We start from the raw sequence: 144,179 nt of genomic DNA on the forward strand, positions 1-144,179 counted from the left end.
GACATACCTATCTCATTTACTCTTATCTTCCACTTTCTTGCACTGAATAAGATCTGCCCTTAGGCACGAGCCAAACTGCTTATGAATCCCACTACTCTTAGGCAATCGAGACATCTCACCATCGCATCCCTTCTCACTATGCACTACCCACCCCCATTGGAAACGGATTCGAGGCAACTTCTCGTATTTCAGATACACCCAAATACTACATCCGTTCATTTGTATAAACCTACCTCTAACAACCGCTTTATAGAGAGGTAGTTCGACTCTTATCCTAAAGTATAATCCCTATCCTATGCCTTCATCGGGAACATCCACATCCACAACCTTCTCCAGTGACTTACCAATTTGAATTCCGTACTCCCTCGTCATACACATCACTGGTAAGTTATGGATTTGGATCCAGAATAACTCACTTGGGAGCCATCACTGTTTTGGTTGAGTAAAATCATCAAATAGCTGGAGAATGAACAATTGATTATTGAAGAGCTATGGTCGACCCTCCAGGACTCTCCTCTTATCAGCCACTAATCCAAAGGTCACTATGAATAGATTACTCCCTAATTCTTGGAATGTAGTAGGTCTGCTCTCACCTTCTAGATTTTCATCATCGTTGAGGCTAGAACCTCCTTCCTAATCCGCCGATCCACATAGACTTTTCCTATCAAACTACGCCCCCCTTTCTCTTAGGAAACTCCCTCTAGTTCACCATCCAACTTGATCATTTTTGCTTCTTCCTCTTTGAGATGTAGATTCCTACACAATTCCTCCAATCCCTCCACTTCGTCTCCCAAACTCTCCGCCACAAGCAAAGAACTTCAGAGGAAAAAACTCTTCCCATCACCTCTATTTCTAACAGAAAGCAGAAAGGAAAATGACAATGGACATGTTATTATACTATAGTATTACATGTTATTAACTCATTATACTTGTACTATACTAGATTACTAGTGTCTAACTTATTCTTATTATAGTCTATAGACTTTTACTATAGTGATTAATTATATATTATTATATTAATTTCTAACTTAATGATATACTAGATTTAGTATTATATATTATTATACTAGTGTTAATATATTAGTATATATGTTACTATGTTAATATACATTAATATTACATGTTATTATACGTTGGTTATCATATATTACTATTACATGTTATTATATTCTAGTTATGAATTTAACTAACTTTATAAGTGATAATGATGACTGTATAGAAAAATATATATATATCTTTTATAATATATATACAATATCAGAGTCGAAAGGCAAAGTCGATATGTTGGAGTAGGAGCTGGAGTCAGTCTTACTCCACCTTTGACTTTGACTCCGATTTAAAAAAAAAATCCAATTTTGAATAGTCAAATTCAAAATTAAATTTTCACATTTTTGTTCAGTTCTATGCTTCTATTCTGAATGAGCAAAAATTTGAACCATGCACGCGACCCGTTCTCTCCAAACGAAAGAAAATGGATTTCAAAACCCCCTCCCCCCATTGTGTCAAAACATAACGAGCAAACATTAGAAATATGCACGCATGCACGAGCTACTCCCACCGGTTGTTTTTCTTACATGCGAAAAAAAGTCTTAAAAAAAAAAAAAAAACAGAAAAAAACAGAAAAGAGCGTTAAAAATTGGAATAATGCGGGTGGCGGACAGATGCAGGAAAGGGGCCTCCTTATATTTTGGCCTTTTCCTGCCCTTCTGAGTTTGGACTCCATTTTGACTACTCCTCCTCGCCTGTCTCCCAACAACTGTGTGCTCTCTCTCTCACCAAATTTATATTTAATTTCTGTTAGCTTTAGCGTTTGCTTTTAGATCTACCAAATACGCAATGTTCTTGTCCTTGAAGCGAATTCTTACACCTACTTCCACTCTACTCTTCTTTTGAACCTTCTCCTCTCGTCCTCGAGTCGGAGAGACTTCAAACCCTAGATCTGAAAATGCTGCAGGTTCGACACCGGCGGGACTCGACCCCGGCCACCACGAGGTGGCAGAACAAGGTAATCTGTCACAATGCCGGGGCATTTTGTTTCTAATTCTGGAACATATTGAAGTATTACCTCATTAATGTATCTTTCTCCTTTTTTTTTTGACTGGGGGTGTGTTTTGGAGAGCAGTTTGATGAGAAGTTGGAGCAGTGGCCGCATCTCAGCGAGCTGGTGCTATGCTACACCACTGACTGGGTTAAGGATGAAAACAAGTACGGCCACTACGACAGCATCGGCCCGGTGTCGTTTCAGAACCAGATATATGAGGGCCCCGATACTGACATCGAGACTGGTAATTATGGTTTTTTACTCTACGACAAATGCTGCTGCATTTGCTCAAAATGAACGTGTTAGTTTTCTGTTTAATCTAACTCCTAATAATACATATCCATATTTATATTTTTAATGAAAAGATAAAAAGTTCACCCAACTGTACCCAAGCTATCCAATAGAACTTTCGGTAAGATATTCGTTGGTATTAATATGAAAGTAAAAAATTTTAGAAATATTGATAGAAGATATGTCTTGCCGCAAATAGTCTACTAAAAAGTAATTTACTGAAAACCATAGAAAACTCAATAAAAGTATTAATCTTGAACCCCTTGAGGTTGGCTCAAGTGGTAAGGGTCTTGGTCTTGGGTTGCATCCCGGGTCTAAGCATCAAACACTTGGGTGCAAACAATTTCTTGAGCCACGACCTATCATTGAAAAAACTGATGATCTACCTGATCTCTGTGGCGTGGGCTTGTTACATGGGTCTGGGGTTTAACCGTTTAGAGTGTTGTGTCTGCTCGGTTATCATGGCTTCTCATCATAAAAAAAAATTAATGTTGGAAAAATTCTTAATTTTGCTGTCCATGAGACTCTGTGCTGGAATCTTTTTGACTGGTTAATGTTTTGTGGTTATTGGAGAAATTTAATCGTCTAACTGCGGTTTGATTCTAGACATAGTGGTAGTATATTTTCTATGTACAATGCTTTACCTATAAAAAAAGAAAAAAAGATTTTTTTTTTTACATACAATGCTTTCTATTTCTATTAGACAAATTAGAGCCTCTATGGCTATATTGCCTTTTTCGATTGTTCTAGATTGAGTGTTGATATTGATAGGGGCCTTTTAATTTCACCCGTCATCCAAGCGAGAAATCGGATGAGGCTTGTTTGTGTTCGCCATGGATGGAGTTTTCTGATCTTATATTTGGACTAAATGTTATTGATATGCTGTTGCTAGACATTCCAGCTTGGTTTAGATAGGATTGTTTTCAATCTCCATTGAGTGGGAAGTACACTTTTCTTGTGTGTCTCAAAAGTGGCTGATTGGACTTTGTTCCAGTCCTTTTATTATTCTCTTATATTGTGGAGATTTATAGGGAGACAAATCCTAAGTTCGAAAAAATGTGGGTAAAGTTAAAAGGCTTCTTGTATGGAGTCAAGTAGTGGTGGGGCTTTTACTATTTTCAAGGTTCTCCAAGTTTTATTTTGGTGCATCAACTGAAAGCATTGAAAACTGATTTACTAGTTTGGAATAATAGGTGTTTGGAAATATTGGAAAATAGAAGAAGCTTTAATTTTTTTTTGTGTGAAGAGTTACAAGGCCTTGATGTTATTGAGGACGATAGGCCATTGTGTGATGATGAGAGGTTGAAGAAGAAAACAATAATTAATGATTTGGAAAGGACAACTATTTTGGAGAAGATATGTTGGGGATAAAATATTGAGGGCTTTGCGGCTGCTATAGGGGAATAATGTATGAAGTTCTTTCATAGGGAGGTGAATTCACATAGAAGAAATAATTCCATTGATTCCTTGATGGAATAGTTTCTTTTGGTCCCTTGACAATCAGGGATCACATGGTGTAGTTCTACCAAAATTTGTGCATCAAACAATTGAATTGGTGGCCTAGGTTGGATAGGCTTTTTTTTTGTCCTTGAGGAGGTTGTGGTCTTATGTTTTGGAATACCTTTTGAGGGGAGCAAGGTATAACATCCCAAGGAAGGCCTAAGCCACTTTTGGGCCCATATTCTAAAAAGACTAGTTGATGGTACAGTTAGGGCCCATTGGAATCATTATAAAGAGCAACAACTTCTCCCTCCCTAGCAGCCTAGACCCTATTTAACACCTATACTCTTATACTCTCTCAACGCGGGGTATCTCAATCTCTTCTCCTTAAAATTTTTAATGGGCCATTTCATTAGAGGTGGCATAGTTCAAGTTCTATATTTTTAGTTGAGGTTTGTTTTGATGCCATTTGTAACGTCCAAATAAAGGCCCAAGCCATATATGGGCCCATACTCTTAAAGGATTAGTCTATGGTACAATTAGAGCCCATTGGAATCATTATAAAGAGTAAAAAAACTTACCTCCTAAGCAATGTGGGATCCATATGGGGTATTACTACCTATATTCACTCAATATGAGGTATCAAACGAAGTGTGGGAGCTAGTGATAGCCTTGAATGAAGATAAGGCACTAGGTTTGAATGGTTATTCCATACCCCTTTTACAAACTTGTTGGGACGTAATGATGGAAGAATTATGAAAGTGTTTCATGAGTTTCACTTGGAAGGCAAACTTGGGAAGAACCTTAATGCCACTTCCATTGCCCTTCTTCCAAAAAGGCTATGGGTAGTTAATGTTGAGGATTTTCAGCCTATTAGCCTAGTGGGTGGTGTTTATTAAATTTGGCTAAAGTTCTTGCCAGCAGGCTAAAATAAGCATTATCAAAGATCATTCCAACCCTCAAAATGCCATTGTTAATGATAGATTAGGAATACTTAAAATCTTTTTTTGATAATTAATAAGAGTTTTATTACCATGAATAGGCATAGCCCAAGGAAGAAAACTCTATGTCGAGGTTGGGAGATTTTTTAGGTCCATCAGTTGTGGGTGGATAATTTTCTCTCTCCTTTTTATTTTCTCTTTGTACACTTTTTTCTCTTTTCGTTAGTTGGCTGGTGATGGTGTTCTTGAGAGTTTGAGTGAGTGATTATGGCAAGAATAAGAAGGGACATGAGCATGTTTTATGCTATTACTATTGATCTTAAATTGTTTGAGGTAGTTAGAGTTGGGCGATGGGTGCACATTACTGAAAAGGGATGGAAGTTGGTGAAAAGCCTTCACTTGGAGTTAGCCATGAGGGGTGAAGGAGGGAGTTTTATATAGCTCACCGTGAAGGAGATAGAGGCTTCATAGCTCAAAGGTGTTCTAACTCCCAAGGGGGCATTCATGGCGTTGGTGGAATACAAACAAGGTGGTCGGAGAAATTGTATTCTCATTCCGGAAGGTAGAGATGGGAGTGGGTGGAGAAAACTAGCAGGGTTTTTGAGGGAGGTAGGTAGAGAAGGCCGTGTAGTTGGGATGTAAATTCAAACGGCAATGGCAGTGACGTCGGTAGCCCAACCTTCGAAAAATTCGTATATGGAGGCTCTTTAGAAACCCAGGACAGACAGGGCTCGAGGAACTGTAGCAAGCACGGGTACGAAAAGGGGAGTTTCCATCTCTGTAGAGGGGCAGTGTGGAGGGGATGGTGGAAGGGGTGATGTTGGCCTTAATAAGGAAAACTTACTTTGGGCTCTGTCAGAGATGCAAGACCAGTTAGGTGAAGTGCAGACTAGCGTAGTTGGTTTGATACGATATGTAGAGGAGGATAAAGGGTAGGGATTGTTACTGGGCATTGGGGAGAACAAGAACTTATTGAAATGGTGCGTTGAGGGAGCAAAGGAAGTGGGCATGGGCTTGGGCCAAGGGGATGGGTCTGTTGGAGGAAGGTTGGTGGGAGGGCTCGAGAAAGATTAAGGAGTGTGGGCTAGCAGTTGGGCCGGGCTTGGGGAAAGGCCCGAAACAGGTTTGGAAAGTGACTTGAAAATAAGGTTTCGGCGTATCGGGAGAGAGGGGGGAGGCTAGCACGACATCACCTACAATGGACTTGATACTGCCACCACTCGTACAAAAATTGTCGCCGACCCTTGGCGAGTCTTCTGGTGGTGAGGTAGAGCCGGTGTTGTCGCCGGAGAAGGAAGCATGAGATACTGTGGCTGTGGTGGGTCTTCAGGTGCTGGATTTTGAAGAGGGGGAAATTATGGGGAACAACGAAGAAGGTGAAGGGAGGATAAATGTCTGTGAAGGAGGTGGAGAAGTCTTTGGGTTGCCACAGATCATGCCGACAAGTGATGGGCTGTCACAGAATGTGTCGATGGAGGGAGAGGAGTTACGGGTTGCTAAAGATTTGGTGGTTTTGGCGAGGGGGAAGGAGGTGGAGAAGGGGGAGGGGGAAGGGGAAGGCTCTTTGATCCTCTTTGAACCTTCCACTTCAGAAGGTGAATTTACAGGGGAGGATCCTTCTCCTATACGTATCATGCCACCCCTACCTATTGAGTAGGTTATGAAAAAGGTGGAGGAATTGCAAAGTGTGGTGGGGATTTCATGTGAAGGATATGCTGAGCAATTTAGGGCTTTGTTAACTACAATAGAGGCAGGCCATCTTCGACAGGGAATAGGGCAAAAAAGAAGCAGGGAGTGGAAGCGGCTGGCTGGTCCATTAATTATGATGGAAAGGGGGGAGTGCAAGTCGTGGTAGAAATAAAGGGAGGGCTGGAATAGTTGATTAATGCAGCCCAAAATTCTGAGTTTGAATGAGATAAATAAGCGCCTCCGAATATGATCCTTGTTAAGACAATGGAAGATGGACATTATCTGTTTGTAGGAAACAAAGCTAAAGCTTATTACAAGAAGAACTATCTAGAGTATTTGGAATTGTCATTATGTAGGATGGTCATATTTACCATCAAAGGGGGCTTCGGGTGGAATTTTGGTTATGTGGGACAAGAAGGTAGTGGAGAACATTGATGAATTTGTGGGAGAATACTCGGTGGGATGTTCTTTGAAAAATTCTGTAAATGGTTTTGAATGGACTTTTGTTGGGGTTTATGGCCCTAATTTGGATAGTGAATGACGGTTACTTTGGGATGAGTTGGCAGGCTTATGTAATGTGTGGGATGTTCCTTGGTGTATTGGCGGGGATTTCAATGTGACAAGATTTCCAAGTGAAAGATCGGGGGAGGGGTGACAAAACAATGCTATGATGGAATTCTCGGATTTAAGGAGCTATAACTCATGGTCTTACCCCGCATGGGAGGTGATTATACTTGGTCTAATAAACTTGGTCAAGGCCGGACAGATTCCTCATTTCCCCTTCTTTGGAAATGCAATTTCCAGAATTATGTCAGAAAAGGCTTCTTCGGGTATGCTCTGATCACTTTCCCATAGTGTTAGATCGTGGAGGAAGTCCAGGGAAGACCATTCAAATTTGAGAATATGTGGTTAAAAACAGAGGGGTTTGTGGAATTGGTTAGGCAATGGTGAAATTCATATCAACTAGAGGGCACTCCGAGCAAGGTATTGGCTGGAAAATTGAAAGCTTTGAAGGTGGATTTGAAGACATGGAATGAACAAGTATTTGGTAATGTAACCACACAAAAAAAGAATCTCCTACAAGAATCGCAAAGTTTGGAGCGCATAGAAGATGAGAATGGATGCAAAGGCCAAGTTGTCTCAGAGGTAGCAAGGTTGATATTAATGGAGGAGATCTCGTGGAGACAAAAGTCAAGGGCATTGTTCTTAGGGAGGGGGATAAATGTACCAAGTTTTTTCATCGATTTGCAAACTCACATAGAAGGTTTAATGCCATAGAGTCCATGACTATTGAAGGAGGTTTATCATTAGACCAAACAGTAATTAAAGAACATGTTGCTAGTCATGTAGAACAATTGTTGACGGAACCTTTTGCATGGAGACCAAAAGTAGATGGTCTAGCTTTTGAGGCCATTGATCAGAACTATATGGTGTGGTTAGAGAGACCATTTGAAGAGGAAGAGGTACGACAAGTAATTAGAAAAATAAATAAGGATAAAGTGCCGAGCCCGGACGGCTTTACGACGGCATTTTACCAAACTTGTTGGGAGGTGGTGGAAGGGGAGGTTATGTAGGTCTTTCAGGAATTTTTCTTGTTTGGAAAATTTGAGAAAAGTTTAAATGTTACTTTTATTGCACTTGTCCCTAAAAAGGTGGGTGCAATAGAGGCACAGGATTTCAGGCCTATTAGCCTAGTGGGCAGTATGTACAAGATAATTGCCACGGTTCTTGCCAATAGGATGAGCACAGCTATGGAGAAAATTATTTCTAAGTCCCAAAATGCATTTGTGAGAGGTAGATAGATATGGGATTCAGTTCTAATAGCTAATGAATGCTTGGACAACAGGGTTAAGTCAACTAGATATGGAGAAGGCCTATGACCATGTCAACTGGAACTTTCTGTTTTATTTGTTGAGAAGATGTGGCTTTGGGGAAAGATGGTAGGGGTGGATGATGCATCGTGTGTCAAACGCCCGTTTCTCGGTTTTGGTAAATGGTGATCTTGTGGGTTTCTTTAATAGTTTGCGGGGGCTACGACAAGGTAATCCACTATCACCACTCTTATTTATTTTGGTGATGGAGACTCTTAGTAGAATGATATCGGTTGCTGTAGAGGGGGGCTTTTTTTCAGGATTTTCAGTGGGGGTTGCAAACCATGGCTCCACCACTATTTCTCATCTCTTGTTTGCAGATGATACACTGCTTTTTTGTGAGGATAAGACAGGACATATTCAATCCTTGAAGGCCATCTTACTATGTTTTGAAGCTGTATCTGGATTAAAGATAAACCTTGCTAAAACGGAGATGGTTGTGGTGGGGGAGGTAAGAAACATTAGTGGAATGACCAACATATTGAGATGTGTGGTCTCTTCGCTGCCATTGAAGTATCTTGGTTTTCCGTTGGAAGCAACTTTCAAAGCCAAGACAGTATGGGAGGAGGTGGTAGAGAAATTAGAGCGCAGGTTGGCCGGGTGGAAAAGGTTATAATTATCGAAAGGGGGCATATCACACTTATAAAGAGCACTCTATCTAACCTTTCCGCATATGTCTTGTCGTTATTCCCCCTTTCGGCAAGCATTGTACCTAGGATAGAGAAAATCCAACGTGATTTTTTGTGGAGTGGTCTAGGTGATGAGTTAAATTTCATCTAGTTGGTTGGTATAGAGTGTGTACCCCTTTGAGAGATGGTGGGTTGGGGGTTTGTAATGTTAGGCTCTTTAATAAGGCTCTGTTAGGGAAATGGTTGTGGAGGTATAATCATTGGAGGGAAGCTTTATGGAAAGAGCTGATTGATGCGAAGTATGGGAGTGCAAGGTGGGGTTGGTGCTCTAATGAGGGGAGACGGGCTTATGGGGTCGGGTTGTAGAAGTATATAAGGCAAGGGTGGGGGGAGTATTTGAGTAACACTAGGCTTTGTTTGGGGGAAGGCAGCAGAATTAGCTTTTGGGATGATGTATGGGTGGGAGATATGGCTCTTAAGGATGCTTATCCTAACATTTTCAGAATTGCACGAGTTAAGGAAGTTATTGTGGCTGAAGTGAGGACAATTAGTCATGTTTCTCAGGTTTGGAATATCAATCTCACTAGAGAAGCTCAAGATTGGGAAGTGAGTGTGCGGGGGGAGTTCTTCAACCTGCTGTATAACATCTCCATTGGGGTTCCAGCTGAAGACAAGATGGAATGAAGACCTTCTAAGAATAGGAAATTCTTGGTACACTCTTTCTATGATACACTTTCAGCTCAAACTAGGCCCAAGTTTTCGTGGAAGAATATATGGAGGAGTAAAGCACCTCCCAAGGCTGCGTTCTTTGTTTGGACAGCAGCCCTAGGGAAGATCCTTACTATTGATAATCTAAGAAGGTGGGGACTTATAATGAAATAGTGGGGAAACAGTAGACCACTTACTCTTACATTGTGATTTTGCAAGGGAAATATGGAATTACTTTTTCAGCAGCATGGGACTAACTTGGGTAATGCTGGGAAGGGTGGTAGAACTACTAGCTAGCTGGAGTGGGATCACAGGGACATCACAGATTGCAGCAGTGTGGAAGATGATAGATCTTTGAAAGATCTTTTGAGGATCAGGAATGATCCTCGGAGGAATTTAGGTGATTTTTTTGGAAGACTTTATTTATGTGGGCCATTGCTTTAGAGTTAAGTGGTCTCAACTTCCAAGACTTTCTTGTAACAGTCTCTAGTGCTTAATTTGGTGTACTCACATGTATACCTCCGGTGTACTTGGGCCATGATGCCTATTTTTATCAATACAATTACTTCTTACTTATAAAAAAAAGGGCATAGCCCAAGTGCACATGGATTATACAAGATGAAATACCTACTTACAGTAGCTAAAAAGATAGAAAAAACTAGAATAACTCCAACACCTCATCACCATTCATTACATTAGCCTTAGCCCATAGACATAGAGTCTTGAAGAAAAATTCCCTAATTTCTTCCATCGATTGTTCTTTGTCTTCAAAACATCTCCCATTCCTCTCAAGCCATGACACCATATCAAGCACGGAGGAATCATTTTCCAAATGGCAGCAATAGGTTGACACTGCACAGCACACCTCCAACAAGCTAGTAAATTCACCGCATGCTTTGGCACCCAAGAAATATCCATCCTTCCTAAAATCTCATTTCACAAACTTTTAGCCACCTCACAAGGGATAAACAAGTGGTTAACTGATTCACCATCTTTCTTGCACATGGAACACCAATCAAGAATGCAGAGTCCATGCTTGCTTAGATTTTCTGTAGTCAGAATTTTATCATGAGACACCAGCCAACAGAAGAAAGCCACGTTACTTGGCACTTTAACTTTCTAAATACTTTTCCAGGGCTAATCACATATACCTTGACAGATTAAAACATTATAATCGGAGTGAACTGAGAACCTGGAATTTCTTTCATGAATCCACAACAATCTGTCAGCACTTCCTTGGACAATCTTCAACTCATATAATCTGCTGAGAAAATCTGAAATAACATTAACTTCCCAGTCATTCACATTTCCCATGAAGTCAACAGTCCATTGAATACTATTATTCAAAAAAGAGATTGTTTGCTGAGTTCCAGTTCATTTTTTCTTTAGTCCAATGATTTTCTGCTATTGTACTAAAGGGAGGGAATGTTAATGAGTTTTTGATTTCTTTTCAGCTTGCTAGAGTGTAATTAGGTGTCTCTTTTGTATACTTGCTTTGTACATGGGCTTTGCTTAGTTGCATTCGATCAATAAAGTTTATTACTTATAAAAAAAAAGAGAGATTGAATCAGCTACAGTTGCATCTTGCTGCCTTGCAATCTGAAAAAGTGAAGGAAATTCATGCTTGAGAGCTGACTCTCCACATCAATTCTCATGCAAAAAATGTATTCTCGATCCATCCCCCACCTTAAAATTGACATGTTTAACGAACTCCCCCAACCCATTCGAATTGACTTCCATCATCCCATCCCATAAGCTCCTTTTACCTCATTTGAGCACCAACTACCGCATGATATCTCCACCATTTCCCACAAAGAGCTTTATTAAAAAGCCTCAAGTTTCGCACACCGAAACCACCATTTGATATCGGTTGACATACCTTATCCCAACTCATCAAATGATATTTTCTTTCCTCCCCTTTACCTCCCCACAAGAAATTCCTATAGATATTTTCACTTTTCGTAGAAACCCTAGCAGGTAAAGGAAAGAGAGAAAGAAAATAAGTTGGAAGATTGGACAATGTACTCTTGATTAAAGTGGTTCTACCCCCTTTAGACAGATATAATTTTTTCCAGTTGGGCTAACCTCTCAATCTTCTCAATCACCCCTTCCCAAATCAAAACAGATTTATACAGGGCACCCAGGAGAAGATCAAGATATCTCATAGGCAGCGACAATATTTGACACCAAAAATATTGGCCAGATCTGAAATATTTGACATTGAGCCCACGGGAACAATTTCAGATTTGTTTAAATTAATTCTCAATCCTGACACAGCTTCAAAACATAGCAAAAGAGGTCTTAAGGACCGAAGATGTTCATGATTGGCTTCACTGAAAATTATTGTGTTGTCGGCAAAAAGTAGATGATAAATTGGTTTGGTGCCCATTCTTAAGAGGCTTATTTGAAGTAAAGTCATTTTACAATGTGATTTGCGCTCGCTTAAGACCCCTTTCTCTTGGAGGCTTATTTGTAGAAACAAGGCCCCACTAGAGTGGTTTTTTTTTTTTTTTTTTTTTTTTTAATATCATTTGGACTACAACCTTGAGGAAGAATCTTTTTTTATTTTATTTTATTTTTTATTTTTTATAAGTATGAAAAATATTATTTAGACTAGTAAATAGGCATAGCCCAAGTATACAGGAAGTATACAATTGCACAAACCTAGTTTCAAATTAGGAACTAGAAAAACAAACAAGGAAATCATGGACTCTGATTCCATTGAATGCAATGGCCAAAGCCCACAGAAATAAGGTGTTTAAAAAAAGAAATATTGAAGTTAAGTCCACTGAGTGTTCCTTGTCTTCAAAACACCGACCATTCCTCTTAATCCAAATACACCACATAGTACATAAAGTATCATGTTCCAAACATCAGCAATTTGAGAGTTACCCCTAAGACCTCATAGGCATCACCCAAATTAAGGAAGATTCTTACCTTGGATAACATATGGACTTGGAGAATTGTAGTGATCAATTGGTGTTACACATGCAAGAAAAGTGGGAATTGGTGGATCACTACTTCTGCATTGCGAGGTTGCCAATATTTTCTGGAGCTTGGTCTTTGGCGCCTCTATGGGATAGATTGGGTAATTCCTATGCTTGGGTTGCTCCTTTTGCACTTTTTAATAAAGAATTATTACTATTAAAAAAAAGATTTGGTAATTCCTTTACATGTGTCAATCATCTTTTCCTTAAGAAAGCATGGTATGTTTTATAGTTGATTGGTGTGTCATGTGCAAGAAGGATGGTAAATCTGTAAATCATCTTTTCCTTCACTGTGAGGTGGCCAAGTCTTTGTGGAATGAGATTTTTGGCCGGACGGGAATAGATTGGGTGATGCCTAAGGAAGTGGTGGATCTACTTGCATGTTGGTATGGTTTTGAGGGAAGAAAATGCGATGCTGCCGTATGGAAGATGATTCCTTTGTGCTTTATGTGGTGTCTTTAGCTGGAAAGGAATGGGAGATGCTTTGAAGACAAAGAACATTCTTTGGAGAACTTAGGGATTTCTTCTTTAGTACTTTGTGTTTGTGGGCTAAGACTCTTATACTGAATGATGATAATTTTCAGACTTTGTATTTGCCTCTTTTATGCTTTCTAGTGTGTAATAGGTATTTCCCTTGTATACGTCTTGTGTACTTGGGCTTTGCCTATTCTTGGTGATAAAATTTCTTATTAACTATATAAAAAAAATCCTTTATGTGTGGTGGACCTTGTTACATGTGGAAAGGGCAGTTTGGCGGCCATCGGTGTGCACCTTTGTGGAGAATGACCCCATCTTGCTTGCTGTGGCACCTTTGGAGAGAAAAAAATGAGTTTAGTTTCGAGGATTGCGAGAAATCTATGCCAGAGATCAAATTTTTCTTATTACCCTTTATCATTAGATATTTTCCCAAGATGGTGTCACTCTTTTGATCTCTACCATTCAAGAATTTTTAGAACATTTTCATTTTTCGAGTTTGGTTGGCCTCTTGTACACTTCCTGTGTACTGGGATAACATCCTTTTGTTGTCATTAATAGAATCTTTATCTTATAAAAAATTTGAACTGTTTGCAGAAATGCGACTTGCCAGTGCAAGGCGAACCAAGACTGAAGATACTACTGATGATGACATTCCAAGTACCTCAGGAAGGCAATTTGCAGAGGTGACCTCTGTCATATCTGTCCCTAAGGTTGTATTGGTTTAAGTATTGCCTTGGTTGAGATCAAATGTTCCGAATCCAACTTTATTTTCTTTCTGTACTTTGGAAATTTGGTGAGATGCGATTAACTTCATTTTACTTTTAAAAAACTCCTAAATTCAACTGGTGATAAATTTGCAGCATTTTGGTGCATCCCCCCTCCCTGCTTATGAACCAGCATTTGATTGGGAAAATGAGAGGTCAATGACATTTGGTCAAAGGATTTCAGAAGCTCCTATATCACAGTATGACACTCTTATTTGTTGTTGCTGTTATTATTATTATTATTTGACCTAGAAGTTATGTAATCTCTAAAGTCTTATTACGGAGTAGGATTTTTACAGTAGCCATTTAATTTGTTTTCCCCCAATTAATTATCTCGCTCTTTTTGCTTTGTTTCATTATTGAATGGTCCTAGTGGATTGAAGATATCTGTTAAAGTTCAGTCGTTATCATTTCAAGTGGGATTAGTAGGTGAGTGTTCTGCTCTTGGTACTGGATCCTTATCATCTAGGAGTTGGTTCTCCTACTCAATATTGTGTATCTATGTTTGATTTATTGAAGATTTCTGACTTAGAACTCTCTCTGTCCCCTCCATCTGTTAGAGCCGTTTCATGGTACAATTTGCTTATATAATAGGGAGAGAAGAGAAAAGTTGTCAGAGGATTTCCATTTTCATGTTTTACCTACTGATATACAGGATGTAAGTATAGTACTGATTCAACACTTTTTGAAAATTTTCTGCACTGCTTTATTTTAGCAAATAGAGATATTTATGATGCACATGGTGACTGAGGAATTTACCTTTTTTACTTGACACTATCTCCAGGTTAATGCATCACGAGGAATCTTCTATTTAGATGCTCCATCAGCATCTGTTTGTCTGCTAATCCAGTTAGAAAAGCATGCAACAGAGGAGGGTGGGGTTTCTTCTTCTGTTTATTCGCGTAAAGAACCGGTATATTCAAATAAACATTTACATTTTTTGTTCTTATTAGGTGCCTTCACGCTTCTTCATGCACTGAAACCTGCTGATTTTTTTGGTTTCTCAGTCAGCAACATTGTTGGTGTGATCTTTTTTTTTTTTTTTTTCCTTTTAAAATCTTTAAATGGGAAGATTTCCACTTTCTGTTTCTGTAGTTGTTTTCATTGGTTTGATTCATGTCTTGAGTAATCAATGCCTGTATTTAATACGTTGCCTAATTTTTGTTAAATATTGTTAGAATTCTTGGTGCTTGGTGTGGACATGAGAATTGGTTAGAGCTGCTACTGGCTGTGCCCGTGCTGGCTTTGGTCTCCCCTTGACCTGCTGGATCGCAACATTGATCTTAGTATTTCTATTTAGTCCTCACCCCTTTTGATTTTTTAAAGGTGTCAGTATATAAAAAATGTTATCACACCTTAAATAACATTTTATGAATGACATTGACATGCTCTCTCTCACTCGCTCTCTCTCTCTCTCTCTCTCTCTACCTCCCCAGCTCTTTTTCCATGCTCATGTGTGTTATGATGCCATCTTTTTTCCTTTTCCGATAATTGTTGATCAAAATGCCCTTTTTTTGTATCTGTTCAGGGACACTTGACTGAGAGAGATAGGCAGAAGCTGCAGGTGTGGTCTCAAATCATGCCTTACAGAGAATCCTTTGCCTGGGCTGTTGTTTCATTATTCGATAACGGCATTGGTGTAACTTCTGGTGGGTCTGCTTCCCCAAGCAGCCCTCTTGCTCCCAGTGTGTCTGGTTCAATTTCACATGAGGGTGTGTTTGAGCCCAGTGCAAAGATCACATTAGATGGGAAGCTGGGTTATTCAAGTGGAAGCTCTGTTATAGTTGAAATATCAAACTTGAGTAAAGTTAAGGAAAGCTATACTGAGGACTCACTTCAGGTGGGGATGAGATTTATTTCCATCTTTTCAGCTTAATCTAGTAGCTTGCCAAGATTTCGGTCTATGGTTACCTATAAAAAAAAAAAAAGATTTCGGTCTATGGTTGTTCAGATATTATACGTGTCAAAAAAAAGAAAAAAAAAAGGTTGTTCAGATATTATACATGAAAATTATAGCTAACTATTACTTGCCGAAGAGTTGATTTGCATTACCTGACCTTTGGCATCATACACTTGCTTAAAATCACTAAAACTTTATTCCCACCTTCCTTCTCTCAGTGTTCATGTATGGCATCTCTCTAACTTGTAACTTTTTTTTTTTTTTTTTCCCTCACAAGTATCTGACTTATGACTTGCTGTTAATTATTTGTAAATTTCTCATATATTTTATCATCACTTTGCCATCATCTAGTTTCTTTTCTAGTCAGTGATGTTGGTATAGCTCTCTTATGTTGTATAATGTATGGATCTTTAATCATGTACTTGAAACTTCTTGAGCACATTGTCATTCCTAATTCACGCTAATGCTATAATACTTGGGTTTGAAACTGTTATTTTTGGCTTTAACTACTAAGTTGGAATGACCTAGTGGTATTATCTGGAATTTTATTTTATTTTATTATTATTATTATTATTTTTTTTTTTTCCATTTGAAAAGAATGATATTGCATTGTTCCTCCAAAACAGATTAGTCCAGATTAAATGGACAACAGTAAGGACATGCGTACCTTTCATGAGCGAAACCAAGGTTATTTTAGGCTAGCCTGGGGAGAACTAGACATACAAGTTTTCCTGCATGTTACTCCTCTATGCTAGATTCTTTGGGTTTGCTGGTAATGGAGTTTTCACGGAATAACAAGTCATATATGAGGATCTTGGAACCTCTATGTACTCAAGAACTATGCAGGACTTGTGAGGAGAAATTTAATTGGTTGGACTTTTAATTTATCTGAGTTTTCACAGGACTTGTTTTAAAGTCACTGTCCTTGAGACTTGTTGCTGAGTACTTTGCATGCTTTGGTTTAATTGTTGATCAATTAAAGACATGTCACATGACACTGGCCAGAATCCAGCCTCGATTCCTGTTTAAACCTTTCTTGCAAGAGCTCCGGCAACTATGGGTATGAACATGCCAACTTTAAGGATAGATCTCACTAGAGACAAAACTATTTCTTATTGCTTGGTTCCACAGCCCTTGACCTCAGTTCCCATGATTGGTTTGAATCTGCTAAGATCATTTCGTATGAGATATGTTTGTGCTCTACAAAATAATTTGTTATTGAAGGAGTTTCTTATACGATTTAGTGGGATCATTCCCCTAAGGTATCTCAGTTTTACGCATTCTACCCTTATTGGTTGTGTATGGTCTGAAAAATTTTAAAAATGATGCAGCCAGATAACATTTCTATATGCTCATAAATCCCAAGAAGCTTGCCAAATTTAGCCTGCCATGGGTGAGCCCACTGGAAGAAACCTTCTATAATAGATCCTTTTTTTTTTTTTCCCTATCCTTTTGCCAATATGAAAGAGAAAAGAAAAGATTTTGTGTTTGGCGCTCAATTTTTCTTCTTTTCTGCATCCTATGTGAGCTAAAATGATGAGAAAGGTACTGTTGTAGCTAAGTTTCAGATTGGATGTACTAGCCTTGAAATTTTGATTGCGATGAGGAAAGGGAGAGGCAAGTGCCACGACAATATAGTGGCTGAGTTCCTAGTTGGGCTTGCTTTTTGATTTGTTATTCATATGTTGTATTCATTCCTGGACATATGACTACTTATGGATATGTTGGTTAATAGCAAGAGGATGAGTTTTAGCTATGCAAGGGCACATAAGTAACCTAATTACTGACTTAACTAAATCCTTAGTCTAAAGGTGGAAGGGTTACATTGATCAAAATCATTCATTCCAACTGGCCTACATATTGTCTTTGTTTCCACTTCCCACCAAGGAGGCCCATTGCATAGAGATGTTACAACTGGATTTTCTATGGCGGGTATGGTTGAAAATCCCACCTTGCTAACGATCGCCTTGGGTTCAATTTAGGGGTTGTACCAAGGGTTGCAGCCTCTACAGTCCTTTAGGGATTAAAGGGAGGTTCTGTCGAAGTGCCAAGAAGTAGAATTTGAAGAAAATAAATCAATCAGCAATTAATAAGATTCTGTCTGGCGCCTATGTTACAATCAATTATATTTGACAAAATAGTGGTACAGGTATTCTAATTTAGGTATGATAACCATAGTGAGTTCTTTGTTCCTCTACCAATTTGTAGGCATGACCTTTTATTTGTTTTCTTCTTTCTTTTATGTTTTATAATTTTCTTTTGACATTTTTAGGACTTAAATGTCAGCATGAGAAACTTCCTTTTCCCTTATCACTAAAAGGTTATTAATATCAATATCCTGCTCAATTTTCCCAACACTAATTCTGCTATTCTATGTTTGTCATTTTGATAATGACGTGTCGTCTAATATTTTTATTTTCTTGTTTATTTTTTTAAACTCTTTTGTATATCTAGGATCCAAAACAGAAGGCTCATAAACCTGTGAAGGGTGTTTTGAGACTAGAAATCGAGAAGCACCAGAATAGCCATACTGACATGGAAAATATATCAGAAAGTGGGAGTGTGACCAATGACTCTGTTGACCTGGGGGATCGTCTTGCTGATTCTGCATTTCGAAAGCTCCCCCATAATGGTTCTGAAGGACCTCAGAGTTGCAACTCGAAGTGGAATTTATATGATGGGAGAGAAATATCTAGAAATGGATCAAATGCCCATGAAAACCCTGATCTCAGCATTGATGAGGTAAGTATAAAGTCTTGTGCACACTAAGATCCACTCCTTTCGGGTTCAAAGTGATAGGGTCACACTGAAAATCTGCCATTGTTGTTTGTTATGATTGAAATTCTGTAAGTGCACCATGAAAAAGCTTGAGATTTCCTATTATTTTTTATGATTTTTTTTTATGGTTAATTATGTTGTTTTTTCATGATTGAATAGCCATGAATCTTGATTGGACTCTCCAATTCAACCCAAATGGCTCACTGATATGTTGAATTCTGTTGTCTGTAACATATTCACTTTCTAGTTTGCAAAGGATGGAGGGTATGACTGAGTTTTATCATATGCAAAATTCTATTTCAAGTGGTTTGGATGGTGTGTCCTAAATTTTGAATCTTGCAAATCAAATCTTGCCATGTAAGCATTTTGGATGGTGTGTCCTCCACACTAGCTTGTAAATAGAAGGCCTGATTATGCATATCCTATGTATAAAAAGTGAATGACATATATCCATCTAATTTTGATGCCGAAGGCATATGGGCCTCAAAATGCACTTAAGCCTCAATGAGATGAAGCTCATTTTTTTTAGTTGATTGCTGTTGAATAGGATAGCAAAATCCTATACCATGAAAAGAATGTAGCTTCAAAGATGAGTGAACGGTCAAGAAAAACAGAGTGAGGGAATTATCGTAGTAGAGCAAGCTTTCTACTTCAAGCAAGAGTTTAGATTTATCATAATTATTTGTTTTAAAAAAAATAGTTTTATGCTCCATATCCTTTCCCTTGTGGTTTTTGATTAGGTATATGGAATAATATACTCCTTATTATTAATGTCATTATTGAAGCCGTATGAAGTGACCAAAGCTCACTTCCTTCAGAATAATATATATATTTTTAATTATTAGCAGTTAGATGTTTTGAACTGGTTAGTTGATATAATTTTCAATAATTTTGGTATGCACATGATTCTTTTTTCTCCCCAAAATGCGAAGTTTGAGTTCTTGGGTCTAACATGACGTGCATTAAGAAGCTAATTGGATTTGGGTATGTTTCATTTTTGAGTTTGAAGACTGGCACTTACACATGTATATCAATTTCAAGCAATGCTACAAACTAGATCAGGAACGTTTTTGATGTGGCGGGATTTAGTAAACCCTTGATCAATAATTGTTTAAAAAAGATAAAAACCTAAGGGTTATTGCACGCTGTCACATTGATAGATTAAGATAATGGTGGAATAGTTGTGTTGTTTCTTGCATTTTACATTAATTTTAACCTTTCCTTTCAAGTGTAACTTTTAAGGTGTGGAGATGAGGGGCCACATGATGGAACTATATGAAAATTAAATGTGACTTGAGAGAGTGGGCCCCTCTCAAAACTTTGCTTCATTTGGCTCAATGATCTTGTTATGAACGAATGTCACTTCACTTTGTGAGCTGTGTGCGCTGAAAATTTCATCATGTAGCCTAGCATGCCAATCCCATGACAGGGGGGGAAAGGCTCGACATACCTATGGGAAAGAAAGTGCACAGTGGAGAGGTGGAAGTGGTAGGCCTATCATGGGATTGGCAGTGGAAGACTGCATAGTACCTTGCTGGAAATGAAAATGCAGTTGTTAGATTTACTGGGAAAGGTTGATGTTCTAATACGGTGTAGTGAGGAGGGGCATAATGGGCCTAATGAGATGGGTTTGGGTAATGTAAGGGGCATGGGAAATGAGATTCGAGTGCTTCTAAAGGAGGATGGGCCGGGGTCCAAGCAAGTATTGCTGGGTCCAAACCACGGTAAAGAAAAGCAATTGTATTTGGGTCCAAATTAGAGGCATCAAAAGGCTGAGCTAGACCCAAACTTAATGGGCCATGCAAAGGGGGTGAAAAATAAAGAGAATCTTAGGGCTGAAGCCCCGCCTGTGTGGAGGGTTAGGGAGGGTAGAGAGGTGGGGACTTCTGTCGGTGGGTATCAGCCAACCTTGTCGGAGATGGAGTTGGGGTTTCCATCAGACCTGCGAGAAGACGACAGTGGCACAAAGGAGCTCTTTGACGGCGAAGGAGGATTTCTGAGATGGAGACGACGTAGTTGAGGTGCCAAGGACCATGAGTCAAGAGCCACTCAACCCATCGGGACCGCGGATGACTAAGGAATCATCGACGGTGGCTCAGAGGGTGATCGAGGAGCTGCCGACAGTTGATCCGGAAATGGATCTTAACGTTATCTCACCGGTAGATGTGGTATCTCCGGCACAACCTACACAAATGGTGCTGATGGGTTGCAGGGAGGAGGCTCAGGTGCTCTATTCTTCGACGAGGGCCTTTGAGCAGTTTCATCCAGTTCAAGTGATTGTAGTGGGGGTAGAGGAGGTGACTCAGGTGTTCTCTTCTCTGGTGAAGGCCTCTGGGTAGTTTCAACCAGTCCAAGAGATGATAGTGGAGGCAAAGGACATGAATTACATGCTTCAGCTGGCACACAGGGAGGTCGAGGTGGGCCCAGAGCCACTACTCATCTTGTCTCCCCTGCTTACACTGGGAGGCTCACCTTCGGACTAGGTGGTTTAGAAAGTAAAGGATATCCAAGAGTGTGTAGGGATCTCTTGCGACAGGTTTGAGGAGCAATTCAGGGCATTACTTATCACCATTGAGGAGGGTCGGATCCAATCCCCCAAATCTGCTTCTAGAAAAAAGAGGGAACTGAAACGTCTTACTTGTTCAATCATATATGATGGAAGGGAGGGGAGCACTAGCAAGGGAATATCCAAGGGAAAGGCTATTTCCTATGAAGTGTAGAATTCTCTCTTGGAACATTCGGCCCATTCGGGGTCTTGATGATCCCAATAAGCGTATGCAGGTGAAGAATCTCTTACATCAATGGAAGTTGGATATTGTTTATTTGCAGGAAATGAAGATGGAATTCATGGACCGTAGCTTCTTCACTAGCATTTGGGGTTGTCCATTTGTGAGATTGGTGTATCTTGCCTCAGTGGCAGCATCCGGTGGCATCCTTATTATGTGGGATTCAAGGGTGGTTGAGTCTATTGAGGAGTGTGTTGGAAATCACATGGGAGCATGTTCGTTTAGAAATGTGGAGGATGACTTTTGTTGGGCTTTCGTTGGTGTGTATGGGCCAAACATGGACACACATAGGAAGGCCTTATGGGAGGAGTTAGCTAGCTTGGGCAGCTGGTGGAACTTACCATGGTGTATTGGTGGTGAATTTAATGTCACTAGATTTCCTAGTGAAAGATCAGGAGAGGTTCGGCATGACTAGGCAATGCATGAGTTTTTTGAATTTATTTTTGAAATGGATCTGGTGGACTTACCACTTGTTGGTGGTGTGCACACTTGGTCTAATAATCGGGCGTGGTCTTGTTTGGACAAATTTTTGGTGTCTCCTTCAAGGGAGGCACATTATTCTACAGTGTTACATAAGAGGTTGGATAGAGTTTGCTCAGACCATTTCCCCATTGTACTGGATTGTGGAGGCATTCACGAGGGTAAAAGATACTTTAAGTTTGAAAATGTGGCTGAAAGTTGAGGGTTTTGTGGAGAAAGTGAGGTCGTGGTGAACCTCGTACTCTTTTGAGTGTTCATTTAGCTTTATTTTGGTTGGAAATTGAAAGTACTGAAGAGGGATTTGAAGAGGTGGAATGCTGAAATCTTAGGACATTAATAGTAAAAAAGGTCTCTTATGGAGAAGTTAAAGGACCTGGGGGAAAGGGAGGTGAGTGCTCCTCTTCCCGAAGAGGACTCTTGTAGGAAACTAGCTACCACTTCGGAATTGGAGAAGGTGTTACTAATGGAGGAAATTTCGTGGAGATAAAAGTCAAGAGCCCTTTGGTTGAAGGAAGGGGACTGTTGTACGAAAATTTTCCACCGTTTGGGTTTTGACTGTAGGAATAATGCTATCGAGGTGCTTTAGGTTGAGGGACACGTATACTCTAATCATGATGCTATTAAAAAACCATATTGTCACTTACTATGAAGATCTACTTACTGAAAAATCCTTGTAGAGACCCAAATTGGATGGTATGCCTTTTGAGAATATTGATCAAGGAAGTTTTGTGTGGTTGGAGAGACCTTTTGAAGCAGAGTAGGTTCTTTGGGTGCTTCGTGGGAAGGCCAAGGATAAAGCCATGGGGCCGGATGGGTTTACAATGGCTTTTTATCATATTGTTGGGATGTGGTGGGGGAGGATATTATGCAGGTTTTTCAGGAGTTATACACTTTTGGTAAATTTGAAAAGAGCATTAATGCATCTTTCATTGCTCTTATCTCGTAAGAAAGTTGGGGCAGTAGAGGTGAAAGACTTCCGTCCATTAGTCTCATTAATGAGGTGTTATTATTTCTAAGGTGTTTGCCAATTGCATGAGTAAGGTTTTGAGTAGTATTATATCAAAACCCCAAAAATTCGTTTGTGAAGGGGAGACAAATCTTGGACTCGGTGTGGATTGCCAATGAATGCCTAGATTGTAGAATCAAGGAGGGTGCACCTGGACTCTTATGTAAGCTGGACATGGAGAAGGTCTGTGATGACGTTAATTGGGATTTTGTGTTATCTACTTGGGAGATGTGGCTTTCGGGGGAGATGAATTCATGGATCAGACATTGTATAACTACAGTTCGCTACACGGTCTTGGTGAATGGAGCACTGGAAGGATTCTTTAATAGCTATAGGGGATTAACACAAGGGGATGCACTCTCCCCCTTGCTATTTGTCATTGCTATGGATGCATTGAGCCGTATGTTGAATGCAGTTGTCAATACAGGATTTATTCTTGGATTCTCGGTGGGAGGTGTCACTATATCTCATCTATTATTTGCTGATGACACGTTGCTGTTTTGTGAGCCGGATAGTGATCAGATGCAGTACTTGAGTGCTGTATTAACTTTGTTTTGAAGTGGTTTCAGGCCTGAAGGTAAATCTCTTGAAGTTTGAAATGGTTCCTGTGGGTGGTGTGAACAATATTCAGGACTTGACAACTATCTTGGGTTGTAAGATTGCTTCACCGCCCTTGAACTATCTCGGTCTTCCTTTGGGGGCTGCGTTCAAAACAAAATCTATTTGGGACGGCGTGTTAGAAAAAATTGAAAGAAAATTGGCCAGGTGGAAACGGATGTATTTGTCCAAGGGTGGTAGATTGACTCTCATTAAGAGCACTCTATCTAATCTCCCTACTTATTTTCTATCTTTATTTCCGATACCCGCAAATGTGGCTTCTTGTATTGAGAAAACTTTTCCTAACATTCTTTGGGGAGGAATTGGGGATGAAACTAAGTTCCATTTTGTCAGTGGGGATAAAGTTTGCTCACCAATAATATGTGGTGGGCTGGGGGTGCGTAATGTAAGGGTCTTCAACAAAGCACTTTTGGGGAAATGGTTGTGGAGGTATCATAGGGAAGGAGAGGGCCTATGGAGAGAAGTGATAGGCTCTAAGTATGGGAGCCTTTGGGGGGGTTGGTGCTCTAATGAAGTAGGGAGGCACATGACGTGGGATTGTGGAAAAACAATAGAGCTGGTTGGGGGATATTCTCTCAGTTTTTCAGATTTGCAATTGGAAGAGGCAACAATGTTTACTTTTGGCACGATGTGTGGTGTGGTGACATGGCTCTTAAGTAGGTGTTTCCTATGCTTTACCAAATTGCTTGTGATAAAAGAGGTTGCTGTGGCTGATTTATTGGTACCCTCCAATGGTGTAGTCCATTGGAATGTGAGTTTCTAAAGAGCGGTTCAAGATTGGGAGCTGGACATGTTTATTGATTTCTTTGATTCGTTATATGCTATGTCAATTGGCAACGAGTTGAGGGATAGGCTGTTGTGGAATCCGAGTGGAAATAAACAATTCTCAGTGCACTCTTTCCATAAGGCTCTTGTAACGCCCCAATTGTGTCATTGACTAGTCATTTTGGAGTATAGATCATGTGGTTTGGGCCTTCCATTGGGGCATTACAACTCTCTCGGGATTTTCTAATGATCATAGCTATCCTTGAAAGGCTATCTGGAAGTGCAAAGTACCTCCCAAGATTGCTTTTCTCGTTTGGACTGCATCTCTTGGGCGACCTCTGATAATTTGAGAAAACGGGTCTCATTATTTCAGATTGGCGCTTCATGTGCAAGAGTGTGGGGAATCAGTTGGATCATCTTTTATTACATTGTGAAGTGGCATGGTGTTTATGGAACGAGATCTTTAATAGGATAGGGGTGGCATGGGTCATGCCTGGAGGAGTTAGGGATATCATGTGCTGCTGGAGGGGTATCGGGGGAAATGCCCACATCACTGTTGTGTGGAGAATGATCCCTCACTGCATTATGTGGTGCTTGTGGCTGGAGCAAAACAAGAGGTGCTTTGAAGACATGGAGCATTCTGTGGATGAGCTGAAACAATTTTTTTACAATACATTACTTTCTTGGGCTTCAGCCATTATTACCTTCATGATTTGATTGTGACTCTCACTAGTGCTTAGATGTAATTAGGCATGTTTCATTGTATGGTACTATTGTACTTGGGCAATGCCTATTATATCAATAAAATTTTACTTTTACCTATAATTTTTTTTTTTTTTGATAAGATGTCCTGTAAATTTTTCTCACATTGCATATGTTTGTTCTTAATGGTTATGTTGATTCCCTTGCAGTTCCACGCTTTTGACTTCCGCACTACAATGAGAAACGAGCCTTTCCTGCAGCTCTTTCATTGTCTGTATGTATATCCCTTGACAGTTAGTTTAGGTCGGAAGAGAAATTTGTTCATACAGGTTGAACTAAGAGAGGATGATGTTGATGTTGGTAGACAGCCTTTAGAGGTATATGTGTCTCAGTTATTGTTATAGATCGAACGCTGTATGCTTTCTGAACCTCATCTCATTTCACACGTATAATTTGACCAGGCAATGTATCCGAGGGAGCTAGGCGCATCACTACAGAAGTTTGTTAACACACAAGTTGCTGTTGGGGCTAGGGTGGCCTGTTACCATGATGAGATTAAACTTTCCCTCCCTGCCGTCTGGACTCCATCACACCACCTTTTATTCTCTTTTTTCCATATCGATCTTCAGACAAAACAAGAAGCTCCAAAACCGGTAAGTTTTCATGTCTTTGAATTTCAGAATAATGCTTGGTTTTGCCTTATATTTTTTTCTTGTTTTTTATTTGTTCAGCATGTTGTGAGTCCATTTCTCTTTTTCATACGCACTGCATTGAAATGACAATTGAAGTCATTAATCTTCCAGGTGGTTGTTGGATATGCATCACTTCCATTATCTACACATGCTCAGTAAGTATCTTCTTAGTAAAAAACCTATCTTTCTTCTTTCTTTGTCCTTGTGGCTAGAAGAGTTCAGATTATCTTATGTTGTGTTGACCTCTCTTACTTTAGTGGCTCCTTGGTCAGAGGTTTGCTTGCATAAAAAATCTCATGTCAGTGTCTGGTATGTCGATCTTTAGGATAGTGAGAGCTGCTTATCTTTGTCTACTATTGAGGGCATAGTCTTAGCATTGCTAAGTAGCCACATAGATTGATAGGCCTTGCCTTTGTGGTGGCTAAAAGTGATATCCTTGGTTAGATATTACACTAGGGGCCTGAGGGGAAAAGCAGCCCAAGAAAGTCTTCTTGAAGCACTCCCAAGAGATAGGGTTACAGGTGGCATAAGTCACCTTCTGATAATTTGTGCAAGAGAGTCTTGAATATCTCTTCCAGTCTCTCAATCCAACTTTTAGCATCCATGGCACTAGACCAACCATCAAAAGTAGGGGGATGCTGGTAAGGGAATTTGCTCCAAAGTACAACCGAATTGTGGGACTACAGGTGCCATAAATTGACCTCTGGCCATTGATTGAAAGAATTGGCTCGCAGTCACGATGAGAGAATTAGGGTTCTCATTCTGGCTAGATCCAGAAAATTCCTCTTGATTTGGGTGGTTCCTAGTGCTGGGTGCCATATTCTGAAGCAAAATATAAAAATAACAATTAAACTAGTACTTCTAATCTAACAACAACAACAACAAAAGTGCTAACTATTAAGCAACTAAGAAGCATCATAACATAAATGTCTTAATCACTCTTGAACGAGCCAAGAGCATCCTAGGTGACCTTATCCTAGGATTATTTCTAAAAACAAATATAATCTTTTTTCTTTGAAAAAATGGTTTCTTACAAAACACTGATTTTCTTTCCAAAAAGTCTATAGAATCTCTTGACTTGGGCTTTGATACCAAATGGTAACATCCCTTTCCATAGGCTAGGGATGTCACGTACTTCCGCAATTGAAGCCAGTTAAGAGACTTGCAGAAATAAACTAAAACATCTCTTTATTTAAAAGAATTCATAAATAAACCAAGTCTTTAAAATATAGACTTACTCAGTGTTCTTAATGTGGAAAACAAACATAAAACGAGATAAATGCTAACTCAATATAAATAAATTAAGGACACATAAAAATAAGTAACATTAGGCTATGCTAACTCAATATAAATAGACTAAGGACACATAAATCTAAGTAACATTAGGCTGCTCCATCTAAGCCTGGCCTGCCTTCTCATCCTGGTTGTCCTCCTCATCTAGGTGATTAAAAACTTAAAATAAAAGTAAAATGAGTCGAAGACTCAATGAGAAGCACACCATATCGTAAATGTAATAAACATAAGGTTTTTCTAACAATAAACATACTATTGTTATAAAATCTGCAACATTCATACTCATGCTCACGGAATGCATGGCTTGTAAAACTGGATTGCCATTTTCTTATCTTAATTGGCCAACACATATTAACTCTATGTGCAAGGTTGTGCATCGGTTCCACTGTTTGTGGCCACAAGAGGAACCACTAAACATATCATAAATATTTGTGATTGGCGGGGTCGAGAATGATGGGGGGACAGTAACTTCCGAATCCTTTTGTAGTGATCAAAGGTGGAACGCACAAAAACCACATGATAAGGATGCATTTACATGTTATCGAGAGAGAGAAAATGATGGAGGAGAGGGAGAAAGATGACAACCAACATGGTAGAAGAGACACTCAATGATTGGCGTCTTCTGTGGTGTCTTTGGTTTTTTTTTGTCATGGTGGTGGCAGTTGGCGGCTGAATGGGGCAGCGGGGTGTCTTAGGTTAATGCGTACAAGCTCCTCCTTGTTTTCCGGTTGTCCTCGGTGGTGCGAGGTGGACTGCTTTGGTGGTTCTAGGGGCTGGATTGTTCCATTATGGTTGGCGTTGGGCAGCACACTACTTCCTCTATAGTGGTTGTTTGCTGGGCAGCGGTACCATTCGTGTATGGAGGTAATTATTGGTTAGAGAAAAACACAAAAGAGAGGGAGGGAGGGAGGGAGGGAACCGGACGTGGAGGGAAGAAGTCTCACCGTTTGTCTTCGCCACACCCACTGCGCGTTGATCTTGCTTGAGGGAGGAAAACATATGAAAATAAATGAGTGTGTGAATGGTAAAAGTTGTGAGGAGTTAAAATATAAAGAGGAAATTGAACTTGCTTGGGTGATGCCTAGGAGGGTGGTGGATCATTTTGCCTGTTGGAAAGGACTTCTAGCCTAAAGATGAACCTTCCTGAGTCTGAAATGGTTCTGGTGGGTTTAGTGTGCAATATTCAATGTTCGGCAAATGTTTTGTGGTGCAAGGCATTGTCTTTATCCATGAAATGCCTTGGTTTTCCCTTTGGGGCTTCTTATAAGGCACAAGCTGTCTGGGTTGGTTTGTTGGAGAAGATTGATTCAAGGTTGGGAGGCTGGAAAAGGATGTACCTGTCAAGAGGGGGAAGAATCACACTAATCAAGAATACTCATTCTAACCTTTCTACATACTTTCTATTCTTATTTCCTTTACCTGAAGGTGTGGAAAATCATATTGAGAAGATTTTTTGTGCTTTCTTGTGGGGAGGAACTGGGGATGTTCCACGTTAGTTGGGATAAGGTTTGTTCCCCGCTACTGGAGTGTAGTCTGCAAGTTGAGGATCTTTACCTTGGCCCTTCTTAAGATGTGGTTATGGTTGTATTGACAAGAATGGGAGACATTTTGGAAGGCTGTTATTGATTCTAAGTATGGAAGTCCTTGGCCCTCAAGATTGCATTTCCTGCCGTCTTCTGGATTGCACATGACCAGGAGGCCTCGAGGGCAGATCTTTTGGATAGCTGTAGTGGCTCCTTATAGTGAAATGTTTGTTTTCTTAAAGCAGCTCAAGATTTAGAAATTTGGGTTGATCTATTCAGAATGATGTACATATTGATAATTGGTAGTGATGAGGTAGATAAGATGGTTTGGTTTCATTCAGGGAAAAGGAACTTGACTGTTTGCTCCTTGTACCCTGTAATGACATGTCACAACCACACTCCTTTTACTTGGAAGTTCATATGGAGGGGCAAGTTGCCTCCCAAGGTTGCTTTCTTTGTTTGGACTACTTCTCTTGGAAAAATCCTGACCATGGACAATGTGAGGACGTGGGGCCTTGTTGTTATGGATTGGTGCTATATGTTTAAAAAAAAGTGGTGAAACTGTGGATCATTTCTTACTTAGCTGTGAGGTGGCCGGGGTCTTATGGGATGAGATTTTTAGCTGGACCGGACTTGTGTGGGTAACTGGCAAGGAGGATGGTGGATCTCCTTGCTTGTTGGATAGGCCTTTGGAGTAACTACCGAATTGCTTCAGTGTGGAATATGATTCCCTTATGTTGTGGTGTATTTGGTTGGAAAGGAATGGTTGGAGTTTTGAAGATCGAGAACACTGTTTGATCTTTAGATGTTTCTTCTTCCGCACTTTATTCCTGTGGGCTTCTGTTATCATCCTCAATGGGGCTAGTTTCCATGATTTTCTTGTATCCATTTCTAGCTCCAAACTTGTAACTAGGTGTTGTCTTTGTATACTTCATTTGTGCTTGGGCTTCAACTACTTACTTGATTTAATATAATTTTATCTTAACTATCAAAGAAAAACTTAAAAAAGTATTCATCATCCTACTTAATACCTTCCAAACAATCACAATCAACAATTGCAAAAGCAGATTCCCTTGCTTCAAACCACAAGAGATACTGAACAATGTAGATGGTCATCACTTACTAAGAGTTGAAGACTGCATGGTATAAATTCAATATGATATCCAATCCCCTTGTATCTCCCTGAAGCCACATCTCATATCTCTTAAACAAATAAAGCAAAAGACCCCTATTTTCTCTGGAAATGGAACATTACTATGGTTAATTGGTGGTGTGTAAGATGAATGAGGATACCATTGATCTTCTTCTTCTTGTTCTTCTTCATTATGAAGAAGTGAGAGATTTATGATGTTTGTTGTTTGTGGGGTGTCATGTTGATTGGATTATGCCTAGGAGGGTGAGAGAGTATTGGCGGCGAGCTGCGGAGGACAGCAGCTGTTTGGCAGAGCTGTAAAAGATGGTCCTCCACTCCCTTTATACATGGATGGCAGCTCATGATATTTTGCCTTTTCTAGTTTTTCTGATTTTGCGAATCCTTTTTCTTTTGAATACTTCCCTTAGGTTGTGCCTCTTGTGCTTTTTGATAAGAATAAATTACTTATAAATAAAATAGTGTCATGTATTACCAGATTGTAATTAGCGCGATCCTAATTGAGATCAGATAATTAACTATACCTGTACTTATGAATTAATTATATTACCCTGGATCTAGAAATATTTATAAAAATTTCATTCCCAGGAACATGCATAGAGAATGTATGTTTGTGGGCTTGATAGTACTTGACTATTTTGTGCTCTTGATTTTATCACCAGTACTTCTATATAACATGAACTTCCTGCTTTGTAAAGATTATTTACACGTTAATAGGAATTTTAATATATGAATACTTTATTTTTTTTATAAGTAATAAAATTTATTGAAACGAATGAAACTAGGCGGAGCCCATAATATATGAATAATTTATTAATTAATATGGGATTGAAAGAGATGCAGAAAATAAGTTACAGTTAGTCATTTGGAGAATAAAAATAAGCAAATAGAAATAAGCCATTGTCTTGGGAGAGGAATGAGTTAGGTTTGACTTATTTCTTTTATTTGAGTCAGGTAAAAAGAGGCAGATAAAGAATCAGATTTCAACATAAAGATAATGAACTGAATTCAAATTCACTCCCATAACATTATTTGGCTCCTTTTCTTTTACTTTGTTATGTATCCTCTTGATAGGCTAAAATGTTTAGGGCCACCTAGAAGCTATGCTTTTGACATGCTTACAAGGGAACTGATGTAAAATTAATCTTCAAATTTAAAGCCTCTGTATAACTACCAAAAAAAAAAAAAAAAAAAAAAAAAAAAAAAAAAAAAAAAAAAAAAAAAAAAGAACCTCTGCAGTGGGCTTGAGTTTCTCTTTGGGGTGAATTTTTTTCCCAGTGTCAAAATACACAGATGTATGCTTTGGATTTAATATTTTTCTGCCTAGTCCTACTGATAAAAACAAAAGTTTCTGCCGAGTCCTGGAAAATTGTGGAAATGGTGCCACAAAATTGTTATTTTGTTTTAAAAACTCAAAACCATTTTATTTCAAGATTATAATTTTAGCTGAAGCTTTTTACTGTCCAATGATTATACGAAATCTGTTATCTTATGGTTCAAATCAGGTTGCGATCTGAAATTTGTTTGCCAATCATGAGAGAGTTGGTTCCACATTATCTTCAGGATGTGGGGAAGGTACGTTTCTGGAATGTTTCTTTTGTGCAGACATGAAAAGTTATTTTCATTTTTGTTTATGCAAACAGTTCTAGTCCTTTAGTTAGTCTGTAGCTTATGTGTATCTTTACGGACTGATTTTTATGATTTTTTTACGAGTAATTCTTTTGATTATTGACTTAACCCTATAAAGACCTTGTGACTGTTTTGTGCATGCGTATGTGTAGGAATAGAGTGATTATTTATTATAGTAATTTGAATTTGTAACTTTGTTGTGATTTGTCCTTCAGTTAGCTATTTGGTTTTCAGACCTGACATTGGCCTTTTATCTTTATTTTTTTTATTTTAAGGAGAGGCTGGATTATTTGGAAGATGGTAAAAACATCTTTAAACTGCGCTTAAGACTATGTTCGTCATTATATCCTGCCAATGAGCGTATTCGAGACTTCTTTCTTGAATACGACAGACACACTCTGCGAACAAGCCCGCCTTGGGGTTCTGAACTTCTGGAGGTATCTTTCTAAGTTTTTCATCATCTTTCCTATATATTAGCTTTTTTCATTTTCATTGTCTTCCTAGAATAGCCCCTTGGCTTATGTATGTATACCTTATGCCTCTTTGTTCCAAAGGGGAAGACTTCAATCAACCCTTATATCAATAACCCAAATACAACTATATGCAAAATAGACAAGACTCAAGCATGAAGAGCTTGTTGTCCAATTCTACAATCAAACATCAACTAAATTGATGTTGAAAATCATCTGGATCAGTATCTTTGTAATTCTGGTTTTATACTATATCATATGAGTTTTAAGGTTTAAGTGGGATGGGATTTATAATAACTTGGCCAATGCTAAGCTGACAACTGAAGGGCTATTTTGGGCTCTTCTGGTCCCAAAATGTTTCAAAAAACCCTATTCAGCAGTCTAGAGGAACAAAAAGGGCTGGATAGCCCTTTGATGCCCAGATAGGCACTGCCTCTGGGCTAAGCTACTTTTTTGGGACCTTCAGGAAGGTTTGCCAAATATGGAAATGTGATCCAGGCCCCTAGTGTCAATGGACAGTCCATTGTTGTTCATTATTCTTTCCTTATACAACTCTTTCCTTATTTCTCTAGTTACCATTTGACAGATTATAGCTTCCATGTATAGGGCTAGAATTAGGCGTATACTTATTTGTTTCATGTATAGAATTGTTTGTAAAGATTATATAATATACAGAACTCTCAAGGCCAAAGTATTCGGCCATTCTCACAAAGTTGACATGGTATCAAGAGCAGGTTGCTAATGGTGCATGGGGATATGAATGGCCGTATACACATATTAGGGCCAGACAATCAGAGTGATGAATGGCTAGTGATCCAAGTCTGGGTCACCTAGTTGTAGTGGTGACTGACTAACCCAACTTTTACGATAAAAAAAGAGATATACATATACTGTGCATATATTTTAAAGCTGACAGGCTTTACCAAAATGCTTGATTATGATAAGTACTGATTTTCTTTGCAGGCCATTAACAGTTTGAAGAATGTTGATTCCACAGCTTTGCTTCAGTTTCTTCACCCAATTTTGAATATGCTTCTTCATCTGATAGGCAATGGTGGAGAAACTCTCCAGGTTTTCAAAAAATTATACTAATCATTTTATTATTGTTATTTCTGAATTTAAGATCACTATATTGTGTTGGTTTTCATAATTGGGTCGATTTCTTTGCTTGAGCCTCAAGAGTTTTGCTTCACTACTCTTGAGCTCTTTGGTGAGTGTTGCCGTCTCATTTTCTTCTTTATTTTTCCTTTAGGTTGCAGCCTTCAGAGCCATGGTTAATATTGTCACTCGGTATGTGTTTCAAGCATTTTTTTCTCGATAAGTAAACAACATGTATTAATAAAAGAATAGGCAAAGCCATGTGTAGAACAAAGAATGCCCTAACTACATAGGGACAATAGATACAAGGAAGTCGTGGAAATCAAAATTAGCGGCAATGGCCCAAGTACAAAGAGTTCTAAAAAAGAAAGCTTTAAGTTCCTCCATCGATCTCTCTGTCTTCATTGCACTCCTGCTACACACACCACATGATGCATATAGTAATCATCTTCCATACACCCTTGATCTGTTGATTGCCTCTTAGATCTGTCCAGCTAGCCAAAACCGCCACTACTGTCTCAGGTATAACCCAACCCAAGTCTAGTCTACTAAAAACCTTGTTCCAGAACTCTCGAGCTACTTCACAGTGTGTTTCAAGTATACTTAGAATTGTAATTGATTATGTACAATGCATGATCAATACACCTCTTTTTGTCACTCGATCAATACACACTTCTTATTTCTTTTTATATATCCTCTCCATTTTCGTAGAATATGACTGAGTTGGACCTTACTTTTGTTTTTGGTTCGTATTATTTAGTTTTGTACCTAGCCTCTTCTCTTTTTGTCTTTCCTCTAATTCTATTATAGCATTTCCGATTTCGTATTTGATAGGCCCCCCTTTTTTTGTAGGGTACAGCAGGAGTCAGTTGATGATGCTGAAAGAAATCATTTTCTAGTAAACTATGTTGATTATGCTTTTGATGACTTTGGAGGTCGTCAACCACCAGTATATCCCGGTTTGTCCACTGTCTGGGGAAGCTTGGCACGAAGTAAGGTAAGTCTATCCTGCTTCTCACTATCATTTATGAATTGTTGTTAGCTCATGGTTGTCATTATCATCAGCGCTAATGTTTTATATGAGAAGTTGTATTTGCCCTTTTCGTCTTTGAACACTGTTTTACATGTAAAAGGTCCCATGTTCGGTGTTGTAGATATTCTGTATATTGCAAGTAAAAACTAACTCTGGTCCTTAACAAAGCTAAATCTTGCTTCATAACATAATGGCTATTGTGTGGGAGAGTATATTGTGGCATTTGTGAATTCTCCGTTGGGGATAGGAGCGTTGGCAGACTTGGCATTTCTCATCTTCTATATGTAGATGACACCCTTAATTTCTGTGAGGCTAACCAAGATGACATCTGATATCTGAGGCTACGAAGCTGTTTCAGGTCTAACAGTGAACCTAGCCAAGTCTGAATTGATAGCGGCCGGGAATGTTCCTAATGTCTAGAACTTGGCTACCATAATGGAGTGCAAGGTATCTTCCTTATCTATGGAGTACCTTGGCCTCTCGCTGGATGCATATTTGGGATGGTGTGATAAAAAAAAATGGAGCACATATTTGAATAGTTGGAAGAGTATGTACTTTTCCAAAGGTGGTTGGCTCACTTTTATCAGAAGTACTCTCTCCAACTTACTAACCTATTTTTTGCTTGTATTCCTGATTCCAGTAAGTTGGTCAACCGTATTGAAAAGCTACAACATGATTTCCTGTGGGGTGGGATGGACCATTGAGTTCAAATTTCACCTTGTGAACAGGGCAAAGGTATGCACGTTGATTTTATGGGGAGTGTTGAAAGTTTGAGACTTGCAAAAGGGAGTCTTTGTGGAAGGCTGTAATTGATTGAAAGTTTGGTGGTGCTTAGGGTGGATGGTGTTCTAACTAGGCACAAGGATTATACGGGGTGGGATTGTGGAAGAATATAAGAAGAGGATTGGGAATTTTCTCATTATATATAGGTGGTGGGTGATGGGTACAAAATGAGATTATGGCAAGATGTATGTTGCAGAGACAGGGTCCTTAAGGAAGCTTTTCGTGAAGTGTTGGGAATTGCGAGGGTGCAAGATGCCTCAATAGCTGACCTTTTATGATCTTTCCAATGGGGTTCTTTAATGGATTCTCTATTTTTACAGAGCAGCACAAGATGTGGAAGTAGATGCTTTAACAGAGTTTACGTTTGTACTCTACTGGTGTTAAAATGGGAGATGTAGACAAAGTTCTTTGAAAGTCCTTTGTTTGCTCATTCTACCAAGCGGGCCCTTTCTATTCAAGATAATAATCCTTTCCCTTGGAGAAGTATTTGGAAGGCCAAGGGGCCTTCGCAAGTAGCTTCCTTTGTTTGGACAGCTTTCCTAGGGAAGATTCCCACCATAGATGACTTAAGGAAACACCCGATTATTGTCATGAATTGGTATTATATGTGCAAAAGGAGCAGGGAGACCATTGATCACCTACTTCTACACTTTGTGATTGCTAGGACCCTATGGGATGAATTATTTGATAGATTGGGATTAGCATAGGTGAAGACAGAAGCTTTGAAGATCAAGAGTGATCAATGGAAGAGCTTAGGAAATTGTATTTCAATACTTCACTTCATTGGTCAGTTGTAATTGATTTCAATGGAATGAGTTTCCATAAATTTCTTGTATCGCTAAACCAGCACGTTAAGGTGTCACTCTTGTATATGTCCCATATACTTGGGCTTTTGCCGATTCTCATGATCAATAAAATTTTGTTTGTTTACTTCTATTTTCGCCGTCGAGGATGGTTTTTAGTTAGTTTGTACGTCGATGGTGGTTGTGATGGGCTTCGCTCGGGAGCTCGTGATTGAAACTAAGTTATTTTCTGTTATGAGAGAGGGTGGCTTGATCCACATCACTGAGAGAGGAAGGAGGTTCAAATAGGAGTTATGGCTCGGACTGGGAATTGCACAATGGTTAGGGGGAGCATTAGAGGGTTGTGCGACAGAGAAAAGAGAAGATTTTTATTTGTCTAGGAGGGAGGAGTATCGGAGCTTCATCGTACAGAGATGCTCGAATAGTCGAGGTAGTTTTGTGGAGGTGGCGATTTATGGTGATGGGGGGCGAAATAGTTCCATTTTTATCCCTGAAGAGGAGGGTGGTCGTGGACGGAGTAGAATGCGTGAGGCGTTGAGGGCGAGTTTACATGCGGTAAGAAGCAGCCATGGCACGTTTGGTGATGCTCTGAAGAGACCAGGGGGAGATAAGGTGAAGTCGTACAAAGAAGCTTTAACTCCGGAAGGGATGCATGGTACGTTGACAACTGGGTTTGGTGAGGGAGCTGTGCATTGAGCCCCTTGAGGTCAGTCTAGGGAGAGAGAGGGTGGAGGAGACGAGACGTGAGGGAGACGTTGTTCCTGGTATGTGACTTGCAGGTCCAAATGAGGAAGTTGCAAGGGGAGGTGTCTATAGTGAGGAAGGTGGTTGAGGCTTTTAAGGTAGGGGATGAAACGGTGAGCTTAAGGAGAAGTAAGCAAGCCTTTCAAAGGCTAGGGGCTTCGGGCTCTGGAGTTGGGTTGAGTAAGCCCATGGCCCGTAACAATTCAAGGAAGGAAGTTAGGGATTTGGGCTGGGTTGGCTATGGGCCAAAGTATATGCCCATGGCCCATAATTACGCAAGAAGGAATTATGGGATGGAATTACTCGGGCCCTCGGGTTGGGTTGGACTTGGGCCCCAACGCAAGTCGAAGAACAATGCCCGTCAGGAATGGAGGGCATGGGTAGAGAGGAAGGGTTCTGATCGCGAGTTCAGAGCAGGAGGGGGTTCTCTTCCACCTGAGTCCTTGTCGCGGCGGCAACAGAACCCATCATCCGATCAACAGACGACATCGACGAAGCTTCTGGAAGACATTTTGGTGCGGAAGACCGACCAGACCTTGACGACAGACCCATTGGTGGTGCTCCCATCACCACTGAGTGTTTGTCCCCCCTTAGGGAGTGAACAGAACCTGCCGACGGGGCAAGGGGAAGAAAATGGCGGCCCGGCGAGATCCCCAGTGGTGAACAGTGACATCGTAGTGGTGGAAAACAGTGATGAAGGAGAAACAGAGGATTTGGCTAGTGATCTTTTCCTATTTGATGAAGAGAGTTCACAGAGGCTATTTCAGGGGGTTAGTGACCATGGAGGGGAAGTTGGTTTTGTGATTGGAGAAGTGAACATGAAGTTGCATAAGGAGTTTAGGGTGCAAAATCCAATCCCTCTGAACTGTATGTATCCATATCCATCTAGCATCTCAGATTGGATGTTCCAAATGGTGAATGGTATTAACGATATGGTGGGACTGAAGTGTGAAGGTTATGAGGAGCAATTCATGGCATTAATTACCGCCATCGAAGTGGGTCGCCAACGATAAAATAAAATTAGTTCCAAGAAACAGCGAGAACTCAATAGGCTAACATGGTCCATGAATTTTGAAGGTAGCTCAAGTAGGGATAGGTCTAAAGGGAAGGGGCTAGCCTTTTCCAATAAATGAAACCAAAAATTTTCTCGTGGAATGTCTATGGTCTAAATGATGCCGGTAAGCGTCTTCAAATAAGAAATTTACTGCGTGGGTGGAAGGCGAACATTGTTTGTTTACATGAGACAAAGTTGAAAGTCATCACTACAAATTAATACGAAGTATATGGAGCTGTGTACACGTCGATTGGGTGTATTTGGCGGCTAATGGGGCCTCGAGAGGAGTGTTGGTGATGTGGGACCAACAGGTGGTGGAGAAAATGGAGGAGTTCATTGGGTTGTTCTCAGTAGCATGTTCCTTTAGGAGTGTGATTGATGGGTATATGTGGGTGCAAGTGTATATGGCCCTAGTTCAGACCACGATCGAAGATTATTGTGGGATGAACTAGCTGGGTTACACAACTGGTGGGATCTTCCATGGTGCATTGGTGGTGATTTTAATGTACAAGATTCATAAGCGAGTGTTATGGAATTAGAAGAATGCGTCCAGCAATGTTCGATTTCTCGAAATGCATTTTTGAGTTGAGTGGACTTACCTCTGGCGGGGGGGTATATATATGCGGGCTAATAATCAGACGTGGTCTAGATTAAATAGATTTTTAATTTCCCCGGAGTGGGAAATTCATTATCCAGAGGTATGGCAAAAGAGATTGCCTTGTTTGTCCTCGGACCATTGGCCCATCATGTTGGATTGTGGGGGGATTCAAAGAAGGCATCGGTATTTTAAGTTTGAAAACGTGTGGCTGAAATCATAAGGCTCTGTGGATGGGGTCGGACATTGGTAGTCATCTTATCAGATCCAGGGTACTCCTAGTTTCATTTTTGCTGAAAAACTGAAGGTTCTAAAGCAAGATTTAAAGCTTTGGAACATGTAGTCTTTTGGTAATATCGGGGAACTCAAGAAAATCAAGCTATGGGAGATCCATGAGTTAGAAAGGCTACAAGAGTCAAGGCCTTTGAATTTGGAGGAATTAGCCCAAAGTTAGCGTTGGTCGCAGAGCTTGAGACGATCATCCTACTAGAAGAGATCTCGTGAAGGCAGAAGTCTAGAACATTATGGTTGAAGGAAGGTGACTGTAGCACTAAGTTTTTTGACATGGTAGCTAATTCTCACAAGAGATCCAACAACATTGAGATGCTGAAGATTGATGGGGCAGATTGTAGCTAGTTCTATGTGATACTAATACTGCTTTAATGTCTAAATCATACACTAAGTGTCTAGAAATTTATTCTCCTCCTGGCACTCATGCTTTGTATCCACTAATTCATCATCTGGGTCATTAAAACATAAAACAAAGAAACAAACAAATGAGTGAAAGACTCAATAATAGCATGTCATACTGTAAACTTAAATTAGTTTAACATTAGGCTAAATTTTGAAAACTTACGTACATTGTCACACATACACATAACATATAGATCAATCATTAGTAACATAAGCGGAATCAAATGTAGTCATGGCAATACATGTAACGTTGATGCATGAATGACTGACTCCATGCATTTTCTATCATTCGTACATAACTTATTCATTTTGTCTTTCACTTAGTGGCCATCATATGGGCATTGGTCCAATTTTTGTTGACCGTGTATAACATATCATAACATAGGGTAAACCACGCTTGGCTCCGCAGCACTGTCTAACGTATCATAACATGTGAAACACGCTTGGGTCCGTGTTATCACATAACATATGGTGAACAACGCTTGAGTCTATGGCACCGTATAACATATTATAACATGTAGTGAAACATGCTTGAGTCCGTATTATCACATAGCACGTGGCACCGTATAACATATTGTAACATGTAGTGAAACATGCTTGAGTCCGTATTATCACATAACATATGGTGAACCATCCTTGAGTTTGTGGCACCACATATCATAACCTGTGATGAAACACGCTTGGGTCAATATCACCTCAAAACATCATATCTTTCATGTGGTGGACCATGCTTGAGTCTGGGGCTTGCACATCCATCCATAACATAAGGTCAATCTTAAAGTTTGCTTGTCATTCATGTGTTTTCTTACTAACTTTCATAATGCTTGAGAACATGTTTGACTTCATGAATTTACATGGCATGGCATACTTGGTGCATAATATAACATTAAACATGGCATCCATGTGATTTTCATAACATATCATCCATTCTAACATGCATAGTCTCATTCGCAAGCATATCATCATAATTCATAGAGGTTCATGACAAGGGGCTAACATTGAATTGACTCGTAGCGTAGCTTAGGTAAACATCACATTTTTTGTGCAAAAACTGAATATTTACAGCACGAATAATGATATACACCACACTATTATCCCACTTGCATCTTACTATATATGATGTGGCACATTCATCACCATTTGATGATAAAGAAGTATGCAATAAATGATCATTTAATGATGGTAAATGTGCCACATCTTACTTAGTGGGATACAAATGGGATGGTAGTATGGTGTATAGAATTTTCCTTACAGCACATATAAATGTATGATCATACTACTTACCTCTTAGCGCTACTTCTAAAATCTTGAATCGTAGTTCGTTACCTAGAAAAGCGTGTCGTAGCATTCTAATTAATTGAATACATATCATGAACTTTAATCTAACAAACTATTCAGCTATATACTGAATTCAATAATTTTTAATATCGTATAATTATCATAACGAGGATGATTTAGGAATTAATACTAAACATGCATGGCTTTTCAGAAAGGCTGGGACAAAAAGGAAATGTTACTCAGGATTTAACTAAGGGTTCACTTGGCCCAAAGACTAAAGGCCCAGAGGCCCATTATTAATCTAAAGCGAGTATATAATCTGGCAAAGAAACAGAGGCTCGGGAGGGAGAAGCCATGCGATACTCACTGAGAGAGAGGAGAACCAACTGTGATGGTGGGTCTGGGTGGTTGGCTGGGAGTCACGGCGACACAACCGGAGAGAGAGAATTGTAAAACCGAGAAATCAACGGGAAGAAATGGGAATTTCAATGAGGCTAACCAGAAATAGCACGGGGTGGAGGGAGGTGCCTGGTTGGCGATTTTTGGGCAGTCTGGGTGGTGCTCCGACGTCCTCTGCAGTGGTTGATGATGGTGGAACAAAATATACAGGCCAATGAATCACTACTAATAGAGAGAGGGAAAACGACAGGGGAAAAGGACTTACCGTCGGTGTGCTCTGTGGTGGTTTCTGGCGAGGTGGCTGCTTGGTTGATGAGAGGAAGGCTATGGTGGTGCTGTGAGGGCTGGTTTGCTGTAAGTAGCAAAATTTGACTTCACTGGTTTTTGGCCGCTGGATGTCGTGGCCCGTGGGTTTGGTGAAGAGAATAATGTGAGGGAAAAAGAGAGGATTTATGGGAGGGTTTTGGAGCTGGAATTGGTTACCAAATAGGAAACTATTCAAACTTGGGAAAACAAACACAATCACTTTCTGAAAACAGATAATAAAAATACTACTAATAATAATTATTATTATAAAAATCATAATTCTAAGACCTAATTTAGGACCCGCATGTTACGTTGTTGCTTTTATCAATAAATCCTTCATTACTCAAAGAAAAAAAAAATGTTCATTTCAAACACTCCCCTTGTGGATAGGGTCTGAACAAATTTGTATTTGCCATTTTGGCCCACCATGCATGAATACAATTTGTTGAAACTCCCATGAGCTTCCCTATTAAAGGTTACTCTGCATTGAATGGACCCATGCATAAATTGATAAAGATTCACCACATAAGCATCCTTGATGCAAGCATTTTCCATAAATCTGGCAAGGAACTGTGTGGTGACCGCAAGGTTTAGGACGAAAATTAGTACATAGGCTTTGCATATATATGTTTTCTGTTACACATCTATTTGCTTTTCATTTCTTGAGCAATTAAACTTTATTGTACAGGATAAAGACTATATACATCCAGTGCACTAGGGTTGCTCCATTTTGCACTTTAATACAATTGTTTTACTTATAAAAAAAATTGTGCAGGCTAAAGGCTACCGTGTCGGACCAGTATATGATGATGTTTTGGCAATGGCTTGGTTTTTTCTTGAGTTGATTGTCAAGTCAATGGCATTGGAGAAGAGTCGTCTGTTCTATCATAGTCTTTCCACTGGTATATTTAAATTCCAGGAAACTTATTCATGCCATCCCCTATGTTTCCTATTTCTAATAAGCATGTTTCTGCATTGGGATTTACTTGAGTATATATATTAAGATAAAGTTGCTGGTCGTAGAAATTATATTCAAACTGGGGAACCATTGGTATGAAAAATTCTACTCTGCAATGACTATGAAAGTTTATGTGAAGAAATGGAATTTGGAGTGATACCAAGATCACACACTTGAAATCCATATGTTGTTGAGGTATCTTAGATCATGGAGCAATAGTTTTGTAACCCAAACTTCATCTCATATATGCTGCGTGTCAATCTTATATTCTCGATCCTTCTATCAATTGAACTTTCTCCTGCTTAATGTATTGGAATGGGTACGTCGCGCTTTCACTTTCATTAGTTGAAATCTACTTACCTGCTTGTGTAATATTAGCTAAAGTTGGGTCAAATGTTTGTTTTGCTCTGTCAGAACAGCTCTGCTGGTAGATTAATTTATAAGATTGCTTTTAGAAATGGATGGCTTCACTAAGAATCTCTTTCACTTGTAAGAATAAGGTAGAGAGTATGGCTGTTGGTTCAAAATTTACCAGGTGAAGATTGGATCATAGTAAAGCCATGGGTGAAGATTGGATCATAGTAAAGCTTTATATTACTGTTTGCATACTGAGTAATTATTAGATAGTTCTGGAGTACGGCACGTGATACTTCCATCCCATTGTAGGGTGCCATGTCAATTAAAATTGGTACTTATGTAAGCAATTTTAATTACATGGCATGTTGTGATAGGATGAGAGTATCACGTTCTCCATCCTCCAGGAGTACCTAATAATTTTTCCTTGTGTGGTTGCCCACCTTGACGTATAGCCTGGCTTTCCATGCGAGTATTTGCACTTGCAATGGACGTGTATTTATTCTTTAACTAGGAATTGTAATTTATTGGTTGATGGATTGTGCTTATATATCCATATGTTTGAATTTAGGCTAGTAGATATAAGAAGTTTTTTTTTTTTTGATAGATAATAGAGATTTTATTCATAGTAAATAGGCATAGCCCAAGTACACAGGTAGTATATAAGAGAATAAACCTAAGTACAATCTAAAGCAGAAACAGTACTAAAGAAAAGCATTACATATGTTGATATCCCTCAAAAGATTATTCACCCAAAAGTTTGAAGTGTTGAAGAAAAAATCCCTAAATTCCATCCTTGTGCGTTCACGATCTTTAAAACACCTCCCATTTCTCTCAAGCCATAGACACCAGAATAAGCACAGGGGGATCATTCTCCACTCCTCTATACTTCGCCCACTTCCAGCTGCTCCTTGCCAGCAAGCCAAAAAATCCACCACATGAAAGGCATGACCCAATCAATACCTACCTTGACAAATAACTCATTCCACAAAGCCGTTGCCATTTCACAATGAAGAAACAAATGGTTGACAGATTCACCATCATTTTTACACATGGTGCACCAGTCCATCACATAAAAGCCCCTTTTCCTCAAATTATCGGTAGTTAAAACTTTCTCAAGCGACACCAACCAGCCAAAAAATGCAACTTTACTGGGCACTTTAGCTTTCCAAATACATTTCCTGGGAAATGTTATATTACCAAGACTAGTTAAGATCTTGTAATAGGATTTCACAGAAAATCTGCTTTTAGAATCATGAGTCCACTGCAACATATCATCCCTGGTCTGATCAATCTTAGAAGCATAAAGGATAGCATAGAAATCAGCAGCTTCACTCACTTCCCAGTCCTGTAAGTCTCTAGAGAAATCCACATTCCAGTTTAACATGTTATTAGAAAACAAGTAAGAATCCACCACAGCAGCCCCTTTACATGTAGCAATCCTGAAAAGGAGAGGAAATGCTAATTTAAGAGCTAGATCACCACACCAAACATCATGCCAAAAAGAGATGTTAGATCCCGTCCCCACTTTGAGATTAGTATTTCTGACAAAGTCCCCCCAACCCATTCAAATAGACTTCCATAGACCCACCCCAAACACCCCTTTTATTTCATTAGTACACCAGTTCCCCCAAATCCTTCCATATTTAGCATCAACAATCTGTTTCCACAAAGCAGTATTCTCATTGTTATACCTCCAAAGCCACTTCCCAAGAAGAGCTTTATTAAAAAGTTTCAGATTCCGCACACCCAAACCTCCACAAGTCACCGGAGTACTAACCTTCTTCCAATTCACCAAGTGAAGTTTTCTTTCCTCCCCAATACCATCCCATAAGAAATTTCTAAAAATCCTCTCAATAAGTTTTACCACCCTCATTGGAATAGGAAAAAGAGAGAGGAAATAAGTAGGTAAATTAGACAAGGTGCTTTTAATTAATGTAACTCTACCCCCTTTGGATAAATAGATCTTTTTCCAGCCAGCTAATCTCCTTTCAATCTTCTCAATCACCCCATCCCAAATAGAAACAGAATTATGAGGAGCCCCCAAAGGTAATCCAAGGTATTTCATGGGTAGTGAAGAAACTTTGCAGCCCATAATAGCCAAATCATATATATTGCTGACTGAACCCACTGGAACGATTTCAGACTTATATAGATTTATTCTAAGTCCAGAAACAGCTTCATAACATAACAATAAAGCTCTTAAGGCCCGAAGATGATCCTGGTTTGCATCACTGAAAAGTAAAGTGTCGTCTGCGAAGAGAAGATGAGAAACGGTGATGCAGCCCCTAGCAACATCTCCCACCTTAAAGCCCGACATGTAACCTCCATCAATTGCCAAATCAATCATACGACTCAATGTGTCCATGACCAAGACAAAGAGAAAAGGAGACAAGGGATCTCCTTGCCTTAAGCCACGAGAACTACTGAAAAAACCAGCCGGACAGCCATTCACCAAAATAGAAAACTTGGTCGTCGAAATACAATGACTTATCCAAGAGCACCATTTCTCCTCAAAACCAAATCTCTTAAGCAAATAAAGAAGAAAATCCCAATTTACATGATCAAAAGCCTTTTCCATGTCTAATTTAACTAAGATTCCAGATTGACCTGTCCTTATTCTGTTTTCCAAACACTCATGAGCAATAAGTACCAAATCAAGAATTTGTCTTCCCTTCACAAACGCATTTTGAGGCTTTTAATAATTTTATCCATAACCATGCTGAGGCGGTCGGCTAACACCTTAGAGAGGATCTTATAAACCCCGTTAACCAAGCTGATTGGTCGAAAATCCCTTATTTCAACAGCACCCGCCTTCTTAGGGATAAGAGCTAAAAAAGTAGTATTAAAACTCTTTTCAAATTTGCTGAAGGAGTAAAATTCTTCAAAAACTTTCATAACGTCATCCTTCACAATATCCCAACAAGCTTGGAAAAATGCCATGGAAAAACCATCGGGACTCGGAGCTTTATCCTTAGACATGCCCCTAACCACATCTAGTACTTCATCTTCCTCAAAGGGCCTCTCCAACCAAATTGCAGTTTGATTATCAATGGAGTCAAAAACCAGCCCCTCTAACTTGGGCCTCCAAGAGAAATCTTCCTAAAAAAGTTTCTCATAAAAATTCACAATGTGCTCTTCTATCTCCTCCTTATTACAAATCACATTATTGTCAACTTGGAGGACTTCTATCTCCTCCTTATCACAAAGCGCAGCCGAGGCATTACTTTCCTTAGAAACGGCTTCCCAACTCTGTTGCTCAAACCAAGAGTCTGCAACCCTGCTTACTATAGCAGTTTCCGACGCCGGAAAGCCTCCAGGGGGTTCGCCTGCCACCATCGGCGACGTCTGTGTTGGTGAGGTGGCCAGAGCAACCACCGGGTCACCTGGTAACAGACCGAGGTTAGCAGGGGCCGAAATATCTGCCTGTCTGAATATCGGCCTGTTTGGAGATGCTCGTGACCGAGGCTGTGGGCTTGTAGATGGGCTCGCAGCCCATGAGTTTGAGGCCCGTTGGCCTGAACGGGGGGTAGGGTCATGGGGGCTGGAATCCCGTGGGCTTGAGGTTTGCTGGGATAAGGCCCGGAACTTATTAGAGGTGGGTATAGACTTTAAGTTGGAAAGATATGGGCCCGGGCCCGGGCCCGGCCCACCCTCTGGCCCTCCCAAAACAACCAGATTCTTGCCCAGTCCCATCACCATACTCAATCCCACATCAGCTTTTTGCACCAGTAAGGAAACTTCTTCTAGCACGCCAGAAAGCTGTGCTCTGACAGCCCAAAGTACACCCTCTACTTCCCCTACTTTTTTGCCACTGACATGAGACGTCCCCGTGTCCCCTGGGTAAGCACCAGCTGCTTTCCCCTTCACTTCCATGGCGGATTTGAAAGCTGCCTCAGAACCAACCACCATGGCATAGGATTTCGGTGCCTGGACTGACTTTCCATCCCTTCGTGAAACTGGTTGCGCCACTGTATGTTCAACAGCTTTTTTTAAATTGTAGGCAAAGCCTTCCTAGCCGTTGCCCTTTAAACCTTCTGGGATGATCACTGAGCCTGTTCTCCTTCCATTATTATATTCCTCCAATAGAAGGTTATATCCTCTGGAATTTCTGAGCAGCTGTATGGTAAACATCCCATTACCCGCCCTCTGTTTTTTGAAGAAGTCTTTACGCCATCTGGTTTTGATGGTTTCTCCCACCATATTCACCACCCAACTGGCCGTCGAGCCATTTAAAAGAATGAAAAGAGACATCCTTCTGCTTTTCTCAGTGATACGGAAGTTATTGGCCCCCTCTTTCGCAAAGATGAAAGTTTTTGATTCTACTGAAAAGCGTCTAAGTTCTTCCATCATAAAGTAACAGGAAAAAGAAAAGAAATAGAGAAGGGAAAGACTGTGGAAGAAGGGAGAAGAGAGGAAGAGAGAAGGAATCAGCTCCGGCGAGGAGCGCCGGAGTGGGGGTTGGGTGCAAACATGCAAAAGTAGCTTATGCCAATGAGAGTGGTATGATAACCAGAATCAATAGATATAAGAAGTTTAACATGTACCGAGAGGATTATGGGTTATTCTGTGATGGGAATATATTACATGGGTGAGGGGTTTTACCAGGTAGAAGATTCATTGCATTTGCAGAGTCTCTGGGTTTTTTCATCATAAAAAAATGGGTTGTTCCCTCACGCTAATGGTTTTTAACTCGTTATAGGGTAGTCTTCTATCACACATACTTTGAGTTCATTGATTTCCATATTTAGTTTCAGTTGAACATGAAAAAGTTTTAAATGATTCTTCTGTTATGCCAACAAGCATATTCTTTGTTGTTTTTGAACTATTTTCCATGTCCAAAGTAGCAATGTGTCCAATGAGGAACCTAACAGAAATCCCATGGGACATGGGATCGGAGAAACTAGTTCCATCTATCCTGGTCTAGTTGTTCCAAGGAGCCAAATATTATAAATGGTCTTTTATGTTTCAGCTGCTGGTGAAATTTTGATGTTTTTAGCATGGACCTGTTCTCTTTAGTTTCGACTTCAGGTGATTGTATGTAACTGATGGTACCATGTCATGTTTCTCATAACAATTTCTAACCTTTTGGGCTTCTTGAAGTGACATTGTATGTATCTGGTGTTGTGATATATAGCTACTTTCTTCCAAAGTTATTTATTCAAGGTTCACATTATTCTATGTTGGTGCTGTTGAATTATAGTCACATGAGAATTGGCTTATAATCATGACTTAAACTTTTTGAATGATTTACTTTTTGATCGAAATTTTCCTTTGCTACAGATGAAGATATCCCGCCAATGCAATTGAAAGAAGGTGTTTTTAGATGTATCATGCAGTTGTATGATTGCCTTCTTACAGAAGTGCATGAGCGTTGTAAAAAGGGTTTGAGCTTAGCAAAACGTTTAAATAGCAGCTTGGCCTTCTTTTGTTATGATCTTTTGTCCATCATTGAACCTCGCCAAGTGTTTGAATTGGTATGCTTTCTGCTTAATTTTAATGTTAAATCTGTGTTGTTGATTATATGTTTTTGTAAGGGCTCTACTGTCTGTTTGAAGCTTACATAGGCTGTGTTGAATCTGCTCTCTTACTTTTTGAAAACCCTATTTTGTTGATAGACACAATGTTACTTTTTTTAAGCAACCAAATTTGTATTAAAATGTGAAAAGGGTGCTACCCAAGTACACACAAGATACACTTAACTAGAGAAATAATAAGAGCTAGAAAAACCTTCAACTATAAATAACAATTATAGGCCGCATCACTGCAAATAGTTGTGAGAAAAAGACCTCTTAGTTATCTGTGATGTTGCAACTTATTAGTCAGTGTGGGCTTGGGATAAGCTATAAAGGGAAAGGCTTTTAGCTAACCTTCATGGTGCAACTTATTGGTTGAAGTGTGGGCTTCGAATAAGTGAACTTAGGCATTCTGGGTTTGGTTTGCACAAGGAGTTCTCATGTATCACCTGTTACATGGTTTTGACAGGTGGAGTTGTATAAATGGTTCTTTGAATGAAGCAAAAGATTATCATAAATTTTGTCATTCTTCTTCCACCTACAACAACAGTTTACAGCAATAAATATGCCACTTCTTTGACTTATCTATAGTGTGTATGTTCGCTAAAGCACTTGTCCATGCAAAAAAAAAAAAAAAAGGGTCTTTGGGAGTGCTTGATTCTGTCAAATATTTTCCCAAGGGAAAGAAATAGTACGAGGGGGGAATAGGACACTATAACTTCAAACCACCCCTCTATTAGGAAGGGTGCAACAAAGCTTATCTTCACCACCTTGTCTCAGCCAGATGGACTTATAACATATTTGATAATGTGGCTGAATGGCTACCTATCCAAAAAAAAAAAAAAAGAATCTGGCTGGATTGCCAAATTGGTTCTGTAGTGTACTTTTGTTCTAATATGAAAAAGGATTCTTTTTTAAATGCTAGGGACATGCCTTTGTTTTTTCTACATGTATGTTTATTTATTATTATTTTTTCTATGAGCTACATGGATGTGGTAAATACTAAGAATAAGCATTTAGAAGCCTACCTATCCAATACTTTGAGTAGACAAAAGAAACGGACTTATCCAATAGGATAAAGAAGCCTACCTAAATTATATGGTAATGCGAAATGGGATTTGTAAAGCTGTACTCAAGTAATGGCTCTTTAGGCCCCAAAGTAGTAGTCTTTGTTTTGTTGTTGTAGCCGTTTTTCTATTTTCCATATCCTCTTTAGATTTTATATTCCATATTCTGCAGGTATCATTGTACCTGGACAAGTTTTCTGGGGTGTGTCAATCAGTACTCCACGATTGCAAGCTTACATTTTTGCAAATTATATGTGATCATGACCTTTTTGTGGAAATGCCTGGGAGAGACCCTTCAGATCGGTAATTGTCAATGTAGCACCTCTTGTTTGGTGCTTCATCACTTATATATTTATAACAGTGGAACTCCAAATGAATTTAATATCTTCAAGTAGTGAAAACTTCTGTTTGTGGAACTTGTGTATTTGATATAGCTTTATCTGGTATATGATTTTCTGTTCCAGTTGCTCAAATTTCTCTCTGACAAGGCCATTGTATTATAGGGGGCTAATTTTAATGACTTGTATGCTTCTTTCTTTGCTAGTAGGCTGTAATTAGGTATATTTCTCTTGAATACGACCTGTGTACTTGGGCATTGCCTAATTACGAGGATTAATAAATTTTTCTTACTTATCAAAAACAAAACTTCTCTCTAATAATGTTTACAGTACTTTGATATTGTGATTGCTGATATGCTACGTAGTTGGCTGATCTGTCCTTGTTTGCTTCTGCTTTCCTCCACGACCTTTGAAACCATATCATGCCACTACTTATTTGACTGTTGAACTAGAACACAGGGAGATGTGGTAACACTCTATACGGATTAAGCTCCAACGTTTAACTAGCTTGAGGTTTTCACATTGAAGCAGGGACATTGTTTTATTGTTTATGCTCATTGTTTGATATGTGTTTTTATTTTGTTAATCGTATTATTCAGAAAGGGAAGTTATCACATTGTTGCATAGATGTTTTCCTTTTTTGGAAGTCATATCTGAGTATCCAAGGATTAAGCACTTTATTCTTACACATGCAAGATAAAGTCAACACCTTCCTAAACTATCCATTCTTTTTCATTTTGTATCAAAGATTATTGTGAAATAATGAACAATCTTTGCAGAAAATGAACACTTTTGGGGAGGTCACAAAAAGGGTCATTTAATTGAAAAAATAGGATGGTGGGAGTATGGCAGTATTGTTTGTGCTGAAACAAGAAAATTAAAACTATTATGATCAGTTTTATTGATGATTACAGTTTTTAGGTGGAGATGGTTGGGACCTCGTACTGGTTTCAGGTGAGAGTGGTGGACCTCAAACTTCTTTCAGTGTTTGCTAAGTCTGTTTTGGAATGCAAGCTCAAAGCTCGAAAAAGCTGATTTAAAGGTTTGGAACGAAGAGGTGCTTGGCCATGTGGGAAAAAAGAAAAAAAACAGCTCCTGGATTAGTTGACTACCTTTGATGCCATAGAAGGGGAAAGGACATAAGATGATGATAGAAGCAAGAAAGGGTTTAACTAGTAGTGAGTTGGAAAGGTTTATCCCATTGGACAAGGTCTCTTAGAGACAAATCGTGGGTTTCCTGGTTGAGGGAGGACAATAGGTGGACCAATTGTTTTCACCAGGTAGGTAATTCAACTAGGAGGAACAACTCTAGACTCCTTCAATGCAAATGACATCGAGCTACCCAATCATCAACAAATTAGTTGGAGACCTAAAATGGATGGCCTATATTTTTATTCATTGAAATTGAGGAAGTCAATTGGTTGGAAACATTTAAAGAGGATGAGGTTTAGGGGCTACTAAAAGATTGAATGGAGCTAAGGCCCTATGACCAGATGGCTACAACTTGGCCTTCTGTTAAGCTTGCTAGGATGCAATGAAGGGAGATGCAAAGTTTTTCCATGATTTTCTTGCTAAGGAAAATTGTTAAAAGCCTCAATGCAACATTCATAGCCCTCATTCTGAAGAAAACATGGGATTACAAACCTTTTTTGATTGGTAACTTATGGTTACAAACCTATAAGCCTTGTGAGTGGAGTCTACAAAATCTTGGGTAAAGTCCTTGCTAATAGATTAAAGGTGGTGTTGGGAAAGGTCATTTCCATATGTAAAAAAACTTTCATAAGGGAAGGAAAATATTAGATTGTTCTAATTGCCAATGAGTGTCTAGACTCAATAATTAGAACCAGGGAGTAGGTGTTCTCTGCATCTTGGAGCTAGAAAATGTGTAGGATCATATGATTGGGGGGTTTTTCCTATATCTTTTGCAGATGTGTTGTTTTGGATAGAAGTGTAGTAGTTCGATGGTTCACTACATATCCGCAATGCCCTTCTCAATAATGGGAAATGGATCTCCCATGGGATTTTTTGATAGCTCCCCTGAGATAAGGAGATCCATTGTTGCCTTCTTCTTGTTTCTTTTCCTGATCAGTTGCCTTTGTTGTTTGTTATTATTATGGAAGCCCTTAGTAACATGATTTCGACATTAGTGAGTGTGAATATTTTATCAGGCTTCTCAGTGGGGACTTGGAATGCAAGTGGACTTTTTATGGGACGGTAAGGAGAGGAGCTGACATGCTATCTAATGAATTGGGTTGTGCTCCCTAACCTCAGGATAGTTTGATTATTAGGAAGTTGATTACATTCAACCAAGCCAGCCCTCTTGGGGAAATGGTTACGGTGATTTGCCAAAGAAAGAGAACAGAACTTATGGGGTTGGAGTATGGAAAATTTTTAGAAAGAAATGGTTGAGGAGAGATTTCACAACGTGCTGGATATGCAGTGAGCCAATTGATTATTTTTATAGGTAATTAAATTGATAAGAACGAATAGGCATAGCCCAAGTACATAGGATCTGATGCTTCCTTAGGTTGTCAAGGTTCGGATCTTACTAAAGAGGCTGTGAGGCTGATTAGGGGAAAAAAAGCTGCTATTAGTGGCTGCTTACTCTTCCTAATACTTCTTCAAGAAAGGGACATGCACTCCTTGAGTATGAGGACCTCATAGAATGAACGTACTGTAAAATTCCCCTTCTTGGACAGTTTCCAGAATCTTCTCCATACCTTCAGCTCTTAATCCAGTATAGTACAATAAATTGAAGAATTTTATGGGGGCACCAACCTTCCAGTCACTAGCCACTCTGAGAAAACTGATGTTCCACTGAGGAGAGCTACTGAAGACTTCCAGTGAATTAGCTACTGAAGCCTCCTACTCGTGCAATCCTATATACTGTTGGGAAAGCTTCCACGAGTTCCCCATCTTGCACCATAAATCATGCCAAAATTTGATCCTAGAACCATCACACTAGAGGTGGGCCAATTGATCCAAGGTGAAGTTCTGGCATGATGGGTGGTATGGATATCGGCTTCTTAATGGAGTCTTTTTATTATCTATATTGCATTGATCAATCTAAGGATCATTGTGTTTTTTTTTTTATAAGTAGTCTAAGGATCATTGTTGGCACAACTTACAGCTTTTAAATGGATTTCCTCAAATGCAATGTAGATTATCGAGAGGCATTGGATTGCGCAATTTATGTCTTTAACTCATTCTATGCTTTTTTGTATTTTGCTCCGTTAAGATAGAATGGGGAAGACAAACTATGCTTGACCATATAGAGAGTTTTCAAGTCATGGCATAATGGCATTCTACAATGCATTGATCTCTCGTGATAGTACTAACTTTCCATAAGTGTCTGTATGGAGGATGAAGGCCGCCCAAGAGCAACTATATATGTGGGTGACTGCAGTAGGAAAGATCCCTAGCTTGGAAAACTTGTGGAAGAGATGTCGTGGTGTTGAGAAGTGTTGCTTGTGTAAGGTTTTTTTTTTTTTTTTTTGATCGGTAAACAAAATTTTTATTCATCAAAAGAGTAGGCAATAGCCCAAGTATACAGGACATATACAAGAGCAACGCCTAGGCGTGCTAGTTTAGTGATACAAGGAAATCATGAAAGGTCATGCCATGAAAATTGATTACAATCGACCAATGGAGTGAAGTATTGAAAAACAAAGTTCTAAGCTCATCCATTGACTGCTCTTGATCTTCAAAGCTTCTATCATTCTTCTCCCTCCAAATTTACCACCATAGGCATATTGGTACCATCTTCCATATGGATGCAATTTGAGAGTTTCCCCGAATGCCACTCCAAGAAGCTAGGAGGTCACTTACTCTTCTCGGCATCACCCAAGCTAATCCCAAACGAGCAAAAACTTCATTCCACAAAGTCATGGCAATCTCACAATGAAGTAGTAGATGGTCAACAGACTCTCCGCTCTTCTTGCACATACAACACCAATCCATGACTATGATTCTATGTTTCCGTAAGTTATCTAGGGTGAGGATCTTCCCTGATGAAGCTGTCCATACAAAAAATGCTGTCTTTAGAAGTGCTTTTGTCTTCCAAATGCTCTTCCATGGAAATGTATTTGTGTTGTGTGTGGTCATGGTGTGATAGAAGGATTAGACTCTGAATTTCCCTTTCTTAGAAGGTCACCAAGATAACTTGTCTTCACCTCCCCCCAACAATCGGGTGGGTTACACATGGTCAAAAAACACCAAAAAAACTTCAATTTCCCAATGCTGTGCATCTCGTAAGAATGTAACATTCCATTGGGGAAGACCATTGGAGATTATTAATAGATCAACAATCGAGACTTCTTTCATTCTTGCTAAGCCATAATCTTGTGGATAGACTTCCTTGAGCGCCCTATGCCGCACAATACATCATGCCAAAATTTGACCTTCAGTCTGTTGCCCACATTAAAGCGCGTGTTTGCTGCATGTGCTCCAACATCTTCTTATATGCTTCCATAGCCCAACACCATAAGGCCCACTCACCTCATTAAAACACCACCCTCCCCATGTTGCATGTGTAAGTAGGATTGGGAAACTATAAATAATCTCTTACTGCATCATGAGATAGCTAGCGGTATGTGGTAAGCAGTTTTTCTCACTTTGGACTAGACTAGATGATGCCTAGGCATGTTGAGTGGCGGATTTATTAGCATGTTGGAGACGAAGATTTGAGAGTAATCAAAATAGGCTCCTTTGAGAATGACCTGATCTGTTTATTTTGGTGAATGTTGCAAGGAAGAAACAATTTGAATTTTGAAGACAGTACAAGGACAGTTGAAGATTTCAATGTTGTTTTTTTATTACACTTGTCCATTTGATGGCTGCCCAGTTATGTTTCTCTAGCTTTACCTTCTAGAATTCTCTTGATCTTTCACTTTCTCTAGTTAGGTGTATCTGATATATACTTGTGCACTTGGATAGTGTTTCTTCGATCACTAATACCAATTCTCTTAGAAAAAAAATTATTGACGATGTATCACATTAATTTTATGTGGTATACAGTGTTTTGTTGACTTAAATGCATGTTTATGTTGTAGGAACTACCTTTCATCTGTCTTGATACAGGAGCTATTCCTTACTTGGGATCATGAGGATTTATCTCTGCGGGCAAAGGTAAGTATTAGTTCATATTATTTGCTATGACTTTGAAATAATACTCTCTCTTCTTTTTGTTAAGAGGGTGGATGAATGCTTTTTTTATTTTTTTTCACAAGCATAATCATGAATGTTAATGGTATTTAGCTACATACTACATCTGATTGTATGTATATGCACTGCATCATTATCAGTCTGTTGTAACACTTGCTTTCCCTTTTGTGTAGGCGGCTAGAATCATAGTAGTCCTCCTGTGCAAGCATGAGTTTGATGCTCGATACCAAAAACCTGAAGATAAACTATATATTGCCCAGCTATATCTTCCACTTGTTGGACAGGTGCATACTTTTAAACAGCTTTGTAAAGTAGTTTATTTTTCTCTCTTTGGCCTCTGCATATAATAAAGATTTAAGCTTAGCATTACCTGAAGTTTTGAAGGTAAATTTTCTCAGTAATAAATTTTTATTGATAAGGTCAAAATGCACAACTCAAGCACACAGTGTATACAAGAGATACATTTTTCTAGAAGGTGAAAAAGATACTAAAGATTCGTGCAGGGTGAGTCCTTTAGAATCTGTAGATACAATCCAAAAGAAATGTTAATAAAATTGTTCTTAAGCTCCTACATCGTCCACTCACAGTTCACAAATGTTCTACTATTTCTATCATTCCAATTACACCAAATGAAATAAATTGGGACCATCTTCCATATTGCTGTAATTTGCAACACCTAGTCTTCTGCAAGAATAAAAAAGTTGCGCAATTCTTTTAGCATGGCCCAAGCCAATCCCACTTGCTTGAAGAAGTTACTCCACATAAAAATGAAGTATCGTCTGCATAGAAAAGATGAGATATGTTGACTTCGTGCATAGGAGTAGAGATTGCAAAATGAACTAGAAGCATCCCAATAGAATTTTCTTCGATTTGAGTTAGGCACTCCATGAAATAACTGTGCTTCTCTCGCCTTCTTTTAACCATATACCCCTTGGATTTGCCTCCATCACACATCCTCTAATAATGTAGTCCGCTCCAAGTTGAGTTTACCTTGGTTTTGTCTCATCTTCGCTTTAGTACTTAAATCTCTTAATCCACACTATCAATAACTTACAATTCTTCCCTGTACTTGATGTTCTTAATTTCCAAGATTTTGTCGGTTCTTTAGATCCCTTTTTAACCGCCTTAACTTTTCAGGCCAAAATCTAACTTGGTGGATGATGGAAGTAATATGTCGACATCCACTGTCTAACCTCTTGGCAGAGCCCTTAGGACTCACCCATGGAACTTAAACCCCTGGGGAGACTAGCACAGCAACCCACCACCATGGCTTCCCACTTAAATCGCAGTTTGATCCTAGGGGAATTGAACCTGTGACATGGGGCACATGCACAGAATTTCACCCTTACCACTTGGGCTACCCACGGGTGGGTACCTTTAATTTTTAACCACATATTTGCCAACTTGAAATATCTTCTACCACCATGAATGTGATCGCTGTCCAACAAAATGGGAAAAATGATCTGAGCAAAGTTAGGGTGGATTCGAGGGAGGAGAGTCCTGATTGTTAGACACTGTAAATGTTTTGCCAACTAATGGAATATCCAAGAGCCTTTGCTCGAAAATAAACTCTTAACACCCCTATAGCCGAGGATAGAGGAGCATCTCCCAATCTTTGACTTGGGAAATCTGTAACGGCGAAATAATCTCCATTAACTCACAGTATGAACCACCAACTACTTGGACCCGCCAATTCCTGAAGACCATGTAAACGTATTGCCAACTAATGGAATATCTAAATGCCCTTGCTCAAAAATAAATTCAGAACTCCTCATACTTGAGCATAAAGGTGTCTCCCAATCTTTGACTTGGGAACCCATAATGTTAAATTCAACACTAATAACATACCTTATGTCCCACCAACCACTCAGACCAGTCAATTCCTCCCATAGTAGTAATATTTTATAATCATAGTTTGGCCTGTCACAAACGCCGAATGAAAGTCGTCACTAACATTTTTAGAAGGCCAAGCAATTGTATACGCCCTCACATAATCCTCCACACTCTCTACTACCCTTCAATCCCAAATTAGCAAAACCCCTGTTGAAGCCCTTCTTGAGGCCATGTAGCTCCTCTCCATTGTACACATCCCCACAAACTTCTAATGCATCTTCTCATAATGCCTTCCATCTTAGTCTCATTTAAGCAAATAATATCTACCTTCAATCCACGATATAGGTTTTTTAAATTCTGAGCTGCTTGTCAGTATTATTCATCCCCTAATATTCAAAGGCAAATGGTCGCAGCTCTCATGCCCCTACACAAATGAATTCACCACTGCACAAGAAATCCACAAACGGTCCAAGTTTCACCACTACACTTGCAGACTACGTCAATCCACTTAAATAAAATTACTATAAATGAAATTATCTGCTGTTAAACTCTTGCATAAAGCTGATTTCCTTAGCCAAGGAAAAAAAAAAAAAAAAAAAAAAAAAAAAAAAAAAAAAGAACTGCTTCCATGGGATCAGCTCAACCGCTCAGCTCCATTGCTCATTGGAGCCTTACAACATGATTAAAATGGAGAACCCCACCAAACCCCAACTCCAAATCATGGAGAGATTGTACAAACCAACATTCCATGGAAAGATAAGAGTATGCGAAAGTATCTTTGTCCTGTTCAATCAGAATGGAAATTAAGAAACAACTCTTTGACAGCATTGTCCTCACGCCGTCCGTCATGCCAAATAATAATTTTTCACACCATCCAAAGGCTTGGGCAAATAGTGGAATGGTCCAAAAGTACATATACCTATAATCAAGCACACACACCTAACCATCCCATAACTTCCCAAACCTACCTTGCTACCTAAAGAGCACATCGATCACCTCCTTGGGTATTACTCATTGAAATCTACACACGGTGATGACTAATGGCCTCAACTCCCATGCCACTACACAATTGAATTCACCACTGCACTTGTAGACTATGTCAATCCACTAACATAAAATTACCATAAATGAAATTATCTGCTGTTAAACTCTTGGATAAAGCTGGTTTTCACAGCAGGGAAAGGAAAAAAAAAAAGCTTCCTTCGGAACTTTGCAACACCAAATCACTTAACCATCCCATACTTCTGAAACCAACCTTTCTACCCAAAAAGCACATCCATCACCTTCTTGGGACTCACCCATTGAAATCTACTACGTGGATACCAATGGCTTTGGCTCCCATGGCACCACACAAATGGATTGACCACTGCACAAGAAATCCACAAATGGTTGTAGGTTCATCCCTACGCTTTTACACTGTGAATCCTGTAAAATAAAGCTGATTTGCACAGCCAAAAAAAAAAAAAAAACACAGCTTCCATGGGAACTTTTTTTTTTTTTGAGTAAAAAAATTCATTACTACAAAAGTAAGCATAGCCTATAACTCCCCAATGGAAGGCCCATGTCACATGGCCTATACTCCAAAAGGACTAGTTAATGATACAATTGGAGCCCCATTGGAATATTATAAAGAGCAAGAACTTCTCATTTCCAAGCAATGTGGGATCCTATACACCATCTACCCTTATCACTTATCAGAAAGAGGTATCACATAGCCCAAGTACACAGTAAGTATACTAGAGAATGCACCTAATTAGGAACTGGAAAAAGATACAAGTCATACATACTGAGCCAATCCAAATCAATAGCTACAGCCCACATAGATAAAGTCTTGAAAATGAAACTTCTAATATCTTCAAAAGTGTGCTCCCAATCCTTGAAATTTTGGTCATTCCTTTCCCCCTCCAAATGCACCACAGGAGACAAATGGGTGCCGTCCTCTACATTGATGCAATCTGTGGGATGCCCTTAAGATCTCTCCAACTCACCATAAGATTAACTACCTTCCCAAGCATAACCCATAGTAATCCCACCTTGCTAAAGAAGTCATTTCAAATGGCTCTTGCAATCTCACAATGGAGAAGCAAGTGATCCACTGTTTCACCACTGTTTTTGCACATGCAGTACGCATCAGTAATAATAATCCTGCATTTCCATATTTTGTCCATGGTCAAAATCTTCCCAAAGGAGCAATCCAGACAAAAGAGGCAGTCTTATGAGGCGCCTTTGACCTCCAAATGCTCTTCCAAGCAAAGTGATTGTTATCCTGAGTAGTGAAAACCTCATAGAATGAGGTTACAGAGAATTTTTCTTTCAAGAAATTCCTTAAATAAAGACCTAAAATTATTGAAAACTCAACTAGGAAGAAAATAAAAAGCAGTTATGTATCCCTTTGATCTTTCAGGGAGTCACATTTGAAGTTGCAATACTTTGTTTTGCAGGGTTTTAGGGTACTTGAACCATTAACGGCACCAGCAAGCTTATAACCTTCCTGACGTGAAAGAAATATTAGCTGTAAAGAGAAACTCTTAAAGCTTATGAAACCCTTCAAATTAATCGAAATATTTATATATATCCATACTCTATTACAATCTTATGGGTGCACCAGATACGCATGCTAGGTCTTAAGCTATGGAATAATACCCTCTACTGCCTGTTAGTAGACAGTTCGAATCATGTAAAGTAGGTGTGGGAATTCGTGTCAAGCCATTCGGGTTTGTGTCATGAAATGGCCAACCCTAACCCAACTCGAATAACAAAATGAGTCATTTGAGTACGCATCATCCGGGTTTGTGCGGAGTCAACTAGGTTCGTGTCGGGTTAACCTATTTTTCTTAGTCTTCAAGCTCTTACATACATTTTTCAAGGAATATTTTTAGAAACATAATTATCATATGCTTTAAGTTGTCACAATACATGGATGAAAAGTCTACTTTCTACATTAGCACTTGTTGGTCAATAAATAATTGATGGAAAATAATTAGTCCACACAGAGATTCACAAAAAATAACGCACAAAGTGATGTGGCACGATGTGGTACTTAAGATTATAAAGATTCCTTTATTGTAAAGCAAATATGATGTACCAAATCATGCCTCATCATTCTGTGAGGTAGTTTTGGTGAATCTCTTTGTAGACGTGGTAGTTCTTATAATTGAGATTGACAACAAAATATAAGTTTTTTATTTGAAACTTTATAACGTCAAATTGCATTATATAATTTTTTTTTCTTTGACTTATCAAATACGACCTTGGATCTTTTATAATTTTCAATGTGAGATATTGGAAATGATCTTTAATCGTTTATCTTTTTCTCTGAATTGGGTACTGTTTGTTTCACCTTACTAAATATGAGAAGTTTTGTAAGAAAGTAATAAAAAACACTCATTTTCAATAAACTTTTATAAATTTTAACTGTGAAAGAATCACAAAGATAAGGATATCACATGCGAAAAGATGCTTCAAGATAGTGAAGCTGATTTCCTTTTCAAAATGCAAAGTGTCTAACTTCGCATTCCTATCTGTCCTATGTTCATCTATATATATATAAATAATATAAGAGATTATTTTAAAAATACTTACATATAATCAGTCATATGGGTTGACCCCTGAACCTGCTGCTTCAACCTGGATCTAACCCGATTAATGCAGTATCATATTTGGGTTGACTTGGATTGGCCCAAACCCTATTATGCACAGCCCTAACCCTATTATTTTGTGTTGTGTTTGTATCGTGTTCATGGGTTGTGCCAAATATTGTTAGCCCTAATGCAAAGTATGATAAGGCGTATTTTTTCTGTTCTTTTTCGCCGTGGGAAGGGGGAGTCACCAAATACAAGTGATGCAATTTGCCCCAACAATTCGTAGTTGATATGGTTAAATTTCGTAGGGTGATTGAGGTGGTTCTGTTACATTTTATCATTCATGTTATCAACTTTCAATTATGATTCTTCCTGTTCAATTTTCTTAATTATTGATTGTATTCTCTGTGCAGATCCTAGATGAAATGCCTGTCTTTTACAACCTAAATTCTGTGGAAAAGCGTGAAGTTTTGATTGTTATTTTGCAAATTGTACGGAATCTTGATGATGCATCACTTGTCAAAGCATGGCAGCAAAGCATCGCTCGGACTAGATTATTTTTTAAACTCATGGAGGAATGCTTAAATCTTTTTGAGGTTGCATTTTGATTGCTAGTTCACTTCCTTTTGGATCGTGTGATTTCAGTTTCTTTGTTCAGTTAATTTTACTTGCTCCAGCTACTGCATAGCTAAGTTGATAATATATATTATATATTTGTTCCATGACTTTGGTGTAGAATTCAACAGTACGGATGTTGACTTTTTGAATTTTGGCAGAACCATTATAGTTCCATCAAAATGTAGTGGTAGACTACCTACTAACTTTTGAGTGCTCAGCTGTGTATAATTGGGTCATGACCCATGTTTGGATACTTTTCCAATGTAAATAAACTATCATGAGGAATTAAACGGTAGATAGTCTTTCATCTAGTTTAGTTAATTTCGGGTGTCCATAAAGGCCACACATCGCACTCTTGCAACACTGGATATTTTGACTTCCTTATTGGTAATTCCCCTTCCTGTGGTCAGTGCAATTGGAAATCATCTACTTAGTTGTGTCTCATCCATAATACAAGAAAAGAATATTTCTAAGGATTTCTTTTCCTTATTTCTACAGTTGGATATTATATATTCTACTTTTATTGAATTGCTAATAAAATTATTATTTTTTTATTCTTGTGTTCTTTTACTGTTTACAGCATAGAAAACCTGCTGACAGCATGCTTATGGGCTGTAGTTCTCGCAGCCCTGTTGGGGATGGACCTGCTTCCCCCAAGTACTCAGATAGACTTTCTCCTACAGTTAACAACTATCTGTCCGAGGCATCAAGACAAGAAGTCAGAGTGAGTTGATATTTGTGTTACTTAAATTTCTGAAAATCAATCTTTTAAGCATTTGATCTTTTGTTATCAACTCCACGGTTGTGGTGTTGACTCTTTTCATTTAATATTACGTTCATGCATCAGTAGTTTGATCAATTTATTTATTTTTTTGAAATTCTTGGTTAAATGTACCTCTTATTCACTGTATCCTTATATGCCTCAAACCTATCTAACGCAGCCTCAGGGAACACCTGACAATGGTTATTTATGGCAGAGAGTGAACTCCCAATTAAGCTCCCCTAGCCAGCCATATTCATTGAGAGAAGCTCTTGCTCAGGCACAGTCTTCTAGGATTGGAGCTTCTGCACAAGCACTCAGAGAATCTTTGCACCCAATATTGAGACAAAAATTGGTACTGTTTTGCATTGGAAAACCAATTGTTTGTTTGGTTTCTGCAACTACTTTAGGAAATTACAATACTTTGTTTTATATTTTTTGTAGTTGTTTTAGGTCACCAATAATTTCGTGTTCTCTTCAGGAACTTTGGGAAGAAAACTTGAGTGCTTCTGTCAGTCATCAGGTTTTGGAAATAACAGAGAAATTTTCCACAATGGCAGCATCCCATGGAATCTCTACTGACTATGGAAAACTTGATTGCATTACAGCTATATTCATGAGCTTTTTCTCCCGAAATCAACCTCTCGCTTTCTGGAAAACTTTGTTTCCTGTCTTTAACAGTGTGTTTGATCTTCATGGCGCAACTCTAATGGCGAGGGAGAATGATCGCTTCTTAAAGCAAATAACTTTCCATTTACTTCGACTTGCAGTTTTTCGAAATGAAAGCATTAGAAAAAGGGCTGTTGTTGGACTTCAGATACTTGAGAAGGTATGATTATTAAAGTTCATATATTGCTTCTCGCGTTCTTAACCTAAGTTATTTTCTTTATTCTTTGCAGAGTTCTTTTTATTACTTCATGCAGACAGCAAGATTAAGGGTCATGCTGATTATCACTTTATCAGAGCTTATGTCTGATGTGCAAGTGACTCAGATGAAGTCTGATGGAACGCTAGAAGAGAGTGGTGAAGCACGTCGTCTTAGAAAATCTTTGGAAGAAATGGCAGATGAATCTAAAAGCTCCAACCTATTGAGGGACTGTGGACTACCGGAGAGTGCTCTTGCTACAATTCCAGAAAGATCAGCAGAGAACAAGTGGTCCTGGTCAGAGGTGAAATATCTCTCTGACAGTCTTCTTCTGGCCCTGGATGCTAGCTTGGAGCATGCACTTTTGGTAAGTTTTCGGCAATATTTACATGGGGTTTGAACTTGAGAGATAGTGAGAATAATAAAGATTTCTCCTGAAATCAGCCTCCCTGTTCTGTACTCCACTCTTTCTCTGCCACCTCAAAATGCGTCCGTGCAATGTATATGGAAATAGTGAAAGATCTATTTGGAAAGCTGACTTGATTCTCCCCGTCCCAGTTGGCATATAAATGGTATATTAATGATGAAAAGTGACATAGATTTAGGGAATAGGGTTCAGGGAAGGTAAAGTTTTTTGCAGTGCTAACTCAATATCAACCCAATAAATTTTAGCGAAGTTTTTTGAGTGCATACCCGCCTTTAAAAGCTAAATTTCTTAATTTTTAAGCATAAAAGCTACTACTAAAAGAGCAAACAACCGATGCCATGGGCTTCCAGGCTTCTTCATTTGGTTGTGATTCATATCTACCATGGTCCATGGAGTGTGTAAGTTTTCATATTCCTCACAAATGGGATTGAATATGTCCAATTCCAAATGTTCTCATTACTTCTTTGCTTTGTTATCGTGAACAAATGCAGTTTTGCCTATTCCTATGATCAATAAAATCTTATTTACTGCTAAAAAAAAAAAAAAAAAACCAAGGCAGTTTAGCTAACAAATAATACTGTGCAATTTGTTTTTTCCTCACAGGGGTCTGTCATGAGCATGGATAGATATGCTGCTGCAGAGAGTTTCTACAAACTTGCAATGGCGTTTGCGCCAGTTCCAGATCTTCACATTATGTGGTTGCTGCATTTATGTGATGCACATCAGGAAATGCAGTCTTGGGCTGAAGCTGCCCAGTGTGCTGTGGCTGTTGCTGGTGTTGTAATGCAGGTAACACGCTGTTATAGGTGCTTGTAAGTCAACCTTCTGTAGCAACATATTTTCATGCTTAAAATTGGAATGCAGTGTTTGTGAATTCAGAAGCTTCCACTGTGTTACACTTTTTGGTACCTTGGTATATAAAGAAAAAAAGAATCAATACTTGCAGTCTAGTGGAAGGACTTAATATATTCCACGCCTCTGCTGTTTGCTTTAAACACCGCAAGTTGAATGAACTACTAAATGATCCACCTTGGTTGTTATACTTACTATGGTGAGCTGAACGTGTTTATGCTTTGCCATATGGGTGATTTAGGCGGTTGGTCAGGATGTCCATTGGTTTTCACGTGAGCTAATTTCGTAGTTTATGTGGTTTTTATGGGAATGGAACTAGAAACTTGGTTTTTCAGGGAAACTTTCAATGAAAATATCCAAATTCAGTAACAGTTTTCTGCTCTGGAAAACAGTTCTCAAACACCAAACTCTGTTTATGAAAAAGAAAGAAATAAAACACCACACAGGAAGATGCGTGATATTCCCTGCCGCCATGTGGCAGTAGTTGCATGCCACGAATTGTGGAGTAGCAATCTCTCCCAATAGCTGCGCTCGGTCAGGATCTCCCCCTTGACACCCTTGCATGCTGACTAATGCTTTCATACATTCTGTCTTTTTTATTTTTAAATTGCTCGTCTTTAGCTTGTGTCTGATTGAAATTGCTACAGGCCCTTGTAGCTAGAAATGATGGTGTTTGGAGCAAGGATCATGTGACGGCCCTTCGGAAAATTTGCCCAATGGTAAGCAGCGAGATCACATCTGAAGCATCTGCAGCAGAGGTAGAGGGATATGGTGCTTCAAAACTCACAGTTGACTCTGCAGTGAAGTACCTACAGCTAGCTAATAAGCTTTTCTCTCAAGCTGAGCTCTATCATTTCTGTGCCAGCATTCTCGAACTTGTAATTCCAGTTTATAAAAGCAGGAGGGCATATGGACAGCTGGCTAAATGTCACACATTACTCACTAATATCTATGAATCGATCCTTGAGCAGGAGTCAAGCCCAATTCCATTTACTGATGCAACATACTATCGGGTGGGATTCTATGGTGAAAGATTTGGGAAGCTTGATAAAAAGGAGTATGTATACCGAGAGCCCCGTGATGTTAGGCTTGGTGACATAATGGAGAAACTTAGTCATATATACGAGTCCAGGATGGATGGCAATGAAACTTTACACATTATTCCAGATTCTAGACAAGTGAAGGCAGATGAGTTACAGCCTGGAGTCTGCTACTTGCAGATAACTGCCGTTGATCCAGTAATGGAAGATGAGGACTTGGGAAGCAGAAGGGAGAGGATCTTTTCTCTCTCCACCGGAAGCGTCCGTGCACGAGTCTTTGACCGCTTTTTGTTTGATACCCCATTCACAAAGAATGGCAAGACCCAGGGTGGATTGGAAGACCAATGGAAAAGGCGAAGTGTGCTTCAGACTCAGGGCTCCTTCCCTGCACTTGTGAATAGGCTACTGGTGATTAAATCTGAATCTCTCGAGTTTTCTCCAGTAGAGAATGCAATTGGAATGATTGAAACCCGGACAGCTGCACTACGAAATGAGCTTGAAGAGCCTCGCAGTTCTGAAGGGGATCAACTTCCACGTCTCCAGAGTTTACAAAGAATCCTTCAAGGCAGTGTTGCTGTTCAGGTGAGTTTTGGTGATTTGGTTTTCAACTTATGCTTCCTTTATGAGCCAGTAATGCAGAGAGGACCCTTTTTTGGTGGGGGGGGTATGCCCCTGTAGTGAAAAAACTTGTATATTGCATCGGTTATGATTATCTCGAGAACCATGCAGGTGAACAGCGGAGTCCTGAGTGTGTGCACGGCCTTCCTTTCTGGTGAACCTGCTACTAGGTTGCGTTCACAGGAACTGCAGCAACTCATTGCTGCACTGCTTGAATTTATGGCTGTCTGCAAGCGTGCGATTCGGGTGCACTTCAGATTGATTGGAGAGGAAGATCAGGATTTCCACACACAGCTTGTGAATGGGTTTCAGTCCCTCACTGCAGAATTATCTCACTACATTCCTGCCATTCTGTCAGAGCTGTGACGGTGTTGTAGCATTATTTTGCCTATGTTTCCACTTCATTGTGTTCATATTTTCTCTTTACTTTTCTTTTCAATGATGTCAGATAGTTTACTGTTACTGCTCATTTGTTTATCCTAATTTTCAAGCAGGTGATATTCAGGAAAACGAGAAATTGACACTGGTTTTTCTAATTCTCTTGCGCATGGTCTCGTATGTTTTATGTATTTTTTCTGATAAGTAATAAGATTTCAATAGAAAGTACAAAAGACGCAATCCAAGTTCACAGGATGTGTGCAAGGAGAAAACTCTCTAGAGGGAAAACAGAAAAAAATCATGAAAGTTAAGTCCATTGAACTTTGCTGATACTGTTCAAAGCAATATTGAAAAAAGATGGAACTCATAAAGCTTTGAGCTCCAACGTTCACGATCTTCATTGTTTTTAGAAAAATGCTTGTTGCAAGAGGCCAGGTGCAAACGCCTATTTAATAAAACTTTTTTTATTTTTGTTCTCCCTTCCTCTCTCTATTTCGTTCCCCCTCTCTATCTTTTTCTTGATCTCGCCAGCCAGGGTTAAGAAAGCCTGCTCCACACTGATTGAGTCTTTAGCACTTGTCTAATGAATGAGATTCCAAGCTCATCTGCAAATGTCTTCACTGTTTGTGTGTCCACAACCTTGTTCTCGACCTAATCACACTTATTCCCAACTAGAAGCTTGCATACACTTTCATTTGCGTATCTGTCAATTTCTTTCAACCACTGCTTGACATTGTTGAAACTCCCCATCTCAATAACATCATCGACAATAATCTGCAGCTTGATTGTCTTTTCATCCAGCTTCACAGTTCTGATTTTAAAATCAACTCCAATGATACTTATGTAGTGGTCAACATAGGAATCATCCGCGAATCTGAGGATCAAACAAGATTTTCTCACAGAGGAGAATCCCCATGGCTTAACGGCTCAAAGAGAAAAAGCCAAGAGAGAGAGAGAGAGAGATGCTTGCCTTCAGCCAGTTGACCCACTCCAAAAAAGAGATAGTGCAACTGAAGGAAAAAAGAGAGAGAAAAGAAGAAATGGAAGAAGAAAGAGAGAGAGATATGCTTATATCCTTTTAACTTTTTTTTATTCTATGTAAGCTCTTTTGTACTACCTTTTGCTTGCATATCCCGCTTGTACGTAGCAATACTTATGAATGAATTCTCCACGTAGAAACGCAACAGATAATCATTTGGTGGGCTAAGAAAATTTGAAAAAGAAAAAAAACTTAGAGAAGTTTTCAAGGCCGTTTTAGTTCCCCAATCGAGGCAATTTCCTTCAATTTAGAAAGAAAATTAAAGGAAAAAAACATAAAAGAGCAAAGAAAGTAAATTCAAAAGGAGATAATCAGGGAACAAATTTTAAATGACATTAAAAAAATTACAGAAATATAACCCATGTTTAAAGTTATAAAAATGTCATCTCTATCATATATAAAAAAATGCCATTCGGTTTTCGAGAAATTATGAAAATATCATTGCAAACAACTTACACTAAAATGCCGATTTTAACCAGAATGATTGTCTATGAACAAACCTAAATTTAGATCGACATAAAACAATGGGGTGAAATGTACTAATTACTGCACCAAAATGTCAAACCTGAACTATTTTAATTGGAACAAAATGAAATTTAGAACTTTGCCATAGAAACAAGACATTGGTTGGTGTTTGCTTCATAGACATTAAATAAAGCTAATGTCAATTCAATATAAGGTTCAACTAACCTTATTGAATGCTCTAAAAAAGCAAATATCTTTTTGAAAAAAAAAAAGAAAAACAAAAACAAAAGTTTGTATTAACAATGCCTTGTAAAAATAGAAATTTACTCAACTTAAAAAAGTATTTATTGTAATAGTTATTATGATGAAACCACCGATGGAGGTAGCAATGAATAACTTTACATTATATTAATGATTTGCGTTAAGAGCTCATATTATAAAAAAAAGTATCGAATTTTTTCTATTGGCTTATATTATACAATCATGACAACAATTGAATCTCATATTATAATGTATCTGAAGTTTGATCTAAAGATCTTTATATTTTGGGATAATCACATTGAATACTCAGATCAATCATGATGCATTGAATGATTTATAACTCATTTGAACATCCTTTAAAGAACCAAAAAACTCATTTATCAACTAATCTTCTATGTGCAGTATGCTCCAAAGGAAAGCTTATTAGGATCAGAAAGTTTGGATATGCGTCAGGAGCATAATGCACATAGATAATGAAATATATTAAAGTTTTGGAAAGTCAAGAAGTTTGGATATGCATTTAATAGATATGCATTTAGCATATTTATATGGATCACTAGGTAATGAAATATATAAAATTAATTTAAAGATATAAAATGTACAAAGCATATAATACAAAATCCCAAAATATTTTTTGTATAAAGATTTTTATTCAAGTCAAAGTAATCAGAATACATGTAGTACAATCATCTAAGTGAATATCTATTGAAATAAAGATTTAAAAATAACCCAATTTATTCATGTGTTTTCATGAACATGTCAGATTTTGGATTTACTATTGTTTGTATATATGTAGATAATTTATATGTTGATGGAAGTCTAAAAGAACTCACGAAAATTGCAACTAATTTGAAAATTGAGTTTTAAATAAAAGGTTTTGAAAAGACAAAATTTGCCTTGGTCTTCAAATTGAACATTTTTCAAATGGAATTCTTGTTTTTCAAGCAACATATATAGAGAAAGTTCTGAAGCATTTTTATAAAAGCCTGACATTTGAGTATTTCGATGGTTGCTCGGTCACTTGATGTGACCCAGTTTTGCCCTTAAGAAGATGGTGATAAATTCTTGATATTGAAGTATCACATTTTAGTGCAATTAGTATTTTAATGTATCTTGCAAATTACATACGATTTGATATTGCATTTTCGGTCAACTTATTAGTAAGATACGACTCTGAACCAAGATGAAGGCATTGAAATTGGTCATACACATTTTATGCTGTCTTTTTGGAATAGTTAACATGGAATCGAATCAGAAATTTATTTGTTATGCATACTTAAGTTATGTTTCCAATCCTTATAAAAAGAATCTCAAACAAAATTGTTGTTTATGTGTGGTGATACTGTTGTTTCATACAAATTCTTCAAGTAAACATTAGCTACTATTTCTTTTAATTACTTAGAGAACATTGCAACTCATGAAATAAGTTGGAAAGACATTTGTTTAAGATAAGTTGTTCAACACATTCGAGAAAAATGGAGTTTATCCACAATTAAAGATAGTTCGACTACACTATATGTAGTTAATGCTACTTGTATCACACAAATTACGGAAGACTATATAACAAAACATATTTCACATAAGTTCTTTTATACGTGTGAGCTCCATAAGAGTAGTGATATTGATATTAAACAAATATTTCAAGTGATAATTTAAGATTTATTCACTAAAATATTTTTGACTTCAACATTTAAGAAGTCTTTTTTGTTTCTTTTTTTGTTTTTTGTTTTTTTGTTTTTAGAAAATAGACTTCATTTCATTCAATAAAACTGAAGTTATAGCTATGACTGATAAATACAGGGAAAAATCCAGGACTACAAGCCAAACTACTCATCTATTTAGGGCTTTCCTGCACACAAATTTCTTTGTGATGGGCATTGTTTTAACTTCTATAAGCTCTCTAATGAAAAAACCTTCTGAGATATAAGACTCTGTAAAAACAGAGATGTCAATCCTAAACACTCTGTAAAAACAGATATAACTATCCCTCAACCTCCAAATGAGGAGAGGGAAAACCACCCCCAACCTCTAAAGGAGGAGAGGGAAAACCACCCTATCCTCCTAAGGAGGAGTGGGAAAACCAATCCTCATCCTCCAAAGGTGGAGAGGGTTCGCCTAGTATATAGCATTAGAATACATTAACTCAATAATTATTTGATCATAAAAATTGAAACTCTACATGCTTCTGAGGGAGAGAAAATGATTATAAGGATTTTACTTTTTTTCCCCCCCCCTTTGCCATGATTTTCTCCTTTTGGATTTTCATTTGTAAGGTTTTAACAAGACAATCCTAAGTGTTTCAAGTACACAAAAATATTATACTCATTTTCATTTGCCATTATTTCTTTCTCTCGAGATTTTTTTGTGACAATGTTTTAATGATGCATATTCTCTGTGTATGGTCATGCAAGGATAAGTATTGTAAAGGCATACATGTCTTTAGTAGATGACCATTTAGGTTAGGTTTGGATAGTGAGTTGAAATGAGATGAAAGTTGAAAGTTAAATAAAATATTATTAGAATATTAATTTTTAATATTATTATTGTTTTGATATTTGAAAAAGTTGAATTGTTTATTGTATTTTATACAGAAATTTATAAAAGTTGTAATGATGAGATCAAATAAGATGGGTTGAGAGCACCTCTCAATCCAAACTAAGCTCTAGGCTTGACATCTTATAAATCTAGTCAATTCAAGTATAAACTCTTGGAATTCCTTAATTTTTCAACATATCCTTTTATATCATGTATCGTCATTTTTGTATTCTTTATCATCTCATGCATATAGAAAATAGTTTTGCAAATCATTTGTAACATACAAGAAAGTTCAAATGAATGATATTGACAACCTAAATAGCTAGTTTGATATATTTCAATATTTCGATTCTCTTATTATTTATCTTTCATTTTACAACAAAAATGGCAAGAAAAGACCAGTAATCACTTAAAAGAAGCAATTTTCCGAGATGATACTCAGAGCCACAACCACAACTACAACTATTGTTTCATTAGATGAAAAACCCACATTCTTCTTCTTTCTTTCTTTTTATTTCTTCCTTTTTACTTTTTTTCCCCTCTTTTCCTGCTAATAGACATTTAAAAGAATTTCAAAAGTGGAGCAAACCCCTAACCCTAAGTTCGTCTTGGGTTGTTGAAGATGTGTTTCGCACCACTAACCGCACGGTTAACCGGCAATAGATGAGATGGCGGCGGCAATGGGTGCCTAGTGAAACTCTGATGCCTAAGTTAGAGAGAAGTGGTCTTGATATAAGTATATGAATGAAAGCCAAAGAGATTACCTTTAGGTGTTATTTATAGGAATACGAAGGTCGTGATAACGACTCACCTCATAATTTATCTTGGATAACCCTCAAATAAATTGGTAGGATAACATTTTTTATCAATCAGAGGTGCTATCTATTCTCTATATTATCCAACATGTGTTTGTAGGTTCAATTTTTGGGCTTGCAGGCCAGCCTTGATTATTGAAACGTCAAACTTGGGCGATCCAACACATGGGCTTATTCCTCTGAGGCCCTAATTATCCCTTCCAGTTACCCTGCTAATTTCCTTATTGCACGCATAGGGAAAATTTATCAATTCATGTTCTCTCTACCCCGCTAGTTTGGCGCAGATGGACGACCCCTAGGATCGTTACTCCTTTTACCCTGCTAAGGGTCTATGCTAACTAAGGTGCGGACTTAGGAAGATTCAATTTCCCATTATGTCAAAGACATGGCCCATGTCATCTGTAACTGTTCCTATGATTTTCTTTATTATTATTTGTTATTAAAAAATGATAACCGTTGACGTTGTCACCCTTTCTCCTTCCCAAGAATCCCCTCATCATTACTTCATTTTCCTACTCTACTTCTTTCATCTTCTTGCATCATTTCCTCTTCTCATTTCCTTTCCTTCCTTAAATCTCTTCTCAAGTTTCAAGAAAGACTTTCAACTCTTCACCATTTTTGTTCTTGTTTCTTCCAGTTCATATAGAAATGGCTCAACGTGGTTCCTCCCTTGTTCCTAGTCAAGCTTCTGCCCAAGCCCCATCTAGGGTTTCCTCCCATTTTGCAACCAAATCCTCTGACGATCAAACTCTACCTTTCTTTGAGGGGTTCACATGGTGCTTCACACTCATTTCCTGAGACTTGACAAAGCTAAGGACTTCATATCGCATCCCCAATATGTGGTACTCACTCTTCCCTCCAAAGAAGCTATCGTTGAGGAAGGTTTCACGGGGAGAGTTTCACTTCCAGTTTGTGCCCTAACACATAGTTTTTGCCTCCCATTCTAACATCCTGTTGATTATAACTAAAGAACAACGTGGTTGTTGCAATATAAATTGGGTCTCTATTTTCCTCTTTTTTCATGAGCTATCCACAATATGGAAAGAAAATCGCGTGCAAACTCGGGTAGATAATACTCCAAATTTTCACGTACAAATTTTGGGCCATTTTTTTCTCATTAAACGGCTGAATTAGAAAATGGTTACTTCTGGTACAAATTTAGCCCATTGAGTTAGCTTTCTAATGCATCTTGAATCGCCGCAATCAAATATCAGCAGAGGAATATATGACCATAATACTAATAGATACTTAGAGAGGCTGTGGATTCTGAATATTTTTCCTTAATTGTTCTTTTCTTCCTTGTTTATGACTCAAATTGCTTTGACCTTGGATTGTTCTCTTCTTCCTTATTAGCCAGACTTCAACTTAATCATTTTTAAATTCATTCTTGCAATAAAATCATTAGACACTGAATCAAAACTTGGGCATTATAAAAGTAAAGTTGAAATTGGAAAAAAAATAATCAAAATACCCAAATAACACATATAATCTAGCAATTAAACTCATAAAAGCGATGTTCAAAGTACACTTTCGTGCACTCATTACCTGTTCACAATGTCCTAGATTTCCTTCAATTGGCTCCTGTTCAACTTCATTCACATGCTTGGCATGTGCTTTTGTGCTCATGTATGGTGTTTCGTATGGTTTTGGAACCTCTAGGGGAGATGTACCTAGATCTGACTACTCGTGACTTCCTGCCTTTCTACTCTGGTAATATCTGTAGTTTTCTTGTTCACTCATAATGTTTGGCATTCGAAAGCCGCCACTCAAATTCCAAAAAGTGGAAATTTTTTTTTCTTATTTCTAGTGGTGGCTGGGAATTCCCAGACTTCCTCATCAGAGCTAATTAGGGCAGGGTCCCTGATGACAAGAAAATTCTTATAGATTTGACTGACCGAGAGTGTTCTTGCGTCAACATAGTCCTTAGTTGGGCCAAATATAATGAGGATGCTCTGTGGACTGAAAAGATCTTGACACCTGCTAACATTGACCGATTCCTTATTGTGCCTGACATCTCCCACGTTAAAGGGCGAAATTAAAGGCCGTGACACCTCCTTCAAAGAAGATGCCTACTTCCCTGCCTTCTGAGACTCCTAAAAAAAATCTTTGCCACACTGAGGGCAGGGCACCTTCTAAGTGCCTTGCTAAAGACAACGAGGGTGTAGCTGACAATGCGGGGCCAAAGGTGGACGTTTATTCTGGTGTTAACACGACTACTGGGGGGATGCCCTCTGCTTGTCCTGTGCATGTGTCGCCGCTTGCATCTCCTAGGCTTGATGACCTTGATGGGCTCATAGGTCAAGCCCTTTTCAACTTGGCCACAACTTTTGACTTCAATTTGCCCCTCAAGGGTACACCCGCCTTCGAGTTCCTTTCTCTCCTTTCATCAGTTTCAACTCCCAGTGGTGGTGAATTTGCAACTAACATATATGACGCCTTCTTTATGGGCGTTGTTAGGGTTATGGTGTCTAAAGCCGTGACTCCTACTAATGGCGACGCCTAGAGTTATGCTGTAGACTCTTTGTTTACGAGGGGCAACCTTGATGATCATGGGGAACCAAGGCTCCATTCTAAACTCCCTCCCTACAACCATCTCTGGGGGTGAGGCTCTGCCTACAGACCATGAAAGAGTCTCCATTCTGTCCCCTTCCCCCTCCATCTTTAGTGGTGACATGGATTCCTCAACCCCTAGGAAAGGGGGTGGGTCATCTAGGGAGGGTAAATTGGAAGGAAGAGACGTAGGAGATAGAGACAGAGGAGATGGTGGCCCTGTCGGTAGCTTTGCATTTATCAATCCCATGGACCAGGGTGCATCTATGCTTGAGGTAGAAGTTCCAGCCACCTTTTCTATGCCTTCAACACATTCTTTAGGGAGACCCCATATAAAGGGGCAGCGCGCCATGGCAGGAGGGGTTGAAGGGCCTTCTCACCTGTGTTCCCCTCCTTATGATGGGGCAGTGGCGGAGATGTCTCCACGCTTGAAATTTTTGTTATCTTCGGTATGACATTGTTGGCTTGGTTGTACTTTCCTTTACATGTATGACCCATACCTTACTGTATCCTTGTACTTTGCAGGGTGTGTGTATGACCCATAACTTACTGTGTCCTTATGCTTTGAAGGGTGTGGATGACTTGGTGGCTTGGATTATGGATGATTCCGCCGACTTCAAGCCAAAGGTACATACTAGGCAAATGTTTGAGTTTTTTGCAAAGAAGGAACTGTATTGGCTACTAGCAGAGAAAACTGAGGTGGAGTATTACATAGAGCAGTTTGATGGGCACATCCACTCTCTAGAGGGCGACCATAAGCTCCTTCGTGATGAAGCATCTAAGCTCCATAGTGAGCTACTTCATGCCAAATCCCTCAACTTGCGTAATAGCTTCGCCTTGCAATTGGTAAAGTTTTAACAAGATTCTGGTCTTGCCTAGTTATCCCACGTGAGTGGAGAGTTGAACTTCTCTCAATAGTTGTTGGCTGCCGCCGAACAATAACACTTGGGGTCTACCTAGGCCTTGGCTTCTTCTGAGGAATCCCACAGTTAACTTGCCCTTGAGCTTTCATAAGTGAAGGCATCGCATGAGGAAGCTCGTAGGAAATTTGGCCTTCGGCTATTAGAGAAGAAGTAGATGCCAAGTAGGACCAAATGAACCAAATCATGCTGCACTTAGATATCAAAGTGAAGGAGTAGAAGAAGTGGTTGTTGGAATTGGAATAAGAATTGGCTGCTTCGAGAGGCGAGCTAGTCTGTTTGCAACCACAACTGGTGGTTGCCAGGGTTGTTAGGGATTGATCCTTTGGGTATGGACATGGGATTGGTGTGGCCTGCTTACGATCTCACCTGTTGGCACATCCTTGGACTGACTTGCTGCGGGTTGGACCTCGATCGCTTAAGACTTGATGAGGTTTCATGCTAGTTCGTGGATGCTTTGGGGCGCAATACTATGCCCAACGCCTTCTTTTGCATGCCTTCCCCTTTGTAGCCTCCAGCAGCTCCACCTTCATGGATTTTTATTTCTTTTCTTTTAATTTTTCGTTTCTTTCTATTTCAAACAATATTTTGGATGACTATAATGATAACCCTCTACTTGTGCTTTCCTTTTATTAATATATTGATACACATCTCCATTGCCCACTGGCTCCACCATGAGTCTTTGGTCGTGGCTACATGGGGGGTCATGGGGTCTCTTGACCTCCACGTCCATTGGCAACAACACGAGTCTTTAAACTTGACTTTGGTGGCTATGTAGAGGGATCATGGGGTCTCTTGATCTCCACGCCCATTAGCTACATTGCGAGTCTTTGGACTCGAATTTGGTGGCTAAGTAGGAGGTTCATGGGGTCTTTTGACCCCTCCATGCCCATTGGCTCTACTGCAAGTTTTTAAACTCGACTTTGGTGGTTAAGTGGGGGTAGTAGGGTCTTTTGACCTCCACGCCCATTAGCTCCACCTCAAGTCTTTAGACTCGACTTTGGTGGGTAAGTAGGGGGTCATGTGGTCTCTTAACCTCTACGTCTGTTAGCTCTAACTCGAGTCTTTGGACTCGACTTTAGTGGCTAAATAGGGAAGTCGTGGGGTCTCTTAACCTCCATGCTCATTGGCTCCACCAAGAGTCTTCAGACTCAACTTTGGTGGCTAAGTAGGGGGGTCGTGAGATCAGAGACCTCTACACCCATTTGCTCTATCGCGAGTTTTTAGACTTGACTTTGGTGGCTAAGTAAGGGGGTCATAGGGTCTGTTGACCTCCATGCCCATTGGCTCCATCACGAGTCTTTGGACTCAAATTTAGTCACTAAGTAGGGGGGTCATGGGGTCACTTGACCTCCACTCCCTTAGCTCCACCATGAGTCTTTGAACTCGACTCTGATGGCTAAATAGGGGGTTGTGGGATTTCTTAAGTTAGGTTTGGGCATTGAGAAGTGTTAATATATGTTGTGAATAATAGTAATAAAAATAGGTGAAAAGTAATAATAGAATATTGATTAGTAATAAAAAGTAGGTGAAAAGTAATAATAAAGTGATGAATAGTAGTGGAGTATGTTGAGTAATTCTCAACACCCAAACACAGCCTTAACCTCCATGCCTATTGGCTCCACCGTGAGTCTTTGGACTTGACTTTGGTGGCTAAGTAGGGGGGTTATGGGATCTCTTTAACTTCACGCCCATTGGCTCCACTACGAGTCTTTGGACTCGACTTTGGTGGCTAAGAAAGGGGGTCATGAGGTGTCTTGACCTCATGCCTATTGGTTCCGCCGTAAGCCTTTGGACTCGACTTTGGTGGCTCAATAGAGGGGTCATGGGGTTTTTTGACTTCATGCCCATCACCACGAGTATTTGAACTCAACTTTGGTGGCTTAGTGATGGAGGGGGGGTTGTGGGGTCTCTTGACTTCCATGCCCATTGGCTCCATCACGAGTCTTTGGATTCAACTTTGATGGTTAAGTAAGAGGGTCGTGGGATCTTTTGACCTTTATGCCCATTGGCTCTACCGCAAGTCTTTAGACTCGACTTTAGTAGCAATCTGGGGGTTTGTGTGATCTTTGACCTCAAAGCCCATTGGCTCCACCATTAGTCTTTGGACTCAAGTTTGTTGGCTAAGTAAGGGGGTCGTGGTGTCTCTTGACCTTCATGCCCCGTTGGCCCAACCACGAGTCTTTAGACTCGACTTTGGTGGTTAAATAGATGGTCATGGGCTCACTTGACCCCCACACTCATTGTCTCCACACCGAGTATTTGGACTTGACTTTGGTGGGTAAGTAAGGTGTCGTGGGGTATCTTAACCTCCAAGGCCGTTGGCTCCACCACGAGTCTTTAGACTCAACTTTGGTATCTAAGTATGGGGGGTCGCGAGGCCTCTTAACCTCCTTGTGTGTTGGCTCTACCATGAGGCTTTGGACTCTACGTTAATGGCTAAGTAGGGGGTCGTGGGATCTCTTGACCTCCACGCCCATTGGCTCCACCGTGAGTGTTTGGACTTGACTTCTGTGACTAAGCAAGGGGGGTTTTAGGGTCTCTTGTAGGAGTGTACAGGAACAGAGAGAACCAGACGGAACGGGTGGAGAATTGGTCAGGAGGCGATGGCTTCACCGTGAGTCTTTGGACTCAACTTCTGTGACTAATTAAGGGGGTCTTGTGATCTCTTGTAGGAGTGTACAGAAACCAAGAGAACCGACAGGCACCAACGAGAACTAGCTGCTTGAGTCATGAATCGGCCGAAACAGGTGGAGAATCGGTCGGGAGGTGGTTGCAATTTTAAGAAACCGACATAGGCCAGTTCAGTCCTAGTTTGGACCAAGTTCAAATTGCCGAATCAGCCAATTTAATATATATATGTATATATTATATGTTTTTTAAATAAAACGACATCGTTTAGTGAAACGACATCATTTTACACATACTGCTTGGAAAACAAATTAAAGATGAATGTCGTTTAGTTTAAACCAAACAAGTGTCATTTGGAATTAAGGTTCAAATAAACCCCTCCCCTCCCTCTTATTCTCCCTCCCAATCTCATTACTTTTACTTTTTCACTCCTCACTCCCTGAGCTATCTGTTTCTCATTTATCTCTCTTTTTCTCTTTCTCTCTCACGTAACATAGCTGCGAGTCTGCGACCTCTATTTTGGTGTTTCCTCCGTAAGTTCCTCCTCATTCCTCCGTGAGTTCATCTATGTTCCTCTTCGTTGAGTTCGTGAGTCTGTTGATCAGTGGTGTTTATATTCGTAACTTTGTGAATCTGTGATGATTACGTTCTAGTGTTTGTGTCATTGATGATTGCGTTCAAGTGAATCTGTGAATCTCTGTTTCTCATTCCTCTCTCTCTCTCTCATCACACCATCGACAACACCGGTGAATCTACCGGAAGAAAATCGAGATCAATTTCGATGGTTTTCTTCCCCTTTACTAGCTGTTTTTCAGTCAAGATAAACAAATAATTTACTCATCGGTGTGGTTTCAATTTTGGACCAAAACTGCATTGAGACTTTCGATTTTCACCCCTAGTCTCTTGACCTCCATGCCTATTGGTTCTACAACGAGTCTTTTAACTCGACTTTGGTGGTTTAATAGGGGGCCGTGGGGTCTCTTGACCTCCACGCCCATTGGCTCCACTACGAGTGTTTGGGCTCGACTTTGGTGGCTAACTAGGTGGGTCGTGGGATCTTTTGACCTCCACTCCCACTAGCTCCACAGTAAGTCTTTAGACTCAACTTTGGTGGCTGAGTGGTAGGTTGTGGGGTCTCTTGACCTTTACTCCCCATTGGCTCCACCACAGGTCTTTGGACTTGACTTTGGTGGCTATGTTTTTTTTTTTTTTGGGGGGGGGGGGGGGGGAGGGGGTCATGGGGTTTCTTAACCTCCATGCCCATTTGCTCCATCGCAAGTCTTTGAACTCGACTTTGGTGGCTAAGTAAGGGGTCGTGGGGTCTCTTGACCTCCATATCCATTGGCTCCACTGTAAGTCTTTGGACTCGACTTTGGTGGCTAAGTAATGGGGTCGTGGGGTTTTTTGACCTCCATGCCCATTGGCTCTACTGCGAGTTTTTGGACTCGACTTTGGTGCCTTGAGGGGGTCGTGTGGTCTCTTGACCTCCGTGTCCATTAGCTTCATGCGAGTCTTTGGACTCTACTTAGGCAACTAAGTAAGGAGGTCTTGGGGACTCTTGACCTTCATTCCCATTGGCTCCACCACGAGTCTTTGGACTTGACTTTGGTGGCTAGGTAGGGGGTCATGGGGTCTGTTGACCTCCATGCCCATTGGCTCCACCAAAGGGGTGTACAAAAACGATGTTGTTCCACTTAAGTAAGTGGAACAGTGTCGTTTTACACCTGAAGTTGTGTTTTAAACATAGCTAAATGATGTCATTTGGCATTAAACTAAGCGGCGTTGTTTTATTTATGAGGTACAAAAAAAATAAGTAGAATGACGCCGTTGGATTTAAAACCAAACAGTGTCATTTGATTATTACATCATCTTCTTCCTTGAGTTCTTCTTCCCTGAGTTCTTCTTCCCTATGATTCCATTTTCTGTTTCTCATCCTCTCTCTCTCTCCTCTCTGTAACTTTATCTCTCTATTCTCTTAGAAGGATCTCGTCTTTACAAGAACCGAATGCCGGCTGGATTTCCTCCTCCCCATCAACGATCGATGGTCCCTCCATTTTTTCAGACGTCGGTCGGCGTCAGTTTTGCCCAAAAACTGTACCAAAGATGTCGATTTTCACCCCTACTCTACCACAACTCTTTGGACTCGACTTTGGTGGCGGAGTGGGAGAGTCGTGAGGTCTCTTGACCGTGTTGCCTATTGGCTCCATTGCAAGTCTTTGGACTCGACTTTGGTGGCTATGTAAGGGATCGTGGGGTGTCTTGACCTCCACACCCATTGGCTCGACTACGAGTCATTGGACTTGGCGTTGGTGGCTAAGTAGGGGTTCGTGGGGTCTCTTGACCTCCACGCTCCACCGCTAGCCTTTGGATTCGACTTTAGTAGGTATAACTCTAGGATGGGATGTGCAAGTTGAACAATTCTCCACCTTTACTGATCTTGCTTTATTGAATACATCTTAATAAAGAATCAAAGGTAAAATTTCTTCGGATGCTTAGAATTCCAAGGGTGTTGCAACTCCTTTCCTTGACTATCCTTGAGGTGGTATGCCCCTAATCGGTTGCTAGCGACTACTACGTATGGCCCTTCCCATCGTGGTGCAAGTTTGCCTTCATCTTGCATTGTCACTTCAATTTATTTGAGCATTAGGTTGCCTACTTTAAAAGATTTGGGTTTGACTCATTTGTTTAAGTAGCACTCCGTCTTCCTTTTGTTGAGTATATTTAGAACCTCAGCTTCTTCTCTTTTCTCTTCTAGGAGGTCAATGTGTTTTTCTAGTGTATTGTTGTCCTCAGGTTGGCTAAAGTGACGAGCTCGGGCCATAGGTGTGACAACCAAGCTTTTTGCCATGCTTTCTAATTATTTTTATTTTATTGTTAATTGGGCCAAGAGATGAAGAATAACCAATTGAGACAACTTGGTTGGATTAAAAAGCATAAAAGGCCTTGAGGAAGGCCCAAGCCCAAGTGGATTTTGACTTTATAGTAAAATTAGAGTGAGCACATGGAATTAGGGCATTCAAGGCAAGCATAGGGAAACATGATTTGGTTTTGCCATATGTCATGCATGTAAAGAGGGAAGATGAAAGGCATGAAAAGATGAAACTTGAGGGAAGCTGATTATGCCCAAAGAATAACGCGGTAGTTGCAGCATAGTTTTGGGGTGTCGATTCCATATAGAGACAAATTAAAAGAACATTAGAAGGAACAAAAAAACTAAAGAAAAATAGTAAATGATTAATAAAGAACAAAGATTAATTTTAAATGTAAATTAAAGTGAAGCAAAGTTACTAACGAAAGAAGTACTCAAATTTGACAACAGTAGAACGTCGGGAATCCCTTGCACAAATTCGATATCTTAATTATTCTTAATCCATTCAATAATTCAATTGGGAACTCAATTTCTGAAATTCTCAATCGGAAGGTATAGATTTATAAACCAAAATTAAATCAAATGTGACTCTTTGAAAAATCATTCACCACTTTTAAAATACGTAAATTATTATCCTTATGAGAAAATCTAACGACAACAATATACTCAAGAAGCGACATTGCAGCAAAGAACTAAATTAATATAGATAAGTAATTGATCCAAACATAATCAAATAACCAATCCATTTAATAAAAAAAGCATGAATGAATCTATAAAAAGACTAAATTCTATGATTATTCGGAGAATAAAACATCAACAATGAATTGAGAATGATAAAACAAAAGAGTTTTAATAATTGAAAATCAAATACATAAATTAAAAATACTATTTAATGTGCAAGTTCATCCCTATCCCTACTTGAGAATTTAGTTACCCATAAATATAATGGACAACAAAAATCTCCAAAGAAAAGTACAGCAAACGGCAGTCATGGAAGTGATTTTCTCCTATCTTTAAATCTGCCTCTTGTGCTTCTCCTCTCCTCATATTTCGTGCTAATGATATGCTTATATAGGGTAAAAAGAAATCCTAATGTCTTCACAATTCCTGTATAAAAAAATCACCTAAATTTTAGGAATAATCTTGGCAGCCATGTACTTGCTTTAGGAGTTCAAATTTAGAAATCTTTATTAGAGACAAATTTATAGCCCTTTAAAATAGATTTTTAATCATCAAGAATCGCATCAATCCGATATGTGAGTAGAAAGTTAAGGTCAAAATACTAAAGTATGTTCAGGCTGTCTCCTAGCAAATTTCGGATTTGGACTTCTTGCAGTTTCATTTTGTGATTTTTTTTCTTTTCTTCCTTGATCCAAATTGCTCTTAGACCCCATAAAAGTCTTCCTTTGAATTTGACTGAGCTTTGACTTGCTCTTTTATAAACTCTAAAATTAAACATAAAAAATTGCTTAAGAGTATCCTACCGTAAATAGAAACTCAATTCAAGAATATACATTAATTCCTATGATTTCTATTCACATTTTAACATCTTAATCCAATAATAGGGTATTTAAAATGCACTTTTGTACACTCATCAGAAGCCCAAAGGGCATGCACGGTAACCATGAAGAAATGATTTGATTCTTACCATGTGTCAAACATGCAAAAGGGTAGGTGAAGAGTTTGTTTTGGGAAAGGGCAAGATCTTATTAGGAAGAATAGGCTACACGCCTACTAGGGTTTCTAGAAGGAATCTTGGAAGGATCCCTTGAGGTGCGGCTAGGGCATGGATTTTGGAGCATTTTGCCACCCTTGTGACCAATCACACAATATCCAAGACATCGGTGGAAGAATATCACCTTGGGAAGAGATGGAGATTTCGGCCACCATACACACACACACACACACACACACACACACACACACACTCCTCAGATGCCATTTGGCACACATGCACACATGTAGGAGATTGAAGGAGATCCTAGCTAAAGAAAAGACCAAATGGCCATAAGGTTCATTGAATCAAGACATGAGATAAAGGCAAAAGCGGAAAGGGTTTTTGGTTTTAGAGGAAGAGGCACCACTTGTCCAAAAGTGCTTTTGTGTTTCCAACACACTCAAATGATGGAGGAAGATGAAAAGGTTTAGGGTGACATGCCACTTGGCATCTATGCAAATGTGTTAGGATTGTGCAAGAAGCTTCTCATCCCTATAAAAAAGGTGGGTGCTGAAAATTATATCCTTTTAGTCACTTGGAGAATTCCCTTGTGAAGTATTCGGCCACCACCTTTCTCTCCACTTTTTTTCACTTTCTCACCAACCAAACACCATCTTCGTTACTCTCTTTTCATTCAAATGCCATTTTGAAGGCAAGCAATGCTAGAGGATACTTCTAAGAAGAGATTCATATGAGGTATGAAGCTAAAAACCCACTTTTTCCATTTTATCACACACGGCCTTAAGAGGATGAGTTTTTGGTTTTAGCAAGTTCATCCTGAACTTGTGCTCACATCCATACACACTTGAGCTAGAGGAAGTTAGCTCACGTTATGAGGAAATTTTTCACATGAACTCACACCCATACACACACGGTTTTAGGGTTTTGAACTAGGGTTGAGTTGATGAAAGTTTCAGACTTTGTGAGTGGAGGTTCGAAATGTTGAAAGTTTTTCCTTAGACTAGATGCCATAAGCTTACATGTACACACATGGCTTAGGGTTTTCACAAACCAAACCTAACATTTTAATATTTATATTTTCAGCCTGCTTGTGTTTTGATTGTGGATTTTTGTAAGTAAATCTCTAACTTGTACTTGATATTTTATATATATCCAATGTGAACTTACTTATTGTTTGGTTATATGATTATGCTTGACGTAATGATATTCTCTTATGTATTATGTTCAGATCCTCTGTGAATGTTCAACTCATGATTGTAATGGTTATATGTTGTTATTTTATGTGATGAAAATAAAATAAAAAGGGCTATAGTTAGGGTTTTAGTTTTGCATGAAGTGTTCTATGCTCATGAGAGTTTTAGCATTGCCTAATCTTCTATAAAATGTGAATCGAGAAAATGATTGATTTTCCATGAATATAGTCACTCACATGTTTTGGCCATAAATGATGCTTCTTTGTTGTTATTTCATGAAAATGAAGTGGATGGCTATAACTAGGGTTTCAATTTTTGGCATGTTTATGACATGATTATGAAGATGGTTGTATTACCTAATCTTTTAAAGGATTCAACTCAATGAAATGCTTGTTTATCCTATGCATGCTCACTTGTATGTTTTAGCTATACATAAGGATTTTTGGATAAAATTTTAGTAAAATACATTAGAAGATTCTCAGTTCATGAAAATGGATGTAACATGTATTTCAAGACTAAGAGTTTTGATCACGAACATAGATAAAGGGTTAACATGTTGTGGTTAAAGTTTTGAAAGCATGAAATTTATTCCCTTACATGACTAGTATTTATGGGTTTAAGCTATTGTATAATGTGAGTGATTCATGTCACATGTATTGGGTTTGTGAAACTTTTCTAAAAAGTAAAAGAGTCATTTAAAAATTTTTGTCACGTCCCCAAAGTGTAGGATGGGCATATGCCCTAGTGGAACTCCTCTGTTTACATAGGAGTGTTTAAAATGGAGTGCCAACCCCTGTGTCCCTAGGTCGACAAAGTATTGATGGCAGGCCTTGAATGGTTCCTAAAAGAAAAGGATAATGGAGCGAGATTGCATCTAAAGCTAGTGGGTGGCCTACGATGAAGGCGAAAAGTGAACTATCGTAAAATGAATGATTAAAAGTAAGACATAGTCACATTGGTCAAAGTGGGTAAATGGTTGATGTAGTAACTAGCAGGGAACACACAGTGCATAGGAGAGCCGTGAGGTATCCATTTATATGTTAAAGTCAAATATTAAAGCCTTGAGCACAAAGACATGTTATGCTATGTTATATAAATAAGAACTTGAGCTCACATGTATATTTTAATGAACAAGAATGAAATGATGAAAAAGATGTTTATGAAAAGAAAAATGTTTGAAAGTTCTGATGCACGTGGTGTTTTAGAAATGTCACGTGCATAAGTAAAGTTTCATATTCATGCATTCATTTTGAGTTTGCTTTCATATGCTTATAATATCTGTTACATGTTTTTTTGTTTACTTACTGAGATTTCTCAAAATCTCACTGTGGTAATATCTACTACCATTCCCCCACCTTGAATGGTAGAAGTTGTGATAGGAGCCCAAGAAGATAGTCATGGGGAAACGCAAGAGACTAGCTCCCCAGATCCCTAAGCACACTCTAAAGAGACTCAAGCTCTCTTTAGAGCTGTCCATTTTAGAAAGGTTGGAAGCTGCCTATCGATTCATTCTAGAGTGTTGCAGTTGTTCGAGCAATTAAGGAGGTTATTGAATCAGGACAAGGCCAAGTAAGACCGGCCTTACTAAAAGACTTTTGTCATGGGGACCCCTTTGGATGAAAATTTGGTTTTGGTCTATAAGAACTTTTGATGGATGATTTATTTTGATAACACTTAATGTTATGGTTCCACATTTTGGGAGTTTCTTTTTAGAACAATGAAATCTTGTGATGACTAGTATGAAAAATTTCTATTTTGGGATTTATGTACTTCGGTACCATGCTATCTGTCTTGTTTATTTGATCTAAGTAGAATTTTTGTTGCGATATACTGCATACTGTTAGATATCAATAGGTATTAAATCTTAACTGTCATGTATGAGAGATATGTAGATTTGTATTACATGCCCCCAACACTTCAGTCACTGTCCAATCCTAGGTTGGGGGCGTCACAATAGGCAAATCAACTTCTATTAGGGTGATTGCTTCACTCCTAAAAGCTAATGTAAACGATGTTTTACCTGTTGGTGTCCTCATAGTTGTCTTTTAGGCCCACAACACTCCTTAGAGCTCTTCCACCTATTCTCATTTCTTGTCCATGAGCTTCTTTTTTAAAATCTCAAGTAAGGATTTGTTTGTCGCCTCCGCCTGCCCGTTCATTTGTGGGTGCCTTGGTGAAGAGTAATTGGCTTGGATTCTTATCTCTCTACACCATTCTTTGTAACTTTTTGAATCAAACTACTTCTCGTTGTTGGAGATTATGCTGTGAGGGATGCCAAGTTGGATGACAATGTTCTTTTGCAGAAATTTGGTGATGGCTTTTGCCATTATGGTTGCAAGGGGCTCCGCCTCTGCCCATTTTGTGAAATAATCTACAACAATGACTATATGTTTCACCCCTCCCTTCCCTGGCTGGAAGGGACTTACCAAATCAATTCCTTATTGAGCGAACGACCATGGGGCGGTGATAGAAAATAACTTCTTGGGGGCATAATGTGGGACATGGGCATAGATCTGGCATCTGATGCACTTCTTCGCAAACTACTTGGCATCTCTAAGGGCATTGGGCTAGTAGTATCCTGCCCTAAGGGTTTTTCTCACCAAAACCTTTTCACTAGAATGGTTGTTGCAAATTCTCTCATGTATCTCTACTAAGATGTATTGCATTTCTTCAGGTGAGGTGCACCTTAGCAAAGGGGATGCAAAGCCTTTTTTGCAAAGACAAACCATGCTGTATTTCTCTTGATCTTCTTTGCTATCTCTCTCTCCTCGGGGAGTTTTCCTGTGTCCAAGTAATCTGATATTGCCTTGGCCCACTCTGGCCTTGTAGGCTTTACGTAGTTTACTTGTATTCCAATTGCTGTGATCTCTATCACTCTCATCTATACCTCCTAAGGTAAATCCGCCTCATCCATCATAGAGGTGGCTTTGGCTAGCCTATTTGCCATTATGTTATCCTCCCTCGATATCTGCTTAAGACTAAAATAGGCAAGTTGGTTACGGATCTCCAACACTTGACTCAGGTATTTTTTTTTTTTATTTCAATTTTTCCCCTTTCATGGTGTACACTCTAGTTATTTGGTTTACCACGATTTAGGAATCTGCTTTAGCTTCAATCTCCATGGCACCTAAAGTTTTCACGATTGAGAGTCCAGCTATCAGGGCTTCATAATCGGCTTCATTATTGGTGGTTGTAAATGTAAGTGTGGCCATGTAGTAATGCTCTTGTCCCCTTTCTTCCACAAAGTAGATCCCTATTCCTCCTCCCATTTGGCAAGCAGATCCATCAACAAATACCAGCCAGGGTTGTTGGTGGGTTGCAACTTCAGCTTCCGCTAGGAACCTGGTGAATTCGGCGATAAAGCCTACCAAATCTTGCCCCTTCACTGTGCACCTGGGCATTTAATCGATGTTGAATTCACTAAGTTCCAATGAACATCTGACCAATCATCCCAAGTTGTCTAGTTTTTGCAGTATTCTCCCGAGGGTGTGCTTCATTAATACCTTCATGGGTGAGTTTAGAAATATGGTCGCAATCTCTTGGCAGCTATCACTAATGCAAATGCCAACATTTCCATTTGCGGGTATCTGGTCTCAGCAGTCAGTGCCTCTCAATGCACAATTTGTGTAATATACCGATACCTGTATTGCTTTCTCTTCTTTGACAAGGACTATGGAGACAATGTGGGGGGATACCGCCAGGTATATGTACATGGTGTCCCCTATTGGGCTGCTATAACAAAGGTGGGTTGGATAAGTATTGCTTCAACCCCTGGAAAGCTCGATTGCATTCCTTGTTCCATGGGTTTATCTTTCTTAGAACCCTAAAAGAGGGGAGACATTTGTCCGTAAATCTTGACACAAGCCTATTTAAAGCTGCCACTCTACCCACTAACCGTTGGACATCATTGATGTTCTGAGGTGGCTTCATGTTTAGGATAGCACCAATCTTTTCATTGTTTGCCTCTATACCTCTCTTAGAGATGATAAAGCCCAAAAAAAATTTCAAATCTACCCCAAAAGCACACTTTTCTGGGTTTAATTTCATCTTATATTTGTGAAGCACACCAAAACATTCCCTTAGTTATGCTAGGTGTTGGGCGGATTCCTTACTTTTAACCAACAAGTCATCGACATATACCTCTATAGTCTTCCCGATCTATTGTTTAAACCAAAGTTTTGAAAATTGTACCGATCGGAATGGGTGATATTTGTTGTGCCGGTACAGTAATTAGTATGAGAGAGGGTTGCGTTTCGTACCAAGTCAAATACCGGCCATTTTGGGATGTTTCGGTCAATATTGGCCAGATTCTGGTGTTTCAGCCAGTATGTGGATTTTGGCCCAGTATAGAAAATAATGGGCGATGGAATGATGGACAATATTGTAATTACAGTGAATGAGTAGGGGTCTTTTTGTAAAAAAAATTAAGGGATTTCAAACTTCCTAAATCTTTTCTTTTTCCTTGTGATGTTTTGTGGTTGACACTAGGCAACAGAAAATAGAGAAATTGAAAATCGTTTTCCTTGATTTTTCCCTTGATTGATGATTCTCCTTCAGTGAATTGGTCCTCCATCCTCTCCCTATCGCCCCCAGCGCCACACCCAGCCCAGTGACCCCAACCCACCCCACCCCTTTCATGGTTTCCCCTTCTTTTCTATTTCTCCCTAGCGTCGCCCAAAGTGCTAACTGAAATCAAGGAAACTGTTGTCACCTCCTTTATCTCATGTGGGTGACTCAGTGTTGCTCCTCCATTGGAGCTAGATGTAATGTTCCTATTGTGGAATGCAGTGATGTAACTGGGTGTATGAATGAAATGTAAACAATTGTTGGTATGCTGAAATACTGAGATAGTCAAAAGGTGTTTGTGGAAATGTTTCATAGATTGAAAATTTTGATGTTCATGTTTGCAGTCAAGTAGGTTAAAAATTAAAATGCCATATGTGATTAAGTCACAACAAATGAATTTCAATTGAATTATTCCAGTTCATTGAAAATTAAAATTCCATATGTGGTTTTTACATTATAATTAATTTATTCATATATAGACTATCCCGAAATTATATCGGTACTGAAATATTTCTTTCCAGTGTTTCGACCGAAATGATCACCGGTATGGTATTCAAAACTTTAGTTTAAACATCCGATTGACTATCCTTTGGTAAGTTCCTCCGACGTTCTTCATCCCAAGGGGCATCACTCGGTAGCAGTAAAGACCTCTGTGGATCTGATTCTAACTTGAATATGCGTCCATAAAACGTAGCACTCGGTGTTCCATCATGGCGTCAACGATAATGTTGATCCATGGTAAGGGGAAGCTGTCCTTGGGGTGGGCCTTGTTCAGGGTTTTGAAATCCACACACATCCTCCATTTTCCATTCGTTTTCTTAACCAATACCATGTTGGAGGGCCATTCTGGGAAGTATGTTTCCCTTATAAACCCCACGGCCAGGAGATGATCTATCTCCTCGGTTATGGTTGTGCACTTCTCCGTACTAAAGGTTCTTCTTTTTTGTGTATCTTCTTTATCGTTGGATCAATACATAGTTTGTGCTCTATGACGGCATTGTCAATTTCTAGCATGTCTTCATGACTCCAAGTGAATACAGTGTTCGATCAACAGTTATTTTAACATGTCCATATATTTGGGGGGGAGCCCTGTTCCCACTCGTGTTGTGGCGTTCGATCAATCTGGGTGCAGTGTTACTACCTCTAGAGGCTCATTTGCATCTGCTTACATTAGATTGTTCTTGTCTCTAGTTTCCATGTCCTGGAAAGCTATGATTAATGATGGGGGTGGTGGTTTCCCTTCCAACCTTTCTACAATACATATGCTTGGCGCTGCCTGCATTGAGTTCATGCACGTAGCATTCTCGTGCCAGAATTTGTTCCCCTTGAACCTCGTTGATGTCTGTCTCTGTTGGGAACTTCATTTTAGGTAGTAGGTAGAAGTTACAACCTTCAAATTACTTAAAGTTGGGTGTCCCAATATGGCGTTGTAGCATGATGGGGCTTTATTTACCAAGAAGTCAATCATTGTCGTAACCATGTGTGCCCTTTGGCCGATTGTGACTGGTAGTGCGATGGCCTTTAGGGTGGTAGGTGACGGGCATAGCCTATCAGGGATAATTCCCATTTTGGCGAAGGCATCCCAGAATAAGATGTCAGCTAAGCTTCCATTGTTGATTAAGATCTGCCTAGTTATGTAGTTCGTGATTAATAAGGTCACTACTCAGGACCCCCTTGACAGTTTTCGTCTCCAAAAGAGATGGTAGGCATGGTACCTAGTTTGAAGTGTTTGGAGGGTTTATGCCATGTACAGCTCATGGTACCTTGCTTTATGGGCGTGAGCCTTTCTGCTGAATGCCTCACACCCTCGTCGATACATCCTCTTGTTATGGTGCAGATTTCTTCTAAGGGAGCTTGGTCTTCGTTGCGAGATTGGTTAGGGGGGGTGTCATGTCTCCATTGCCTTTCTTGTCTTTGCCTTTTGGGGCTACTACTTCGCTTAGGCTCACGCCCCCATCCTTCTTCTCTCTTTGGCTTGACATGCTTGGCCAACATTTGCTTTCCCTGCTTCCTATCAATTCAGCTACTCTTTTCTTCATAGTTGAGCAGTCTTCTGTCTAATGGGTATCCAAATGGTGGTACTTGCAATAGCGTTGGCTCCTTGTGGACTGGTGCGGTTCTTTCGTTATAGTTCCTACCTTTTCTTGCATGCTTAGATTATTGTGGATGAGGCGAGGCCCTTGGTCTTGTTGGGTGGGGTACCTTTCTCGTCGCCCATCTTGATGACTTGACTTGATTTTTTTTATCTCTTGCACTGTTTGAGTTTAGTTTCTGACTTCACCTCTTGCTTCCTGGGTTGGTTCTAAGAGGGCTTGTAGCATGTGTTCTGCGTTAACATAATCATCAGCCCTCTTCATGAATTCCCTTTGAGTTGAGGGGATTTTCCTTACCAACTTGGTCATATATGGACTCCGGGGCCACATACCTCCCAAAAAGGCAGCTAGCGTGATTTTCTCATCCTGATCGTCTGCGGTCAGTTTCTCCTTGTTAAATCTGGTCAAATATGCTTTCAAACTTTTACTTCTTACCATGCATTGTGTCAAGAATTGCTTGGGCAACTCTTCAAAACTATTACTCAATCTAAGTCGCGAAGTTCCAAGCTAACCTCGTGCTATTCCTTTTAATGTTAATGGAAAAGCACGATAAGATACCTCTCTTGGGAAGCCATGGAGAGTCATGTGTACTTTTGAATTCTCCAATGATCTACTTAGTCCTAGGATCCATCATACATATCAATATGGGGAACTTTGAATTTAGGCAAGAGTGGCACTATCATCACTTCTTCGTTGTAGGGAAGATCAATTCGATTTAGCAGCTACTTTTTGGAGGAAGATCCTCCAATTTTTCTTGCCATCTTCTTGTATTTATCTACGAGGCTGCGCAACTCATCGTGTAACCTCTTCTTTTCTAACTCCTTAGCATTCATGCCTCTTGCACTCTGTGTGTCTCCTAATGTCTGCTCGTTGTGGGCAGGCAGTGTTGTAGCATTCTGTCGTTTCAGCTCTTTGTTCTCCTTCTACAATTGCTCAACCACTACCATCGCCTTTTTCAACTTTTATTCAACTTATGCCAACTTTGCTTCTATGTCTACTGTATTCATCTCCTAGTTACAGTTTGCTTGGGATCACGTGGTAGTTGGCATGTGAAAGTTATGTTGAAGCCTGTAGAGATCCCACAGATGGCGCCACAGTTGAAGATGTGTTTCACACCACCAATTGCATAGATGACCAGCAATAGATGAGATGGCAACACGAGGTGCCTAGTGAAACTTCAATGCTTAAGTTAGAGAAAAGTGGTCTCAATATAAGTATATGAATAAATGCCAAATACGTTACCTTTAAGTATTATTTATATGAATATGAAGGTGGTGATAACGACTGACCTCTAAATGTATCATGAATAACCCTCAAATACATTGGTAGGAAAACTTTCTTGATTAGTTAGGAGCGTTATCTATTCTCTATATTATCCAACACGTGTTCATAGATTTAATCTCTAGGCTTGCAGACCAACCCTAATTCTTGAAGCCTCGGACTTGAGCCCACCAACAGGCTTATGCCTCCAAAGCCCTAAATATCCTTTCCATGGGTGAACAATAGTGATGTGATGATTAATCATATTGATAAAATCCTTTGTGAACATCAACAAAGCACTTTCTTGGCCATGCTTGAGGTGATGAGCTTAGAAATGAAGCATTGCACAATACATCAAATAGTCTAACTAATATTTTAAATTCCTTTTTGATGATTCATTCCAGTTTAAATTAGGTATAAGAACATAATATTTCGATACTTGTGTGTGTATATATATATACACATATGTATGAAAGAATTGAAGATTTTTAAAATAAATATACATAACAAAAACATTAAAAATAGATAGAGATGTTGATATCGAAAGATAATTTTTTTAAAAAAAATTACAAATTTGAGTTGAGATACAAAAGAAAGAGCCAATAAATTATTAAAAATAACGAGATTAGAAAAAAAGAAAACTGGGATATATTTAAAATTACAAAAAATTAAATTATATATATCATTTTTAGACTTTAAAATTATATTAATACCATCTATATTTAAAATTTACAAAAATTTCATCCAAGGTTAAAAAAAAAAATTATATAATTGTCATTCAAATAGTTTGGACCGAATGAAGTTTGTAATTGGTCGAAATGGGCCAAAATTGACATGAACAAGCCAAAATTTAGAACGAAATAGAACAAATATGCATACTATATTGGTACTATACTAGAACGGAAAATTCCAACCGTTTCAATTGAAATTGAATTAAATTCAAAACTAATGATGATGATCTAGCCTTTGGCCACAACATACGCACAAATGACTGGAATTGGAAGGATCTAGCTACTATTGTGTGAGTATGGAAACAGTCTCTATCTACGTATTGTGAAATGCTCTGCCCCTTTTCTCTCTAGCGCCTCACTCCTAACCAAAACCCACCCAACAAATCCCGCCTAGAGGGGGGGGGGGGGATGGAGCTTCGACTTCTCCCTCCCTCCTCCCATTTGGCTAAATTAGAACCTGTGTAGTCATTTATTTTTTAGTCTTTTTAATTTTCGTCCAAAGCATGGAGAAATGACAATATGCTATTTTTCGGAGCCCAACAACTATCACTTGCCCCATCGCAGGATTCCCAAGCTACTGATCCTTCAGACGACCAAAGATTTTCGTCGACCGAAGATCCACGTGCCATAGCACTGGGAAGATCTTGCTGCTGTCACGTGCGGCATATCTATGGCCAACGACCTCGGTTTCTTTAGACACGACTGTCTGCCACATTTCTAACGTGGCGCGTGTTCCTCATGTGCCATCATAGTCTCTTTGTTTTCTCTAAGGCTGAAAAGGCAGCTTTATAGTTTTCCAGTACATTGGAGGCATCCTAGGTCATATGGCTGATTTCGAAGTTTATCAAAGTAGATATAAGCTGTAATTCGTCATTTTTATATCTATATTTATATATACTATTATTTCCTTTTGTTTAGGTAAAAATAAAAAAGAAATAGTCTATTGGACATTTTATCCATAAAGTGTAAGTCCTCTCATCTTCTGAAGGGTGGGGTATGAAATCTCTATTTTAGGTAGACTACTGTCTCTCAGACAATTTTTCTGTAGAGAGTTACAATAGTTGTTATGATCATATTAGTCATAAATAAATTTTTGTACTGGTGGACCTTTAAATGTAATAGTTTGTTTGTAATATGAGAATTTTCCTATATATATGAGGTCAAATATATAACTTCCTTTTTATAAATGAATTAAGTCTGTTTTTCATATATCTATATATACCTACATATATCTATATATACCTACGTATTGCATTTGGTTATTATTATTTTTTTAAATAGAAAATTGTAAATTACTATAATATGCCACGTCAGCGCGTGCTCAAGCCCGTACAAATCCCGTGCCTTTCAATACTCAAGGACCTACCATGCCCGCCGTGATTAAAAAAGCCAAAACCGCCCAACAAAGCAGTCCTAAAACCACAAGCTCAATGCTCAACAGCCAAATGCAGACTCAGAACAGATAGACACTGCTGCTTTGTTTTACACTCCAATCTCTCACTTCTACACCCGATAATGGACCTCACCATCCCATGCAAACCAAACCCACTTCTCCTTTCTGCACCACAACTCACACAGACCTCCCACAGTTCCTTTCTTTTCAAGCTTCCCAATAAGCACAGGCTCGGAAATTCCCGCCAGAGACACTTTTTCCGGGTTCTAGCTTCCTCAAACCCAAATGCGTCCGATGGGTTTTCATGGCTAATTCTAACTCAATCGGTCCGGCGCGGCTCCGAGCGGTTCTGGACAAAACTCGGGGAGTCGGTGAAGAAGGAAACTGGGTTTGGTTTCGAAGATGCCAATGTGAAGGTGGGTGAGTTTGTGGGGCGAGTTAGAGGAGGGGTGAGGAAGGCTGGAGCTGAGTTGGAACGGTTTAGGACTGAGTTGGTGCCCGAGTTTGTGAATTGGAATCGGTGGGAACGTTGGAAGGTAATTTCAATTTGTCAGTTCACTCTGAGACCCTTTTGTTTTAATTTTTGTTTGCTAGAAAAGAAATAGCAGGAAAAGCGACAGAAAAATGGACAAGCTTGAGTATTTTCTCTTGACCTTTTGAAGAAGATAAGGGGTTGGGATACTAGACTACTAGCTATTATTCAAATTTTAGCTGGTAGTTCCGGGAAAAGGAAAATTCTTAACTATCATTTGTAATAATTAACCATATGCAAGACTACATTTTAAGTAGCATGCAGAATTGACTATTTTCAAGGAAATTCGCCTACTGTGTTTCTTCTTTTAATTCATTTTTCATTTTCGTTGAATGGAAAGCAAGCAGGGTCTACATTCATGTAAGAAAGTTTTCAGTTCTTTTTTATAAGAAAGCTTCTAGTTCTGTTTGGTGTTATCTTGTTTTAAAAGCTTTAATCTTCCTTGCTCTATTCACTTTACAAAATTATTGAGGCATAACCGATTGTTAAATTTAAAAATAATTGAACATATATACATATATATTTATATGTTAGTTGTATAAATTTTATTGGTGATATAAGGGCAGTTTCAAGTACAAAGGACGTATCTTTGAGCTTGTGTTTGATGAGGAGTGCTAACTTAAAGCTCTTGGTTATGGCGGGCTGAATGGCATGTTCCCTTTTATCCCTGTAAGAAATCTGCTCTATGTATTTATTTTGTATTCGCTAACCCCGAGGGGTTGGCTCAAGTGGTAAGGGCCTTGGCCTAGGTATTATGCTCCCTTCTGGTCTAAGGTTCGAATCCTTGGATGCAAACAATTTTTAGGCCATCGGACTGGGAGAATTTCTCCTTGAATTAGCTAGGGTGCACTTACGGGAAACTCCTTGCGGGAACTCCTTGTCGAGAACTTGTACACCCCTTGAATTAGTCAGTAATTTGTTCCTGGACACCCAGTGCCAATAAAAACAATGTATTTTTGGATTCACCATTGGGTTGGTTATTGGTTTAAATAGCTCAGAATTAGCTCTAGCCATTGCTTCTGAATTATATCATCCCCTTGGTTATGCTGCTTCAGTTATTCAAGCTACATCTAACTAGAGAAACTAAAGATATAAAGAAAATTCCGGAAGCTAAAGCTAGAGAAATATAAAGGGGGCATCCATCCAATGGTATTGTATCAAAACAAAAGGCTATGAGTTCCTCCATTGTCCTTGTACGGTCTTTAAGGCTCTGATTGTTTCTTTCTCACCATATACAGCACATCAAATAGATTGGGATCATTCTCCACAAGAGCCTGCATTGATCACTCTCAAATCTTCCGTTCAAGCATGTGAATAAATTTGTCACCTGCCTAGGCAGCACCCAATTTTAGCCCAAAGAGACCAAAAGTTGTTTGCTACATGGTGTTAGCTATCTTACATTGGAATAGGAGATAATCCATGGTTTCCCTATCCCTTTTAGGCATGCAACATCACTTGATTACCACAATGTGTCATTTTGGTAAGTTTTCCAAAGTAAGGATCTCTGCTAGTACAGTTGTCCAATCAAAATAAGGCTACTCTCGAGGGGCCTTACTTCTCCAAATGGACTTCAATGGAAAGAGAGTACTGTTGTAAGGGATCAATGCATCACAGAACAACTCAGGTTCAAACACGGACATGGCCCAATGCATTTTTTCTTCCCTATCCTTTCTCAATCGAACAGAATACAACCAGACATAGAATGAGTTAAAGAAATCCATCTCCCAATTCTGTGCCCTCTAATAAAATCACTCTCATTTGGATTAGATGTATTCGGTTATGATCTTCTCTAACTTCTATCCAAGTGGCACTTTCAATATATATATTCAATTGGATTTTCCAACGATTGGATGCTCACTATTTCACTGATAAGGAAGTCATACTCTATGCATAACTACCATAGTAAAAGGAAATAATGCTGCATGAGATGGCTAATAACTGATTTGAAGTTGACAGTCAGAACCTTCATTTCCTCATTGAAAATATGATGGCTTGATCACTAGATTCCAATTTTTTGAGATGCTATCATGCAAGTAAGTTACGGATAGGAAATACCAGGCAAGATGCCAGAGGAAGAGCTTAAAATCCAAGGAAATAGTACATTAATATAAACCAATGATCCAGACCTTAAACAAGTTCACTAGGTGAGTTTAAGTTGTTTTTATGTAATAAATTGCTTCAAGCCTTCCATAGTCGTTCTATTCATTTTATTTCTTAATTATTCTTTAACTTTATGATTAAAATTTTTTACGTGTTTAATGATATATTGATTTCCTACAAATTTGTTGTTTATTTGCACTTGTATATTCATGCCTTAAGTCTTGGTCAACTTATGAACATCAATTAACTTTTGAAGAACAAGAGGAAAATTGTAATTATAAATTGGTGTGGTTTTACTGTTTCAGCATTTTAACCATTCTATGCAACTTTAATGATAAGCTTTATAATGTTATAGTTGATCATCTCTCTCTCTCTCTCTCTCTCTCTCTCAAGGATCTCAAAACATGGGAGTCTAAACGAATTGGCGCCTTGATATTCTACACATTTGTTGCAATATTTTGCTGCCAAAGAATATACATAGCAATTCGAGCTCCTCTCCTAAATCGCCAAAGAAAGGAGTTAACGGAGGCTTATATGGAGTCTTTGATTCCTGAGCCTTCTCCTGGTAATATTAGAAAGTAAGTAGATTTCTTACTTCAACTGCAGATGAAATCACTCGCTTTAATGATATAACAAGATGATAATAGTTTGCTAGAGGCATTATTATCATTCAGAAAAAAGCAGCCACTAATTCATCTTGTTTTAGGGCTGGTTTGGTTATACAAAACCAAATTATCTCATCTTATTTCGTATAATCATTACAACTTTTTCAAATTCCCACACAATATATAATAAACAATTTATTTTTTTCAAATTCCAAAACAAAACTATATTAAAAAATTATATTGTAACAATATTTTATTCAACTTTTAGCAAAACATCTCATCTTATCTTATCTGAACTGTCTAACCAAATGAGGCCTTAATGATGATTGCAGTTAGAGTTTACATTTGTCTCTTAAGAATTTTCACATAAAATTGATATGAATCAAATAGATGAATGTATGCCTCAACTCGGGGGCTAGCTAGTTGACTGACAGTAAGGTTTTGAATTAAATCACATTTATCCCTGGAAAGCTTAATTTACCTGATTATTAGGTGGCTTGCTTGCAATGGCTTGGGAAATTGACAGTAAATTTTGATTTGTGAGGCTATATGAACCATTTCTCTAATAACTTTGCCCAACTAAATGAAACAAAGCTAATCCATTAAAGACCTTTCAGTTTTTCCCTTCCTCTTAATTGAAGTTAACTACTAAAAAGATTTAAAAAGCGGTGGGCGTTTCTCCAAGAAGAAACAATAGCATGTGACGGGTAGGGTTTCAAAAGATGAGACTGCAGAGGTATTAAAGCAAAGAAGTTTAGGGTGCCTATCACTCTGTTGTTCGTTATAAAGTTCAGAGGTCTCTGATTCTTCTTATAACTTTGCAGGTTTAAGAAGAGTATATGGAGGAAGACTATGCCCAAAGGTCTGAAAATGAAGAAGTTTATTGAAGGACCTAATGGAACTCTTATTCATGATAGTTCTTATGTTGGGGAGGATGCATGGGATGATGATCCAAAGTCTCCTCAGGACAATGTGAAACAAATTATTGATAGTAATGTCAAATTAAATGTAGAAGAGAAAAAGGAACTGAGGGAAGACTTGGGCATTTCAGGTTGGTCACATATAAGAAGGAATTCACAAGCATAAATGCGATTGTATTATCATGAATTATATATCCCTTTTTCTTATCATTTTTCCATCCTTTTTTTTTCTTTTTTTTTTTTTCTTTTTCCTGATGGCTTTATGTTCTTGTAATTTCGTGTGTTTTAATTGCAAATTTTCTTACTTAAGCTGACCTCCATAAGTATTTTGTAACAAATTTATAATGCACAGTTTTTGATATATCGATAAAGATCTTGAACAATAATTTTACATAGGAGAAGATTAATGCCCAAATTTTATGATTGTGATTTGCAAACACATCACGTTCTATTAGAAGTGTGTTTGGAAATTTTTTTGTAGCAAAGTAGATAGAACCTCTCAGAGAAATCCATTACTTAGAACTAGAGATAAATGTAGACAATTGAACTTGGTGATCCGAATGAAGCGTGCTGGAAATATAGAAAAAGAAAAACAACAGCAACAATCCAAGGAAGAAATAAGGACCGGGCTGGGTTTTGTGTTAGTGAAATTATTTGGTTATCTTTTTTGTTGCTACTTTAAGCCTAGTTATACATTTTTTATTCTTAGACTCCTCTCTCTCTCATGACTTCCCATTACTTTTCCATTTTCGGCTCTTCTTGCCGGAAATATTCCTAAATCTTCCGATTATTTGCACTAACTTTTTTTTATTCCTCTTTTGTTTCTTTTCTCCCTACATTTATATTTTCTTCCTTTTCTATTCTTTTGAGTTTTCTTTTGGCCTGGGAATTTTGTTTGTCTGGCTGTTATGGTGTCATATAGAAGTGTTTTGGTGGACTCGAAGATATTCACGATTTTAGTGGTGAAGGAAGGGTTGTTGTGTATAACAGAAAAAGTGGGAAAGTTAAAAAAAATTTGTTATCATAGGTAAGGCGACTGCAAGATGGTTGGAGAAGACGGTTGTTACTTGTGCTAAATCAGGTGATAGTGAGTTTTATAAGATGTTGAGTGAAGGGAATTGAGCTTTTCTAGCACAACAGTGAGTTCATTTTTATAGGTGTTATCTGGTGATTGCAGAGTATGGTGATGGCAGCAGGAAAGGCTTCATTCTCATACCTGAGGGTATGGACAGGAAGGGATGGAGGAGTTTCGCTGAAACGATTAAGGTTTTGGGCTATGTGAAGTCCTCTGTTCCAATCACTAATAACATAGGAAGTTTTGATTATGGGACCTTTGTGGAGGTAACACTGTCGCTTGGTATACCTTTCTCTCTGTACACATGCAAATTTTCATGTCGGTGATGGTGTCACGGTGAAGGTTTTGTAGTATCACGGTGGTTGTTAATGGCAGCTTCACGTGAGTTAGTAGTAGAGTCCAAGTTGATTGTCCTTGCAAAGAAAGGAACTAATCTACGTATTTAAGAGTAGGGCTGGAGGGAGAGGCATGAGGTGTTGGTGGGTCGCAACACAACACTATGGATAGTGAATGTGTTGGAGGAGTGCTTGAGGGGGGAAAGAAGGAGTTGTATTCAGTAATCAGGGAGGGCTACCGTAGCTTTGTTGCTCAACATTGCTCGAATAGACGTGGGCGTTATCTGTCAATTGCAGAATATGGTTAGGTGGGAAGAAACTGTTTGCTTTGTTTTCCAGAAGGTGAAGATGGTTGGGGATGGAGAAAACTGAAGAATTTGGTTTCGGAGATGGCCCAACCTAGGGGAAATGGGTCTAGAACAGTCGTAGAAGCGTAGAGTAACAGAGTGGGAAGGGGGTCAAACACCTCTATTAGATCCTTCAAGGAGGTTCTCACGACGGGACCAAGGTACGTGTAGAGGAGGGCAGACGGAGGTGCACGCAATGTCACTGGGGAGAAACGTCGAGCCCCACGCCATGTACAAAATGCAGAGGATGGCAGGCTCGTGGGACAGGAGACATGGGTGTCTAGTAGGCATCTGTAGGAGCTGCAGGGCTAGTTGAGGAAATTGCTGAAAGAAATGGATGAAGTACAAAGGCACATCGGGTTGTTTAAGTAAAGAGGTTGGAGATGGGAGGAAGCCAGGGGAAGGAGTGAAATGGGAGCGTTTTTAAGAGCGGGTGTTGGGCCTGTTTGGAGTAATAAGGCTGGGCCCAAGTCTTTAGGGCTGGATACCGGGTTCTTAACGGAACCAAGGCTTTCTTAAGTGGAGGGCCTGGAGACAGGCTTGGGCCCCCACAACCCAAGTTCTTTTCAAAGGCCCATCACTTCTTAACTAACGGAAATAAGGCCTCCTTGAGTGGAGGGCCTGGAGATGGGCTTGGGCCTCCACAGCCCAGGTCCAATTCAAAGGACCCAGAACCATTACCGGGTTCTCTCAACCCGGGTTTTCTCAACCCGGTTCTATGCGACATCTCTATGGAGCCAGAGCCAACACCGTGGTAGTCGTTGGTGGAGAACGTAATGGCAACTTCACAGACCTCGCCGACGGTGGTAGTGGAGACCGTCGATGAGGTCCCGATGGCTTTGAGTGAACAGAATACATTTTCGAAGCATGCAACGGGCTCAAGCTTGTATCGGAAGGGTGTTTTTTGATGCAGGGAGGACAGAGGGTGCCGATATGCTTAGAACCTATGTTTTTGGGTCCGTTGGAAGCTCCTATCAAATCATTTCTAGATCTCGAGGTCGTGGACGAAGAGGGGGAAGAATCCGAGGATCTAATGTACTTAGTGGATGATGATATTGAAGATCTCAGTTTCCCTGATGTTTGTGGACAGCTGGGGTTGGATGATATACCATTAGAAGGAGAATCTCTTGGTTTTCAAATCAGTAGGGTGGAGGAACCTATGCCATTGAATTTTTTCTTACCGGCGCAACCAAATGTTTCAGATTGGGTCTTTCATAAGGTGAGGGAGATTCAAAAACTTGTGGGGATTGAGTGTGATGGATATGAGGAGCAATTTATGGCTTTGTTTACAGCAATTGAAGCGAGACATAAACAAAAAACTAAAGGTGAATCGAAAAAGTATCAGGAACTCAAAAGATTGAACTGGTCGATGAATATGGAGAGCAGTGGCAGTAGGGGTAGGGTGAAAGGGAAGAGGCTGTCTGTTCCTCAATGAAGCCTAAAATTGTGTCGTGGAACGTCCGTGGGCTTAATGATATTAATAAGCGTCTACAGATTAGGAACCTACCTCGAGAGTGGAAGGCAGATATTGTATGCCTGCAAGAAACGAAGTTGAAAATGATTGATAAGAGAACTGTGCGGAGTTTATGGAGTGGAAGTGATGTGGATTGGTCATTCTTGGCCTCAAATGGGGCATCGGGAGGGGTTGTGGTAATGTGGGATAGAAGGGTGGTCGAGAAGGTGGAGGATTTTATTGGGCAATACTTGGTAGCATGCTTGTTTAAGTGTGTCTCTGATAACTTCTTATGGGCTTTTGCAAGTGTTTATGGTCCCAACCTAGACACGACAATAAAATTTTTGTGGGAAGAATTAGCAGGGATTCATTACTGGTAGTGACTCCCATGGTGTATGGGGGGAGACTTTAATGTTGTAAGATTCCCAAGTGAAGTCTCGGGTACTAGAAGATTGAGACTAGCTATGGAGGAGTTCTCGAAGTTTATTTTGGACCTGAACTTGGTGGATTTGCCACTTGCCGGGGGCAATGCGACTTGGTCTAGCAATCAATCTTCGTCTAGACTGGATCGTTTCTTAATTTCACCAGAATGGGAAAGCCATTTCCCGGATGTATGGCAAAAACGTTGCCCCGTATTGGTTTAGACCATTGGCCTATTCTGATTGACTGTGGAGGAGTTCATAATGGTCGTCGACTGTTTAAATTTGAGAATATGTGGTTAAAATTGGAAGGGTTTGTGTGGAGGGTCGAACAGTGGTGGACTTCCTATCAGTGCCAAGGTACTTCCAGCTTCATTTTTGCAGGTAAATTGAAAGCTCTAAAGAGAGACCTAAGAGTGTGGAACTTGGAGTCTTTTGGCAATGTAGGGGCAAACAGGAAATTAAAGTTGCTAGAACTTCAAGAGATTGAGAGGCTGCAAGAGGTACAATCACTTACTCAGGAAGAACAAGATAGGAGATCAGAGCTGGTCATAGAGATTGAGAGATTGATACTGCTAGAAGAGATGTCTTGGCGGCAAGGCATTGTGGTTGCAGGAAGGAGATTGAAGTACGAGTTTCTTCCATAGAATTGCAAATTCTCATAGGAGAAATAATTTTTTTTTTTGATAAATCAATTCTCATAGGAGAAATAATAACATTGAGAAGCTGATAGTTGACGGTGTGGAGTGTAGTGATGAGCAGATACTTCACAACCATGTAGTTGATTTCTATCAGAACTTGCTAACAGAGCAGGTGGGTTGGTGGCCTTCCCTGAATGGGATGGAATTTGATACCATTGGGTCAAGCGATGTCTCTCGGTTGGAAAGGGATTTTGAGGAGCTAGAGGTTTATGTAGTGAGAAAATGGCTAGGGATAAGGATCCAGGACTGGATGGATTCTCTATGGGTTTTTTTCAAGATTGTTGGGAAGTGTTAAAGGAGGACCTTACGAAGGTTTTTCAGGAGTTTTTCTTGGCTAGAAAATTTGAGAAAAGTCTAAATACTACATTCCTTGCCCTGATACCCAAGAAGGTGGGGGCTATGGATTTAAAGGAATTTCGGCCTATCAGTCTAGTGAATAAGGTATATAAGATTATTTCGAAAGTACTTGCAAACAGATTGACTGAGGTGATGGGGAAGCTTATTACGAAACCCCAAAACGCCTTTGTAAAAGGCAGACAGATACTGGATGTGGTGTTAATTTCCAATGAATGCCTCGACAGTAGACTGAAGGCCAGGAACTCAGGGATCATCTGTAAATGAGACATGGAAAAGGCTTATGACCATGTTAACTGGGATTTCCTTCTACACTTGCTTAGGAGATGCAGATTTGGGGAACGATGGAGGGCGTGGATACACTGGTGTATATCTACGGTAAAGTACTCTGTGTTGATAAATGGAGTTTTAGTTGGTTTTTTTTTAGAGTTCCCGTGGATTGCAACAAAATGACCCGTTGTCACCTTTATTGTTTGTGATAGTTATGGAGGCCCTAAGTAGGATGCTCTCGGCTATGGTTGAAAATGGATTCCTAAAAGGGTTTTCGATCGGCACCCTGGATAGGGGTACTATCAATGTTTCTCATTTATTGTTTGCAGATGACACACTTATTATGTGTGAAGCCTAGCAAAATCAGATGCAAGTGTTGAAGACCCTACTCTTTTGCTTCGAGGCAGTTTCTGGTTTAGAGGTGAATTTGGAAAAGTCAGATTTGGTGCCAATTGGTGAAGTTTCTAACATTCGCCAGCTAGCGAGAACGATGGGGTGCAAGATAACCTAATTTCCTATGACTTACTTGGGACTTCCTTTAAGAAGTGCCTCAAAGGCGCCCTCGGTTTGGGATTTAGTGATTGAAAAAATAGAGCGGAGATTGGCGGGGTGGAAGAGAATGTATTTGTCGAAAGGTGGAAGGATTACTTTGATAAAGAATACACTCTCTAACCTACCTACTTATTTCTTGTCTCTCTTCCCAATACCAGCAAGTGTGGCGGCTCGCATCGAAAAGCTTCAATGTGATTTCTTGTGGGGGGGGCTTGGGGGAGGAGTTCAAGTTTCACTTGGTTAAGTTGGAGCAGGTTTGTTGTCCTATTTGGGGGTTAGAAATCTAAGGGTCTTCAATAGTGCGCTATTAGGCAAATGGCTATGGAGATTTGCTAAGGAACACGATTCTCTATGGAAATTGGTGATTGAAAAGAAATATGGTGGTTTATTGGGGGATTGGTGTACTCGAAAAGTAAGGGGGGGCTTATGGAGTGGGGTTATGGAAATATATAAGAAGAGAATGGGGGGTTTTTAATCGTCATGTCAAGCTTTGTGTGGGTACGAGATCAAGGATTAAATTTTGGAGAGATGTTTGGTGTGCTAGCAGGGCACTGAAAGACTTGTATCCTCTTCTTTTCCAGTTGGCTAGTGACAAGGATGTTTCAGTGGCAGAAGTTATGGAGTTAGTGGGGGGTCAAATTTTTTGGAATATTAATTTTAGTAGGGCAGCACAAGATTGAGAATTAAGCAGCTTCGCAGACTTCTGCAGCCTCATATATTCCATAAGACCAAATATGCAGCAAGAGGATGTTTTGTGGCGGACTCTAGTAGGCAAAGGCAATTTTTTAGTTCGTTCTTTCTATAAGGCCTTCACCCAAGAGCCCAATTCTCTATGTCCCTGGAGAAAAATCTGGAGACATAAGGCTCTTCCTAAAGTTTCATTCTTTGTATGGACTACATCCTTGGGGAAGATATTACCACAGATAATTTGAGGAAAAGGAGGATCATTATTGCAGATTGGTGTTGCATGTGTAAAAGAGGGGGAGAGTTGGTAGACCACCTCCTTTTGCATTGTGATATGGCAAGGGCCCTCTGGAGTGAGGTATTCTCGCGACTGGATATGGCTTTGGTGATGCCTAAAAATGCGGAGGCGGTGTTGGCTAGTTGGTCAAACATAAGGGGCAAAAAACCAATTAAAGCTATTTGGAAGATGATTCCCCTATGCATTATGTGGTGTGTGTGGCATGAGCGAAATAAGCGGACCTTCGAAGACTAGGAAAGATCAGTGGAGGAGCCTAGACTTTTATTTTTTAGAACACTTTGTAACTGGGCTATTGCTGTGGATTTTAATGGCCTGGCCCTACATGATTTTCTTGTCTCTAATGTGCCTACCTAGTTAGGGCATTAGAGTTGTAATACTGGCTTTGCCATTGATCAATATAATTTGTTTATTTATAAAAAAAAAAGTTTTGATTATGGAGTTAGTGTTTAGGCACACGGCAAGGATCGAGTCCCTTCTAAGTCCATGTTGTCGGGAGGTGAAGGGTCTCATAAGGCGGCGGTGTTGAAATTGAAACCTTTTCCGGTTAGTTAGTTTCTGATGGATTGAGGGGCTCTTTGGACTCTTGGGGCATTGTTGTGAGGGAGGTAGGTGGCGGAGCAGTGAAGACTGTTGACATTCCCAATCAAACTTTTGTTTCAACGGGTGGTGTTGGTATTTCCGAGGGAGGCTCATCAAGATGGGCAATGGAAGAGTTTTTGGTGGAGGTGAAGCAGGAACTGTTCGACATTAAAGAGAAGATCAATAGTCTTCTGTTGAGGCTTGACAAGGTGATGGGCTTGGGGGAGCTTGTGGGCCATAAGTCTGGGATGGTGGGGCACTAGGGCTGGAAAATGATGACATTGGAGTTGTGGGCTCAAATTTTAATAAAGGGGCTGGTAAAAGGCCAAGAAAGTACTGTAGGGGACCAAGATCTTTCATGTGAAAGGAGGCCTTGAGATGCTGTTGCAATTGCTGAATTAAATCAGCATCAAAGCTGGTAATCACAATGTCATCAACATACACCAGAAGAAGCACAATTCTTGTAGAAGTCTTACGAATAAAAAGAGAGGAATCAAATTGACCCTGAGCAAAGTTAAAAGCAAGTAGTGTAGAGCGAAATTGATCAAACCATGCACGTGGAGCCTGTTTTAGTCCATACAATAATCGTTTTAGCTGACAAACCTCGGAGGAAGGTATAGCAAACATGCCGAGGGGTGGAGTCATATAAATTTCTTCCTTTAGATCCCTATGCAGAAAAGCATTCTTCACATCTATTTGCCGGAGAGACCACCCTTGTGACGCAGTAAGTGCCAAAATAATCCTCACAGTAGTCATTTTGGTAATGGGTACAAATTTTTCTTCATAATCAATATCATACTCCTAGTGGTTCCCAAGAGCCACAAGACAGGCCTTATATCTGTCAAATTGAATTGAATACCTCATTTGTGAGGATTTCCTTTCATTATATGGCACAAGTGTGCATGATACAAGACTAGAATCAAGCCAAATTTATAGTAATCAAATCTGTCTACAAAAGGAAACTAGGACTATTTATATAATCTTTCTAAGTAAGGAAGTATATATATACAGATTAGGAAAGCTAAATAAGGAAGGTCTTGCTGTCATCCCCTTTGTCAAATTAATGCTGGTCAGTCAAGAAGCATCAATTTGCCCATAAGAAACTGACGACATTGTTGTGTCATGGCCTTTGTAAACACATCAACGATCTGGAGGTCAGTAGAAACATGAGGAAGAGAAATGATATGAGTATCCAAGACTTCCCGAATGGAATGACAGTCCACCTCAATGTGTTTTGTACGTTCATGAAAAACAGGATTTGCGGCAATCTGAATGGTACTAGTGTTGTTAGCATGGAGAGGAGTAGGATCGGACTGAACACAACCAAGCTCAGCTAGGAAACTACGAAGCCATAGAATCTTAGAACAAGCAGCGGACATCGCTCAGTATTCGGATTTGGTGGAGGATTTGGAAACACAATCTTGTTTCATACTCTTCCAAAATATCAAAGAGTCATCAAGAAACATGCACCAACCCGTAACAGATTGTCGCATATTAGGATATTCTGCCCAATCAACATCATTGTAAGTCACAAAGTGAAGATAAGTCCCAATAGGGAAGAACAGCCCATGGCTAGGAGATCCTGAAAGATATCGAATAATACGACGAACAACAGCTAAATGTAGATGACGTGGAGCCTGCATGAACTGACTAACCTGCTGGACAACAAATGAAATATTAGGTCGAGTAATAGTCAAATAGTTCAGGCTACCCACTAATTGTTGATGCATAGTAGGGTTGGAAAGGAGATTACCCTCCTCTTGACGATACTTCGTGTTTACTTCCAGAGGAGTATCCACAAAAGAAGTATCCTGGAGGCCAACCTAAGTAATCAAATCCTAAGTGTATTTATGTTGATTCAAAAAACTTTTGGATGGATCAATATGAACTTCCAACCCCAAGAAGTACGTAAGAGGACCAAGATCCTTCATATGAAATGTGACTTGAAGATGCTACTGCAGTCAGGTGATCAGGGCGGGATCCGTCCCAGTAATAACAATATCATCAACATAAACCAGAAGAAGAACAATGCCAGTAGATGTCTTGCAAAGAAATAGAAAAGAGTCATATTGACTCTGCTTAAAAGAAGATTGAAGCAAGGTGGATTGGAATTTATCAAACCATCCTCGGGGAGCTTGTTTCAGCCCATATAACAAGCGATTCAACTTACAAACATCTAAGGAAGAAGAGGATGACAAACCAGGTGGAATCGTCATGTATGGCTCTTCTTTGAGATCACCACGGAGAAAGGCATTTTTGACATCCATTTGATGAAGAGGCCAACCTTGGGATGCAGCAACAAAAAGGACAATCCGCATCGTAGTCATCTTGGCAACCGGAGCAAAAGTCTCCTCATAGTCCACCCCATACTCTTGCCTATTGCCAAGTGCAACCAATCGTGCCTTATACCGATCCAGAGTCCCGTCCGAACGCAGCTTGATAGAATAAAGCTGATAGGAAGAGTACTGCCATCAACAATCTGAATATTTTGTGTGCCTCCATATTTACGAACACCATGGAGACCCGTCGTACTATCAGTCATATGATTAGAAGCACCCGTCGTACTATCAATCATATGTTGTACCATTGCTGGTGTGAGAACAAAGGAATTAGAGCTTACAGTGGGGGGTGCAAAAGAAGAAAATGACTAAACAGCAGCCTGAAAAGCTTGAGACTGGCGATTCTAAGGCCACACTCGACAGTCCTTGATGAAATGGCGTTCCTTCTTGTAGTAGTTACAAACTTTCTTTGGACAATTGTGGGCAATGTGACCAAATTACTTGCAATTGAAACACTGCAACTTGTTCCTCCCTTTCCCTTGTGCGGTATAGGCTACATTAACAGCCTTAGAAGAGACCTTCTTAGAAGTCATACCCATCTAAGTGGATAGCCACTATTCTTCACGCAATAAGTCTCCCAAACAAATATGCAAAGAAGGAACTGGATTACGATTCAATAAGCCAACCCGAATGGGTTCAAATTCAGGCTGAAGCTTCATCAGAAACTGGTCGCGTTGACTCTCAGCTTGAACCACTTGAAGAGCTGCCAATGCCGTTGGGGGAACCTTAGCATGAACAATTGTAGAATACTCGCTCCAGAGATTAATAACACCAAAATAAAATTGTTCAATGGTTGAATTACCTTGACTGTAATTGCTAATTTCCAACTCCGATTGGAACTTCTGATCACTATGGTCTTGATGATAAATACGGTGGAGATAGTCCCACATAGCCTGAGCCGTAGTAAAATAACGAGGGTTGGTCACAAGATGGGGCTCAATCGTCCCCAACAGCCAAGAGACCACTTTAGCATCCTTGACCTCCCATTGTGCAAATTCTTTTTTATCAGTGGGAACTTTAGTAGAACTATCAATATGATTTGATAATTCTTTCCCTTTCAAAAACATCTTAAACTGAAATTCCCACGCAAGAAAATGCTTTCCAATAAATCTAACAATAGTATTCTCAATAGATATGATGAAAGCCACCAAAAGAATAAGCCCAAGCAGTCACAACAAAGTAAGTAGCAAGTTCAACCCAAAAATAAGTCCAACCACGCAACTGCCTAGGGAACTCGCCGAAACCGAGAACGACTGTTACACAACCACCCACAGACAACGCTGAGGCCACAAATGTGGGTTTGCCCTTTTCAGAGGGGCTCTAATACCATCTCAATTTGGTTTGAATGCCCTTTTTAGAGGGTTTGCCTTAATTATATAAATGTGAATTTACAAGCTAATTGCTAGATTTCTAGCGTCTAGTATGCTATACAAGGTAAGTATTTACACCCTAATTGGCAGCTAAATATAATCTAGTTATAGAAGAAAGTGTCACAAAAAATACAATAATTCTCCCCAATCATATCTTCGTAACAGTCAGTTGCTAGAAGTTACATTGAAGGAATCTCCTGAGTTTTTGTCATTACCTTTGCTAGTATTTTCGAATCTGGTGGTGGCTTCTCAAGCACCGGGGTTGACATAGACTAGTTCGCAGATGGTTCTTGCTTGTTGATTAAGCATTCAATTCTCAGAAGTTACATTGATTGACTCTCCCGAGGTTTTGTCGGCATTTTCAAGTTTGGAGGTATTAACTAGGATGGAATGTGACAATGTCGCTCTCCCTTCTACTCCTTCAAATCTAAAGAAATTGATGGTAAGCCTAATGTGTGTTCCTGGGTTCAGTGGTGGGGTGTGCGAGGAGGAGGATCATCTTTTTAATTTGATGGTGGAAGATGAGTCTATACTTTCAGGGGAAGACTAGAGTTGTGCTGAGATGCTGTTGGTTTTAAGGGATATTGAGAATCTGGTTTGTAATCAAACCGAAAGGGAGAAGTTGGGTGACTATCTTGAGCCATTATGTACTTTGCTCCTGGGGGTAACTTTGGCTAGGTGTTCTTCAAAATGGGCCCTTAAGAAAGTCCAAGAAATCCAGGAGTGCTTGGGGATTCGTGTGAGGGATTTGAGGATCAGTTTAGAGCCATACTTCTTGCCATTGAAGCGGGCCATCATTTGTCTTTGAAATCAACTTCGAAAAAAGAAAGAGAGTTGAAGAGACTTACCTGTACAATAAATTACGATGCAAAGGAGGGGAGTGTAAGTCGTGGAAGGAGTAAGAGGAGGGCTTCTAATCTTTCTTTATGAAGCGTAAGATTCTTTTGTGGAATATTAGGGGTTTCATAACCGCAACAACCACCTCCATGTTAAAAATTTATTTTGCCAATGGAAGGTTGACACTATTTGCTTACAAGAAACAAAGTTACAATTGGTTTATAGGAGAATCATCAAAAGTCTATGGGGATGCCCTTATGTGGTTTGGGTATTCCTTGCTTTGAGTGTGGCTTCCGGTGGTATCATTGTGATGTGGGATAAGAGGATTGTGGAACTCTTGGAGGAGTGTATTGGGGAATTTTTGGAGGCTTGTCTTTTCAAGAATGTGGACGATGGGTTTGAATGAGATTTCACGATAACCCACCCATGGGTACCACTTGGGTAGACCAAGTTGTAAGGGAAAACTTGTATGCATGAGCCCCAAGTCACAGGTTCGATTTCCCTTGAGAGCAAAGTGCGATTTAAGTGGGAGGCCATGGTGGTGGGTTGTTGTGCTATTTTCACTAGGGTGAGTCCTAAGGGCTCTGTCGTGGGGTGGTTCCCCCATCATCAAAAAAAGAATAAAGAATGGGATTTCACGGGCGATTAAGGGCCTAAGTTATTTATGGTGAGGATTTTATCTAGAGATGTTGTCTAAAAAAAAACAAAAAAACTGCTTTTGAAGGAGTTTTCTTCTCCCATATTCTCTTCCATGGGAACAATCATTCTAGGGCTTGTTAGAACTTGGTAAAAAGATTTGACTGTGATTTTACCTTTCTTGGAGGGGCTCCAGCTCATCTTATCTGTGGTACCTTCTATCATGCTTACAAAATACAATGCCTCATAGAACTTTGTGATAGTCTCCATCTCCCAATCATGGGCTGCCCTAATGAATTCTACATTCCATTAAGGGGAGCCACTAGAAAATGGCGGGAGCTACGTTCTTGTGTGAGCTAAAAAATGGCAGGGAAGTGTCTTGTAGACTACGTTCACTCCACCATTTGTCATATCAAAATCTGACACGGTCACCCATCACAATATGTTCATGTCTTCAGAAGAACTCCTAGTGTCTCCTAATGTATTTCCACAAACCCACCCTATATGTGCCACGTACCTCATTTGAGCAACATCCTCCCCAAGTCTCCCCAAAATGTGAATCTATAATGGACTTGCATAGAAAGCCCCTTTCGTTTTGGTACCTCCACAACCATTTACCCAACAGGGCTTGGTTGAATTTCGTCAAGTAACGAATTCCCAAGCCACCCCCTAGAAATTGGGGTACATACAAGTGACCAATTAACCAAATGAATTTTGAATTCTTCCCCCAATCTGCTCCATAAGAAGTTCTGTTGTAGCTTCTCTATACGATTGGCAACTTTATGGGAGCAGGAGCAAATACAAAAAATAGAAAGAGTGTTTTTAATTAGAGTAAGTCTGCCACATTTAGACAAATAAAGCTTCTTCCAAGAAGCCAATATGCACTCCACCTTTTCAACCATGCTGTTCCAAATCCTCTTTGATTTAAAGAGAGCACCCAATGGTAAGCCAAGATATTTTAGGGGTAAAGATGAGACCTTACATCCCAATATAGAGGCTAAGTCTCCGCGTCAGAAACATCCCTAACTGGCACCAATATAGACTTCAAGAGATTAAGGCCTCGTTTGTTTTCGTAGATGAGATGAGTTAAGATAAAAGTTGAAAGTTGAATAAAATATTATTAGAATATATTTTTTTATTATTATTTTTGTTTTGAGATTTGAAAAAGTTGAATTGTTTATTTTATTTTGTGTGGGAATTTAGAAAAATTGTAATGATTAGATGAGATGAGATGAGATGAAAAATTTTGTAAAAGTGAACAAGGCCTAATTCTCAAACCCGAGACAACTTCAAAGCTAAGAAGTAGAGCCCTCAAAGATTGGATATGCCCGATATTTGCTCCACAGAAAATAAGAGTGTCGTCAGCAAAAAGCAAGTGAGAAATATCCATGGAACCATAGTCTCCATTCCCTACTGGAAAACCATATAGAAAGCTGCCTTCCACAAGACCCACAATCATCTTATTAAGAGCTTCCCTGACGAATAAAAATAGTATAGGAGAGAGCAGGTCTCCTTGTCTCAAACCACAAGAGGAGTCAAAGAAACCTACCGGATAGCCATTCTCCAAGATAGAGAATCGAATTGTAGAGATGCAAAACTCTACCAATTTATGCCATTTGTCCCCAAAACTACATCTTGCAAGTAAATAAAGTAAGAACTTCTAGTTAACGAGATCATAGGCTGTCTCCATGTCTAATTGCAAAGTAACCCGGGTTCTCTAGATTTAAGTTGTCCATCCAAAACTTCATTTGCAATTAAGTCTGAATCTAGGATTTTTCTACCTTTGACAAAGGCGTTTTGCGGCTTCGAAATGACCTCTTCCATCACTGTACTCAATCGATTCACTAACACTTTGGAGAGGATCTTGTAAGCCCCATTAATAAGGCTAATAGGATGGTAGTCTCTAACATTCATAGACCCCATCTTTTTGGGGATGAGTGCTAGGAAAGTAGTATTAAGGCTTTTTTCAAAGCTGGCATTAGTATAAAAATCTTGAAAGACTTGCATCAAGTTTCCCTTAATCACTTCCCAACAAGCTTGGAAGAAACTCATGGTAAAATCGTCAGGGCTTGCAGCCTTGTCACTAGCCATGCCACGGATTACTTTACCCACTTCTTCCTCCTCAAAAGGCCTCTCTACCCACCGTGCGCACTGCTTATCTAGTACTGAGAAAGTCAAACCATCCACTTCCGGTCGCCATGTGTGGTGGTAATACTACTCAATGTGATTCTTGATGATTGATTGATCCGAGGATACTACATCATCTATTATCAACATCTCAATAGCGCTATTTCTTCTATGAGACTTAGCCACCCTTTGAAAGAACTTCATGCACTTATCTCCCTCCTTGATATTGTTATTGATGATCATTCTACTGTTAAGAACCTTGTTGTTCATTATTATGAAACACTGCTATCGGAACAACATTTGTGGAGGGCCAAAACTTGATGGGCTGGCTTTTGAGTGAATTGATATTCCGAGTGCAAATTGGTTGGAGAGACCGTTTGAGGAGGATGAGGTGCACCTTGTGGTTAAAGGGATGACAAGAGACAAAGCCCCTGGACTGGATGGTTTCTCTATGACATTTTTTCTGGAGTATTGGGATGTTGTTAATGGAGATATTATGAGTGTTTTTCATGAATTCTTTGCCTATAAAAAGTTATAGAAATGCCTCAATATGACATTTTTAGCACTCATTCCTGAAAGGGCGGGGGCAATGGATGTCAATGATTTTCATCCTATTAGCTTTATAAATGGGATGTACAAGATTATCTCCAAAGTACTTGCTAATCGTATGTGTACAGTTATGGAGAAGATAATTTTGAAACCTCAAAATGCTTTTGTTAAGGGGTGTTAGATTCTTGATTCGGTTCTTATTGCAAATGAATGTTTGGAGAGTAAATTTAGGACGGGAGTGCCAGGTATTTTATGTAAGCTGGATATGGAAAATGCCTATGACCATATGAATTGGGATTTCCTTTTTCTATTTACTTGAGAGATGTGGATTTGGGGAGGGATGGCCTATGTGGATAAATCATTGTGTAACTATAGTTCGGTTTTCTGTTTTAGTTAAAGGAACCCCTACTAACTTATAAAAAAAAAATTTAAAGGAACCCCTACTAGTATTTTTAACAGCTCACGTCGTTTGAGACAAGGGGACCCTGTCTCCCCTTTCTTTTTGTGATTTTTATGGATGTGCTTAGTTGTATGTTGGAAGTTACGGTTGGCACAGGTTTTTTATCGGGCTTCTCAACGGGAAGCTCTAATAATGGTTTCACATCTTCTTTTTGCATATGATACTTTATTACTTTGCATACAGATCCTGGACACATTCAGATGATGAAGGCTCTATTGATTTGTTTTAAAGCTGTTTCCAGACTTAAGGTGAAATAGGGAAGTCCAAGATGGTGCTAGTGGGTGATGTTAGGAATATTAGAAGGTTGGCAAGTATTTTGGGCTGTAAGGTTGCTTCATTGCCAATGAAATACTTGGGCCTCCCACTTGGGGCCTCCTTCAAGGTGAAGGCTATTTGAGATGGGGTTGTGGAGAAGATTGAGAGAAGATTGGCTAGATGGAAAATGTTGTACTTGTCAAAAGGGGGTAGAACCACTCTTATTAAGGCCTTGTTTGGATATAAAAATTATCTCAACTCATCTCATCTAGTGATTACAACTTTCCCTAACTTCCAACAAAATATAATAAACAATTCAACTTTTTTAAATCTCAAAACAAAAATAGTATTAAAAAATTATATTCTAACAATATTTTGTTCAACTTTCAACTTTCATCTCATCTTAAGTCAACTCACTATCCAAACTTCCCCTAAGAGTACACTATCTAATCTTCTCACATATTTTTAAACTCTTTTTCAGCAAGTGTGGCTAATCGAATGAGTAGATTTTCCGAACCTTCTTGTGGGGAGGAGTTGGAGAGGAGACTTCCACTTGGTCAAGTGGAATAAGGTATGTACACCGATTGCTAGTGGAGGGTTGGGAATTCGAAATATGAGGATCTTTAATAAGGTACTTCTTGGGAAGTGATTATGGAGGTACCATCAAGAAGGGGTCTTTATGGAAGATTATTATTGAGTTGAAATATGGGAGTTTGCGAGGGGGTTGGTGTTCATTCAGTGCGCATGGTGTTGGTTTGTGGAAGAATATTAGAAATGGATAGATGATTTTGCTCGTTTTATTAGTTTCAAGGTTGGTGATGGTTTGAGGGTCAGTTTTTGGCATGACTTTTGCTGTGGTGATTCAACTCTTACGATCACGTTTCCCTCTCTCTTTAGGTTGGCTATTAATCAGGAGGCTTCAGTGTCTAAGCTGTTGGATTGTTCTAGTGGTTCCCCTTTGTGGAATGTTTATTTCAGTAGATCTGCTCCCGATTGGGAATTTGGAGTTCTTTCTGATTTTTACAATTTATTGTATTCCTTGCATTTTGGTAATCATGAGGTGGACAGGATGTTGTGGATGAAGACAGGGAATAGGAAATTTTCTGTATGGTCATTGTATATGGTTTTGTCAAGCCAAAATCATACTTTGTTCCGTTGGAAGCCTATTGGGAAAAGTAAGGTGCCACCTAAGATTGCCTTCTTTGGATGAACAGCATCTCTTCGGAAAGTTTTGACGTTGGATAATTTAAGAAAGAGGGGTCTTGTAGTATGTGTAAGAAGAGTGGGGAGTCGGTGGATCATCTTTTACTTCAATGTGAGGTGGCAAGAATGTTATGGGTGGAGATCTTATAGAGCGGGCATTGCTTGGTAATGTCCAAGAGGGTGGTTGATTTGTTTGAATGTTGGCAAAGATGTAGGGCCAATTCACATATTGAGGATGTATGGAGGATGATTCCTCTGTGTTTCATGTGGTGTCAATGGATTAAAAGGAATGGTCAGAGCTTCGAAGATAAGGAGTGTTCCCCGGATGAGCTAAAAATTTTCTTGTTCAATACTTTTTTTCTTTGGGCATCATCTTGTGTTCTTAATGGAGATTGCTTCAATGAATTTCTTGTATCTCTTTTTGGCTCCTTTTTATGTAACTAGGTGTATGTTGTTTGTATACCTCCTGTGTACTTGGGCTATGCCTATTTACTTCTATTAATAAAATGTTATTTTACTTAAAAAGTTATACATTTTTGTCAGTTTGATTTCAGATGTTTAGCTTCTTCACCTGGGCTAGCTTTTCAGTATAAACCCCTTTTCAAGGAACCAACATGGATTCTTTAATAACTTTTCCTCAAAATCGTGTCATCTATCAAGATAAAACTTAATAATAAGCTAGTGGATATTATTATTGTAAAATAATGTCAGTTCACCAGGGACAGCAATCCTGTATAATGACGTTAGGACTATTTGATTCCTTACAGCCAGTTTGTTCTCATGTTTGCTTGGCAGCGGAAGTTCAAGAAAGTAGAGGAACATGGCGTGAAAGACTTCATACATGGAAGGACATACTCAGAATGGAAAAGTCAGCTGGGCAATTAAATTCCACAAATGCTAAGTATGTAGTTGAGTTTGACATGAAAGAGGTTGAAAAGAGTCTTTGCAAGGATGTGGTTGAAAAGTTACCTGAGACCGAAGGAAGTAGAGCACTGTGGATAGCCAAGAGATGGTGGCGCTATCGTCCTAAACTTCCTTACACTTATTTTCTTCACAAACTTGACTGCTCTGAGGTAAAAGTCTTAATCACCTTCACCTTTCTCTGTCTCTCTCTCTCTTCTTGGGCTCACTGATGTCTTGTTGGTGGGTATTGCTTGAAGGTTCAATTCTTTTATCCCCCCATTTGGTTTAAGTGAGATTTTTTTGACATTTTGGTCTTTTGTATCTAAACAGGTAATGGCATATAGCTCATATTTACATGTACAGATTTGTAAAACTTTCCTCCTTTCCCTTGAAAGTAGACATTAGAGTAAAATTAGCAATCAGAGAAAATTGGTCAGATAATGTAAATGGTCAATTAAAAATTACTTGTTGAATTTTGAAGTGCATTATTATCGTGATGATTTAGTTGAACTTAACCATAGGTTTTTGGTCTTTTAGAGCAAGTTTCTAATATCAAAATGCTAATGGTGTGTAATAGAGTCACTTCAAATGTTTTATTAGTCAACTTTTGAAAGCACCATTCTTGTCTGTAGTCCAACTTTAAATAGTGTCTCGTGTTCATTGTGCATCCAATTGAAGTAGTTGGTTGGTAGTTTCTGATGCTGTGATTCCTCTGGACAGGTTGCTGCTGTTGTATTTACAGAAGACCTAAAGAGATTGTATGTAACAATGAAGGAAGGTTTCCCATTAGAATATGTTGTAAGTCTACCATTTAATAGTTTATTATTTTTTATTTTTTGATGTTTTCTACCATCTAATTGTTGTTACTACCAAATCTGAAATGTACCATTCCTCGGCTTATAATTGAATATTCTTTTATTTGATAGGTTGATATTCCTTTAGACCCTTATTTGTTTGAGATTATCTCCAGTTCTGGAGTTGAAGTAGATCTCCTCCAAAAGCGTCAGATTCATTATTTTCTGAAAGTCGTGATTGCATTGGTTCCTGGGATATTGATTCTGTGGTTTTTAAGGGAGTCTGCAATGCTTCTCAACATCACTTCTAAGCGGTTTCTTTACAAAAAATATAACCAACTCTTTGATATGGCTTATGCGGAAAATTTTATCCTGGTAAATATTTTCACTCTTCAGTTGTTTCCCTCCTTATTTGATCTTATATAAATTCCCATTCATTTTGTACATGTGCAGCCAGTTGGAGATGTTGGTGATGCAAAATCGATGCGCAAGGAAGTAGTATTAGGGGGTGATGTATGGGATCTTCTTGATGAGTTAATGATTTATATGGGAAACCCTATGCAGTATTATGAAAAAGGCGTGAAATTTGTTCGGGTAACTTTTTCTTAGCTTATGAAAGATAGATGCATCTATATTGGACCTATGTTTTAATCCGGAAGAAGTATAATATCAAGACATTAATTGATGTGTGTGCACAACAGGGTGTTCTTCTATCTGGACCACCTGGAACAGGAAAAACACTCTTTGCAAGGACACTTTCAAAGGAAAGTGGGTTGCCCTTTGTTTTCGCATCTGGTGCAGAGTTTACAGACAGTGAAAAAAGTGGTGCAGCAAGGATCAATGAAATGTTTTCTATTGCAAGGAGAAATGTAAGCATCCATCTCTTTAAAATATGGAAAAGCAATGATGTTATCAAAATCATCATCATCTAGAAGTTTGGTCATTTTCGTCACATCTTTAAGTCCTAATGTTTTAAACTCTTGTGCTTAACTTAATGAGGAAAATTGTTAATTTTCTTGATTTACTAAATTTCAGGATATAACTTTTGGTAGGGCCTATTTTATTCATCCTGGATATTAGAGTTACTCCTTTCCGAAAACATTAATCTCTACTTACGGAACAAAAATAAAAAGAGGAATAAATAAAATTTTTTGCAAGACATAAGTAATATTATCTTCGTGTTTTGCATGAGTTTTCGTGTTTCTATGGTCTCATGGCTCTTTGTATATAATCTTAGAATTTATAGGATATCTTAAAATGCCAGCTACAAGTCCCTCAAATAGTTTGAATCACTCAAATATAATTTGTTATATTTTTATGTCATTTGATTTATTCACTATTTCAGTTTCCTTAAGAGCTTTTAAACTTGGAATAAAAATCAGATAAGGTGGGCGTTTTGTCCATTCTTGCCATAAAGTTTGTAAGTTTGAAAAACTAAGTGATTTGTTTTTGTTCATGTAAAAGCATGAATATCCCAGGCTCAATCATAACTCTCATCTGTCAGCATGGGGAAAATGTTCGCAAATTGTAAATGTACACTTAAGCTGCACCACAGGAATTAGTCCTTTGATGTTGTCTAATCTATCAGCTAAGGGTGATTTTTCTGCCGTTATGAGAAGGTTCAAGATGGTACTTTGGGTGCCAGGAAATTCTACTTTTTTTTTCAGAAATTCTTTATGAGTATATAATAGGTGGTCGATAGTTCCTTAGGTCAGCTACCGGGTTAGCTGACTTATAGGACATGGTGGAAGCTAATTCTGAGAATTACAGAAAATATTTTGTTATGAGGTGACTTTGTTTAAGAGGCTTGTCTTTTTTTTGGCCACTTTGTGGATACTGTTTTTTTCATGTGGATTAAACATTTGTATCTCTTTTTCCTCATCTTTTCTTTTCTTCTTGCCGGAGTTTTGAATATAAGGAGCATTCTCCAGATGAGCTTAGAAGTTTCTTTTTCCATACTATATTTCTTTGGGCTCCATCTTGTCCTTTTAATGGGGCTTGCTTTAATGAGTTTCTTGTATCACTCTCTAGCTCCTTATTTTTGTAACTAGGTGTTGCTGTTTGTGTCAAAGTTTTTAAAACCGTTTGAATTTATCGTTCTGGAACAGTAACCAGTATGGGACACATTGATATTCCTTTTTGTCTTAAATTTCGGTCAATTTCGGGTGTTTCAGCCGGTTTCCGATATTCTAAACGAAATATGTATTTTGGGGGGTATTAAGGGCTTGTTTGGAAATAATCTCATCCAAAAATTCTCAATCTCATCTTATCTCCTTCCCAAACATAATTTAAATACAAAATTTTTAAACTAATCATTAGAACTTTCCCAAACATTCAAACAAAAAATAAATAAAATAATTCAACTTTTTCAAAAATCCCCAAACAAAAATAATATTATAAAACTATATTATAACAATATTTTAACTTTATAATATTTTTTATTCAACTTTTTTTCTCTCATTTCCCAAAACCAAAATATACTCAACTCAAATTATCTCACTACTATTCATAAATTATCTTACTATTGTTCATAAAATTCTCATCTCATCTCACTCCCTCAACCAGCCCTAAATGGTAGACGTAATTTCCATTTTCCAGTACAGTTAAAAAGCCACTCGCATCTCAAAATCGATCTGTTAACGTTGTAATTTGCATGCCTTTGAGTCAGGCTCTCAGCAGCTCGGGTCTTCAATCTTGGGTCTGCGAATACAAAAAAAAACACCGCAAGAAGGGGGCCATGGTGATGGCCGATGAGTCTTCGATGCCAAAGTCAGTATCGTTTTAGAGTTTTGGTGCAAGAGAATAGAAAGTTCAGATAGAGTTCCTAGCACCTAAGGATTTGCCTTTTATACCCGATTCCTGGGGTTAGCTACCCATGCACGGTGTTAGGAGGATGTCCTCTCAGCAATCTCTTTAGTCAGGTTTTTTTAATGCGGTATGGCTCCCTGAGGTGGTGCAATAAATGCGGTGTGGCTCCTTGTCCCTCTCACTGCTTGGGTTCATGTCGTCAGGTCTCATTCCCTATTCATCAGAGTATCAAGGGCTCTCCGCGATTTCGGCTTGCCTGTACGCTCAGGGCTACGTGGGACTAGGTTCCGCAGGAAGGTGTTGAGGTGGTGTGTTTCTTCTTTGTGTTATGGGGTTTTCCGCGCTTTTGAATTCGTGGGCTGCCCTTTGTTTCAAGGCCGGGGGCCTCTTGATTGGGCCAATGGGTTACTTGGTTGGCCTGGGCCTCTCATGTTCTTGGGCCTATATCATGGGCCTTTGGACCAAGGGGAAAATCCCCTTACACGATTAAAAAAAAAAAATAGCCTCTCTTCTTTCACACTATTGAAATAGTCTGGCACTTCTACTGCACATCTCAATCAACGCTCTTACACATATCGATCAAATCAAAGTCAAATCAAACCAAAGGATAACTGTAGCTTTATTCCTTGGTGTCTCTCTCCTCTCTCCGTGTCTTTCACAGTTTTATTCTTAAAAGGCAAACTTGCTTTTATTTCTTTTGCATTTAATGGTGGCTAATAGAGGATTGAGTTCAGCCTTCTTATATTAACTAAATCAAAGATCATAAATTTTGTAAATTTTTAGACATGAGATTTAATCAAACCCTGCATAAAATATAGTGATTCAATGTCTTATATTATTTGACATATAGAATTATGTTTATTTGATAATTAATTTTTTTTATAAATATGAAATATATATATAATAAAAAAATTCTATAATCCCAAAACGGTATACCAGTACATACCGGTACTAAAATATTCCATTCCAGTGTCTAACCGAAATGATTGCCGAAACAGAATTCAAAACTTTGGTTTGTATACCTCCTGTGTGCTTGGGCTATGCCTATTTACTCTCAGTAAAATGTTATTTTACTTATAAAAATTTAATAATAATTTTCTCCCTTTTGTTTTGGCTCTTAAGTTCTACTTCACCCCTGCTGAATTCTGTATGACATGCCACACAAGGATAAGTTACAATTTCATGACACCCAGTAGAGAGCTTTGTCTTGATTCCCTGTAGTTCACCACATGTTGCTACCATCCCTTCTGGGGAGTTGCTGGCTTCCAAGCCAAGGAATAAAAGCATGAAATGACTAAGAAAAGCAGGCCTTTTTTTAACCTAAATCTTTAACGGTGAACTGCATCTCTAATTTGGGCAAGATGTTTAGCACTACAAAGGCATCATATCCATATTGTAGCTGTATCAATATGGTACTTCTAGATGACTGAATGAATAATATAGTTTCACTGTAAGCTCTTGGTAATTTTTTTTTTTGATAAGTAAGCTCTTGGTAAAATTAGATACTGACAATTAAGCATTCTCTCTGCAGGCTCCTTCATTTGTATTTGTGGATGAAATTGATGCTATTGCTGGAAGGCATGCGAGGAAAGATCCGCGAAGAAGGGCAACATTTGAGGCTCTGATTGCACAGCTTGATGGGGAGTAAGTGTATTAATTTTACCAATGTGCACTTGCATCTTTTCCCGCACAGTACCTCTAGAGGCCTTTGAAAACTTGAAGTATGATGGGTGTTTTCTTTGCAATTCTTGTCAGGCGGTCTTTTAGATGGACCAACTAGGGTAGGCTGTACTTGTTTTTTCTCTATGCACCCAATACGGTCTGTTTATAGGACATGAAGTCCTAGACCTTGGAGAAAGCCTATAGAGGAGGAGGCTTCCAGAATGAGTTTGAACTCAATGATGGTTGAAATGGACTCTACTGTCATTGGAAGGGCTAGAAGTTTGCTTTAAGATTGTTCGGTACATCCGTTGGGTAAGAGTTTAGGCTCTTTTTTTTCAGGTCAACTGATGAAAGATTGAGTTTTCATTACTAATAGAGGTGGCGGTTATGTCTTGGAAGGGTCTTCTTGTTTCTGGCATCTTATTGTAACTTCCCTTTGGCTTTTGATGTAGCTGCCTTGCCTGTAAGAATGTGGAGTTCTTGTATTTCTTCAAGAGTTCTTCTTTTACAAAGAAAATTGATGCTCTAGTTTACTTATCAAATGGTCCAGAACCCTCAACTGGGATGAAAAAAAGAAAATGATTAGAGGCTTCCACCTTGGACTTCTCTCTGTCTGTTTGTTTCTAATGTTTTTCTAGTAAAATTAAATATCATGTTCCCCTATTTATCTTGTGTAGGAAGGAAACAACTGGTGTTGATCGATTCTCACTGAGACAAGCTGTGATATTCATTTGTGCTACCAATAGGCCAGATGAATTGGACCTTGAGTTTGTTCGCCCTGGACGTATTGACCGTCGCTTGTACATTGGCCTGCCAGATGCAAAGCAACGAGTGCAAATTTTTGGTGTGCATAGTGCTGGAAAGCAACTTGCAGAAGATGTAGACTTTGAAGAAGTAAGTATTTGGCCTTTCTTGTTTAGGTAACACAAATAATAAGTAAATTAACCATTAATGCTCTCTCTCTCTCTCCCCCCCCCCCCCCCCCCCCTCTTCTATTCCCCCCAAAAGCATACACAGAATACATCAATTTTGGTGATATCGATTGTCATACTAAATTTGTCATAATTTTAGAAGCTGCAACAACTTAATTTTTCTTGCTAGACTTTTTGGTAAGCTGGATTAAAAAATTATATATTCCATGGGGGGAAGGTGAGGCTGCGGTCCTTGATATCAACAGATTGGAGAGGCATGTGCTGAACCTTAGCAACTTGCATGCTACTCGTGCACTAAAGTGAGCTTTCACGTGAAAGTGATATGCTAACTTCTAACATGTGTACATGTGTACAGTGTTACTATGTTTAGAATGAATTAGTGGTTCTCAAAACTCTTTTTACTAAAAAGAGAAGAAAAAGTCTTTCTCATATTAAGATGATCCACAGTCTCCCCGTTTTTCTTACAATGTAACACCAATCTAAAATGATAAGACCCTGTTCTTTCACATAGTCAATGGCAGGAGTTTTCCCAAGTGAAGCAGTCCAACTAGAAAAGGCAATCTTGCGAGGTACCTTGCATCTCCAAATACTCTTCTAGGGAAAGTGGTTACTATGATGACCTGAAAGATCCTTGTAAAAGGATCGCAAGGAGGATCTTCTACTTCCATTTCCCAATCGTCCTAGATTGTTGAAGCCTTGTATGTGGCGAGAGATTAGCTAGAGTGTGTTCAGACCATTTCCCTCTCATCCTGGATTGTGGGGGCATTCATGAGGGTAAGAGATATTTTAAGTTTGAAAATATGTGGCTGAAAGTTGAAGGTTTTGTTGAGAAAATAAGGTTTTGGTGGTCCTAGTATCTTTTAGAGGGCTCACCAAGTTTTATTTTGGCTGGGAAGCTTAAAGCATTGAAGAGGGATTTGAAGATGTGGAATGCAGATGTCTTTGGACATATTGACTGTAAAAAACAGTTCCTTTTCAAGGACCTAAAAATTTTGGAGGATAGGGAGGTGAGTGCTACTCTTTCTAAGGAGGAATCTTGCAGGAAATTTTTTGTCATGATGGAGCTTGAAAAGGTGCTTCTAATGGTTTGGACAGAATTTGGGCCCCTCCATTCATCCTAAGTCTGTAGGTACCCTTCAGATTTACTCACAGCAAAGTTTTTTGTTTTGAAGCGTTAGTCATTTACAGTTGCATGGATTTTATCCATTGGTAATCTTTGGTGGATCTCACTATGTTGCCTGCATAAAGAATTAACCATAGGGTATATGAGGAATTGTGTTGGTGTTTGCCTTGTCAATATTTGATCCTTGGCAAATAATTCTCACGCTAAAAACCTTCTTAGATAGTGCTTTTGTATATATTATTTTTTAAATATGTAGGTATTCAAGAAGGGGGGATAAGTGGTCGTGTTCCTACATGTCTAAAATATACAGTGATTGTTCAATCCTTGGCATTTGGTGCTTATTTTTATAATTGTAAATGTACCACTGAAGGTTTAATCTTGTTTGACTTTCTGTAATCTGTTTTTCATTCAACCCTACAGCTTGTCTTCCGTACTGTTGGCTTTTCTGGGGCAGATATCCGAAATCTTGTCAATGAAGCAGCAATAATGTCGGTGAGTCAAACATTCATATTATTGACCAAGATAATTATTGATTTAAAAAAAAATGTCACTCCCTTGCTATCTCAGCAGGTAAGTTTAGTACTGCGCTTCATCTACTTTATATCTTTGTTCTTGTTAGGATATGATTTAAATAATTAAATTTATCTCTTCCCATCGGTTTAAGCATTTGGGATAAGCAATCATTTAATATGGTATAATGTTATAGGTTCTGAGTTCGATTCTTGACTCCACCCTTTACCCTCATTTAACTAAATATTCCACATATTGTACCCACTTATTTAGAGGGAGTCTAACCCATACACTTGGGGGATTGTTAGAATATAATTTAAATAATTAAATTTACCTCTTTGAGTCAGTTTAAGTTTTTGGACAAATAATGATTTAACATTTTTGATTAGTTAGCTAAAAAATCTAAGGATACCCATTAAAGTTTTTGATCTGGAACTAGAAGTTCCAGATGTTATTACTTTGTGCATATGGTGAAGTTAGTTGACAGTGTTTTCTAGTGACATTCACATTAATTTCCTTTGATCATTTGAAAGCTATTTTGCTTTGGGCTGTGCTTAATAGATTAGTTTCATTGTGATTATATTGCTGACTTTGAATGGTTACTTATTGAATTTGAAGTTGCATGGAGCCTACATTTTTCTTATGAAAGCACGCGTATTAGAAGAAATTTCTGGACCATGTATGGCTAAAATCTTTACGTGGAATGTTGTATTACAACTACTCACAACTTGGACATGAAGTTTGAAAATGACATTTGTTGGTGATTGGGATGAAACAAAATCGAGAGTATACTTGCAAGGACTCTTCTGTTAAGTTATTATAAAAAAGAATATTACAGCAGCATAATTCTTGATAATAATATCATCTCTCTCTCTCTCTCTCTCTCTCTCTCTCTCACTTCATGGCTATTCCCAGTGATATTTGCTGAAGTTAACCACCTTTGTAGACCTTTTCCACGGAAGTGACAAGGAGGTTGCTCATAGAAGCGACAAGGATGTTGCTCATAGAAGCCAAGCTGTTTGTTTTTTAACGAAGGGCACTCAGTTATTCATGTCACTGGTGCTCTAGGGGTATGTCGGTCATTGTCTATGGGGAAACAAAGAGTGGAGTGGTTGCTATCCGCAGTGAAGGCTCTTTTACAGTTGATGGGAGGTAAAGATTTTGTGGACCACTCGCAAGAAGGAAACAATGCGTTCTTCTTGTAGTGTTGTACAAATACCCATGGATATTTATTGGCACTCTCAGTTTATGGAGGGGATGGTCAGAGGAATTTGTTGGTAATCCTAAAGGGAAGAGAAGGAAAAGATTGGCAAGATTTTCATGGAGAACTCAATAAGGTGATGGTAATATCTTAGTCATCTTCCCATGACAGGCTCAAGAGTCGAGCTTCATCGGTGGGGTGACAGTGGAAAGCTGAATCTGGAATGCTTAGCTCATCTGTCTGCAGATGCGAACAAAGTTAGAAAGTGGAAGTCTGATGTATGCTAAGGTTGTGGCACGATAGTGGAATAACCCGACAACTTAAAGACCACCCAAGGGAAAACCAGGAATGGAGAGGAAGAACCCAAATGGCTTAGCAGAAAAGACAACAACTCTGGGCTCAAAATCCATTAACAATAAGACCATTGTGAGTGTAAATGTTTATGGAGGAAAAATACTTCTATATTTCTTTAATTGATGTACAAACATATATATACACACACTACATATACTTGACACTTATACCCTCACACACTTATAATAATTACAAACATATCTTCTAACATTCCCCCTCAAGCTGGGGCATATATATCATATAAACCCAGCTTGAAACAAATATGTTTTAACCGACTCCAACACAAAGACTTAGTAAACACATCTGCAAGTTGATCAGTAGACTTCACAAAAGGTGTAACAATGTCACCACTTAGTATTTTATCTCGAATGAAGTGACAATCAATCTCTGTATGTTTAGTCCTCTCATGGAACACAGGGTTAGAGGCAATATGCACTGCGGCTTGATTATCACAAAATAACTCGAGAGGGGTAGGAGCTGGAAACCCAATCTCTTGAAGGAAGTGTTGCAACCATGTTAGCTCACTAGTAGTGTGAGCCATTGCCCTATAGTCAGCTTTTGCACTAGACCGAACTACTAGTGCTTGTTTCTTACTCTTCCATGTAACCAAATTACCTCCTACAAAAGTACAATATCCAATAGTAGATCTTCTATCTGAAGGTGATCTTGCCCAATCAGCATCTGAAAAGGCTTCAATCCTAAAATGTCCATTTGGTCAATACAGTAATCCAAGACTTGGTGCTTGCTTAAGATAACGAAGAATACAGATTACAGCATCCCAATGTGAGACCTTAGGCATTTGTAAAAATTGACTCAGTACACTCACTGCATAAGAGATATCTGGTCTAGTGATAGTGAGATAATTCAATTTCCCAACAAGTCTTTGATACCTAACTGGATCTCCAAAAAACTCCCCTTCATCTTTCAAGAATTTACGATTTGGGTCCATAGGTGTCAATAGGTCGTGCACCCAACATGCCGGTTTCTTTCAGAAGATCAAGTACATATTTCCTTTGAGATAGGTTAATACCCTCTTTAGATCTATTGACTTCAATTCCAAGGAAACTGATCATGTAAACATTGTTTCAACCTAGCAATTCCAACAGAGTCACTCCCTGCTGCCTGGTACCGGAGACGACTCCGAAAAGTGGCCGGAAAACACTTCAAAGAGCTTCCAGCCGCTGAAAACGCTTCCTCCAACCACCACAAACTGATCGGAAAGCTCAGAAAACCACGAACACTTCAAACAACATCTCTGATACCATGTAAACGTTTATGGAGGAAAAATACTTCTATATTTCTTTAATTGATGTACAAACATATATATATATATACACTACATACACTTGACACTTATACCCTCACACACTTATAATAATTACAAACATATCTTCTAACAGCGACCAATACAGAAATCTCAAGTAGTGGTACAACGGAGAAGTAGGACGTGCATGTTGGTATGTTGGCTTTTTCCAAAATCAACTATTTCACTTGAGAAAAGAGGTATTAAAATTCTTGAAGGCTTTGGATGCTAGATTAAGGGACATTAGGCATGCTAAGAAATGGGCCTCAAGGAGGGATGTGTGTTCTTAGACTAAGCTTGAACTCACTACTTCAGTTAGAGGGCTGTTGGACCAGTCCTTGAAAGAAATCAGGAGGGCCAAGATTAGAAAGGCTGGGTTCTTGGTCATTTAAAGCGAAAGGCTACTGGCACTGTATAAAGAGATTACACAGCCCCACTTTTAGTGGCAGGCCAAAGCCTATGTTAAGGATCTGGGGGTGTCGACTTCAACTCACTACCCTCCAATCAAACCTAGTGGCAATGGGGAGAAACAACATAGCCGGGGTGGTGAGGACCTGACATTGACCCCTATTAACATTCAATGGGAGGAGAACAGTATGCCTGAAGAGGCTAAATGCACCGAGTCATCATTTGAATTAACTCAGGTATAGAAACCTGGTGGGGTAAGCACACCATTGTACTCAACAGGGTTGTTTTGGGAGGGTTCTTGAACTTTGGGAGGATCTATAGTGGGAAGTCTAGTGTCAGGAGAAGTCCCAGCTTCTGTTCCAAGGTTGAACCTGGATCCAACAGGGTTTAATCTAGTCTTTGACTTGGAGTGTTGGGTTTTAGTAAGTTGTAAGAGAAAATCTATTATTTATGCCAAATCCCCTCACTGGTGCTTGGAGGAAAGACAGGTAGCTTATTCTTTTGGGAGTGCTCAAGAAATATGGGGGTACCCCAGTGGAGCAACAACTTACATCAAAAGAATTATGTATTCTAATCACAAATACTGGGAACCAGAGGAACCTTTGTTTTGTGAGCCTTTTGCTTTGTGTATTCCATCCCAAATTGAGTATTGTATATAAGGTTGTCAGTTTTTGACACGAGCCACAAACCTAACGTGATAATGGGGAAATGGTTTGACATAATTGGGTTCAAGTCAGCTCTGGTCAACTCGAATTTGACCTGATAATAATTGAGTCATGTCGGGTCAACCCATGGGTTCATGGGTTGACCCGAGTCACCCAGTTAGGAAAAAAATAAAAAAAAGTCATTTGGGTGTGTATTGTTTGTTAGAAATTGAGTTTAAGATTGAAAAATATCTCATTTATTTTTATTCTTTTCTTAAAATTTTCTTCTATAGCATGAGGAAGGATCAAATGTTTGTAAATATATATTTTTATTTCTTTTACGGGTCAAATCGGTCAGGTTTGGTTGACCTGACCCAAATGATTAACCCATTTAAACATGCGTGCCAGGTTCAGGTCAAGGCGATTAACCCACTTAATTATTCGGGTAGGTTGACTAAAAATTCACCCGATTGACAGAATTTTGCAGTAGATCAAAACTTTTCATGTAAAGGTTTTAGGAGGAGCTCATGGCTTTGTTTGTTGCTATTGAAGCAAATAAAACCAAAAGTGTTGTGGCTTTAAATCTGACTTGAAGCATCAAAGAGAGTTGAAGAGGCTCACATATGCCAGGGCTCTCATGTTCATTTATGAAGCTTAAGATCTTTTCATGGAATGCCAGATGTTTGAATGATGAATAGGTGCATTCAATTTGAGAACTTGCTCAGAAGTTGGAATGTGGATATCATTTGTCTTTAGGAAACAAAAGTGAAGAACATGCGTTGTAGTATTGTATGTAAATTTTGTAGTGGAAAGCATGTAAATTGGTGCCATTTGGATTCAATAGGGCTTCAGGAGGTATATTGTTGATGTGGCATAAAAGGGTAGTGGAAAAGTTCGAGATTTATGGGTGACTTCACCATTTCGTGCGCTTTTCGGAATGTGGAATATAAATCTGAATGGGCCTTTGCAGGGATCTATGGACCAAACTAGGACAATATGAGAAGGCTTTTGTGGGATGAACTAGCTGGAATGGTCAGCTGGTGGAACATGCCTTATTGTATTGGGGGAACTCAAATGTATTTTAATTTCCAAGCAAAAGATTGGGCTCAAATCCTATGAGTCCACCTTGATGGGGTTCTCTAGTTTTATTTTTGAATAGACGACTCAAATTTTCCACCAGATAGAGGAACCTTCACTTGGTCTAACAATAGTGACATTCCAACCTGGTCTAGATTGGACCAATTTCTAATTAGCCTTGATTGGGAAAAACACTATTTTGGTGTGTCTCAAAAGTGTCCAGATAGATTGTGTTTTGATCACTTGGTTGTGAAAACATATGGCTTAAATCAGAAGGTGTGTATCACCCCTTCCAGTAGGCTAGGAATGTCATGTACTTCCGTAATTGAAGCCAAGTTAGAGACTCAAATAAATAAAACATCTCATTAGTTTATAAAAAGAGTTCTTAAATGAACCTAGTCTTAAAATAAATACATAATCGAAGTTTTTAATGCAGAAAATAATAAAAGGCTAACCCAAATATGAATCAAACTAAGGACACATATATCTAAGTAATACTAGGCTGCTCTGTCTAAGCCTGGCCTGCCTGCTCATCCTAATCTTCTTCATCACCTGGGTGGTTAAAAGCAGAAAATAAAAGTAAAATGAGTCAAAGACTCAATAAGGAGCGCACTGTTAACCTAATAAACATAAGGTTTTCTAAAAATGTATGCTTAATATTGATAAAGATCTGAAACGCCCATACTTATGCTCATGACATGCATGACTTATAAAACTTCACTTCCGTTTTCTTATCTTAGTTGGCTAACATACATTAACCCCGTGTGCAAAGCTGTTCCCCAGTCCCACTACTTGTGGCCACAATGGAAACTGCTAAACATATTATACATATTTGTGGTGGACCATGCTTAGATCTGTGGCTTGCACATCTACCCATAATTTTGCATTGGTACCATGCATTTCTATGGCCATCTTAATGCCTAATTATTCTTAAACTTAACTTATCTTATGCTTATCACATAAGAAGTTTCATGACATATACTTAAAAGTTTCATGACATGATGATGTGTGAGATGCCTGATTCATGTAATTAACATGGTTAAAATAAAATAATAAAAATATAATATGACAACATGGCATAATGAATTGCATGCTTTACATAACTAATCATCATGTTCTACATATTTAACATCACAACTTGGTAATTAAAAAAGGCTTACAAACAAATGGCTTTACCTACTATAATAATTTAAGAGACTAGTTTACAATATTTCGAAGTGTATGATAATGCTACATTCCTCATAGAGCTAATCCAACAATTAATCGCGTAGTTTGCCACCTATAAAATAATAATATATCATCACTTAGTTTCAAATAAAGTGTGTAATAATATTCTACATAACTAACATATATTAACTTTAAGAAAAATAATTACTTTTTAATTAAAAATAATTTTTAAATTTTGATAAAGAAATTGAACTGATAAATATAATACTTTATATACTAATATTTCTCATAAATAAATACTTTATATACTAATATTTTTGTAAGTACCCAAATCAATAATCTACATTTTAAATTTATAAATTATTAATATGATTTTATAATTTAACATAAATTTATATGTTATAAATTTAGACGTGTATGATCTGTCAAGTGGTACAATAATTTAATTATAAAAATACTTATAAAAAAATTAATTATAAAATTTATAAATGGTGACACACTAAGTTAATATTTACCAGCCAAGGGTGTATACATAAATTTGATTTTAACACTTTCAGCACTTTGTGTATGTGTATCTCATTTCGGGATTAGTTGAGACGTTGTTCCTGAACACCCGGTGCTAGTAAAAAAAAGGTGTGCACTTCATTTTAACTTAGCATATTTAGGGCTCATTTGGACACTTGGAGTATCTCAAAATTCTAGTAAAATTGTTTGAGTTAAGATGTTTTATTGGGTTTTAGGAAAGGAGGGAAAAAGTTGAATAAAAATATTATAAAGTTAAAAAATTGTTTGAATATAATTTTTGTTTTAAAGTTTTAAAAAGTTGTATTGATTTTTGTGTTTTGTTTTGAATTTTGAAAAAGTTGTATTGGTTTTTGTGTTTGAATAATTATTAGGTAATGATTAAATGAAAAAGTTGAAATTTTGAAATTAAAAAGTGTTCTGTGTTTGACTATGTTTGGGAATGAAATTATGAGAAGTTTTGAGAATTTCATGTCACATCTATGTCAAAACTTCCCCTTAGTATTTAGAAATGGAGAAACAAAGGCTCACACCAAGATGGTTGTGGTTGGTGGTACCAATCGGCAGGGTGATGGTTTTTACTTCCTTTGCAGTATAGTGGTGGAACATCAAGGTGAGTGAGAAGGGACTTGACACTGTTAGAGAGAGAAAGCGATGGAGGAGAGAAAACGATGGAAACGACATGAAGGCCTTACCGTGGTGGTGTGAGGAAGAGTCGGCCAGCGGTTTCTGTTACCGTTACTATGGTTTCCAGCACGATGAATGGCATTGTTGACAGAATGGAGCAATTAGATGTCCCGATTTGAATGCACGGGCTTTCTCCTAGTTTCGGTGGTTCCCTGCAGTGTAGGGTGGGCTGGTCAACGCCCTCTGTGGTGGATAATGACAGGTATAGCTCCTTTCTATGGTGCTTTGCAGCAGTTCCAACGTGATGGTGGTGGTTGGCAGCGGCTCCTTCATAACTATTAACGCTTGGTGCAGTATCTTGATCACAAGTCTCTGTTTCAGATGAGTGTGAGAGAGGGGGAGAAAGAGGCCATGTCAACTGGATTCGATGCCCTCCTTGTGAGGGTTCTTCACATTATATAGAACACTATCGCTAATTACAAGGCTGGAAATCAGCCATTACAATAATCAACTCTTAACTAAATAAGGATACTATAAAGTCCCTACTTATTTACAGAATCAAGGCTGTGATCAAGCTAATTACAGCTAGAAAATAGTCTAAATAAGGAATATAAAATATGGTCTGAATAAGGAAGGTATGACTAAAATATGTATACTGATATGTACATTCCCCCTAACATCCCCCCTCAAATTGATGCTAGTTGGCTAAGAAGCATCAATTTGCCGACAAGAAACTGATGATGTTGACGTGTCATGGCCTTGGTAAATACGTCACCTATCTGGAGATCAATGGAAATATGAGGAAGAGAAATAATACAAGATTCCAAGACTTCCCGAATGGAATGACAGTCCGCCTCAATGTGTGTTGTATGCTCAAAAGACGGGATTAGCAGCAATCTGAATGGCACCAGTATTGTCAGCATGGAGAGGAGTAGGATCCAATTGAGCACAACCAAGCTCAGCTAGGAGCCCACGAATCCAGAGAATCTCCGAACAAGCAGCTGACATTGCATGGTATTCAGATTCAGTAGAAGATTTAGAGACACGATCCTGTTTCTTACTCTTCCAAGAGATCAAAGAGTCACTAAGAAACATGCACTAACCCATGACAGATCATCGTGTAGAAGAACATCTGGCCCAATCAGTATCACTATAAGCAACAAAGCGAAGAGGAGTCCCAGCGAGGAAGAACAAACCACGGCCGAAGATATCTAATAATGTGATGAACAGCAGCTAAATGTAGATGACATGGAGCCTGCATGAACTGACTAACTTGCTGAATAGTAAAAGAAATATCAGGTCGAGTAATAGTCAAATAGTTTAGGCTACCCACTAACTGTTGAAACACAGTCGGGTTAGAAAGTAGATCTCCCTCCTCACGAAGATACTTCGTGTTGACTTCCAGATATCTACAGAAGAAGTACCCTAAAGGCCTACCAAAGTAATCAAATCTTGAGTGTGTTTATGTTGATTAAGAAAAATGCCGGAGGAATCAGTATGAAAATCCAACCCCAAGAAGTACGTAAGAGGACCAAGATCCTTCATATGAAATGAGGCCTGAAGATGCTACTGTAGTCGAGTAATCAAAACGGAATCCGTCCCCATAATAACAATATCATCAACATAAACCAGAAAAAGAACAATACCAGTGGATGTCTTGCAGAGAAATAGAGAGGAGTCATATAGACTTTGCTTAAAGGAAAGCTGAAGCAAGGTGGATTTGAATTTATCAAACCATGCACGGGGAGCTTGTTTCTGCCCATATAACGAGCGTTGCAACTTACAGACATCCAAGGAAGAAGATGGCAATCCAGGTGGAGTGGTCGTGTAGATAACTTCTTTGAGATCACTGTGAAGAAAGGCATTTTTGACATCCATTTGATGAAGGGGCCAACCTTGGGAGGTAGTAATAGACATAATAGTCTGCAATGTAGTCATCTTGGCAACCGGAGCAATAGTCTCCTCATTGTCCACCCCATACTCTTGTTTGTTGCCAAGTGCAACCAACCGTGCCTTATACCGATCCAAAGTCCGATCAAAACGTAGCTTAATCGAGTAAACCCACTTTCAACCAATGGCCTTAACAGTAGCGGGACAAGGAACAACATCCCATGTGTGATTGTCTTGGAGAGCTCGAAGTTCTTCAGCCATTGCCTCACGCCAACATTCATGTTTAACTGCCTCGGAATAACATGATGGAATGGGAATGGAAGACAAAGTAGCATGGAGAGAGGTATGTGAAAAACCATACCGATTAAAGGGACGAGATACTTTGGTCAAATGGCAAGGAATTGTGTGGAAGTCCGGATCACCCATAGAAGAGGTAGTCGGAGCAGGGTCAGGTAGTAGATCAAGCTTAGGAATGGGCAAAGTTGGTCGTCATTGCTCATACACAAGTTCAGGTTTGAATCGATTAGGAGAAGAAGTCAAGTCATCAAAATGCGGCAAAACATGCCTCTCAGGTAAATACTCAACATGAGTAGAAAAGAACGACTGATTTTCCAAGAAAACAACATGATGGTAAATACGAAATCTGTTAGAGCATGGATCATAGAAAACATAACCTTTGTGTGAAATACTATAACCCAGAAAAGGGCACCAAATAGATTGAGCAGATAATTTATGATGATCATGAGATGGCAAATGAATAAAACAAACACAACTAAAAATATGCATATCCAGATAACTAGGATGCTTTTATTAAAAATAAAAAAGAAAAAAGAAGAAGAAGAAGATAACTAGGATGCGCTGATGATAAAGACGAAAATAAGGAGTGTCAAAATTTAAGACACTGGAAGGCAATCTATTAATTAAATAAACCGCCACAGACAAGGCTTTGACCCAAAATTTAGGCGGAATAGAGGATTGAAGCAATAACGTACAAACAACATCCAACAAATGTTGATTTTTCCATTCAGTCACACCATTTTGCTAAGGCGTATAAGGACAAGAGTGCTGAGAAACAATGCCTTTTTGTTGGAGAAATTCATGAAACTCATGAGACATATTCACCACCTGAATCAGAAGACCTTAAAGTTTTGATCCCTCACAAGAATTGAGTCTCAACATAGGCGATGAATTGTTGAAAGATAGAGAAAACCTCAGATTTAGAATGTAGAAAATAAGTCCAGGTATACTTGGTATAGTCATTAATGAAAGTAACAAAGTATTTATAATTCACATGTGAAATAACATGAGAAATTCCCCACACATCATTATGAATCACATCAAAGCATTGTTCACTATGACTACCATGAGAGGGAAATGAGAGGGACTTACTTTTACATAATTTGCATGTGGAGCAATCAAAAGAAAGATGAGAGGAAAATTGATCTTTATTGCCCAACAAACCAGAGTTTATTTAATTAGATAAAACAACAAAGTTAGGATGACCCAACTGTTTTTGCCATACTTCACCATTATTGTTTACAATGTTACAAGCTAAAGAAATAACATCAGGAATGGAAAAATGTAGAGGAAACAATCGTTCAACTTTAGGCCCCTTCGCGAGTATCTTCCTTGACACCTGATCCTACACAAGACAACCATCATAAGAAAAACGAACATCACAGTTGTTATCAACTAACTGGCCTACTGATATAAGACTAGTAGAAAGCTCAGGAGATACAAAAACATCTTTGATTGTGGAATTAACATCACCAACAGCATGAATAGGTAACTGACTACCATTAGCAATCTGAATATGTGACGATCTATTATAAGTCCGAACATTTCTGAGGGTGTTAGAGGAACTAGTCATGTGATTAGGCGCACCATAATCAACAAGCCAAGATGAGGATGTTAGTGAACCTTTACCTTGCAGCCCTAAGGTTAAAAATGCCGAAATAATCATCTATTGCACCATCTCAGGAGTAAGAGCAGATGAATCACCAACAATAGCAGAGTTAGCGGAAGTAGATGGACTCACAGTGGCCTGATAAGCATTAGCCTGACGATTCTGGGGACGTATATGACATTCTTTGATAATATGTCCCGGCTTCTTATAGTAATTGCAAGATTTCCTCGCATAGTGGGCAGCAATATGGCAGTATTCCTTGCAGCTGAATCGTTGAATTTTCCACGTGTTGCGTACCTTGCCTTTCCCATGTGTTGCATAAGCCACTGCATTTGGTATCATTTTGTCTTGCTGATAAATGGCCTGTGTGGCAAGACGCTGCTCCTCACGAAGTAGCTCCCCAAAACAAACGTCCAAAGAAGGCAATGGAACACAGTTCATCAAGATGGAGCAAGTGGCCTCAAATTCTGGTCGTAACTTCATTAAAAATTGATCATGCTTGCTTTGTGCATGAACTTCCTGCACAACAGAGAGAGATTCTTCTGGTACCTTCACATTAATCATGTTAGTAAATTCTCCCCAAAGATTGCTAAACCCAGAAAAATAATCTTGAATGGAGAGATCGCCCTGAGTATAACTGGCGATCTTGTACTCCAACTGAAAACGCTGGGCAGAATTGTTCTGATTATACACTTTCTTTAAGTATTCCCACATAGTTTTAGCAGTCTTATATGGCCTCATATTGAGAATAATAAGAGGATCAACATAGCCTAAAATCCTGGTCATCACCCTAGCATCTTTGATTGTTCATTGAGCCAATTTAGAGAGCTCAGTAGGAGCAGGATCACTACCATATATATGACCCCATAATTCTTTCCCCATAACAAATAAGCAAAATTGAAATTCCCAGGCAGAATAATTCTTACCTGTGAATTTCACAACAAAAGAATCTGAAGCCATGATGCTCATAAAAGGAAAAACAGCCAAGAAGAATACCTCACATATCTACTGAGCACCAGAAATTGAAAATGCCAAGAACCAAAAAAAATAGCCAAGGAATGGTGCAGCCCAGCAACAACGAAGGCCAAAAAATCTCACACAGTGCCGAAATCAGAGAGTACCGAAAAACACCTCTCTTAGTGAACAGAGAGTGGCGAAATCACCAAAGCCACAAAACACCTCTCTGAAAACAGAGAGTGCCGATAAGCACCAAACAAATCCAAACAACCCCACTGAAAAAAACAGAGGGTGCCGAGAATCACCAAACAGAGTGGAAAACCACTTCTCTGTAAACAGAAAGTGCTGAGAATGGTGAAAAGAATAGCCCAGAAAAAAATAGCCTAGAGAGTAGTGAAGGCAGACAGTGCCGACACAACCACAAGAACCCAGAAAGCACTAGTCTGAAAATGCAGTGCCAACAGAAGCCAAGGAACTATTGTTGAAAAAAACATTTGCCCAGAAAAAAATAATAATAATAAAAATAAAATAAAATCTAGGGCTCTGGTACCATGTCAACTGGATTTGATGCCCTCCTTGTGAGGGTTCTTCACATTATATAGAACACTATCGCTAATTACAAGGCTGGAAATCAGCCATTACAGCAATCAACTCTAACTAAATAAGGAAACTATAAAGTCCTACTTATTTACATAATCAAGGCTGTGATCAAGCTATTTACAGCTAGAAAATATTGTCTAAATAAGGAATATAAAATATGGTCTGAATAAGGAAGGTATGACTAAAATATGTACACTGATATGTACATTCCTGCTGACAAGCCGGACGTGAAGGGGAAGGGAACTCACCGTTTGGCATCTTCTGTGGTGTCCTTAGGCTATTTTCCAGCGTGAGCAGAGGAGAGAAGTGGTTCTTTCGGCACGCTGGCTGCACGAATGCCGTGTTTTGGGAAGTGGCTTTGTCATTTGCCTATGAAAGGGAGAGCCTTTGGATGGTGTTAATGGACATAAAATATGGGAGCAGGTTGGAGTTCACTTGAAGTAAATGGGTCTTTTGGGGTTGGTCTTTTGAGGAACATTAGAAGAGGGTGGGGTGACCTTTCCCAGTTTGGTGTATTTGGTGGGTGGCGAGTCAAATATATGCTTTTGGAATGATGTGTGGCGTGGTGATCAAGAAGTTCATTTCCAGTTTTATTTAGAATTGTTTGCATGAAGGAAGCTTATGTAGCAAATTGCTATCCTTGGCATGATTCTACCCAATGGGGCCTCATCTTCAAATGATTGTGAAGTGGATTTCTTTATCTTTCTTTGATAGGTTATACTCATGTAGGGTGGGACGAGCCAAAAGATCCCGATTCAAGATAAATTCATGAGATGGTGATGATAAAATGGTTTGGACCCCATCTAGGAGAGGCATGTTTAAGTGGTCATACCCCAATTTGCTATGTAATCATGTCAAGGCTTCTTTTTTGTGGTTCATATTCAGAGAAATTGAGCTCCCCTAAGAGTAGCTTTCTTCACATGGACAGCCACACTAAGGGAAATCCTCTCCTTGGACATCATAAAATGACATGGCATCATGGTGGTTATCCAATGGTGCATATGTAGGGAAAATCCCCCAAAATGTTTGATGCTTCTCCTGTAGTTCATACCATAGATGTATTAGACATCGCAGCATTGCCTCATGGTGAAAAGATAACCCAATTTTATTTGATAATGTTATTTCCTGAGTTAGATATATATTGTTGAGTTGAGATTCTTGGAAAATCTTGTCTCCAACATGATATCAAAGCCTTCTTTATTCAGATTTCTTTGATGACATCTTAGGATCCTTCCCTCACCCCCATGGATGGCTGAAAACACCCAAAAGCCACCTTTTTCATTAATTGCTTATGTTCCTTGTGTACAAGGTTCACATTTGGATCGCAGAGGTTGGCCTCCACGTAACAGGGAGTGTTAGTGTGTTTTCATCTGAACTCTAACACGTATTTTTGGGTCAGTCATCATCTCCTTAAGCTTTTGATTAGCTCCTTAGCATGCACATTGCCTTTATAATTTTCTGGAGACTATGGGCTGATGATCTAGTGGATAAGAAAGAGTTCATAAGCTCCCAAAACTATAAATAAAGTTTCTGTTTTTTTCTCATTTTCGCGTGCACACAGAGATACAGATTTCAAGAATGGAATTATGCATTTCTATTTTTTATTATTTGTTTGTTTGGTATCTCGTCCTTGTTGAGTGTTGAGGAATAAATCTCACATTACCTATGGACAATGTCTTGAGCATGTGTATAAGCAATGAATAAACCTCTCATGTTGAATTGGTTTTATAAGATGAGTTAGGCCCATAAATGTCTTCATGGTATTAGAGCCTGCCACAAGATGAATATGGGTCCACACTACTTACTCCCTGACAAGAATTAGAAAAAATACTAGCCTACACGTGAAGGAGGGTGTTGAGGAATAAATCTCACATTGTCTGTGGACAAGGTCTTGGGCATGTTTATAAGGTTGGAGCAAACCTCTCTAGTTGAACCGGTTTTATGAGATGAGTTAGGCTCATGAATTTCTTCACTGAGTGATAGTAATTGTTACTACTGCTTTATATGAGAAAATCACAAGTGCATTATTGCTTCCTTCTTATAGCTTCTATCTAATGTCCTGAACTTATTTTTCAACCAATGGACTCTTCTTTTTCTTTTCTAACTCCCAGGAAGTGCTACCCTCCAACTAAGGTCCTAGCTCATTTGCAAGCAAGCATATGTGCTGATGCTCCAACTTTTTCAGTCTCAATTCTGTTTCACAATCTCAAACCTTTTGCTTTAAAGCATGCCCAGTGAAATCTTATTATTTTTAAGGGGGTCATTGTTGATTGGGATCTGATACACGACTGTCTAAAAGTGATTTCTGTCATGCATTTTTTGTGACTTTTCATTTAGATCGAACTGTTAACTCGAGTACCCTTTAGTAATCTCATGCATTTCAGCAACTATATGACCAATTTTTTGCACATAATTTCTTTGTTGCTTGCAGGTGAGGAAAGGACACTCCAAGATCTATCAGCAAGATATTGTTGATGTGCTAGATAAACAATTGCTCGAGGGTATGGGCGTACTTCTCACTGAAGAAGAGCAGCTGAAATGTGAAGAAAGTGTATGTCTATCCATATTGATGTTGGTGCTTATCAAAGTAAAAAATGTAATATAAAATTATTCCGGTAATTGAGTCTGCATAATTTGTAACAGGTGTCTTTTGAGAAGAAGAGACTGTTGGCTGTGCATGAAGCTGGTCACATAGTATTGGCACATTTGTTTCCACGATTTGATTGGCATGCATTTTCTCAGCTCCTGCCTGGTGGAAAGGTAAAATTTCTGGCAACAGAAATGGACTCTTGGAGTTGCAATCATATAATGTTTGAGGAGTTGCATTGTGATGGGGTTATTTTGCCGTGAACAGGAAACTGCAATCTCTGTGTTCTATCCCCGAGAAGATATGGTAGATCAAGGTTATACAACCTTTGGCTACATGAAAATGCAAATGGTGGTAGCTCATGGTGGGCGCTGTGCAGAACGTGTTGTGTTTGGCAATGACGTAACTGATGGAGGAAGGGATGATCTGGAGAAGATAACGAAGGTAATTGTTGTTACTTGTGTTTAACTTAGGACAATTGATTCTGGGGAGATATTTTGTCAACCTGTGATAATTTTAGGATAATAGCTCCTTTAATGAAGATTTTAACAGTCACTTGTACAAAAAAATGAAGATTTTATTAGTCATTCAGTTTTGTTGCATGACGGGTGGCCTTTACTTAAATATTGTGGATTTCTAAGGAAACGGCTAGGTTTCTCAAAACGTTTAATTTGAGTTGTTAAAATATTTGTACTCAAGTTTCCCATTTGGTGAAGGAGAGTAAAGGAGGATACTATGTATTGGAGGTTATTGGGGTCTAGTATGTTTGATGCTCCTTACTCTGGAGTATTTAAGAGGGGATGCACCATCACTATGGAAGAATATATGGAGCTTGCACATTCCACAAAATAGTTCATTTTTCTGTTGGGATGGGGGAGGGTGTTTTTATTATATGTTTTAAAAAGTGCAAAAGGCGCAACCTAGGTGCACTAGATGTATATAAGAGAAATGCCCATTTAGAAGGAAAAAAAAGAACAAGAAAGTTGTGAAAGTTAGACCCGTGAAAATCTATAGCAGCTCTTCAACTTTGACAATGGAGTCTGTGAAAGGGATTTTAATCATTATGGAGTTGTATTATATGTGTAAGGATTTCTTACCAAAAAAAAAAAGTGTAAGGTAATTTAAAAATAGTCTTTCACCTATTACTTCATTTCTGGAAAGAGAGCTTTGGTCACTTGTTTGCTTTATGGGAAAATTTTGGAGAGAGACAAAAAGTTGTAACCTTTTATGGGGTGAAGTTACCTAGATCTTGAAAGTCTTTGTAGCTGAGGATTTTGCAATGATTGGGCATCTACTTTAGGCAGTATTTGTTCTAATAATTGTGTAAAATTTATTAATCTTTTAAATTTGAGATTTTAATTGTTAAGGAGTTCGTTCTGACTCATCCTGTTTACTGAATCCTTATTCTCGTTTAATACAATGATTTTTTAACTACCGAAAGTTTTGGTAAAAATCCCAATCCCTTCTCTCACTCAAGTTGTTTATCAGATTGCCAGAGAGATGGTGATCAGCCCTCAAAATACCAGATTGGGGCTTACAGCCTTGACAAAAAGAGTTGGATTGGTGGATCGACCAGATAGTCCAGACGGCGAGCTGATAAGATACAGAGTATGCTTTTCATTTCTCAAAAACTTGCATATCAAAAGAAACAAATTAGAGTTGCATACTATATAATTGTGAGTTTTGAATTAATATTTTTTATCTGCTACTTATTCATGATGCCAGTGGGATGACCCTCAAGTGATTCCAGCCAACATGACGCTTGAAGTTTCTGAGCTATTTAGTAGAGAGTTGGCAAGGGTAATTATGATTGCTTCTTCTTATATCATTGTTTTAAGCTTCGTACAAAAAAATCGGTGGGTAGCAGTGCCTGCATTATGTTAGTTGTTCACTCTTTGGCTTAAAAAAGATCCCTCTTCAACTGTTGGGAATCTCATTATTCTTTTGATTCCAACGTGTCGTGATGCATATTTGTTATGTGAAGTCCTTGCAAAGAAGGGCTCATAAGAGATGTGAATGGTTTATTCACGTCTTTTTTCTTTATGTGAACCTCATACCCCCCCTTTTTTTTTAAGAATCAATTATATAGTAAGATATGATTGTTGGTTGCAGTACATTGAGGAAGCAGAAGAGCTTGCCATGCGTGGCTTGAGAGATAACAGGCACATACTTGACATGATCACAAAAGAACTGTTGGAAAATTCAAGGATAACTGGATTGGTATGCTAACAGACCTTTAAGTTTTTTTCAATCTGACTGTAAATTTTGTAGCTGTGAATAGTATGATAGAATAGACCTTGAGCAGCTAAAGTTTCTTTAATATTTCCATCAACAACATAAAGTGTCCTCAACTCCTTGGTCTGTCCATCTGCATGAACTACATTAAGTGCACTATTTCAGTTAGCATCGTTTACAGTTTCTTTATGACTTAACATTTCAGTTTATTACTACAGAATAAGAGGGAAGGGGTGAAGATGTTGATGTTCATAATGGGTGGACCAGATGTTAGGGCAGTGTAATAAATGTTGTAATAAATTAGTTTAGTTTTACTAGAACACCAGACAACTTGGCATCTTGTAGATGGGAAGTTTAACTGCAGTCTTACTTTTTTCCATTACTCACTACCTCTTTCCTAATCGAGATTTTGTGTCATTGTAAATGACCATTTAGTTTTGTTTCTTTCTGTAGGAAGTTGAAGAGAAAATGAAGGGCCTATCTCCAGTAATGTTTGAGGATTTCGTAAAACCATTCCAGATAAACTTGGAAGAGGTACCTTTCTTTTTGTCACTTCTACTAAATTGGTTGGCTAGGCCTAGAGATTTCATAGTTTTATGGAGATCATTCGCCTCTTACTATTTAACAATTGATTTGGATTTTGGAGTTCTTACTGTAGAATTCTCTCTTTATTGTCTAAAATTAAAAGAACGATCCTTTTGCGCCAGTACTGTTGCGTGAGTGGTACTTGGTGGCTCACAAGCAACATTTCCTTGGCTTTCAATTTTTTACCGTTCCTTGATGAAACGAGTCCTAGAGTTTATTACTTCAGGTTATAAATCTGGATATGCAGATAGTCTGAGTTCATACTCGTGGTTATACATCAATGCAGAGGAGATAAATTTCCTGTTCCAATTTACAAAGTACAGTTTTGATTTTTCCCATTTTCAGAACATGACTGCTTCCAGAATTAGAATATTTGTTAGAATTTCATTTAAAGGATTAAATTCATGTATTTTCATAGGTTAAAAATTTTGAGGCCATTGGTGATTTAACATATACCATGGTAGTGCTCATGAATTCCAACCTTGACTCAACTCTTTCGCTCTCATTTCATTTAAATATTCTATATGGTGGGATTTATTTATTTCCTTTTAGGGAGTGTGACTCACACTTGATGGGGAGTTCTAGAATATCTTTTTGATAGGTACAAGGCATTGCCCAAGTACACTAGGAGTAAACAAAAGCAAACACCTAATTACATCCTGCAGGCCAGAAAAAGCAACAACAAAATCAAGAGCACTAGTTCCATTTAGTACAATAGCAAAAAACCAAAACAATAAAGTGTGCACAAAAAGATTTCAAAGTCCTTCTAAGTTTGTTCCTGATCTCCGAAGCATCTATCATTTCTTCAAGCCAAATATACCACATAACACAAGGGAATAATTCTCCAAACCACAGCAAACAGGGGACAACCTTGAAGACCATTCCAGCAAGCTAGGAGATTCACCACCCTCCAAAGTCCGAGGCATCACCCATGCAATTCCTGATCTACTAAAACTCTCATCCCAAAGCGCCCTAGCCACCTCATAATGCAATAATAAATTATCCACAGACTCACCATTCTTCTTGCACATGTAGCACCAATCCATGACAATAAGACCACACTTTCTCAAATTGTCCATAGTCAATATATTCCCAAGAGAGGCAGTCCAGATGAAGAAAGCAACTTTGGAAGGCACCTTTCTCTTCCAAATACACTTACAAGGAAAAGAAAGATGACTCTGGGATGTCAAGACCTTATAAAAATATCAAACGGTGAACTTCTTGTTTCCAAGCATCCTATCCACCTCGAAACTATCAATACTCACAGCATATAAGGAACTGAAAAACTTGGAAAAAGCACCAATTTCCCAATCATGGGTAGCTCTAGAAAAATGAACATTCCAATGATAGCAACCATTGGTGCTGACCAAAAGGTCCAACATAGAGGCCTCTGATCAGAAGCAAGATGAAAAAGAGAAGGGAATGCCGACTTGAGAGCGAGATCACCCCCACGTCAGGCCAAAAACTAATCCTGGATCCCTCTCCAGGCGCAAAAAAAAAAAAAATATGACTAGACAAACTCTCCCAATGCTTCCTATGTTTTTTCATAAACCCACTCCATACGCACCTGTCACCTACCTAGAGTACCAACCCCCTCAAGCACTTCCATATTTGATGTCAATAACCTCCATCCAAAGAGAGTCATGTTCCAGGTGGAGAGCACTTTGTTCCAACTGACCAGATAGAACTTGACCTCCTCCCCAATTCCACCCCACAAGAAAGCTCAAAATAACTTCTCAATCTGCTTGGCCACCCCTACAGGTTAAGGAAATAAAGATAGAAAGTAAGTGGAGAGTTTAGAGAGTATTCTTGATTAAAGTAATTCTACCCCCATTCAACGAATATGTCATTTTCAACCCTGCCAACATTCTCTCATTGTTATCAATGACCCCATCCCAAATTGCTTTAGCCTTAAAAGAAGCCCCTAAGGTAGACCCAAATATTTCATAGGCAAAGAAGCAACCTTGCACCCCAAAAAACTAGCTAAACTTCTGATATTGCTCACAAACCCCACCAGTACCATCTCAGACTTCCCAAGATTCACCTTGAGCCCGGAGACAGCTTGAAAAGAGCCTGCAATGCTTGGATCTGACCACGGACCGTCTCACAAAAAATCAAAGTATCGTCTGCAAAAATAAGATGACAGACAATGATAAAACTATTATTAGCATGCCCCACTGAAAAAACTGGAGAGAAAACCTCCACCAATAGTAGCCTCCACCATCCTACCAAGGGCTTCCATAACAATAAAATAAAATTAAAAGGAAATGGGACAAACAGTTAGAAAAACTTACAAACTTTCCTTGAGTGCAGAGAGGGAGCTAAACTAACTCTGGCCATTAATAGTAATAACTTATTAAACTCTTTAATTTGCTCTACTATTCAATAACTTTTATCTAACAATCTTTATGAATCTATTGGTCACAAAACTAAAATGGCATGAATTGAGAAAACAAAAAGGTATTTATTAGGAAAACTAAAAGATTATTAGTTTTAAATTAAAACTATTCACTTTATCATATATATTATTTTTCACTCAATAATTTTGGCTTTGATTGCATACATTATTTAATTTTCTTTTGAAGTCATAAAATGGGGGAGACTGGACCGTGTGTTCAAAAACGAGCAAGGCTCCCTTCTTCAAAAATATTATATTGTAACGAATCAGTTACTAAATTGACTTCTACCCAAAGTTTTTTGGGACAATCACTGTTTTAACAATATTATGCATGATAGGGTGTATAGATTGTCGATCAGGAAGAACTTAATGATAAATTTGGCATGCTTTCTGGGGTATTAGAATAAATTCTTGTTAGCTGAGAAGTATACAGTTAGAATCTGGAGTTGACAAAGCAGCTTCCAAATTCTTAAAACTGATGACAAGCCAAATAAAGATAGCGTAACATTTTATCATATGCAAGAGAGGTGCCTAACTTTCAAAAGAAGCTGTCTATCAGTCACAATATATCACCATAGTGCATGCATGTGATCAAATGTTAATTTATTGCCATAAAAGTAGATGTAAATTTATCATGGAATGCTGGTTGGGTGGTGTAGAAGGAGGTAAGTTAGTTACATTGTTACTTGTAGCTTTTCCTCTTTATGGTTGTAGAAGAATCTTTCTTTTTCTTATTTTTCTTGGTCAGGTGGTTATCAAAAAGCTTAGAAACCATCTTTTTCTTTGATATATGATACATGCAACAGCTGCTGGGGTGAAACCATCAGCATAAGTGGTCTGCTCTCTGCCATATATGTTTGATAGTCAAATATAATTACTTTGATTGGCACTCCCAAGCTCTATTTATGGGCAAGGGAAATTGAAAATAATTCCATTTGAGACTGCAAACTTTATAATGAATCTGCCGTATCAATATGTAACTGAATAGTCACACCATTGTGTCACATTTCAACCTTTACAAAAGCCATATTTGCAGTCATTCTGTAAGCCATCGGACTTCTATTCAACTGTTATGAATTTACTCTTCTTACCTCTGCTTGTCTTCTTTCAATTTTTGCATTCACGGTTGAACCGTATTCCAGAGTTCACTGAAGCCAATTTTGTTTGCTATTCCTATTTTATCCCTTGCCCAAGGTACTCTTGAAATTTATCTTTAATTTCATAAATCCGGCTTTTGCACAATTTGGATGGTTATTTCTGGAAACAAATAGGAGAAAATGAATAAATTAGACTGTGTTCAGAAATACTGGTTTGGGATAGTGATACATATAGTCAGGCGTATGTTGTGTTTTGCACTCATGCGGATTATGTGTCTGGTTTGAATGGGCGTGCTGATTTCTTGTATTTGGAAACTGTGCCGGATGAATTTATTCTTGGTGTTTGTTACCAGCCATAACTTTCTTCCTTTATATTAATACCTGCACATCAAGAATCCCATTTTTGTCAACTACAGTTTTGAATGCCCAATAATGTACTTTTTAGGAGGGACCATTGCCACACAAAGATAGGTTGCGATATCAGCCACTGGATATATATCCTGCCCCACTCCACAGATGTTAAAATGTTTCCGGATGATCATAGTTACAGTTCCTTGCACGTAAAAGGTGATGATCTTTTCAGTTTCTGTGTATCAAGAGTTTGGGAAAGATGTCGGTTGCTCCCCTGTTAAAGCCAACCAGCTGGGAGGTTCGACACTGGAGTACTTTATTGAATTTACTGGAGTTCAATGGCAGGGAAGCGTATAATTTTCAAGTCAACTACGAGGTGAAGTCAATCAGCCAGTCAGAAAGCGAACTGCCGCATTCAAGTTGTCTTCACTGAAATTAGGATGCCTGTGAGCAGGTGAGCCTTGAAAACAACTAGCTTCTGTTGACAGAAATTTTGGGTCATGCATGGTTTTGTAGTTTGAGATGAGGCTCACAGTTTTGTACTTGATGTGTGTGTTCCAAATATACTTATGGTTATTTCGGGAGGTCATTAAATCCGCCTCTTGGCATGCATTTTGTATACTAGCATATTTCTATCAAATCAAAATCGATATACTTCAGTTTCACGAGACATGTTGCGGTTGTAAGGTTTTCGAGATTTCTCATCATCAAAAGCAGCATTCATTACATAGTTTTTCCCTCCTCGACAAGCATTC

General features: G+C 38.9%; 2 protein-coding genes across 5 annotated transcripts; both read left to right on the forward strand.

The window, feature by feature from the left end:
• The first annotated feature begins 1,661 nt into the window (after nucleotides 1-1,661).
• Nucleotides 1,662-64,942, forward strand: LOC122281549 (guanine nucleotide exchange factor SPIKE 1). 3 transcript variants are annotated; one of them, XM_043093130.1, is made up of 30 exons: nucleotides 1,662-2,005; nucleotides 2,123-2,285; nucleotides 13,669-13,784; nucleotides 13,935-14,038; nucleotides 14,212-14,267; nucleotides 14,399-14,496; nucleotides 14,623-14,751; nucleotides 15,367-15,678; nucleotides 18,193-18,480; nucleotides 25,083-25,250; nucleotides 25,335-25,526; nucleotides 25,677-25,720; nucleotides 31,037-31,106; nucleotides 31,436-31,597; nucleotides 32,594-32,701; nucleotides 32,883-32,920; nucleotides 33,581-33,725; nucleotides 41,192-41,318; nucleotides 47,012-47,205; nucleotides 48,484-48,614; nucleotides 53,701-53,776; nucleotides 53,986-54,096; nucleotides 59,640-59,822; nucleotides 60,425-60,568; nucleotides 60,786-60,959; nucleotides 61,086-61,433; nucleotides 61,504-61,836; nucleotides 62,500-62,685; nucleotides 63,396-64,370; nucleotides 64,518-64,942. In XM_043093130.1, the coding sequence occupies exons 1-30, from the start codon at nucleotides 1,946-1,948 to the stop codon at nucleotides 64,770-64,772; spliced, it is 5,490 nt and encodes a 1,829-aa protein (XP_042949064.1). In that variant the 5' UTR covers nucleotides 1,662-1,945; the 3' UTR covers nucleotides 64,773-64,942. The 3 variants fall into 3 exon arrangements, with proteins under 3 accessions (XP_042949064.1, XP_042949066.1, XP_042949065.1); XM_043093132.1 differs by having other exon boundaries at nucleotides 60,822-60,959; XM_043093131.1 differs by having other exon boundaries at nucleotides 1,663-2,005; nucleotides 13,669-13,757.
• Nucleotides 64,943-91,775: 26,833 nt separating this feature from the next.
• On the forward strand, nucleotides 91,776-144,096 carry LOC122280915 (ATP-dependent zinc metalloprotease FTSH 12, chloroplastic). Of its 2 annotated transcripts, XM_043092037.1 has the most exons (20): nucleotides 91,776-92,319; nucleotides 94,809-94,993; nucleotides 95,845-96,071; nucleotides 113,579-113,856; nucleotides 114,407-114,484; nucleotides 114,613-114,855; nucleotides 114,934-115,074; nucleotides 115,182-115,349; nucleotides 118,820-118,932; nucleotides 119,628-119,844; nucleotides 121,426-121,497; nucleotides 136,603-136,722; nucleotides 136,815-136,931; nucleotides 137,026-137,202; nucleotides 138,247-138,366; nucleotides 138,484-138,558; nucleotides 138,871-138,978; nucleotides 139,447-139,527; nucleotides 143,519-143,640; nucleotides 143,770-144,096. In XM_043092037.1, the coding sequence occupies exons 1-19, from the start codon at nucleotides 91,906-91,908 to the stop codon at nucleotides 143,594-143,596; spliced, it is 3,012 nt and encodes a 1,003-aa protein (XP_042947971.1). In that variant the 5' UTR covers nucleotides 91,776-91,905; the 3' UTR covers nucleotides 143,597-143,640; nucleotides 143,770-144,096. The 2 variants fall into 2 exon arrangements, with proteins under 2 accessions (XP_042947971.1, XP_042947970.1); XM_043092036.1 differs by having other exon boundaries at nucleotides 143,519-144,096.
• Nucleotides 144,097-144,179: the final 83 nt, after the last annotated feature.

The sequence above is a fragment of the Carya illinoinensis genome, chromosome 11 (assembly GCF_018687715.1).
Source record: "Carya illinoinensis cultivar Pawnee chromosome 11, C.illinoinensisPawnee_v1, whole genome shotgun sequence".
In the NCBI taxonomy this organism is placed as follows: domain Eukaryota; kingdom Viridiplantae; phylum Streptophyta; class Magnoliopsida; order Fagales; family Juglandaceae; genus Carya; species Carya illinoinensis.

Coding starts and splice junctions, on each gene's coding strand:
- LOC122281549 (XM_043093130.1), top strand. CDS start 1,946: ATGCTGCAGGTTCGACACCGGCGGGACTCGACCCCGGCCACCACGAGG. Junction 18,481..25,082: donor CTGATCTCAGCATTGATGAG/GTAAGTATAAAG, acceptor ATTCCCTTGCAG/TTCCACGCTTTTGACTTCCG. Junction 25,251..25,334: donor TTGGTAGACAGCCTTTAGAG/GTATATGTGTCT, acceptor TAATTTGACCAG/GCAATGTATCCGAGGGAGCT.
- LOC122280915 (XM_043092036.1), top strand. CDS start 91,906: ATGGACCTCACCATCCCATGCAAACCAAACCCACTTCTCCTTTCTGCA. Junction 113,857..114,406: donor ACAAACTTGACTGCTCTGAG/GTAAAAGTCTTA, acceptor TCCTCTGGACAG/GTTGCTGCTGTTGTATTTAC. Junction 115,350..118,819: donor TTTCTATTGCAAGGAGAAAT/GTAAGCATCCAT, acceptor TTCTCTCTGCAG/GCTCCTTCATTTGTATTTGT.